General features: G+C 45.0%; 1 protein-coding gene and 1 pseudogene across 3 annotated transcripts; both read left to right on the top strand.

Annotated features, from left to right (window-relative positions):
- Positions 1-4,870: 4,870 nt before the first annotated feature.
- On the top strand, positions 4,871-84,244 carry TFEB (transcription factor EB). 3 transcript variants are annotated; one of them, XM_036768927.1, is made up of 9 exons: positions 4,871-5,280; positions 72,492-72,739; positions 72,844-73,098; positions 75,292-75,372; positions 78,456-78,576; positions 78,704-78,760; positions 80,516-80,591; positions 82,120-82,267; positions 82,799-84,244. In XM_036768927.1, the coding sequence occupies exons 2-9, from the start codon at positions 72,530-72,532 to the stop codon at positions 83,273-83,275; spliced, it is 1,425 nt and encodes a 474-aa protein (XP_036624822.1). In that variant the 5' UTR covers positions 4,871-5,280; positions 72,492-72,529; the 3' UTR covers positions 83,276-84,244. The 3 variants fall into 3 exon arrangements, with proteins under 3 accessions (XP_036624822.1, XP_036624824.1, XP_036624825.1); XM_036768929.1 differs by lacking the exon at positions 4,871-5,280 and adding an exon at positions 5,289-5,410; XM_036768930.1 differs by lacking the exon at positions 4,871-5,280 and adding an exon at positions 21,297-21,343.
- A 30,487-nt stretch (positions 84,245-114,731) lies between these two features.
- On the top strand, positions 114,732-120,432 carry LOC118857877 (annotated as a pseudogene).
- Positions 120,433-144,179: the final 23,747 nt, after the last annotated feature.

The following is a 144,179-nucleotide window of genomic DNA, read 5'->3' on the forward strand; positions in this document are numbered from 1 at the left end:
TGTTCTCCAGAATGGCTGAATCATTTCACAACTCCACCAACAATGCATTAGTGCTCCAATTTTCCCACATCTTCTCCAACATTTATCATTTTTGTTTTCTATCATGTTAACCAATCTGATAGGTGTGAGGTGGTACCTCAGAGTTGTTTTGATTTGCATTTCTCTAATCAATAGTGATTTGGAGCATTTTTCATATGACTATAGATAGCTTTAGTTTCTTCTTCTGAAAACTGCCTGTTTATATCCTTTATTTATCAGTTAGGGAATGATTTGTATTCTTATAAATTTGACTCAGTTCTTTATATATTTTAGCAATGAGGCCTTTAGCAGAAACACTGGCTCTAAAATTGTTCTCCAGCTTTCTGCTTTCCTTCTAATCTTGGTTGCATTGGTTTTGTTTGTGCAAAACTTTTTAATTTAATGTAAATCAAAATTAACCATTTCATTTCATAATGTTCTCTATCTCTTATTTGGTCATAAATTCTTCCTTTCTCCATAGATCTGACAGGTAAGCCATTCCTTGCTCTCCCAATTTGCTTATGGTATCACCCTTTATGTCGAATCACTTACCCATTTCAACCTTATCTAGGTATAGGGTATGAGATGTTGGTCTGTACCTAGCTTCTGTCATACTATTTTCCAGTTTTCCCAGCAGTTTTTGTTAAATAGTGAGTTCTTTTCCCAGAAGCTGGAATCTTTGGGTTTATCAAATAGCAGATTAGTCATTTACTACTGTGTTTTGTGTACGAAATCTATTCCACTGATCTTTCTTAGCTAGTACCAAATAGTTTTGATGATTGCCTCTTTATAATATAGTTTTAGATCTGGTATGGCTAGGCCAACTTCCTTTGTATTTCCCCCATATATATTTTCCCCCTTTATATTCTTGACCTTTTGTTCTTCCAGATGAATTTTGTTATTATTTTTTTCTAGTTCTATAAAATGATGTTTTGGTAGTTTGATAGGTATGACACTGAATAAGTAAATTAATTTCAGTAGAATTGTCATTTTTATTATATTAGCTTGGCCTACCCATAAGCAATTGATTTTTTTCCGGTTGTTTAGATCTGATGTGTTATATTTGTGTGAAAAGTGCTAACTCATGTCTTTAGATACAAAATCTTGGTGTTTCCTGTTTCCCCCATTACATCATGCTATCTGAGGTCAATCCCAGACCTAGAGATGAGAAAGGACAGGGTGGAAAAGGGGGCCAGAATGTTCAGTTTGACTGGAATGTGGACCACATGAAAGGGAGTAGTATTAATGTGACATAAGGCTGGACAGGTAGATAAAGACCATATAATATAGGAGGCCTTGAACACCCAAATCAACAATTTATATTTTCTAGCTTCTACTTTAAGGCATGGGGAGCCACTGAAGATTTTTGAATAGATATGATCCTCCTAGTATATTAGGAAGATTACTCAGAGAGTGGTATGGAGCATGGATTAGAGAGAGATGAGACTAGAAGTAGCTAAGTAGATAAGAATAGCTAGGTAGTGCAGTGGACAGAGTGACTGGCCTGGAACAAGGAAAACCAGAGTTCAAATTGGCCTCAGATGTTTGCTAGCTGTGTGACCCTGGACAAGTCACTTCATCCTGTTTGCCTCAGTTTCCTCATCTGTTAAATGGTCTGGAGAAGGAAATGGCAAATCACTTTAGTAGCTCTGCCAAGAAAAGCCCAAATAGAGTCACAAAGAGTTGGACATGACTGAAATAACTGAACAACAAAAAAAGAAACATTTGTAGATTGCTTTAAGGTTTGCAACATCTCATTTAACACTAACAACAATCCTGGAAGGTGGCACTATGATTATTCCCATTTTTACAGATAAGGAAACTGAGGCACAGAGCAGTTAAGTGACTTGTCCAAGGTCACACAGTTACTAAATGAGACTGGGTTTGAAATCAAATTTGCTTCCATGTCCAGTGCTTTGCAGTAGGGTAACATTGCTGGAATTGAGTTGAGCTAACTACTCATTCCTTCATGTAACCAATGACAAGATACTTAGGATAGAAACTGGCTGCTCAGGGACAGAATCCAGGAAATAAGGTTACTGGGTTCATAGGACTGAGAGTTGGAAGGTAGCTCTAGTCCAGGTCCTTCATTAGGAGAATGAAAAACCTCTGGTATAGACAGAAGTGATTTGCCACAAAGGGAACAGAGCTGAGATTTGAACCCAGACCCTTGCCTCCCAATCCTGGGCACTTTCTGCTGTATAACGCTCCTCTTTGCTAGAACACTGCTATAGCACCTTGAACTAACTACTTGAGCTCACTAGCCCCAGATACAAAGACACATAGGCACCTACAGATAGGTATTTTTGTTTGTTTTTTTTCAGTTTTATTAAAGCATCTAAACTTTATTTGAAGGCTAATAACTTGTGGGAATCAGTGCCAGTCCTTAATATATGTCACCACAGCTTGCCACTCAAGGTCATTTTACAATTGATTCATAGAGGAATGTTGGTACTTGGGTGCAGAGATTCTAACTCTGGTAAACTGCAATGTCGGCTTTTCCCCTATTGTCAGAGTGTTGAGAAAGTTTGGGTTAAGGGTTAACTCCTTAGGCCCCAGAGAGACCACATTGAAAAGCAAATTCTAATTGCTTTAATGTCTGTGAAATGCCTATTTATTTATTTACATTTCCAAGTCCTTTAAGCTTTGTGAGAAAGGGGGAAATGTTTTGTATGACCAAGAAGAATCTTCACTAAAGGAGCTGATACCTTGGGTCACTCCACATACACCCATAATAAAGTAGCACCCAAAGAGTCTATGCACTTGGATTAGAGTTGGGAACAGGGTAGAATGACCTTAACCCTTCCTAGCCTCTCTGTTGAAGGTGGTTTACTTGATAAATACTAAACAAAGAAATCTGGCACAAAGCAAAACATTGCTATGTAATATCCCCTTGGCTGACTTCTCCCTTCTCCAAACCTGTTTATACAGACAGGTATTTTTTAATGCACTTCTTGTGAAGACTGAAGCATGCACCAGTCCTGGCTTATTCTAAAGCCCAGGGAGGAGGGATGAGGAGGACCACTTTTAGTGGAGTTTTTGCTGGGCTTGAATGCAGACTCATCTTACTGAATTCAAATCTGGCCTCAGGTACTTACTAGCTGTGTTTCCTTGGGCAAATCACTTAATCCTGTTTGCCTCAGTTTCCTCATCTGTCAAATAAGCTGGAGAAGGAAATGGAAAACCACTGTGGTATCTGCCAAGAAAATCCCAAATGGTGTCATGAAGAGTCAGACATAACTGAGAACGACTGAACAGTATGAAGTAGAAAAAATGCTGGGTTTGGAGTCAGTGAACTTGGGGGCTGGGGAGCATATATTTCATGGCCAAGGCCCTCAGTCTACAAGTTCTCTCTCCCCAAGGCTTCATGGGTAATAATTATCAGTTCGTTCAATTAAACAATCAAGTGCAAGGATCTATGCCAGGGCCTACACAAAACCAAAGTGGCCCCTGCCTTCCGGGAAGCTTACATTCTAATAGGGGTGGGATTTAATACATAAAGAGAACAAAGTATATGAAGAATGATACAAAGTTATTTCAAGAAGGAGAGAGTGTCAATGGGTAGAGGAGGATAAGTAAGGAGTTCGGGGCACAGGACAATCTTTGAAAGAACCTAGGGATGCTCTGAGGTGGAGAGGAGGAGGGAGTGCCTGTTACATATGGGGAGCCTGTACTGCAGAGGCACAGAGACAGAGTTTCGTGCAGAGAGAACAGAGCAGTCTAGTTCCTGAAGGGAAGTAATATGAAATAAAACAGCCTAGGAATGAGGGATCCAGATTGCGGCCAGCCTGAGGATTTCGTATTGTGTCCTGGAGGTAATAGGGAACCATCTAAGATTTTTTCTTTCTTTCCTTTTTTTGGTGAGTTAAGGAAGAGAGTGGGTGACGACACATTTGACACAAAGTAATACCCTCACACACAACAGCCCAGCAAGGCAGGTAGAACTAACCTCTTAGGTCTTACAATGTAGATATTAGAGGTTATTGACATTCTCATTTAAAATCAAGGTCCAGAAAGGTCCATGACTTGCCCAAGGTCATACCTCTAAGTTAAAGGTAAAATCAAGTGGGAACAAACGACTTCTGGCTCTGATAGTGTAATTAATAGAGACAGGAGTCCCCAAAGATCCGATCAGCCCCTGGTTCTTAAAGAGGCAAATTGTACAGGAGGGGAAGACTGGATACAAATCCCTTAGTTTTCCTGGATTAGACCGGAATTAAAGTAGGGCATGCTGCTGGTGAGGTCTTGTGTGATAGGTAAGAGAAAGAACCTATCCATTGAGGGCGGTTACAAAGTCAAGGCAGCTAGGTGGAGCTGTGCGTAGAACAGTATACCTAGACTCACAAATATTTGAGTTCAAATCCTGTTAGAAGCTTATTAGCTGTGTGACGCTCAGGAAGTCTTTTGCCCTCTCTGTCTCAATTTCCCCTCTATAAAATTGAAATAATAACGGTACTTGGCGCCCTCCCCCCCCCCCCACCTTGTACTGTGGTGAAAATAAAATGAGGTAACAGTAAAGCTCCAGCTGTTATTACCTCTGGGAAGGAAGACATGGGTTCAAACCTGATTCTACTTTCTCCCAGCTGTATAACCTTGGGCTATTCACTGTCCATTGTTAGCCGAGGTCCCTTCCAATTCTAAAGTTATGTAATTATTGAACTACTATGCATTTAGCACATCGCCCTTCAAGAAGCCAAACACCGAGTACTCAGCAAGGACGGACTACAGCTACCGAAGTGCCTTGCGGAGGCAGATTTCAGAGTCCAGCGACTACAAAGCCAGGAGGGACTACGATTCCCAGGCTGCATGGGGGCGGGGCGGGGCGGGGCGGGACGAAGGAGGCCGAGGGGGCGGGTGCTGCCCTCTGCCGGGCGCGGCGGGAAGTGGGCTAGAAGGTGACAGCCGGAGCCCGGGCGCCGGGGTTCGGGGTGACAGCCACAGCGGCGGCAGCGGCGGCGGAGGAAAGGAAGAGCGGGCGGTTGCAGAGGACCCGGAGGAGGCGCGGCTGCGAGGTACCCGGCGGCGGAGCAGGAGGAGGAGCCGCCGCCGTAGCCGTAGCAGCAGCAGCAGCGGCCGCGGCGGCTGCAGCAGCAGCGGCGGCAGCAGGGCGACCAGTGGACGGGACGAGCCGCCTGGGCAGCAGCGTCGAGTTCAGAGGAGGCCCCGGCGGGGCGGGGCGGGGCGCGCGCCAGCTCCCGGCCCGGGCACCTGAACTTGAACAAGTTGCCGGAGCCGCTCTGGCCGATTGACCTTCAGGTCGAGGTGAGCGGGGCCGGACGAGGAGGAAGGAGGCGGGGGGCTGGGACCTCGGACTCCGGACCCGGGGGTCCGCGTAAGCGGTGCCCGATTCCTGGCTCCCGCATCGGACAGGAGCGTCTCCTGCTTCCCTTGGGTACCGGAGACAGGTGGCTGGAGCGGGGGCTGCGGGATGGAACCGGCGAGAGCTAGAAGGAGGAGATGGGGAATCCCCCTGCCCGGTCCGGACCAGGCTTCGTCCCCTCTGTTCCCGCGGGGCGGGCGCTGTCCCGCAGGCCGGGGAGTGGGCGCTCCGGCCTTTCCCCCGGGGCTCGGGCAGGGCGGGGTGGGGGGGGGGCGGCCGCGCCGGGACCTTATGTAACCAGGCGGGAGGGGCCCGGGCTGGGGCCTCCCCCGGCCCGGGGAGCTGCGGGGTGTAAGGGGAGGGAGGCGTGGGAGTGAACTTGGGAATTAGTGGGACTAGACGGGAAAAGACGGTGACCCAGCTCTCTTCCTCTCCCTCCCCCCCCCGCCCCCGACCCGGCCGGGGCTGCAGGGGCGGGCGGGGCGCGGAAGGGGGGCTGGGGGAGGTGTGCGGGGGCTGTGTCCTGCCCCGGCCAGGCTCCGCCTGATGGTCGGAGAGGGGGCGGGTCCAGAGCAGCGTCCCGCCCACCCGGGGGGCCAGGCTCGCAAGGGAGGGACCACCCCATTCTCCTTGCCTCTGCACCTCGCCTCCCCCTAGTCCAAGCTGGGAGAAGTTGCCCCCACTGGCTGCACCCTCTCCCCGGAGATAGCTTTCTGGTCTTCTCCCTCTTTCCTAATGCGAACTCGCCTCGCTGTCTAGCTCTGTCTTGTCTCCAAAGAGTGCCAACACCGGGACTCTGGAGAATGCACCCGCGATCCTCTCTCTCGGAGGGCTCCCTTCCTCTGCTAAGCTCCGAATAACTTGTAGCCCGCGCGTCTGCCCGCCCAGCGCCACCGCTTCCCGGTGCCTTGACTGCTCCGCCTCTAAATCAGTGCGCCCCTACTGCCTTGCCAAGGCCTCAGACTCCGGATCCTTTCTTCCCCGGGGCCCGGGATTCGCCCACTTTCCTGCTCCTGCCTCGCGGGCCGATGACAGGGGCTCTGGCCAGCCCGGGTCCCCTTCGCCCCACCCCTCTCTCCTTCTCTGACCCAGGCTTTCCATAGTTTTCCGCTCCGCCGCTCTGGGGCCGCTTGGGGCTGCGTGAGCAGGTTCCCGCTGCTGTCGCCCGGCCCGCCCTGGCCGCTGAGCACCTTTTCCCGGGGGCGGGGCACAAGCACTGCAGAGTTTCAGACCCTAGCCTCAGTCCCCGGACCTACTCGATCCCTTTGGTTCTCGCCTCTGTCCCAGGACCCCACTCCTTCCGCAGATCCCTAGATTCCCCACTGCACTCACTTCCCTTCCCCCCTTTCCACTCTTTACAATTCACACTTTCTTGCGACACCTAACCACTTCTTGGTCTCTAGATTAACCACTCTTTCCCCTGCCCTCAGCGGTATCTTTGGGTGCCGAATCACTCTCCTCCCTCTTTTGTCTTTAGGGTGTCTGAATTAATACTTGTCTCTCCTAGTTTCTGGATAAAGTCCTGATCCTCCTCAACATTTTCCTGGGGTCGGAGACTGAACAGAGGTTTCAGCCTACCCTTTCTTTCGGGTCCTTTCACCCATTGAGGGCTTGGAGGACAGTCTCTGGGGTTCCTTTTTCTGTCCCCAGCAGGAGTGTAAGTCTAGAAGTGAACGGAGAAAAGGGAGAGACAGAGACTAAAAGAGCAGCCTGGTCCAGGGTGCTTGCTGTCTGCCCAGGTTAGACTGGAGGTTATTACTCAGTCTCTAACCTCAGAGCGATAGATCCCCTGTTGGCAGCTTTTGAGGCTGCTGCCATGGGGCAAAGATCCAATGGCTAGGACTCGGGGTGGAGATTCAGACATGCAAAGTTTGAAAGAGACTTCAGTACACCTTCATTTTATGGTAGAAGAAATTAGAGCAAGGCCTAGAGTGAAGAAATTCCTTGCTCACGTAGGGAGTTAGCTGCAGAGCCTACCCTAGAACCCAGGACTCCCAGCTCTTTCTACTACCCCAGGCCTCTCTTAGTGGCTGTTTTTCATCCTGAACCTGGGCCTTGTGTCTGAAGCTAGCCTGATACCTGCTATAACCAGCTACTTTGTGAAGTGCTTTGCTCATTCATTCGTTCAGGAGGAACAGTCTAACAACTTGGTATGGGAATTCCCTAGTCTATGCTTGCTGAGGTTGTGGGTCAATCTACCATGTTTTCTCTGACCTAGTTGCCTCATCCATAGCACAGAAGGATGGCAGCCCAAAGTACATTCAGGCTGCCTGGGAATCTTACAACCAGAAAAAAGCCATTGGCTCCACTCCTGAAGGACCCAAACATTTGGTCAGTGCCAGATGCTCTTTTGATTTGGGGTGGGGTTGGGGGGTCAGCAGCAAAGGGGAAGGAGACAGAGAGAGAGCTCAAGAAACCCCTGTGGTATTGGTGTTCCCAGATCTTTCTTTCCTCAGTAGTGAAGTACCTGGGATCCTTGTATGGTAGAGGATTAGGGGAAGAGAGACAGGTCCAGACTCTTGAACTGAACTCTGTTCATAGGCACTCAATAAAGGTTTGGTTGTTCTATGTCTTATACCCCTACTAGACTATTAAGTTAATGAGGGTTGAATCATCTCTTACATGAATTTTTCCTCCAATTTCCCCCCTTCAGTGCCTAGCACAGTGTTCTGTAAACAGTAGGCACTGAATAAATGTTTATTGAAAGAATGGTCGGATGAATGAATTTTGGAAGAAAAGTTGCTTATCTAGTGCAGTGATTCTTGGAACAGTAGGGTGAGGAGGGAGGAGATGGGGCAGGTAACAATGAATTCAGGCTTCCAGGTGCTGTCTGAAATGAGGAGCCCAACATCTGCTCCCAGACTCCTCATCCCTCCTCCATGTAGACCATTTCTTAGTGGGAAGAAAGATGGCAGGAGGAAGTTCTAAGTTCTACTCTCCCAAGACTTGGTGACTTCTTGAGTGTCTGGCTTCTAGCTGTTCCTATTTCTAGTTCAGTTTCTCACTGTAATTGTATGTTTTATCACTTCTTAGCACCTGTATGTACCCAACAGTTCCTGAACCTCCACCAGTCTCCCCCTTCCCCCTTTCTCTCCCTTCTGGTCTTGCAGTGACTCCTGTTTCTTCCTTTTCAAAGTAGCAGGCAGTATGTGGCTCCAGCAGGGGTTACCCAGAATGTGCTGGCTCTGAAAACCAGTCTGGCTCCCTGCCCCCTTGGGAAAGAGGGTGGTTGTGCTGGTGATGAACCACATAGGCTTCGATTGAATTCAAATGTTTATTATTAGGCACCTGCTGTGCCCTAGCACTGAGGGGTATGTGTGAGGAATAAAAAAATGAGATCAGACAGCAGCCTTGTCCTCATGGAACTGGTAGTCTAGTGGGGGAAAAGTACAAATAAAGAAAATTAGAATACAGAATGATACAGGATAAGTGATCCTCAGAGATTTAGAGCTGGAAGGGACCTCATTTTACAGTTGGGGAAACTGAGACAGAAAATGGCAAAATGAAGTGTTGCATTATGTCTGAAGAGGGTTAAAAGATCCTGAATGGGGTGACTATGGAAGACTTCATCATAAGCGTCATCATCATCATTTTTTCTTTTTTTTTTTGAGGGGGGAAGGCAGGGCAATTGGGGTTAAGTGACTTGTCCAAGGTCACACAGCTAGTAAGTGTATCAAGTGTCTGAGGCCGAATTTGAACTCAGGTCCTCCTGGCTCCAGGGCCGGTGCTCTACTCACTGTGCCACCTAGCTGCCCTCATCATCATCATTATAGCTGACATTTATATAGTGCTCCTATGGGCCAGGCAATGTCTAAGCACTTAAAAAATTATTATGTCATTTGATCTTCACAACAACTCTGGGAGGTTGGTGCTATTGGGATCCCCATTTTACAGATGGGGAAACTGAAACACAAGGGGGTTAAGCGACTTGCCCAGAGTCACACAGCTAGTAAGTACCTGAAGCTGGATTTGAACTCAGGTCTTCCTGATTTCAGGCTGGGTGGTCTCTAGGCAGATTCGTGGTGGAGATGACGTTAAAGTTGGGACTGGGGCTCTGGCTGCCTGATGAATACCCTTAGAATTTTGCTATCCTCTGAGACTGTTTGGAGCCCTTGGGCATGGGCTGGGCCACCTGGGCAGGAAAGCACATTCCCAGGAAAGGATTGATGCATCATAGATCCAGAGTTCTTGTGCTGGAAGGAACCTTAGAAGCCACCTAGTCCAACTGTCTCATTTTATAGGTGAGGAAACTGAGGCAGAGAGGTGGGATGATTTGCTCTACATCATGAAGGAGGACTTAAGAGATCATCTGATCCTCTTTCTCCCAATCACCCTATGAAATAGGTAGCACAGATAACATTAACCTCTTTTCAAGATGGGTTCAGAGAGGTTCTGTAACTACAAGCTCTCTTCTATGAAGTCCGGTCTTAGTCGGTACCAGTCTTGAGAGAGACATTTCAGGCCTATTAAGGGAAAGTGTGACTACGTTAAGAAGGAAACATATCACAGCCCAGTATGATTGCAAAGGATCATATCTTTAGAGTTGGATGGGTCCTCAACGGCTGTCTAGTCCAACCCCCTCATTTTACAATGGAGGAAACTGAGGCCCAGAGAGGTGAAGTGATTCGCCTAAGGTCATACAAGTAGTATTTGGTAAAGTCATGATTTGGACTTAGGCTGTCTTGACTTCCAGTCCAGAGATCTTTCTTTTACAGCTGCCTCCTTCCCCAGACAATTTCTTTTAGTCAATCAGTCATGGTCCACTCTTCATGACCCTTTTTGGGGTTTCTTGGCAAAGATACTGGAGTGGTTCATCATTTCCTTCTCCAGTTTATGTAACAGATGAGGAAACTGAGACAAACCAGTAAGGGACTTGCCCAGGGTCACACAGCTAGTACTAGTCTGAAGCCAGATTTGAACTCAGCTCCTCCTTAGTCAAAGCACCCCCCCAAACTCTGTCCTCTGTGCCACCTAGCTGCCCCTGAATGCAGATTTAGGCAAGTTTTAAGGTTTCAGCCCCAAACTAGAGGTAGGAGGTTGATCTCTCCAGCTGATGCCTCGAGACCCATCCAAAACACCTTCCTGTAGGCCTAAGGCCTGAAAGTCTATGATGAATTTGATAGCTGGGTCGATAGGGGCATTTAGGGAGGATTCAGCTTCTTGCCTTATTGCAAAGGAAGCTTCAAGGCTGACTGAGGCTGACGATGGCCAGACCTGTATCATGCGGGAGAATCACTGGTGTGAGGGAGGGACAGGAACAAAAATCTTAAAACTCCTCAACTTCAGAGTGGTAAGAGACTTCAGCAGACATGTAGTTCAGCTCCCTCATTTTCCACGTGGGGAACACTCCCCCAACCCTCAAAGGGTCACATGGGGATTTACTGGCAAAGCCAGTAGAACCCAGGTCCATTATAAGATTTACACCCAGCAGGAGCCAACCCTTCTCACTTGACAAGTGATAAAAATGAGAACCAAGATGGGGAAATCCCTTGGTGGTTTTGATGAACAGCTTTTATTCTCCTTTTTATTTTAAAAATTATTTGATACAAGGGATAAGGAGGGGAGGAGGGAAGAGTATATTCAAAAATGAAAAAAATGTTTTCCTTCTTTTTTTATTTTTATTTTTCCCACTTAATAGTATTTTATTTTTTCCAATTACATGTAAAGATAGTTTTCTACATTCACTTTTATAAGATTTTGAGTTCCAAATTTTTTTCTCTCTCCCACCCTCCCTTCCTCCCCAAGAGGGCAAACAATCTGATATAGGCTATGTGTGTACAATCATATTAAATGTATCAATGAAAATAATTTAAAAAAAATTTTAAGAGGAGAGTTGAGTATAGGATACCAGGATTAACTGGATCTGCAGTTAGCATAATTTCTAGAGAACTCCCAAGGCTTAGAGATAATCCTGTACTACCTACCACCCCAGATTTTAAACTAAATCACCTTATGGTCAATATACTGGGAATGTGGATTTGAGCATGAGTGTGTGTGAGTGAATGTGAGTGTGAATGTGTGCGTGAGTATGAGTGTGTGAGTGAATGTGAGTTTAAGTATATGTGAGTAAGCGTGAGTGTGTGTGTGTGTTGTACATGTATACACGTGTAGATCTCAAACATATACTTGTGTTTGTGGATCTTTTCTCTTCTGATCAGATTGTAAACTCCTGTAGGTAGGGAATGCCTTTCAGGTTGTCTTATATCCGCCATCACATTCAGTGCCATACTAGGCACAAATTGGTTGATCCATCTTCCTGTTAGAGTGTGGCTGAGTTGGGCCTGGAAGGTCTGTGGGCCCCAGAGCAGCAAAGGAAGGCCAAAGGGTCATGGAGCGGTGACAGAATATGCAGTATTTCACATTCCTAGTCTCCTTCTTTAGGCTCCTTCAGGGTAGGGTATGTTCAGGCCCCCCAGTGGTCCCTCCCCGCCTTTAGGCCAACCTAGGCCTCTCCCCTTTTTGATGGAATAGGCCAGTCTTCTTAGTGGCAAATAACTGTAGATGAAGAAAGTGAAGATTTATCTTAGCCACAGAAATGAATGAAAATGTGCTTAGTAAGCCTTGGGCTAAGCCCTACGGATGCACAAAAGAAAAGTAAGACAGACCCTACTCTCATGGAACTCACATTCTAACAGAGTAGAAGACATATAGAGTCTTAGTGGCAAGTCAGATGGAAAGGTCCCACGGTCCTCAGATACAGGGGCAAAGCAGATGGTCATGCCTCTTCTTTACTATCATTTCCACTGCTGAAATCATATCAGTTTCTGATGTAGGACCATCTGACAGTAGCAAGGGCTTTGGAGGGGAGAGGTTTCTCTTCTGGGTTTTCAGTAGCTGTGTGCTACAGCAGTTGCCAGGCTGGCTGCATCTGCATGAGAATTGCTTCTCCATCTCATGGTTGTGAAGGCTGGGCTGGAAGTAGAACCTGTTACCAGTCCCAGGGCTCTTGGGTTCATTGGTATCAGAAGAAGACCCCGTGTGTACAGTGATTGCTCTCCTCATCCATGGCTGTGAGGGCCAGGTTGGAAGCAGGGCCAATGGTCTAGAGTGCATCGCTGTTTCCAACATTCTTGGGACAGGGTCCTGGGTGGTGTCCATTGGCATCTGAGGGGAGGCGGTGATTGAGGCGGTGGTGTTGGCTTGATTCATCTGGTGGATGACACCTTCGGTTTCTCTCCCTTGCTGTTTCGGTTAGGCTGGCTTGCTTAGGTGGCAGTTGGTCATGTTTAACTTTGGGACTGCGAGAAAACTTTTGAAGTCTTCTCTCTGAGGATGGCTAATGTCAGAGATAGCTAGAATAGAAACAATAGCTAGCTAGCTAGGAGATAGATAGGCAGATAGAAGATAAATAGCTAGATGGAAGATAAATAGAGAGAATATAGGTAGATAGAAGATTGATGATAAATAAATAGCTAGGTAGAATATAGATACAGAGAAAATACAGGTTGAAGGCAAATAGAAGATCAATAAATAGCTAGCTAGCTAGAAGATAAATAAATAGAGAGATGATATAGTTAGGTAGAAGATAGATAGATGGGTGGATAGAGAATTTATTAAGTGCTTACCATATGCCAGGCAGGAAAGGTTTCTGATAGTTTTCCTCAGTGGGATCTAAGCCTGGTCAGAATAAGGAGGAGGGAACATAGGATTCGCAGCTTGGAGGGAGCTTAGAAATCATCTAAGGCAGCTCCCTCATTTTACCAGTGAGGAGACAGGCCTGAGATAGGAAGTGATTTGTACGAGGTCACACAGGGAGTTAGTGGCAGAATCAGGATTAGAACCTAGGTTCTCTGACTCTGAATCTAGCTCTCCCTCCACTATACTTTGTTGCTGTCCAGTCATTTCAGTCATGTCTGTCTCTTTATGGCCCCATTTGGGGTTTTCTTGGTAGGGATACTGGAGTGGTTTGCCATTTCCTTCTGCAGCTCATCTTACAGATGAGGAAAGAGAAAACAGGGCTAAGTGACTTTCTCAGGGTCACAAAGCTAGTAAGTGTCTGAGGCTGGATTTAAACTCAAGCCTTCCTGACTCCAGACCATTCTGTCTACTGTGCCGCCTAGCTGCTCTTACTGGTGGATTGGCACAGTATGGATGATGGGAGTGGAATGAGGGAGGGGATAAAGTGGGCTGGAGAGGGCAAGAAGCTGAGACATTACATGTACAAAAACACCCTAAGAGAACGGAAGTTTGGAGATATTCAGGATGAGGGTTACTTCAGGCTCCAGCTGCTATGATCAGGGGAGGCCCAAGACCCTTGGCTTCCTGATGCTTAGGATTGTAGAGGCATTCGTTTGGTTTAGAACTGGAAGCGAGTTTAGAGGTCATCTGGTCCAGCCCCCTCATTTTACAAGGAGAAGGTGAGGTCCTAAAAAGATGAATGATTTGCCCCCGGGTCACACAGATAATATGTGGCAGAGCTGGGGTTTAAACCCATGTCCTTCTATATAGTGATAGCAGCACTGGAGGCCAAGTCCAAACATCCGAGGTTAAGGTGACTGAGGAGATCACCCCACTTCTCAGTTTCTTCATCTGTAAAATGGGGGATAGGTTGGACTTTACTATCTCTAAGACCCCTTCCAACTATTACTCTGTGACTGAGGAGGAAATGCTTATGAATGTTTGGCAGTCCTGGGACCCTGAGTGCATCCAAGAAGAGAGGGAAGCATTGTGACACAATGGAAAGAACATTGGACCTGTGTTCAAATCCTGCCTACTCTATGTGTGACCTTTCAACAAGTGTCTTAACTTTCCTGGGTCTCAGTTTCCCATTCTGTAAAATAGTCAGTTAGTCTAGGTGGCCTCTGAAGGCTCTTCCAGCTCTAGACATATGATTCTACTGGCTGTGATCCCTCATTCTATGTTGGGGAATGGGCTATCTTGTGAAGTATGGAGGAAAGGAGCCCTGAAAGAGAAGGGGTCATGTGGGCTCCTCCAGGTCTGAGAGGTATATCCTCTACTTTGGTGTTTGTCAATGAACAAATACTTATCAAGCCCTACTGCTATGTGCCCAGCACTGTCCTAGGCACTATAGGGGCCAAATAGAAACAGTAAGAGATGCCATCCTTGCCTTAAAGAGCTCAAATCCAGCTGGGGAATCATAAGAAATAATAATGAACATACATTGACTTTGGAGTCAAAAGTCCTGGGTTCTCATCCTGGCTCTGCCATTTTACTACCTGTGTGATAATGAAAAAGTCACTAAAACCTCTCTGGACCTCAATTTGCTCATCTATAAAATGGGCGGTTGTGGGAAAGCTAGACTATATGAATTCTGAGCTCTCTTCACTTCATCCTAAGGTGGTGTTTCCTCTTTCCTTTTGCCCTTCCTCTTCCTTTTCTCCTTCCCTTACCCCTTCGCTCCTCCTCTCCCTTCTCCTTCTCTTTCTCCTTCCTCTTCCCCTTCTCCTTCCCTCTCCCCTTCTCCTTCCTTTCTTTTCCCATTTTCCTTCCCTTTCCCATTCTATTTCCTCTTCCCCTTACTTTTCTCTTCCCCCTTCCCTTTTTCTTTTTGCTTCCTTTTCTCTTTCCCCTCCCCCTTCCTTTTGCCCTTCCCTCCCGCTTCCCCTTTTCCTTCCCTTTCCCCTTCTTCCCTTTCCCCTTTTCCTTCCCTTTCCCTTTCCCCTTCTCCTTCTCTTTCCCCTTTTCCTTCCTTTTCTCCTTCCCTTTCCCCTTTCCTCCCTCTTCCCCTTCCCCTTCCTTTCTCCTGCCTCTGTTGCCACTAGGTGTGTGTTGGTAGAGATATACTAGGGAGTGGGGTGGGGGAGGGGAGGAGTGGTGACAGGTTTGTTTTCTCCTGCTTAAGCAGCGAAGTCACAGCCTGTCCTTTGACTTGTTTATTATGGGTTCAGAAGCAACAGCTGTTGTAGCTCCTGGTGGTCCCTGCAGGGAGAAGCATGGCCAGGGAGGTGACACATTATACTGCCCACTTTGGAACACCAGCACCGGGGCCTGGCTGCTGTTCCTCCGCTCCGGCTCCCCCCTTCTTGGACTCTCTGAGGTCCTTTCAGCTGTCCCTTGCCATGATGGGGTCTCTGGCTTTGGGGACTGATTTAGGATGAGGACCTACCTTTAGAAGGGAGAGGGGTGAGCTTCACTCTCTTTTGCCCTTTTGTTTTCCTGTTGAGAAAACCTGGACTCAAGAGAAATGAGGCAGCTTGTCCAGGGTCCCCCTAGAACCCAGCTCTCCTGAACTTCTGGCCAGTGTTCTGTCTACAACCCCAGGCCGCCTTTGTTCTGTTCAATTGTGTTAATTAAATACTATGAAGCACCTGCCTATCCTGTGTCTACACCTTTTATTAGCCCCGATCCTCTGGGCCTGGGTCAGGAGACCTGAGTTCTAGTCTCTACTGTGATGCTTCCCAATTGGGATTGACTGTGGACAAGTCACTTCACCCGTTCTCGGTTTCCCCGCTTAGAAAATGGAGATCATATCTGAGTCCCTTACCTGTTTGGGTTGTGGCTTTCCAGGGAGGAAATGAAAGCTAGGTTGATTGGGAGTGTTTTGGAGCCAAAATGCTTTGTAAAAAGAAAGATACTCATCTTTTTGTTAGATAAGAAAAGGCAGGGGTTCCTGCCTTCTAAGAGCTCCCTGCCTTATTGGGTCAGTTAGATTGACATGCCTGAAAATGCAAGGAAATCTACAGGAGCATGAGAAATTGAATGGAAACCTCTAGTGGAAAGAGCACAGGCTCCAAAGCCTGAAAACCTGGGTTCAGATTCCCATCAGACACTTACTAGACTTATTTAATCTCCTTCTCCTTCCCTCTCCTCTTCTCCTCTCCTCTCCCCTTCTCCTTGTCTTTCCCATTCTCCTTCCCTTTCCTTTTCTCCTTTCCTTTGCCATTCTCTTTCCTCCTCCCCTTCCTTTTCCTTTCTCCCTTCCCTTTTCCCTTCCCCCTTCCCTTTTCCCTTCCCCCTTCCCTTTCTCTTTCTCCTTCCTTTTCTCTTTCCCCTCCCCCTTGGTCTAACAAGTCAACTTCTCTCTCAGCCTGTTTCCTCATTGTTCCATGAGACAGATTGAGGTACCCCCCCCAGTTCTTTTAACCCTCTTTTTTTTTCTTTTTTTTTTTCTTAACCCTCTTTTAACTTTATCAGGGGTCAGAGGACCCACCTCCCATTGCTTGGGATTCTCTCAGGTGGAAGGCCCGAATTGACCTGAAATTGACCTAAGGAGTATCTGTCACTTAGCTTGAAGGTTGTTCTGGAGGTCGAGTAGAGCTTTACTAGGTTTGGAGTTTTGAGTCTTCATTACCTGTGTGACCTTAGGCAAGATGCTTTGCCTCTCTGGGCCTCAACTGCCTCAGCTATAAAAAGAGGGAATTGCACTTGATGGTCCCTAAGGTCCATTTCTAAATATACAGCCTAGCATTCCATGAATTCTATACCCACTGTGCTTTTGCTGGCTACCCTTCTCCTTCCCTCTCTCCTCATCTTCTTCCATATCTCAGTATGCCTTATTTTTCTTTGCACTGGAAATTGAGCTGAGAAACAGTGGTCACAGAGAAACAGGCTTGGGAATCCCTCTCCCTTTGGAAACTCTGGAAGCCACCGTGGCCTTTGATCCACTTGACTGCTTATTGGTGTCTCTGTGGCCATGTGCCTGGGATGCCTGTGCTAAATTGGGCTTGATGACTCAGGCATCCTTGGGCCTAGTCATTGCTGATCTACTGTCCTCCTGCCCAGCTACCAACTCTGACCTACTAGGTTACTAAAGGACAGCTCTCTCTGAGAATACCACCCCTGCTCAAGGATGAACGTACTCAACAACTCCCCTGCCCCCTATTGTTTTTTTCCTTTTCCCTGTATACCTTTGTCTCACTGTCTTCTCTTCTACCCTTACTCCTTTCCCCACAACTCCTTGTTGTTGTTCATTCATGTCTGAGGCTTCGTGATCCCATTTGGGGTTTTCTTGGCAAAGATATTGCAGTGGTTTGCCATTACCTTCTCCAGCTCATTTTACAAATGAGGAAACTGAGGCAAACAGGGTTAGGTGACTTGCTCAGGGTCACACAGCTAGTAAGTGTTTAAGGCCGGATTTGAACTCAGGTCCTCCTGACTCCAGGGCTGGTACTCTATCTACTGTGCCACCTAGCTGCCCATAATTCCTATCTCCTTCTAATTCTCTTTATGTCTCCCTCTTTAAAAATTTTTTTCTTAGCAATATCTTTTGTTTTTATGTTTTCTAAATTTCCCCCTGAATCCTTGGCTCACAGAGAGCTGTTCCTTATAATATCTCCCTTTCTTTTGACCTTCCCCTCCTCTCATTTTCCTCCTCTCTCATCCTTCCTCTCTGTCCCTTTTCCCTTCTACCTCTTTCATCCTCTAACTTCCTCTGCTTCCTTCTCCCTTGTCCCCTTCTTTCCCCACATCTCCATTTCCTTCCTTTCTCTGCCTTGTTTTCACCTCCCCTCTGGCCCCTTTCTTTCTGCCCCCACCCCTCTCTGTCTCCTCTCTCCTTTGTCCCCATGCCCCTCTCTTCCTCTTTTCTCTAGTTCCTCTCTCCTTCAGCTTTGTTCTTTTGCACAGAGTCTCACTGTGGCCCCATAACTTGTTTAGATTCCTAGAAGTAGAATATCCAAGCCCCAGACCCACCAATTCCTCTTTCTCCCACATCTCCTCATCTCTGCAATTCTCTGTGGTTCCAGAATCCCTTGGGCCTGTCTTGTCTGCCTGTGGCCCTCTGTTACCTCTGCCCTTCTCCATTCATTCATTCCTTCGTTCATTCACTCACTCAACGACAAACATTTACTCAACACCTGTCATGCGTAAAGCCCTGTACTAAATTTCTCTGATAGTCCCAAATGGGCTATTGACTCACCAAGGGCCTGAAGCTGCTCTCCTAGCTAAAGATGACCCCTTTGGATTCTTGGGTAGGGGTAACTAACACCACTGCCAGCCGGTGCCTTGTATGCCTGTAACAAAACTGTCAGCTCCCCATGTCATGCATTTGCTGTGCCCTGACCCTGTTCTCCTCCCAGGAACCCTAGCCCCAGGCTGGGGACCATCTCCTGGGAATGGAATGCCCTGGGACTCTGCACGTTGTTGACCTAATCTTCCAACCGGGTGGTGTCAAGAGCCACAGAAGAATAGTCCCAAGGATATTGTGGGTGGGAGGGGGTGTGTGTGTGCAAGCTCACATGTAGCATGGAGCAGAAGATATATGGAGCCTAATTTTAGGGTAGAGTTTTAGGGGCTGACTCATAGTCTCTTGATCAAGTTGGGGTGTGTGTTTGTATATAGGACCATTAGCTTTGGAGCTGAAAGGGAACTTAGAGATCAGAGATTTAGTCTAACTCCCTTATTTTATAAATGAAGAAAGTGACCTTCAGACAAGATCACTCAGGTAATCTGTATCAGAGCCAGAATTTGGGATGTGATCAGAGCCTTAGAGTCAGAAAGGACCTTGGAAGTCATCTAGGCCAGCCCCCATATTTCACAGATGAGGAAGGCTTAGGGGGTTTGAGATTACCTGGTTCTGAACCCATGTCCTCAGATTCAAATCCAGCATTTTATTTGTACTAGCCCATGTTCATCTGACTCCAAACCCAGTATTCTTTTTTTTCTTTTTTCTTTCTTTTTGGAGGGGAGAAGGGAAGGCAATTGGGGTCAAGTGACTTGCCCAAGTGTGTCAAGTGTCTGAATGTGTATTTGGACTCAGGTTCTCCTTACTCCAGGGCTGGTGCTCTACTCACTGCGCCACCTAGCTGCCCCAAACCCAGTATTCTTTACACTGGCCCAAACTGCTTTGATGGGAATGGTGCTGCTGGCAGGGAAGGGACAGCAGCCTGAGGGCACAAAAGAGAGGCCCTCTACATTTGGCTTTGCCCCTCAGGTCTGGAATGCATCAAAGGGAGGCGCTGGGTTTGTGATGGTAATGGGGAGGTAGCCCCCACTAGCTCCCTTCCAGTGGTCCAGGGACGAAACTCTGTTTACCCTATGGTAAGGATGGCTGGCATAGGGTATCTCAGCTAGGAATCGACCCTTGGAGATACAGTTATCATCAATAGGGTAGGCATTCTTCCCAAAGTGCCATGAACCATCATTTTTGCTTCTATGGAAGACCTCCCATAGGAAGTTTGGGCTTCCCCTTCCTGAAGGCGCAGTCTTAATTGAGGGGCTGGGGGATGGAGGAGGGGGACACAAGGGGACTCAGAAGACAATGCATTCGCCAATTAGCATTTATGAAATGCCTACTGTGTTCCAGGTGCTATGACTACAAAGACAAAAGTATAAATCTTTACCTCTAGGAAGCTTGCATTCTATCGGAAAGAAAAACTCTTCACAATTAGCTATATACAAGATAAATACAAGGTAAAAGCGATTTGTTTTTGCAGGGCAGGGGAGGGGGACTAGAAGTTGGGAGTATTAGGAAAGGCCTCATGTAGGAAGAATTAAAGACAGCACAACTATACATACCAAAAAAATAATAGCCATATTCTACAGTTTCTCTGCCAGTGACCCCAGAGGAACCCCAGGGACCCCAGAGAGTGACCCTCAGAGAAGAGAATGCTGACCCTAAAGTTAGAGGATATGAGTTTAAATCCTGCCTCTGATTCTTACAGCCTATGTGACTTCTGGGCCTCAGTTTCCCTATCTGTAAAATTAGAGGGTTGAACTAGATGGTCTCTTTCAGCCCCTGATCTGTGTGGTCCTGTGGCCCTTTCAGTTTTGAACTGACAGGGTTTAGGGAAGGTGGAGCAGTGTGGCCTGCTGGGCAGCTCTGGGTTTTGCCAGCAGCTCCACTTTACTGTCTCTGGTCCTCAGTTTCCTCATCTAAAATGGAGATAATCGGGGTAGCTAGGTGGCGCAGTTGAGTACGGCACTGGCCCTGGAGTCAGGAGGACCTGAGTTCAAATGTGGCCTCAGACACTTGACACACTTACTAGCTGTGTGACCTTGGGCAAGTCACTTAACCCCAGTTGCCCTGCCTTCCTCCCTCCAAAAAAAATAAAATAAAATGGGGATAATGAGACCTGCCCCACCTCTCTTTAGGGGGTTGTTGTGAGGATGAAGTGAAATGATGGGTGCCTTGAAAAATGGGATACAATAATAGTAAGGTATCATTATTACCATTACTAGTATGTCTTGAGGGGAGGGAAGGGGATGGAAATCTCTCCTGCCTCTTCTCCCTCAGCCCCAGGGTTCCATAGGTCAGAGGGAGCTTGAGGAGTCAGGTGACTGTGGGTCCCAGACTCAGCAGTTTGTACAGGCTCCAGTCCAGGCTAAAAGGCAGAGGAGGGAGAGGCATCTTGCTCTCTAGAGGGAAGTGGGATGGCCCTGTTCTGAGGGCCCTTCAAGGCCTCCTGGCCCATTGGTGAAGGCCGCTGAAGTGAGGGGCTCTTGGGGAAGCTCAGAGTTGGGGCAAACCACATCTGACTTTGTCCCTTGGACCAAGGAGTGATAAACTGGGGTGATAAATCAGGATTATTATGCCCCTTATCTGGGGCCCCTTTGCCAGCCTCTGTCCTGTTCTCTCCTGGATTAGTGATTGGGAATCAGAGGGCAGGAAACCCAGAACCCCTTCTACCCCACCCCCCAAGCTCTTCTTAGACCATGTCCCCTAGTACTAGTGTGAGGGGCAGCCTGGACCCTAACTCATTCTTTGTGGCTCTAAAAAGGCCTACTGTCCCCAGGAAGAATACAGTATGATATACTGGAAAAGAATTCTGGTCCCAGATCAGAGAAGCTGGCTTGGAAACATGACTTTGCTACTCACTACCTTTGTGACCCTGGGCAAGTGACTTCCCCTCTCTGGGCCCCAATTTCCTCATCTGTAAAGTTGGGCCAAATGATCTCCAAGGTCCACTTTCAGTTCTAGGTCCTGTGCCCTCCTGGTAGAAGGCAGTCCTCCTCTAGGTCTCCACCATTCTCATTTTGCTGCTTCTACTCTGACCCATCTTCACTGGAAGAAGATAAAGAGGAGTCCCTTGCATTCCTCTCTTCTATCTGAATCTATTATCAGGAAAGAATCTGCTAGATTCATTCATGCAGAGAGATAAGTGATTGGTAAATGGTTCCTTCTATGACCCTTCCCAGGGGTATTTGCATGTAACTGGGGGGAAAGGGGGAGGCGGGGCTTGGAGAGTTTTAAGCCAGAGGAATGAAGTTTTTGTTTTGAAATTAGAAACATCTCCAAGCAGGTGGGAGATCTGTTTGGGGGTTTTTCCCAAAGAGGGGAAGACCTCTGTGCCTCCAGAATCACCGTAGGCAGCACTTAGTTCACCTGTTTTGGCCCTAAGGCCAATTGTGACTGGAGTCCTTACTTATTCAGTTTCTGCAAATCATCTAAACTCTCTAAGCCTCAATTTCCTCATCTAGAAAATGAGGGGGTTCTGTTAGATGGCTTTGGAGATTCCTTCCAGCTCTAGATCTTTGGTTTTGCGTGAGTCTCTTAACCTTTCTGTGTTTCAATGTCCTCATCTGTTGTTCTAAATCGATGATCTTTTGGTGGGATATGGTGGAGCTGTGTGACCCTGGGCCAGTCTCTTGCCTCTCTTTGCCTTAGCTTCTTCATCTATAAGATGAAGGCATTGGACTTAATGGCCTTGACAGTCCCTTCCAGCTATGCCAATTTTGGTGGGGACTGGGAAGGGACTTGCTAGAGGAGCCACTTGCCCTTGGACTGCCTGTTCCTGGCCTCCTAGGACTGATGAATTCCTTCTTTGCCATCCATATCAGCCTGTAGCCCACAGATGTTTCTCCTGGAGAAGGCCCAGGGAGGACATGTTGGCTCTCTTCACATATTTCCTGGACTGTCCCATAGGAGAGGGATTCAAGTTGGTCTGCTTGGCCCTGTTTCAAGCTAGGGGTGCTAGGAAACCTAATATTCAAGGGTACAGGGTAGGGGTCTGCCTCCAAAACTAGAAGTTTTAAGGAGCAAGATTTAAGGAAAAGCTTCGAAACATAAGTGGGATGGCTGGTCTTGGGAGACGGCTAGTACTTCGTGACTTGAGGGCTTTTAGATAGCTAGATACATAAAACATTTATTAAATGTTTGCTCTGTGCTTCACACAGCACTACCAAAAAGACCATCCTTGCCCTCAAGATACTTACTTCCTAATGAGGAAAGACCAAGTGTGAAGTGGAGCTAGAAAAGGGGGTAGGATATGACGAGACTTAAAGTAGTCTTTGAATTAAAGATGATATCTGGGACCCCATTGAGATAAGGCAAAAAATGACCTATCAGAGCCCAGGGACACTGGAGAGAAGCTTCAGTTATCAGAGGGAGGAGGTGGAGATGCTGGTCTGCATAGAGGAAGCTTAGGGAGAGAGCCAGGAAGTGTCCCTAAAGGAGCAGAAGTGAGAGGCTATTGTTGTGAAGAGTCTGGTTCAAATATGTTTTGGACTAAATGGCTCTTCCAACTCTGAGATTCTTTGTCTTTTTTAATTTTAATTTTTGCCCTTTGTTTTTAATGGCATCTTCATTTCTGAACATGTCCCCTTCCCTCTCTCTCTCTTGAGCCAGACCCTGTCCTTATGACAAAGAATAAAAAAAAGAGAAAAAACCCCAAAAACAATTCAGCAAAACCAATGTATGTGTAATATTCCACATCCATAAACTCCTCACTTCTACAGAGAGAAGATGGTGTGCTTTCTCAAATCTTTGAGGCCAACCTTGATCATTATAATGTTGGTTTTTTTGTCCTTTCTTTTTTCTTTGTTGTCACTATTATTTTTCTGCTATTATATTTTCTTCTGCATCAGTTCATGTAAGTCTTTGCATGCTTCTCTGAATTTTTCATATTCATCCCTTCTTATGGTGCAATAATTTGCCATGACTTTCATGTTCTAAAATGTGTTTAGCTCTTCACCAACCTATGGACATTTGCTTTGTTTCCAAGTCTTTGCTGTCATAAAAAGTGCTGCTAGGAATATTTTGGGTCTTTTCTGTCTTTGACCTCCTTGAGGCATATGCCTAGAATCAAAGGGCACAGACCTCTTAGTAATTTTTAGCATAATTCAAAATCGTTTTCCGGAATGGTTGGACCGATTCACATCTCCAACAACAATGATTTAATAAACCTGTCTTGTAGGGGCAACTAGGTGGCTCAGTGAGTAGAGCACCAGCCCTGGAGTCAGGAGGACCTGAGTTCAAATGCGGCCTCAGACACTCGACACATTTACTAGCTGTATGACCTTGGGCAAGTCACTTAACCCCAATTGCCCTGCCTTCCCCCCTGCAAAAAAATTAAAAAAAAAATAAACCTGTCTTATAGCCCCTCCAGTGCTATTTCCATCTTTTTCATATTTGCCAATTTGTCGGATGTAAAGTGAAACCTCAGAATTGCTTTGATTTGTATTTCCCATTAGTGATTTGGAGTGGTCTTTCATATGATTGTTAATAGTTCACAATTTTTTTTGAGAACTCTTTATTTTTTTTTGATCACATGCATTGGAGAATGGTTCTTGGTCTTACATATTTGTGATAGTTCCCTATGTATATGTTAAATATCAAATCCTAATCAGAGATAATTTGATACAAGTTTCCCCCATTGACATTTTTCCTTCTCATCCTGGCTGTGTAGATTTTGTTCATGCAAAAGCCTTTCCATTTCAAGTGATCACAATTATTTATTTCATCCTTTGTGATTGCCTGTGGCCGTTGTTTGGTCCATTTTATCACTTTGTAAAAGGCAATGTGCCTTGGAAAGAGTGCTTGAATTGGAAAACCTAGGTTCTGATCCGACCTCTAGCTATGTGACCCTTAGGAATATTCTTTGTTTCAGTTTCCTCATCTTTATTTTCATATGTTAGTGAATCTATGATCTCACCCATGTTCTTCTTCTCTCCAGGGATGCAGATGACAACCTATCCATGCTCTTCTGTCCTACATAACTCTTGTCTTTGTGTTCCTCTGAATTTCGGGAGTTTACCCAATGTGCAGGGTAGAAAACAGCTGTTTTCTAGATTCCTTGACATTGTACAGATACCAGTGTAGAACTCAGCTCTTCACTGCTTCTCTCTTGTTCTTGATACGTGACCCAGCTCCTTCCCTAGTCCTCCATTTCTCTGATGACATCCACTTTTGCACAATTCCTCATTTTCAATGTCATGCACCCTGCTCCCAAAATAGACAAGTGAGAGATTATCAGTAACCACTTAACAACCTATATACCTCCTTTGCTATCTCTACAAAAACGTTTAAAAAACATTTTTATTGATGTCTTTTGTTTTTTTTTACAAAAAGAGATATCACCTTTGTTTCTGAATAAATCTCTCTCCCCTCCGGATTTTTTCCCAGAGAACGATCCCCTGTAACAAAAACTCAAAGAGTAAGAAAAAAAAAAGACAGTCCAGCCAGAACAGCCAACATATAAATTGAATCTGACAGTTTGGACAACAATCTGTACCCATGGTCCCCTACCTCTGTAAGAAAGGGAGGAATTGTATTTTCTGCAAAAGTAGGTAAGACAAGGGAATAAGATTTTGCAATTGTGTTCTCTGGCAGAGCACATGTTTCTCCTCACACAGCTAGCTGCCTGAAAGGGAGGGAAATTTCAAGATCTCATTGTACATGTTGTTCACCAGGATGGTTTTTTCTCTTTGTGGCAGCCTCAGAACTTAGCCCAGTTCCTGACATATAAAAGGTGCTTAATAAATGCTAGTAGAATGAAAGAAAAATTTAAAAACATCGTATTTGGTAAAGCAAATTGTGCTTTTATGGAATGCTGAGCTCCTTCAAATCCAACCTCAGACCCTTAGCAGCTATGTGACCCCTGAGCAAATCACTTACTTAACCATTGCCTTCCTCAGTTTCCTTATCTGAAAATGGGGGTTAATAATAGCACTCTGCTGCTCCAGGGTTGTTGTTAGGCTCGAATGAGATACCTTTTTACAATTTGCTTTGCAAACCTTAAAGCCAATATAAATTTTAAAAGCCATAAAAATAAAGTCAAAATAAATAAATGAAACACAATATAAATATTGGCTATTGTTATTAAGCTTCTTGAGGACAGGGACTGTCTTTTGCCTCTTTTTATCTCCTCTGTTCTTAGCACTGTGCCTGGCACATACTAGGTGCTTAATAAATGTTTATTGGGTGATTATTACTCACATTAAGTGTTCTTAAAGATAGTCATGATTTCCTCATGGGTCAAATAAGAATGATAATTGCCATGGTACTTACCTCATATGAGTCAGCCCATCATCGTGAACAGAAGAGGCCACCTCTGAAGTCCAAAAAAACCCATCGGATTTGAGTCTTGCATCTGGTGCCTACTGGCCGTATGACCATGGGTCAGTCACTTGACATCTCAGTGACCTCATTTGAGTGGGGGACTCTCTAAGACAAAAAGTTGCAGGAAATTGCTGATCTTTAACAGTGAAGGGAGTTTCCACACTGGGAGTCCCCCAAATTAATGATTTGTACCAAAATTTAGATCCCTACCAAATCCTTCCTCCCAGGGTTGTTGTGAGGACTAAATGAGATGTTGTATGTCAAGTGCTTTGCAACCAAAGTGCTATGTAAATGCTAGCCAGTATTTTTATTACTATTTTATGACATTCAAGGCCTACTTCTTCCTGGCAGTTTCTCAGTCCCTGGGCTGTGTGAGTCAGTAAAGGATACGAACTGGAGACCAGTGCTATTTGGTGTTGCCCCCAAACTCGTGATTCAGTAGTTTAAGGCTGTGGGCATGAGAGGAGTGTTGCTCTCTGTGAAGAGGGGCCAGTGGGAAACCTGATTCTACATGGTTTCAGCAGGACTTGGCCAGGAATTTGTCTTAGGCCAACCTCTTTTCTCTCTCTATTCCTCGTGTCTCAGTTTCCATTCATTTTCTGGGCAGTGAGGGTCAAGGGATGCCCAGGCTGGGCCCCTGGAGGTACCAACATCGAGTTCCACAAGAGCCCAGAATTGGGTGTACCAATGGTCACTTCAGCTAGAGTGTTGGGTGAAGACTATATGAGGCCATTGTCTGGATAGGGCTTGGCATCGAGATGGAGGCTGCCGCTTGCAGGTGGCCCTTGGAGCCACTGGGAGTGAGTGAGATTTGAATTCAGGGCTGATGAGTGTTCAAGTATGGGAGTATAAGGTCTTCCAGGCTTGTGGCTCATTCTGCCCAGTTAGTAATCCTTGGTCACATTTGTATCTCGAAACAACTTGTGCAACTTCCTGTCTTGGTGGGGCCGCTGGAGGCTGAGTGAGAAATAGCACCCAGAGAAAAATGAGGAAACTTTGGGCCTGAAGGGAGGGCCTTGGGAGATGTCTGGGCACTGAATGGGGCTTCAGACCTCAGGCTCCAGAACCCCACAGAAGGGAGCATTCCAGCCATCTCTCCCAGAGTGCCTCCCTGCCAGGTGGGAGAGGGGGGCCTTAAGGTACATAATACTGCCCTTGGTCAGTAGGGGAGGGCTTGTATGGGTGGGATGTGAGTCTTGGCCAACTAGATGGGCCTTAGGATTACTCTGGGGGATAGGGGGAAGGGATGATGGGACATCTGGTGAAGGGAGTTAAGCCTAGGGAAGGCTTGGGGGGACAGTGGGGAACTGTGGCTTGGGGTCTTTTGTCAGAGATAAACCAGCGCTGGTTTTAGAGGAGAGAGGAAGTACAGAAAGAGGCACCAGGCTTATCACCAGCCCCAGCCCTCCGTGACCAAATCTTGATTTAGACACTAATTACCACTGATTTTTGAATACACTTAGGAGCTTAGAAGGAAGGGCAGTGCCCAACCCTAGAGAATCAAAGCATCTGCAGCTGGGAGGGGCCTTCCAGATCACAGAATCTCTGATCTAGGTCTGAAGGGACCTCAGAAGCCACCGGGTCCAATCCCTTCGTTTTACAGTATGAGGAAGATGAAGCCCAAGGAAGCTCAGTGATTTACAATCATGCAGATAGAGAAGGGGGCAGTGTCTCCTCTCTGGATCAGCCTTGATCATATCTTTTACTTTTGTGAGAGACCGTACAGATCATTTAGGCTAAAGGTTCTTAACCTGGGCTCTGTGGACTTGTTTTATTAAATATATATATACACACATATATATATATATACACACACATATATTTCATTAAACATATTTATTATATATTCTATTGAAATATATCATATAATCATTTATTTAAATTTATTATATTATATATTCTATTAAAATATATCATAATATATTTAAATATGTAGTTATTATGTATTATATTATAATATAATAATTTATTATTATATTTAAATATTATATAATTATAATATATATTTATACATAGGTAACTATACCTCACTGTAATTGTTTTCCTTTGTAATCTTATACATTTTTTATTCATTTAAATATATTATTCTAAGAAGGATTCCATAGACTTCACCAATCTGCCAAAGGGATCTGATATATGAAAAAGATTAAGAACCTTTGATCTAGTCCAGTCTCCATATTTTACAGATTGGGAACTGAGGCTGGGAGAGGGTATTTGAACCACCCAAGGTCACACAGGTAGTGACTAACAGAGGCAGGATTCAAATCCAGGTTTTCTGACTCTAAATCCAGAGCTCTTTCCATTCCACTATGTTTACCTGTCTATCAACAAACATTTCTTGTAGGCCCTATTATCTACAAGAAACCAAGCTGTGCTTAGTAAGGGTCACACAGCCTCTGCCTGTAATGAGTATCTGGTCTTGTGGGGCACGTAAGAGGAGTGAGGCACTGCCTCACAGGCTCAGCTAACAGTCCTAGGTGATGCTGTCTCAATGTCTAAGGGTGCTCTCTATTGTCTTACTGTCTCACACTTAAGGAGTGGCTTGGCTCTTCAAAGTTGGGGGAAATCCTTTCAAGCCAGAATTAAGAGAGCTCAGGGAAGGCTTCTGGGAGGATGAGGGGCTTGGACTGGTGTTCGAAGGATAGGGAGTCAGGGAGAAAGACAGGAGAGGTTACCTGGAATGGGACTGGAGGGTACTTTCCTGGGGGCCAGAGACTGGAGCAACCAAAAGTTTGTGCAAGGAGACAGTGGAATCCTATCCCTGGCCTGGCCTCATGGAACAGCAGAGTGGAGGGAGGAGACCTGGGACTGATTCCTTCCCTTCTGGGCAGTGAAATGAAGCTCACTGGGTGCCTGTTGACTGTGGGTAGAACTAATGATCCTATGTTGGAGTCCCAATTTCAACACTGACTAATCTGACCTTAGGCAAGTAACCTCAGCTCCCTGACCCTCAGTTTTGTGATCTGTAAAAAGGGGTGGTCATACTTGCTCCACCTGCCTCACGGGGTTTTAATCATTCTGTTTTTGGACTGGATCTGTGATTTCATCGATGAAGGGAGCTCCCAATGAGGAAACACCCTCTCTCAATGTAACTTGGCACCCATTCTGCAACTTATTGTCATAGAGAGCTGCTGGGGACACTAAGTTAAATGACTTGTCCAAGGTCACACAGCCAATCTGTGTCAGAGGTGGGACTGGAACTCAGGTCTTCCTGACTCCGAGGCTGGCTTTCTAGCCAGATACTTTGATTCTCTAGTGTTGGGCACTGCCCTTCCTTCCAAGCTCCCAAGTGTACTCAAAAATCAGTGGTTAGCAGCGTCTGACCCAAGATTTGGTCATTGAGGGCTGGGGCTGGTGATAAGCCTGACTCTCAGGGCAGCCTCAGAGGGTTTTGTTGATGATGAAATGATAAAGTGCTTTGTAACTGTGAAGCAATATATGCTATTATTGTAGGCAAATCTCTTGACTTCACTGAGACCTAGTTTCCTCATCTGTAATAAGGGCCAAACCGTGATGATAAGGATGATGATGACGATGATGATGATGGAGGAGACAGACTCAGTGAAAGCTCAGATCTATGGCAGTCTTCACCAGGCTATCAGGAGGAAAGCATTTTGGAGTCTTTCAAGCCCTGTATTAGAAAGGCCTTGGATTCTGAGGAGGGTTTACTTTCTCTCTTTCTTACTTGCTTTCTCTCTTACATGCCCTCTCCTGGGTTCCCATTCAACTCCGTGGTTCTCTTTGCCTGGCTTCACCAGAAGCAGCCTGGACACTGAGACTAGCGGCTAGTTATGTGAATCAAGATGGAAGAACTGGGGGAAGTCATGGGGAGATCAGCTGCCTCAGCTCAGCCTTCTCTACCCCAATCCCATGACTAGAGTGGTAGGAAGAGTGAGTGAGAGGAGAGGTCAGGCCCACAGTGGGTGGAGAGTATTCTGGAGTCACCACTGCCTTGTCACTATGGCAGAGGGAAATACCCCGGCCTGTCTTTAGGATAATGGTAAAGAAAGTCATGGGGAAGCTCAGTGATTGGATCTTTCCCCAGAAGGGGCACTTCTGGGTTTGCTTCCTGGGATCCTCCAAGAGCCTCCAATGTCCTTCCTGACAGCTGGAGAGGCCCCTCTGGGCCCCCAGAGGTAACCAGAGGATGGAACCCTGGACCTTTGAGCAGGTTGACTGAAGGGAGTACAAACATGGATGAAGTCACAGATGCTTGAAGTAGCCCGAACTGTGCTATTCACAGTGGCTACAAAGACAAAATAAGACTGTCCTTCTCCTCAAGGAAGCTGGAGGGACCCCTGCCAAATAGGCATTGCCTGTGTCCATGGGGAAGATCAGCGTCTAGTTTCTAAATTCCAGGGCCAGGCACTCTTGCCCTCAAGAAGGCGCTGTGTCTAGGAGCATTGTCTATGAGTGGTGGCAGCCAGCTGGGTGGAGGGAAGGGAAGGAACATCATTCAAGGCTGAGTCCCAGACCCTCCCTGGGAGCGTTTCCTTATTCTCTGAAAGGTTTTGCCTTCAATCAGTTAGATAGTGAAGTAGATAGAGCACTTGGCCTGGAGTCAGGAAGACCTGAATTCAAATCCAGCCTCAGACACTTACTAGCTCTGTGATCCTGGGCAAGTCACTTAGTCTCTGTCTACCTCAGTTTCCTTATCTGTAAAACAGTGATAGTAATAGCACCTTCCTCTCAGGATTATTATAAGGATCAAATAAGATAACATTTGTAAAGTACTTAACATAGTGTCTGGGACATAGTATCTACCTGACAAATGTTTATTCCCTTTCACCCTTCTTTCCTTCAATCCTCTGGACTTGAGGCCTCTTGTCTATATTGACTGCCATCAGATGTGAGGAACTGGACCCAAACCCCAGTTCAGAATGGAGTCTAATGGATTTAATTTCTGCCCTGGTGTTTGTGTCTCTGCCTGTAACAACAATGCTGCTTGCAGCGGCTGTGGAGGTGAAAGGCCAATAACACTAGCACACAGGACAGCTGCCAGCACAGGTCCTTTGATCTGCTTTTCTAGGGAAAGCAGCTTTAAGGGGTTTACAATCTCATTTTAATTAAACATACATATATCATTCACTTAGTTCAGGGGGAAAAGCCAGCACCCTGAACTTCAGAGAGAATACAAACAGAAATTACAAGCATATATTATATAAATAGAGCAAATAAACACAAACCTGTAGACAGGCTTCTAACCATCTAACTATAGCAATACATACAGTTACCAGAGAGAGAAGCATCAGTATCTGGGTTTCCAAAGCTGCGGTGGGCTCTGTGATGGCTACGCAGAGTCTCGTCTGGTCAAATGACATGACACACTTCCAGTGAGTGAGAGCCCCAAAACAAAATGCCAGCCTCAGATCATATATACCCTTCTCAGGGTTAGAGGGCATCACAACCATGCAACTCAAACCCATGTGAGCCAGGCTTTCTTATTTTTTTAAGCAGATCATCAAAGACTCTTGATTCAATCAAAGACTCTTTGAAACAAAGGCAAGACTCATCAAAGGCACTTGATTACCTCCGTGCTGAGAAGCACTCAAGCAACAAACAGCAAGAAGTCCCACTTTGCTTGCCAGTACATTTGAAAGGCAAGACTCAAGGGTACTTGATTACCTTAGCATTCCAAAAGAGAAAACACCCTTCTTACCATTACACTGCCTTCTAACAGAGCAGAGCCTGAAGGACTGGCACCAGAGTAGGCCTGCTAGAACGTTAAGGTTCCTAGAACTTTGGAACTGGAAAGGCATCCTAGAAATCACCTAGATCTGCCCCCTTCATTTTAAGAATAGTGTGGTGGAAAGGGCACTGTGCTTAGAGTCTCAGATCCTGAGTTCAAATCCTAGGTCTGGACTTGTTATCTGGGTTACCTTGGGCAAATGTTTTCTCCATCTGGATCTCAGAAGCTAGACTAGATGACCTCTCAGTTCCTTTTAGAGCTCAGAGCTCTAGATCTATGACCCCATAAATGGTGGATGGGGAGACTTAGGCTTAGGGAGTAGGAGTAACATGCTCAAGGTCACATAGTTAGTTTTGGAGAACCAGGTCTTCGGCCTCTGGTTCTTTGTATTCTACCATACTCCTCGCGCTTCCTCCCCCTTCTTGCTTTGTTTGGGTTTGTTGCTGATGTTGCTCCATTCGCCTAGACCTTCCCACTATCCCCTTGCTCCCACTGCATCACAGCTATCCCTCACAGAACTCAGGATTGAAGGGTGGCCAACACAGAGCCTGGCTTGGAGATTTGGGCATATACAGTGCACTCAGGACATACTTGGACTGGTTTGATGAATGAAAAGGATAAGCGTACGGCTGCTGTTGTTCTTGTAGAGCTGGAAGAGATGTGAGAGGATATCTGGTGAAATGTTTTCATTTTGTAGACGAGGGAATTGGGTCCCAGAGACTCTACAGATCAGCAAGAACCTCCTAAGAGCTAGGGAAACAAGGAAAGACAAACACGCTGCCTGCCCTCCAGGAACTCAGCAGTCTAATGCGTGAGACAACATGCAAATGGCTCTGTACATAAAACATATATCCAAAGTACAGGGGAGTGGGGTGGATTTCAGGGGGAAGGCACTAGCACTAATGGGGGGTGGGGAAATGCTTTTTGCAGAAAGTGGAATTTTGGCTTGGATGTCAAGGAAGCCAGGAGGTAGACATTGGAAGGGAGAATGTTCCAGGCATGAGGGGGCAAGCAGTTCAGAGCTTTAGTGCCTTGTCCAAGCAAGGCCACGTGGATAGCAAATGGCAGGGCCCATGTTCAAGTGAAGAGTCTTTCTCCTCTAATAGAGGAAGGGTGTGGCAACTTTTTTGGACCTCAGTTTCCCCATTTGTAAATGAAGGGATTGGAATAGATGATCTCCAAGGTCCCTTTCATCTTTAGATTGAGCGCTCTTAGGATCTTTATCTCAGGACACCCCAAAACAGGGTGGCTTCCGAGACAGCAAGAATCTCGTGAGCAGAGTCATACAAGATCATAGATTTAGCGTTGAAGAAGGCCATTTAGAGGGCAGCTAGGTGGCACAGTGAGTAGAGCACCAGCCCTGGAGTCAGGAGGACCTGAGCTCAAATCCGGCCTCAGACACTTGACACACTTACTAGCTGTGTGACCTTGGGCAAGTCCTTAACCCCAATTGCCCTGGCTTCCCCCCTCTAAAAAAAAAAGAAGGAACCATTTAGACAAGCCCTGCACCCCATTTGACTGACAAGAATACTGAGTCTCAGAGAAGTGACTTGCCCAAGGTCACCCAGGTAACAAGAGGCAGAGCTGGGATTTCAGCCCAGGTCCTATGACTCTGAATCCCATGCTTTTTCCCAGGGAACCACACTACCTGAGATCTGATTCTATCTTTATTGTATAATCTAAGGCAGATCTCTATTAAACCTTCTCTGGGTCTCAGGTTCCTCCAGCACCCTGTAACGTGGGGTAGTTAAACTGCTCTTAGCTAAATGGAAAGGGCAGGAACATGCCCATGTCACAGAACTCAGGTGCTAGAATATGGTGCTTCATTCTCTGGTCACTGGCATCTTTTCTCCATATGTTGACTCTTCCCCAACTCTTGGCTCTTTGTCACCTCTAACCTGGGGCTATGGGCTGCCTGGCTCATGGGACAGGAATGTATGTCACCCTCTCAGCCATGCCAGTGTCTGTGTCATGGCTCACAATTGGGTATAAATATCCCCCATGCTCAGAGGGCTTTGGAGTGTGAAAGACTGAGTGAAGTGGGCAGGGCCTTTCCTGGCAGGAATCTGGCCTCTCCATTGGGCCATTTGTTGAAGCTATTCATAGAGATGCCTCATTACTGGCTCTATTTTTAACTCAGCTTTTAAATTTTGCCAGCACCTGGTCTGGTGCTTATTGAAGAGGGGTAGGAGGATGAGAGGGTGGAATGATGCTGGCTAAGGAGTCTTGAAAGGAAAGAAATAGGGGGTATCTTCTGCTCATGGATAGAACATCAGATTTGGAGCCAGAAGACATAGATTCAAATCCTGACTCTTCCATTTATTAACTGGGAGACATGTGGCAAGATACTTAAACTCTGTGGGCCTCAGCTTCCCTGTCTGTGAAATGAGGGGGTAAATCTGATGATCTGGAAGCTTCCTTCCATTCCTAAAATCTCTTGATCTTCATCCTAGGATCTTAGGCAAGTCTCTCAAATCAAATTTGGTGTCTGTTGTGATCTTGTGCAAATTCTGTCATTTGTCTCAGTTTATTATTATTGTATTGTCTCAGTTTCCTGTTTTGTAAAGTGGGGGGTCATCATCATAACTGATATTTATTTAGTGCCTTAGGGTGTTCAGAACACTTTGAATCTGAACCTCACAACCACCCTAAGACAGGTGCTATAGGTATTGAAATCCATATTTTTACAGACAGAGGAACTGAGGCTCACAGAGAAGTTACATGACTTGCCCAAAGTCACAAAGCTAGGAAGTGTTGGAGGTGGGATTCAAACCTGGGTCTTCCTTGGTCTGAATCTAGCTCTCTGTCTCCTATTTGATGCCCTTCTGCCTTGACCAACCATGAGTTGTTAGGAGCAAATAAGATGACATATGGATGGATCCCCAAAATCTTAGTCCTTGCCTCAAGACTTTTGGGACCCCCTGTGTAAGGCTTTTTGTAGATCATAAAGTATTCGAAAAGGAAAATGATAATTACAATGTCGGACCTTCGATGGGTGCATAAGTAGAAGCTTAGTGAAGAATGAGTTGATGAAGGACTTATCTTTTCTAGCTACAGATCTGAGGATCGAATCACTCTGCCTGGTCATGGCAGTGGCTCAGGATTGATTGTTTACTGGCCATCCAAAAAGTCAGCGTCTCATGTTCTAGGTCTGGCCATTTTTGTCCAACAGCTGCTCCTACCAGCCCCGTGGCACACCGGGACTAAGGCTTTTCTCTTAACGTACCATGTCTTTGCCTAGGATATCCTCCATGTTTGAAATGCACTTCCTCCTCCCCTCCACCTCTTCAAATCTCTAGCTTCCCTCCAAATTCAGCTCAGCCTCCTAATGAGAACTTTACTGATCTCCCCAGTTGTTAATATTCCCTCCCCTAATTCCTTTGTTCAGTTGTTTTCAGTCATGTCTCATTCTTCACGACCCCATTGGGGTTTTCTTGGCAAAGGCACTAGAGTGGTTTGCCATTTCCTTCTCCAGCTTATTTTACGGATGAGGAAACTAAGTGATTTCCCAAGGTCACATAGCTAGTAAGTGTCTGAGGCCAGATTTGAACTCAAGGCTTCCTGCCCCTAAGGCCAGCACTCTATCCCCTGCAGCACCTAGCTGCCCTCTTCATTAATTTTATACATGGTTTGTATTTGTGTGTATGTTGTTTCCCCCAGTAGAACATAAGGGGAGAGGGCAGGAACTGTTTCATTTTTGTCTCTGTACTCCCAGGGCCTGGCACATAGAAGGTGCTTAATGAATGCTTGGTGCTTAATAAATGTTTGGCATTCAGTTGACCTTCCTCCTGAGAGGACCTCAGTTTTCTTCCAGACCTGGGCCCTGACAATGCTCTGGCTGCAGAGGAAAGGAATGAAACAGACATAGATTGTTTAGAAAGGCAGGAGCTTGACGGCCTGGAGGAGGATGGGGAGGAAGAAAGGCCCCTGGCTGCTTTCCCTGCTGGCACCCACCACCTGGCATCACAGGGCAGCTCTGCAAAACCTCTGGTGCCTGCGTGTGGGTGGTATACATATAGAGACAGGAGAGCCCAGTTGCACAGGTAGAGACATGAGGGCTGTTGCCCTTTGAGAAACTTTGATTAACTTCTACTGTGATTTGAGAAGCATTGATTGAGCACCTACTGTGTTCAATCAATAAAGCAACAACATTTTATGAAGCACCTGCTATGTGCCAGTTAGATGCTGGGGTACACCAAATATACAAGTGAGACAACCCCTTCTCTCTACCAGGGGAAACAACAAGATAAAATATATAAGAGGGAATCAGCAGCTGGGGAGGACCAGGAAAGGCCTCGAATGGGGGGGACAGGAGGGCTGAACTTTGCAGGAAGCTAGGGAATTTAAGAAGTGGGTGGAAGGAGGGAGTGCATTCTAGGTATGGAGGTCAAAGGTGCAAAAGTGTGGAAGTGGGAAATGTACTGTCTAGTTTGAGGAACAGTGAGTAGGCCAAAATGTAGAATTCATGAAGTAAGGTAATATGTAATAAACCTTGAAAAGTAGCCTGGAGCCAGATCACGAAGGGCTTTAAATGCCAGTGGAAGGAATTAGTATTTTATCCTAGAGACAACAGAGAGCCAGGGAACTTTTTGAGTGACATGGTCAGGCCTGTGCTTTAGGAATGTACCACTTTGTCAGCTGCCTGCACGGAGCTTACATTCTACTGGGAGAAAGCTCTATCTACATAAATAATTATAAGGGAAATTGAGGCAGAATAGATTATTAACAACTGGGGAAGAATCAAAGAAGTCTTCATGGAAGAGGTACATCCAAGCTGAATCTCAAAAGAGATTCCTTCCTCCCTCTCTTCCATCCATCCTTTTTTCCTTCCTTCCTTCCTTCCTTCCTTCCTTCCTTCCTTCCTTCCTTCCTTCCTTCCTTCCCTCCTTCCTCCCTCCCTCCCTTCTTCCTTTCCTCTCTCCTTTCCTCTAAGTTCCATGACAACTCTGAGTGTCTGTGACATTGTGATGGCCAATCCTGAGGCCTCCAAAGTCTAGTCCTTCTTTGGATCATCCATTTTCCTGATGTGTGGTAGCTTCTACCCGCCCAACTCCCATCTTGTTTATCCAAGCTTTCCTTACATAGATATGGGATATTGATCATATGAGAGGTCCACATTTTCTTTTTCCTCTGAGAATTGGAAGTTACCTCAAATTCATTCAACAAACATTAAGCACCTACTCTATGCAGAGCACTGTTAGATATGACAAGATCCCTGCCCTCAGGAAGATTTGGGTGGACAGGACCCATCTACAGACAATTGCTGTATTGTAGAATGCAATGGAGAGATGCTAAAGTTGCTGTGTCAGGCTAGAGTTTGGAAAAGCTTCTTACCCAAGAGTATGGGTGTGGGTGTGGGTGTGGGCAGGGCCAGCTTGAGATCTAGGAAGCCTTTCTGCAGGAGGAGGAGATGACATTTGAGTCTGGCTTTCTAGGATTGGTAGGAATTCAATGGGCAAAGAGGGGGAGGGACAGGGAACAGAACACACAGGCAAAGGCCTGGAGACCTGAGCGGGCAGGTTGTGTTCAAGGTTAGAAAGGGAATGGGGGTAGGAAGGGTGAAAGGTCAGACAGATCCAGTTTTGAGTGTAGTGGGAAATCTTATTCTTGAAGCACTCACTAGCACTAAGTTGGAAAAAAATAGAAGAAATAAAATAATTCACAATTCTATTTAGCTTTATAGTGTCCAGAGACGTTTGTTAAAACAAGCCTGCGAGGTATAAGTATTTACAGATGAAATTACAGGCGAATATGGAAGATACAAGGAGGTTGAGGGATTTATCCAGATCTGATTCCAAATCCCTTGTTTTTTCCACTGTAGATGAGTAGAGAGAGGATGGGAGTGACTGGGAGAGGAATAAAGCTCAGGAGGAAGGAAAGAGTTACCAAAAAATGCTGAGAACAAACCAAAAGAATCAATAAACATTTGTTAAGCACCTACTATGTGCCAGATACTGTGCTAAGTTCTGGGGATACAAAAAGAGGCAAAAGACAGTCCCTGTCCTCAAGGAGCTTTCAATCTAATGGGGGAGACATGCAAAGAAATCTCTACAAAACAAGCTAGAGACAGGATAAATAGGAAATAATTAACTGAGGGAAGGCACTGGAATTAAGAGGGGTTGGGTAAGGCTCCCCATAAAGAAGTAAAGAGAAGACAAGGATACAGGATGGCTCTAGCCTATCTTTTGAGACTAATTTCCCATCATTCATCCCTATTTATTCCAGCCAAAGTGGCTTACTTGTTTTCTGTACACAACATTCCACCTCCCACCTTGATGCCTTTGCATGGGCATGCCTAGAATGCTCTTTCTTCTTACTTCCATCTATTGGAATTCTTAGCTTCCATCCAGGCTCAGCACAGGTGCTACCTCCTATCCTTTCCTCATTCTCTCTAACAAGTGGTCATCCCCATCAGAGATGGGGAGTTCGTGACCTCTCATGGCAGCCTACTTCATTTTTGGACAGCTCCAATTGTTATAAAAATCATTCCCTGTGTTGAGTTGAAATCTACCCCTTTCTAACTTTCCCCTGTTGGTCCTAATTCTTCTTGTTAACACAGCCCAGGAGCCCATTAGCTATTTTTGGCTGCCATGGCACCCTGTTGACCTCAGTATTCTTCCCATCCTGCTTAAAAAAAAAATACATTGTATTTATTTTATCTACATACAGGGGTAGCATGATGTCTTGGATTAAGAGCTAGTCCCAGGGCTGGGAAGGTTCAGGTTCAAGGCCTCTATCACACATTGGTTAGGTGACCTTGAGGAAAGTCACTTAACGCTTCAGTGCCCTAGGCAACTCTTTAAGGTTGTAAGTTGCAGAGAAATTGCTGACGTGTTATTGAAGGGCTTCTCCTCACCAGGAGTTCCCTAAACCAATGAAATAACTCGTTTAGTCCCTATCACTCTCTTATATTTTATAATTGACTTATTTGAGTATGTGTTGTTTCACCGCAGTAGGTGGATTATAAACTCCTTGAAGGCAGGGGCTCTTTGTGACTTCTTGTGCCTAGTACCTGGCATATAGAAATCTTTATAAATGCTTGTTGGATTGAATTAAATTGAGTATTGAGCTGGGAATCAGGAAACCTGAATTCTTGACCTGACACTGCTATTAACTCATTGCACCATCTTGGGCAGTTTCTTCTTCTGTAAAGTGAGTGGGTCAGACTATATACCCAATTAAACATCAGTCATTTATTAGACACCAGGTACTGTGATAGACACTGGAGATACAAAGACAGAAATAATACCATTCCTTCCCTCAAGGAGCTTATATTCTCTGAGGTCCCTTTGTCTCTAACATCCTATGTCTTCTATGTTCTAAGGTCATTTCCAGCTGTGACAGTCATGCTCTGTGTTCTAACATTCTATGTTCTAAGGTTGCTCCATGCTCTAACATTCTATATTCTGTGTGCTAACATTCTTTGTTCTAAAACCTCTTGTAGCCCTGACATTCTAGGTGAGATGGGGTGGGGTGTACTCATGGGATTACGGGAGAATCTAGGGACCTTCCCCACTTTCACTGAGATGCACCTGTGCCTTTTGGCAATGACAAGTAGGCTGTCTGAGTGTGTCTATGTAAGAATCAGTGTCATCTGCAGTATACATCCCTTTGTGACTGGGTGCGTCTGAGAGTAGGCCGTTGTGCATAACTAATTTTGGACTTGGGGTCGAGTGTAGGAGGCAGGTGTTCTTGACTGCTGAACATGCTTCTCTGCCCCACCTTGCATGAAGCTGTGATGGTTATAGTTGTGACCAGCCTCCCACTACTGTGGGAGGCAGCCTGTGGGTTCCAGTTTTTGTGTCCTGAATCTCAGCTTTAGTTTTTTTTGCAATGCTTTCCTCCATGGAAAATGAAAAGGGATCATCTGAAGTGTGTGGTTGCTTTTCATGAACATGAAAACTTTAGCTTTTTCATTCATAGGGTTGGAGAATCTTAGGACTGGAAGGAACCTCAGAGGTCATCTGGTCCAACCTGTCCCTAAAGAGCAATCCCTTGTTCAATCTCCTTAACCTGCGATCATCTAGCTTTTGCTTGAAGACCTTCTGGGAGGGGGAGATCATGACCTACCCTAAGGCAGCTCACTTTGTTTTTGGACAGTCCTAATTGTTAGAAAGTCATTCCTTTTATTCAGATGAAATCTGCCTCTTTCTAATTTCCACCCATTGATCCTAATTTTGCCTATTAATACAGTCCAAGAGCCTATTAACCCTCCCCCCCCCCCACCCCGCCCCGCTACCATGACTCTACACCCACGCCCAGATCTTTTCTATAGAAACTGCTTGTCTAGTCCGTTTCCCTATCCCAAACCTTATGCAGTAGATTTTTTGACTCCTACTAGGGGACTTTACACTGGTTCCCATTAAACTCTATCTTAAACGAATGCCTCTGGTAAGACAGCCTAAGCTTGCATTAGCATTTTCTTGACCAAAGAGACTAGGCCTAACCCTCAGTAAAATTGTGAAAGAGAGGCTTATCTTCACTTGTAATCTGTGCTCTTTTTCTCCTTTAGTGATTGATGCTCCTCCCCTTGCTGGTTCCCAGGGCCCTTGGAACCTTTCATTTCTCTCTTTTCTTCTTCCCTCATTTCAGACCATCCCTCAGTTCTGTTATTTACACTGAAGCCTGGGTTTAGAACTGGAAGGGATCTTAGAATATAGTGGATAGATCTCTGGCCTTAGAGCCAAGAATGCTGAGTTCAAACCTTGTCCCAGACATGCAGTCAGTCAATCAGTCAATGACCAGTTTAAAGCACCTACTATATGCTGGGCATTGTGCCAAGTGCCGGGGATACAAAGAAAGGGAAAAGACAGTTCCTGCTCTCAAGGAGCTAAAAATCTAGTAGAGGAGACAGCAAGCAGACAGCTATGTACAATTTAGATGTCTACAGGATGATTTGGAGATAATCAACAGAAAGAAAGCACAAGAATGAGGGGGGATCGGGAAAGGCTTCTTGTGGAAGGTGAGATTTTATCTGGGACTTGAAGGAAGCTAGGGAAGCTAGGAGATGAGGAGGGGAGAGTGTTCTAGGTATGGGGGGCAGGCAATGAAAACCCTTGGAGCCGAAATGTGGAGTGTCTTGTTTGAGAAACAACATGGAGGCCAGTGTTACTGAGTACATAATAGGGATAACAAGATTGGCACTAATTACCTGGCAGAGTGGTTGTGTGGAAAATGCTTTGACAACTTCAAAGCCCAGTGGACAAATATGTTGTTGTTATTTAGTTCATTCCCTTTCATTTTACAAATGGGGAAACTGAGTCCAGAGAGATGAAATGATCTGCCCAAAGGTTCTCTGACTTGATCACTTTCTACTCTTTCTAGTACATTGTCAAGGGATAGTATTTCTCCCTGGGTTATTTCTTTTTCTTTTATTTGTAATAACAATAGCTGCCATTTGTATAATGGGAGTAGTTCTTTACGTTTTGTGTAAGGAACCCCTTTGAGCCTAGTGAAGCCTATGGACCTTTTGTCAGAATAATATTTTTAAATGCATAGAATAAAAATACACAGGATTACAAAGGAAACCAATTAATCAGAATACAGTTATCAAACTATTTTTTTTTAAATCAGTTCACAGATTGCAGGTAAAGAACTCTTAATATAACGTTTGAAGGTTTCCAGAATGCTTTACATAATTATCTCATTTGCTCCCTCCTTTCAATCCAGATCCAAGTCTTAAGCCAAGGAGATGATGCTCTAAAGGTGGACTTCCATGCCAACAGGTGGAGGAGGATATTTTTAATTTGGGGGTGGTGGTGGTAGCAGTAGTGACTCAGGGCCTTCCCGGCTCCCTGAAATCATTCCACAGAGGGAGTCACTTACTCCACCTAAGGGTGAGGTGGCCTTGATGGGCATGACCTTCTCACCCTTTGTCCCACTTGGTCCCCTTGTGGCAGGCCTGGGAAACCCTTATTGCCCCTTTGGAGGGTCAGCCCCAGACACCAAATCACAGTGGATGTTCTGGTACAGGGGTATCTGCCAGAGAAGGAGGAGGAGAGATTCTCCCTGTCCACCCTCTGGATAGGCCAGGCTGCTGCCAGGCCTGGTGACTCATCCCCCTGGGAAATTCTACCTGTCACAGAGCAAAGCCTAACTTGGCTTGGCCCCAGAGCTTGCTGGTGGCCTGAGAAGCTGCCAGGCAAGGATGGTGCCCAATCATCCTTTTAGCTCCTGTCAATTCCATGGAAGAGAAATGCTAGACCCTGACCTCCCCCTGGCAGGCCTATGTTAAGGTATAGATAATAATAATAGTCACAGTTCCTTCCATTTATACGGCGCTTTATAGTTCATGAAGTGATTTCATAGACATCATTCTTCACTGTGAGGTAGGAGGGCAGCTCTTACTCCCTTTTGATAGATAAAGACAATGAAGTTTAGGGAGGTCCAGTGACTTCCTCATGATCAAACAGCTAGTAAGTGTGGGAGCCAAGGCTTGGACCCAGGGCTTGGGATTCTGACCCCAGTGGTCTTTGCACTATTCTGAACTTCCTCTTGAGATGACTGGATACGGAGGCATGGGGTTAAATGGGGTCAGACTAGCAGTCTGGGGACAATACCAGGGATTCCCTTGTGACTTTCCCTGAGTTTCAGCCCCACCTGGGCTCAGAGTAAGAGGCTTCATTTTTGGGGCATTCTTCAGGCAATTGAAATCGAAGAATAGGGATAGGGCAATTAGCCCAGTATCAATAATCAATCAATAAACATTGATTAAGTGCCTACTATGTGCCAGGCACTATGCAAAGCTCTGGGAGTACAAAAAGAGGTCCTCAAGGAGGTTGCAATCTAACAGGGGAGACAACATGTAAATACATATATCCAAGCAAGTTATGTGCAGGATAAATAGGAAATAATTGACACAGGGAAGGCACTAGAATTAAGTAGGGTGGAGGAAGGCTTCCAGTAAAAGATGGAATTTTAGTTGGGACTTTCAGGAAGCCAGGGAGGTCAGTAAGTAGAGCTGAGAGCTAGTGTTACAGGCCCCCAGGACTTGGAGCCTGAAGGGCCCTTGGAGATCACCTAGCCCAGTTGATCATCACGCCTTTGGCAGTCTGGTGGAGCCCCTAGACCCCTTCTCGGAAAAATATTTTTAAATGCATAAAATAAAATGCATAGGATTACAAAGGAAACCAGTTGTATTGAAATACGGTTATCAAAATGTTTAAAAACCAAATTCACAGACCTCCTGAAATCCATCCATGGATCCTGTGGGAATTTATGAACCCCAGGTTAAGAACCTTAGTCTCCTTGTTTTATAGAAGAGTAAACTGAGGCCCAAAGAAGGTGATTAACTTACCTAAGGTCACACAGTGATAAGTGGCAGAGATGAGATTTGAGCCCAGACCACTTTCCAAACCCTACTCTCACAACACATTGCCACACCACCTTGGCAGTGGGGGATGGTGGGGAAGGGTGGTTAAAGGGTATCAGAGCTAGCAACTTCCATGCCTGGTCCCCTCCCCGAGAAGGGTGGTATGCCTGTGCTATGGCACAAGTCAAGGAGTGCAGAGGCAATAGAGTGAAACTCTCCTTGGGGGTGGGGGTGGCTCTCTCCAGGGAACTGAATTCCTGGCCTGACCCCAGACGCTGAGCTGCCTAGTTCCTCTCCTTGGTAGCACTAGGCTGCACACACAGCCCCATTGTGTGCCTGGGCCTTCTGCCCACTGCCGGGGCTGGCACTCAGTCACATCAGCAGCAGCAGCCACTTGGTCACTTCCCCACCCCCTCTCCTCCCACCCTGCAGAGAGGCAGAAGCCTCTGGCCCACCACAATGGAAGGAGCAAGGGTGGGAGGAGGCTACAAAGGCCAGCTGGGCCATACAGACTAAAGATGCTATAACCTGTCTGTCCTCCTTTGCTATGCCTTGGGGACCCAAGGGAAGTTGCCAGGAGATACCCAGAGCCATGAAGGGATTGGAATTCTGGGAGAATGGGGCCAGGCTGTCTCCAGGCAGGGTAATGTGTGGGTCTGGAGCTCTTACATGTCTACTGTGCCTCAGTTTCTCTTGATGCACCGTATCTCTACTTCCCCTCCTACTGTCTTCAGGGGGAAGCAGGCTTTAAAAGAGAAAAAGCGCAGAGACTTCATGTCTCCTGCAATGTTACAGGTGGAAGTTACAATGGTAATCAATTCATCTCATTCTCATGAAGAAACCAAGGCACAGTAGAGGAGAAGCAACTTGCCTGAGTGGCCTAGCCAGGACTAGAACCCAAGCCTCCTCATTCCCCGGGCCTGGACCCTGCTAATCCAAGCTGCCTCTCCCTCCGGAGGAATTCTGAATCTCTCGATGTGTCCTCCAGGCAAAACCGGGGGCATCTGAGGATAGGGCCCCACCTGCAGCTCCCGAGAGGCCCTTGGCTGCTGAGCTCAGGGCCTCCAGGGCATTGACGCTGCCGAGTGGATTCCTCTTCTGCTCCAGGTGCCAGGCTGCGGGGAGCAGCTTTAAGAACTGACTCATCTGGGAATCTCCACCTGTCCTAGTTCATTCTGAGAGGCACCAGGGTAAGCTGATCTTGGGGTGCAGGAGGAGGACACGGGTTAAAATCCTGAGTCCGACACTAGCTGGGTGACCCTGGCTAAGTCACTTAACTGAGCCTCAGTTTCCAGTAAAATGAGATAATAATAGTACCTACCTCACAGGGTCGTAGTGAAGTTCCAGTAAGATGAAGTATACCATAAACCCTATATCTGTCTTTCCGTCAACAAGCATTTTTTAAATGCATCTATCATGTGCCAGACACCTAGTTAGGTGCTGGGGATACAAATACAAAGGGGAGACAGTCCCTGCCCTCAAGAACCTTATATTCTACTTGGGGGTTTCATGTTCAGAGGTTGCTAAAAATAACACCATAATGATTTTACTGCTTTCTTCATAAGCTGTCCTAAGAGTCAAATGAGAGGGATATAATTGTGAAGTGTTTGTAACCATGAAGGAGTCAATCAACGTGAATTGTTATTATAGCAGAGTCGTAACCGGTATGGGGCAAACAGGACTTTGGCCCAGGGTGCCAACACAGGGAGTGGACAGCTCCTCCCAGCAGGGCCTCCCTCCAGTGATTTCTATTCCCGGTGCATTACCTCCATGGCCTGTGCCTTGTAGCACATTCACCACCCTTCAGCAGACATTAGTCAGGTACAAGGCAAAAAAGCACTGGACTTGGAGTTAGGAAGAGCTGAGTTCAAAACCTGCTTCCAACACTTATTAGCTCTGTGACCCCACCCCGGACAAATGACTTAATCTCTCTCAATCTATTTCCTCATTCATAAAATAGGGATAATAATAGTGCCTACTTCCCAAGGCTGTTGTACAGATCAATCAGATAACACACGGAAGGACACGAGTTCACATTCTGACTAAGATCCATATTAGGCAGCTGGGTGTCTCAGTGGATAGAAAGCTGGGCCTGGAGACAGGAAGACCCAAGTTCAAATCTGGCCTCGGAAACTCACTAGCTGTGTGATCCTGGGCAAGTCACTTAACCTTGGCCTCCACTGTCTTATAATGGGGGATAATAACAGCACCTGCCTTGAAGGGTTGTTGTGAGGAATAAAGGAGATAATATTTATAAAGGGCTTACACAGTCCCTGGCACATAGTAGGCATTATATATAAATGCGCATTCCTTTTCTTTCCTCTCTATAACTTCTTTTCAGTAGCCATCCTCCACAGATCATTCACAAAACACATCGTCAGTGATCTATGAGTACAAAACTCCTGTGTGAGGAAATCTCAGTGTTTTCTCTTTTTGTCTCTGTATCTGTTTCTCTGGGTTTTTTGGTTTTGTATTTTCACTATTCCTGTGATTCCGTAGATGGAGGGAACCAGAAGGGAGGGATGTTGGGATTTCTACCAAGGTCGGTCCGAGTTTTTTCTGAAAGTTTGTCCTAGGGAGAACAGAGAGGTTAAGTGACTTGGCTCCCAATGAGATCACGCATCAGGTGACTTGAACCCAGGCCTTCTTGACCCTGACGCCAGCTCTCCATCCATTGTACCCTGATGTTCCTCAGTAACGAAGTAAAAAGAGGCCTGTAATTTGGAGGTACACAGTTTAGTCTTTGAATTCAGCTTGAGTCAGCCTGTCACAATTAAAAAAAACCATTTATTTATGCCTGTATTTTCAAAACACTTGGCTAGGTGCTTGCTTCCCAGTGCTAGCTTCATTCCAGCCTTAAGGAATATTTTTCCTTTCTTTCTTTTGGAGGCAAGCAGTGTTAAGTGACTTGCCCAGGGTTACACAGCTAGTATGTGTTTGAGGCCAGATTTGAACTGAAGTTCTCCATACTCCAGGGCTGGTACTCTATCCACTGTGCCATCTAGCCGCTCCATTTTTACTTTCTTAAGGAGAGTATCTTCTTGCCTTAAGGTTGAAACTACCCAAATATACTAGTTTCTTCCTCACTTTCTGTTTGGAGAAATTCTCCCCCTCCCCTTCCCCACCCCTCACAAATCTCTCTGTGGCTGCTCCTTACAGTCCCTACAACCTGGACATCTTCTACAATTCTAAAACCAAGGTCACCCACTGCCCATCATGGGCCATCACATTGTCTCGACTCTTGTCTTGCCACTGGCCTTTGATGATGGGAGAAGAGAATGAGGCTGATGACTTTGGGCAGCCCTGCCTCACTTAAATCCAATTCACTTGCAAGTCAAGACATCACCCTCCTGATGTCACTGGTCCTTTTCAAAAGTCACAGACTCTGTGATTCCCTTGTGCTTTATAATCCCCCTTTTATTTCTCTCCATTCTTGTTGATGTCTCCCTCTAGGTCTTTGAGTAAGGTACTCACACTTAGTTTTCTGTTTGTTAGGGGCAGCTAGGTGGCCTACTATATAAAGTGGGGAGCTTGGAGTCAAGAAGACCTGAGTTCAAATCCAGCCTCTGATACTTACTAGCTATTTGACCTTGGGCACCTCACATAACCTCTCTTTGCCTCAGTTTCCTCACCTATAAAATGGGGGAAAATAATAGTGCCTACGTCCCATGGTCACTGTGGGGACCAAATGAGCTATTTGTAAAGCACTTAGTGTAGTACATGGAGCTATAGCATAGTAGGTGTGCCCCTCTCAGATGTAATATTATGTTTTGGGGTTCTCTACTTCTGTGTCTTATCCCCCAACTATGCTCTAAGTTCCATGAGGAGAGGGATTTTGTTTATCTAAACTTTGTATCTTCCCAAATGCTTAGCACTAGTGACAGACATGACACCTACCCACAGCCGTGGCCTGATACATGTTCATTAAATGCATGAGTGAGTGAAATAGCTTCTTCTTATCCAGTCCTGGAATAATCTTTTTAAAATTCTCCTTTGTGTTGGGTACACCTACAATAGTTAGGGTGTAATTCAGGGCTGCATATATTTCTTTTGATCATAGATTTAGAGCTGGTAGGAACCTTGGAAGCCTTCTGTTGAACAAGTGAGGAAACTGAAGTCCAGAAAGTACAGTGACTTGCCCAAGATCATACAGGTAGTAAGTGACAGAGGCAGGATTTGTGCCCAGGTCCTTGGATTTTGAATCACCATTCTTTCCATTGTCCAAATGGACATCTTCTTGTATTCCCTATGAAGAGGAGAGATTTGCTCAGCACTCGGGGAATTCTAGACAGGCAGCTTCTCTTTATCCCCAAGAGTCAGCACAGCAGGCTTAGAGTTCAAATCCTGCCTTAGATTCTGTGTGACCCAGGGCAAGTCACTTAACTTCTTTCAGCCTCAGTTTCCTCATCTGTAAAATGGGGATGGGGAATAGGCCATGTGTGTGTATAGAGAGAACATAGATGTATATCTATATGGATATATATACATATATATATATATAATAGGGCACACACATATGGTATATATAATATATATACACACACACATACACATATACACATATACATACCTACATGTGTGTATGTGTGTGTATACATATATACATATATATGTATATGTGTCTCTATCTGTATCTATCTATCTATTTATCTATGAGAAAATAATTGGTGGGAGAGAAAACTCTAAAAACTATGGGCAGGAGGAGAAGCTTTTAAACTTCATTACTTCTGCTTGTACAGTTAGTTCCCTCAGTCCAGAAAGCCTGTCCACCTACACTAGCTGAAATGTTCTCCATTCTTAAATATGTCGAATGTTGCCTTTTCCAAGATGCCTTCCTAAGACCTTCTAACCAAAAAAGGCCTTTTCCTCCTCCAAATTGTCAAAGCCCTTGGGCACTGTGCCACACAGTTCTTTGCACTTAGTAGACTTTTAATTAGCTTTTGTTGTTTAATTCATGCTTGTTGGCCTTACCTCACAGGGTTGTTGTGTGGACCAAATGAGATAATAAATGTAGAATTCTTTATAAAACTTAAAGGACGTTGCCCTGAAACCCACTTAACCTATCCTCTTGAGTGGCCATATTTTCCAGAAACACTGGACCAGTAGCATGCTGAAGGCCCTGAACCAGTACTATATAAATGCTAACTATTTTTATTGCTATCTTGATTAAATTCATCAGCCCCTAAGGGCTTTGTCTTCCTCCCCTTCCTTCTCTCTTCCCCCCTACCCCCTACCTTCCTAGTTAGTGGAAACAGTTATGGAAGTAACCATCAGGAGTTTGGGATTGGTGAGAGGCAATGGCGGGGGGGTCCCCACCTTTCCAAGGCAGGTGTTGGGGCATCCAGTCCCCCATTTTCTTTTTGTTCGGTTTTCCTCTTGATCTCTGCAAGGGAATTATTCCAGCCTCAGAGCTGTGGTCTCTTATCACCTTTCGCAACCTTCAGTAATCATTGAGATTCCTACCTTCATTGACTAAATAACTATGACTCACCCAGACTTAACATGGCAATTAGTGGCAAAGTGAATTGGAATTCCCATCTCCTAACATTTCTCCATTCTTTAAATAATTCCCTTCCACGTAGAATGAAACATTGCTTCAATGAATATATTCAACATTTATCCGGCATGCTATATGCAATACAAAATAGCAGCGTGATATTTATTCATTCACTCATCCAACAAATATTAATTAAATGCCCATTATGTGCCTAAGTGCTCTGAGAGTTTGGAGAAGAAAAAGGCCATTTTTTGGTTGGAGGATCTGGGAAGGCATCATGGAGGAGGTGACATTTGAGCTGGATATTTAAGAATGAATAATGTTTCAGCTGGTGAAGGCAGGCAGGCATTCTAGAATTAGGGAGTGATGTGATATGTGACATTGAGGTTGAAAAGCTTCTCCTTTTGCCCATGGCTTTTAGTGTTTTCTCCCCACCACTGAATTATTTTGTACATTCCTATCTATGCACATGTTCTGTTCTACCTTCCCTTCCCCGCTTCCAGACAATTAGTCTGGTACATTGCTCATGGTTTGCGATGAATGCATTTTTCTTGAGCTGAAAGAGTAGGAAGTGTTCCTGGAGTGGTGAATAGACTGCATCCCTCTTTCTGCCTTTATATCTCCAACCTAGCAACGGTGCCTTGAAGGAGCACGAGCTTGATCAGTGTTTCTTGGATTGAATTTGAGGAGCATGGACAGAGGAGAAATGTGAGATAAGACTAAGATGGGAGGTTAGCGCCAGATTGGAATTGGGTTTGTATGAAAGAGAGAAGGGAGCCTGAGAGAAGTGGGGAGAGAATTGTTAAGTGATTGAAAAGTGGTGTTTCTATGGAAGATGTCTTTTTCTTTCAAGTTGGGCATTTTAACATGGGAGGGAGGAAGGAAGGGAGGAAAGAAGAAAGGAAGGGAGGGAGGAAGGAAGGAAGGAAGGATGGATGGATGGAATGGAAGAAAGAGAGGAAGGAAGGAGGGGAGGGAGGAAAGAAACAAGAATTCATTATGTGCCAAGTGCTTTACAAATATCTCATTTGAGACTCACAACAACCCTGGGAGGTAGGTGCTACTATTATCACCCCCACTTTATAGTTAAGGAAACCAAGGCAAACATATGTAAAGTGACTTGCCCAGGATCACACAGTAAGCGTGTGAGGTTAAATTTGAACTCGGATCTTCCTGACTCCAGCCCCAAAGCTCCCTCTACCGTGCCACCCTTGCTGCCTCTTTGTTCTACGGGAAGAAGGCCCAGGCAGCTACTTCAGTTCCTGTTTTCTTCCAAGTCTTCCCACGGGATCGAAAGTGCATTAGGAGACCAAGAACCTCAAACCGCCAACCCAGGGGAAGGGGAAAAAACGTAAGGAAGGAGGGGAGTGAGGGAGAGTTGACCTGTGGTGGAGAGGTGAGTTCTGACTTGCTGTATCTTCCTCTTTATCCCCTGATATTTAGCCAAACAGTCTTCTAATTTAACTCTATGTGCCCTGACAAAGGCAGAGCACATTAAATCCAGAAAGTCTTCGGCAGTACCAATACCGTTGTTTCATAGCAGAAGAAAGAGTAGGATTGAGTTAGACTGTGTGGGAAAAGTCTTTTTTATTTTCATATGAAAGTCATGTGTGGGTGGGGGAGTTGGGGTGGTAAATTCTCAGCAAGTGCATATTACAGTTTACAAAGGTTTTTTTTTTTTTAAATAATACTCCTGTGAAAGACGTGACATCTATCTAGCTTTGGAGACGGAAAGGCCTGGGTTCAAATCCTACCTGTGACAGATTGTGACTGTGTGACTACAACCTTTCTATGCCTTCAGGGAACTCTCTAAGACTGAAAATTGCTTAACAGTTATCAATCTACATTGGTAGAGACAGTTTACACAAAAGATATTCTCTACACCTATGAAATTATAGCTCTAGAACCCCTCCCCCATTCCCATTTTACAGATAAGGCAATCAAGGCTCTATGTGACTCAACACAGCTTAGTAAATGGTGGCACTGGGGCTTGCGATGAGGTTCTCCTGGCTCTAGGACCAATAATCTAAATATTGTAGGATAGCATTTATTTCTCCTCTAGAAAAAGTCCAGTGGGGAAGATTGTTTTTCCAGTGTCCTCCCTTTGACTTCACTGGCTCTGTGTGTGGGCGGTAGACAGGGATGATGAGTGAACTTGGGTACCTTGGAGGAGGATAGCTGCTCACCAGCCATACTGACTGAGACAAGACGGCAAGTTATGTCCTGTTTCCCCCTCATCACCTCTCAGCCAAATTCTCGTGTTTGTCGGTTTATTATCGCTGAGAGAGAAGAAACAGAAACCATGTGATTGAATTGGACTCGAAGAGGTTGCCTTGGTCCCAGACCTTAGCCTATGTTCAACCCTGATCCCAGGGAACTATTGGGCCTGGGCTGATTTGGGAGGTGATCTATGGATCACCATAGAAATATGGATTTGAGGGGAAATGGAAGGGAGAGGGAAGTCTGATAGGCTTGATTGGAGGGTGGGAAGAAGGGTGAATTGGGGAGGTCAGGGTCCGAGCTGTTCTGACTATGGGGATGGATTTGAGGGTATCTTTTGCCTTGGAGCCTGGGGACCCTGCTTGTCTGCAGACCCCACAGCCACCTCCTTGGGGCTGCCTGCAGTAAGTGGGGGAGTGAGTCAGACCGAAAGCAGAAGCTGCCAAACATTACACAGGGTGAAACCAAGCAGAACCATGTGAGCTATTTTGGAACTTGGTTAATTCCCCCTCTCCTCCCGCCCCGCCCCCCACCCCCTTTCCTTTCCCCTGTTACAGACTGCTGCAGCTTAACTTCAGCCAGCCTTCCTTTCCCCCTCTCCACACTGGGTGGGTGGGTGGGACGGGACACTTGGTTCTCTTTTAAGTGAAATGGCCTCATCTTACTGGGGCATCTCCCTGTGGGCCCAAGGAGGGAGGCTGGAGGAGTGCCAGAGCTCCTGGGAGTTCCAATCGGGAGCTGTCCCCTCCTCTGGACTGGGCAGAAGGCAGGCCTGGCAGGCCTTGGAAAGTTTATCTTTGGTTGCTGTCTACCTCCCTTCTTAGCAACAACTCCCCCCTCACACCACCCCCAATCTGTCTTACTGTCAGCCAAGTTGTCAACTAACCCCCTCAAAAGTGTTAGCTGACAAAGGCTTAATCACCGTCCCCTCCCCTGTCCCAGTCCCTGCACACTCTGGAACACAGAGGGGCCTTCAAGAGGCATCTGCACTGAGCTCTGATAGGTAACTCTCCTGTCCTTCCAAGCAAGAGGAAGTCTTCCCAGTGGGCCCAAAATCATCGATTTGTAAATCACTAGAGACAGAGAAGACCTAAAAGGTTATCTAATCTAACCCTCTCATTTTTTAGAGGAAACTGAGGCCCCAGAAAAGGGAAGTAATTTCCCCAAGGTCCCAGTAGTAATAAATAGCAGAATTAGGTCTCAAGCTGAAGTGTTCTGGCTCCCAAGGTTCTCATTCCTCTACAAACCCATTGTGGTGCTGGCCAGCTACCAAGGTGTGTGAAAAGGAAAGTTCTACCTCCCCCTCCTCGTCCTTGTCTAGTGCTCCTTCAGTGGAGCATACTGACATGGCCTTGGGATGACATTGGCACTTGCTAGACATAAGCTCCCGATGTATACTCTGTGGTAAATAGTGGCTATATTGGACAATTTTGGCTTTTACCTTGTCACCTACCCTATAGCTGTTTTTTCCACTGGGCAAGCGCGCGCGCGTGTGTGTGTGTGTGTGTGTGTGTGTGTGTGTGTGTGTGTGTGTGTGTCTGTCTGTCTGTCTGTCTGTCTGTGGATCTATTTTTGTTGCAAAGGATGGTCTGTGCATGGTTGGAGGTGGGTGTGGTCACAGGGTGTGCCTATTGGATTGTGAGTATTATAGTAATAGGAGGCAGGGGGTAAGGTGATGGAGGAGCAGGCTGTATTCTAGTGGGGGTGGGGCGTGGTGCAAGGTAGTTGTGTTGCCTAGGAGGACAGGGTGTGGTGATTATCTTGTAAGGCCAGGGTACTTGTGAAAGGAAGAAAAGTTTCTGTGGTGGTTGTATTACATCTATATGTGCAGTAGTATGTCCTGCATGGGGGAGGTCGTATATGTATGTGTAATGGTGTGTGTGGGCTATGTAAGTGTGTGTGTAATGGTGTATGAGGGTTGTGTAAGTGTGTAATGATGTAAGGGCTTGTATCTGTGTATAGGTAAATAGGGGGACTAGTGGATAGAGTCCTGGACTTGGATTAGGGAAGACCTGAGTTAAAATCTGGCCTCGGGTTCTTCCTAGCTTTATGATGCTGTACTAGTCACTAGCCTCAGTTGCCTCATCTGAAAGATGGGGATAATATTAGCATCTGCTTCTCGGGGTTCTCATGACGATCAAATGAGATGATATTTGCAGATTTTAGAGTACCGTATAAATGCTAGCTCTAGTAGTAGTATTTGCATCCAGTGCTATAAGGGTTGTAAACACATGTGTAATAGCACGGTGGGTTGTGTGTATATATGTAATATGGGTTGTGTATGTATGTGTAGTCATGCAGAGGCTGCGTCTGTGTGTGGGTTGTGTATATAAATAGTAGTGTGGGGGTAGTATATGTTTTTATAGTGATATAGAGTGGTTATAAATTTGTGTTGTGTGGGGTGAGAAGAGAGTACAGGTATGGCAGGGTGTGTATGTGGTTGGGCAAATCTCTATGATGGTAAAGAGGGCATTGGTGGGCAGCTAGGCGGCTCAATGAGTAGAGAACCAGCCCTGGAGTCAGGAAGACCTGAGTTCAAATCTGGCCTCAGACACTTGACACATTTTCTAGCTGTGTGACCTTAGGCAAGTCACTTAACCCCAATTGCTCTGCCTTCCCCCTCCAAAAAAAAAGAGGGCATTGGTTGGGGGAGGTTTAGAGAGAGAAAATTAAAATGGCATCATGAGATTAAGATCAGAAAAGGGGTTTACACACCTTCATGTCCTCCATTTTACAGGAAAGGAAACTGAGGCCCTTTAGGTCTTCCTTCACCTTATTAGTTCAGCTCTACTTACCTTCATGTCATGTAGCTCACCTGTGAAAGGCTCCACTCTTTGATAACTCACATCTGTAGAGGAAGCCTCACAGTGTGCTGGAATGAATAGTGGACTATGAACCAGGAGATCAAGGTTCCAGTCTCAGAGGGACCAGCTCCTGGAGGGACCTTGGACAAGTTCCTTTTTTTGTGCTTCATTTCCTTATCCCTTTCCAAGCGAGGGACCTGGACTGAATGATGCCTAAGGTCATGAGGTTATAGGATTCTGATGGATTTCTCCAAATGCCAGCAGTTTCTATGGTGCCTAGCATTGGGCCCTGTCCATTCTGGTGATGGGATTTGCTATCCTAAGAACATGAATATACCATTTTATGTAAATGTCTGTGTGTGTTCATACTGCTGATCAGTATTATTATTATTAATAGTAATAGTTAACATTTACACAGTGCTTTAAGGTTTGCAAAGTGCTTGACAAACATTAGCTCATTTGATTTGTACAACGACCCTGGGAGACAGGTACCATTATTATCCCCATTTTACAGGTGAGAAAACGAAGGCAAACAGATTAAGTAACTTGCCCAGGGTCAAACAACTAGTATCTAAAGCTGGATTTGAACTGGGGTCCTCTTGATTCCAGGCCAGTGCTCTACACACTGCACCACCTAGTCAGGGTGAGAATATAATACAGACCAGAATGATAAATGCCAGGAAGGCATGATCTAGAGGCATATCATTTTGCTGTGGTTGTTCAGTCTTGTCCTATTCTTCATGGCCTCATTTGGGGTTTTCTCGGCAAAGATACTGTAGTGGTTTGCCATTTCTTTCTCCAGCTCATTTGACAGATGAGGAAACTGAGGCAAACAGAGTGAAGTGACTTGCCCAGGATCACACAGCTAGTAAGTGTCTTAGGCTGGATTCGAACTCAGGTCTTCTTGAGTCCAGGCTGGGCACTCTATCCACTGTGCCATCTAGCTGCCTACAGTCCTGCTGAAGAATGAATTTAGATATCAATGAATATAAAACCTCCATTTTATAGCTGAAGAAACTGAAGCACAGAGAGATCAGGTGATTTGCCTAGGGTAACGCAGCTAATAAGTATCTAAGGTAGGATTTGAACCCAGATCTCCTGACTTGAAGTCTAGTGCCCTATTCACTTTGCCATCCCTCACCAAGGCTGGATTTGGAGTTAGGATATCTGGATTCACATCTGTGATTGGCCACTAACTACCAGTGTGACCTTGTACAAGTCACAAACCCTCCAGGCCTTGGGTCTCTTATCTGTAGAATGAGGATATCGGACAAGATAACTTATGAGGTCCCTTCCAGCTCTGGAGGGATGATCCTTGATCCTCTGTGACCCTATGGCCTCTCTCATAGGTTTAGGATTATGATAATCATACATTTGGATCTGAAAAGGACCAAGAGGAATCTGGAAAAAGGTCATCTAGTCTAGCACCCTCATTCTACAAATGAAGGAACCAAAGCCCTGGTAGATTAAATGATTGGCCCAAGGTCACGTAGTGTTAGATCCAGGATGTGAGGTCCTGTCCCTTTCCCAAGGACCATCCCTGATGGAATGGTTTTTTTTTTGTGCGTGTAGACAGGTTCACACAAAACCAGCATTGGGAAGGGGAGGGACCAACCACAGAAGAATAAACTCAGAGTCCATCCAGGCTCGGCTTGTCCCCTTCTTCCTACCCCCGCCACCCCCACATCTATCACGCTTGATTGACTGGGCTACAGGTAGGACCCCCACATGTCCTCACATTCTTTCTCTCTCCCAAACACAGGCACCACCTCTGCAGTCCCAGGCTCAATCTTTGATCCATGTAATTGTACTGCTGTCTGACCAGCTTGATTTAATTCTCCCCCGAGGCACTCTCGTGGCATAGTGTTAACCGGCTCAGTGAGAGTCAGATATATTGTCTCTGAGACAGCTCTCTGGTACCCTCATCTTTCCCCTTGGCTGGACTCTGCTGAGGTTTGGGGTTTTTTTTTAATCACTATTAAGGTGGAAAAGAAGAGTGAGAATACAGGTTAGGTTGAGCCAGGGCTGCTGGTCTTCCTTGGAAAATTGGGGTGGGAGGAAGTGCTCCTCCACCTTCCCACTGTGGGTGAGGGCCTTCTGCCTGGACAGGGAATGGATGAGGAAGTGAACAAGCATTGGTTAAACTCATACTACACTTCAGTCGCTGTGTCAGGCACCACAGATCCAAAGACAGCTGTGAGACAGTCCGTGCCTTCAGGGACTTTCCATTCTAATGCTGGGATTGGGGCTAGGGAAGGGAGTTTTGGTCTGGGGGGTGTCATAGAGATGGGGAGAGAAACAATAGGATGGTTGATGGTATCAACCTTTCCACTGATTTTATTACTATTCACAGAACCAGAGCAAGTGATGGAAAGACATGGGAGTGGGAAAGGGGCCTGAGATACCTGTGGGCAGGGCAGAGGGCAAGATGCCTTCAGTGGGCAGACCTCAGTTTGCCAGTGGATGACTTGTTGGGGAATGAAGAACATCGAGAAATTGACTGAATCGGGGACACCTTTAAAAGGGGGTCGGCGGGGATAAGGAATTGAGAAAGGAAAATTCACCAGTCATATTAAGGAAAACATCAGTAAGATGCGAATGTTCTGGGCCTGATTGTAGGGGTCTCTGCCTCATGCCTCCTGTCTGTATTACTTGGAGAAACTGTCTCTGTGTGAGGTTGGCTATGAAAGGGAGCTAATGCTGAATAACTGGCCCAACATTGATTCCTTCATTCAAAATAGCATTTGTCCGTGTGCTGATGAGCTGATGTCGCTGCAGGGAGAGTGATAGAATAGGCTAGGGTCAGGCAGCCTGGGTTCAAATCCTACCTTGACACACTTAACTTTGGTATGACCACAGGTGAGTCATTTAAACCAATGTGAGCCTTAGACAAGGCTCACAAAACTTACAGGCTCCACCTCACGGAGTTGATCTTATTTTTTTGTCCCAAATTAATTAAACTGTTCATCAATTGAAAAGGTTTTATTTTCTTTCCCCTGCTCCCCAACTGCATTGGAAAAAATATCTATAATCAAGCAAAGCAAATTCTCATGGGGGCCAGTTCCAAGATGTACGTCTCATTCTGCCCCCTGGGCCCATCATTCCTCCGTCAGGAGGTAGGCAGCATGCTGCATCACCGGTCCTTTGGAGAGCAGTTGGTCATTGCACCGAACAGGGTTCTTAAGTGTTTCAAAGTTGTTTGTCTTTGTGACCACACAGTTATTTTGTTGACCTTAAAGGGCTAGAGAAATGTGACTAACTGTCCTTTATTGGCAGTGGAGTTGGAGGGTATGATTTTCCTGTTTAGCTGGAGAGACCAAGTATACACCCACAACACTAGAAGAAAGCTATTAGAGGTGGGTGTGGATCTGTGCCAGGAGACCTACTGGAAAGGGCATCCAGATGAGTGTGTGCTGGACGTATGAATGAGAGAAGGAAGCATCCAAAGGGGCTGGGAGGCCAAGGGTGGCCGGCTGTGGGGGCCAGAAGGGCACGGCGAGATCCCTAGGGAAGGAATTCCTGAACATCAGAATGCGATTGTCAGGGTGTGGAATTTTGAAATGCTTTTCAAAGGGCATCTGTGTGTGAGAGATAGAGGGACTTGTGTGTATCTTACTGCGTATGCAATGGACTTGTGTGCGTGCGTGCGTATGAGTGATGCACTGGCATCTATCTGCGTGTGAATGAGGCATCTGTGAGATGTGAGGGACTTGTGGGAATCTGTGTGAAACGGAGAGACTTGTGTTATCTCTGTGTCATAGGGCACTTGTGTTTGTCTCTTTGTGTGCAATGGTCTTCTGTGTATCTCTGTGTATGATGGATTTATGTGTAGCTGTGTGTGTATGAAGGACTTGCATGTATGAATGAGGCCTTGTGTGTACGTGAAAGATGGAGGGACTAGTGTGCACCTGTGTTTGTGTGTGAGATGGACTCTATGTGTAATTTGGATGTGAATGAAGCGTTTGTCTGTGTCTGTGAGATGGAAGGTCTGTAATATCTGTGTGTATGTGTGTGTGTAGCACTTATGAAGATCTGTATGAAAAGGCAGTTTGGTTGAACACTGGATGTGAAGCCAAGAAGACTGGCCTTGGACACTAGTTATGTGGCCTTGGATAAGCCTTTAAGCTCTGTGAACCTTGGTTTCCTCCTCTGTAAATAATAATCAGGGCGCCTAGGTGGCACAGTGGATAGAGTGGGGCCTGGAGTCAGGAAGACCTGAGTTCCAATGTGGCTTCAGACACTTATTAACTGTGTGATCCTAAGCAAGTCAATTAACCCTGTTTGCCTCGGTTTCCTCATCTATAAAATAAGCTGGAGAAAGAAATGACAAACCACTGCTGTGTCTTTGCCAAGAAAACCCCAAATGGAGTCATGAAGAGTCAGACACAACTGAAACATAGTAAAAAGTATTTGCAAACCTTAAGAACTATGTACATGTTAACTATTATTAGCAGCTGATTATATGAGATGGAGGGAGTTACATGTACCTCTGGTGTATTTGAAGGATTGTATCAAGAAAAGGAGTATTGTTTGTAAGTGATTAAAGGGCTGCGTGTGTGTGTGTGTGTGTGTGTGTGTGTGTGTGTGTGTGAGAGAGAGAGAGAGAGAGAGAGAGAGAGAGAGAGAGAGATTGAGGTTAAGAGACTATATCTGTTGTGTGTGTAACAGGAAAAGGGAGGTTTCGGTTTTGTGATTGATTGATTGGTGTAACATTGTATATTGAGGGAAATGCTGTGTGTGGCAGGTGAAGTGAAGATGTGTTAGGTGGATGTTAGCCTGGTGAGACAACCCACTTTATTTGATCAGTTTCAATGTTCCCTCAGAGCCCTTGTAGCCCTGGGGCCATCCAACTGCTTTGTAAGCTCCAGGATGGGGGGAGAAGCCATGTTTCATCTTTCTCTTCCTGGTTTCCAAACTGCCGCCTGCTCCCTGGACTTGGATGCCTACTGTCTTTCCTCTCACTTCCCCCGACCCCACCTCCAACCCTCAGGTCCCATGAGACGTCTGCTTTCTGGGTCAGCATCTGGCTGATCTCCATGGGACTGCCCACTGGTCTTCAATAGCCCTTTGAAGCCTTCCCAACCCTAGCCAAAGGACTGCCTTGACTTGCTCAGGGCTAGAAATCCCTGCCCTACCAGGCACCAACTCCAACAGCGCCTTCCCTGGGATGTGGGCTGTGGGGAGCAAGCATGCTGGGGCATGGGGCTGGTGTGGCTGACCTCTGAGAATTTCAGGGAGGGTGGGAACCAGGCCCGGAGAGCAGCAGACACTTGTTCCTCTCCTTCCTCCCTTTCTTCCTGACTTCACCTGGCTCTCTACTCAGATCACCATCCCCTAAGCTGTTAGATTGGCTGGGGTCATCCTCTCCGCACAGAAAGTTGGGAAGATGATGTTCAAGAGTTGCGTCTTCAGGGCCCAGTTCACTAACCACTAAGTTACTCTGTTTTGTTTTTTCCTTGGGGCTTCTTCCCAGATGAATACTCTACAGGAAGGCAAGGCCTTCTCTTTGATGTTCCCGTGGGAATTCATAAGTGTAACTTCCCCTCTGTGCATCTCACAGAATCTCAAGAGCTGGAAGGGGCCTCAGAGACCAACCTAGTCTGGCCCATATAGAAACAAAACTCCCTTTGTACAACATCCCTGAGAAGTGGGCATTCGGTCTTTGCCTGTGAGGGAGAAGCTGCGATTTCTCGAGGCAGCTCACCCCACTTTTAGATACCTCCAATTCATGGGGAGACTTTCCTTACATAGAACCTCAGGTTACCCTTTGTTTCTTCTACCCATTCCTCTTCTTTCTACCCTCTAGGGCCAATTAGAACCAATCTGATCACTCTTCTTCCTTCTGAAGGTGGCTATTACACCACTGTGGGTCTTCTCTTTTCTAGACTAAACATCTTCTATTCCTTCAACTCTTCTTCATCTCGTATACCCCATGCTCTCAATGCTTTTCTTCTCGCCGGTTTCCTTCTTAAATTGTTCCCAGAAGCAAACCCAATACTCTAGATGTGGTCTGACTAGAGCGAACTAAAGTTGAACTCTCACCTCCTATTTTAACACAGCCTACAATAACATTGCCTTTATTGGCCACTATAGATCATAGTTGACTCATGTTAGATTTTCAGTCGGTCAGGCATGATGGCATATATCTGTAATCCCCAGCTATGGAGGAGGCTGGTGGATCACTTGAGCTCTAGAGTTCTGAATTGTAGTGGGCCAGGCTGATTAGGTGTCTACACTCAATCTGGCACCGATATGGCAAGTCCTTGGGAGCAGGAGAGACCGCTGTCTGTCCTATAACAGCTAGGTGGCGTAGTGGATAGAGTGCTGGGCCTGAGGTCAAATCTGGCCTCAGATACTTACTAGCTGTGTGACATTGATCAAATCACTTAAGCCAGGGGTGGGGAACCTGTGGCCTTGAGAACTGAGTTTGGATTCGGTCAAAGGGCCACACTTGAGGACCTAGAAGGCCACATGTGACCTCAAGGCCATAGGTTCCCCATCCCTGACTTAACCTCTCTCTGCCTTCAGTTTCTTCCACCATAAAATAATAACAGCATCCACTTTGCAGGGTTGTTGTAAAAATCAAAGAAGATAACGTTTGTAAAGCACCTAACACAATGCCTGAAACATAGTAGGTGCTATATAAATAATTAATTTCTTCCCCCCCTCTTAGGGAGAAGCACACTGGACCAGAGTGGAAATGGGACCAGGTCAAAGCTCCCTTGCTGATCAGTAGTGGGATTAGGCCTATGAGCATACACTACACTTCTGGCCTGAGAGTAATAGGGAGACCCAGTCTCAAAAAAATCCAGAAAACAAGCAAACAAAAAAAGAAATTGCAGTCCACTAAATGTCTTTCTCTGCCCCGCTCTCACTGTCCTGCCCCCTGATCTTTTTCAGACAAGCTGGTATTTAGTCATGTTTTCCCCATATTGCATTTGTAAAATTCATCTTTGCAGCCAATATGTAAGTCTTGACATTTCTCTGTTCAGTTTTGTCCTTATTAGACTTCGTCTAGGGTTCAAGATCTTTTCGGATCTCGGATGTCATCAAAGGCATGAGTTATCCCTCTCGACTTTGTGTTATATACCATTGTTAGCAGCAACACTCATCACTCGTAAGAAAGAGAGTGGTGGACCAGTGGAATGGGTCAGGTACACAGGACGCAGCAGTCACTGACTGTAGTGATATACTGTTTGATAAACCCAAAGACCCCAGCTTCTGGGATGAGAACTCACTGTTTGACAAAAACTGCTGGGAAAACTGGAAACTAGTACGGCAGAAACTGGGCATAGACAACATCTTACACCGTATACCAAAATAAAGCCCAAATGGGTATACCATTGTTAGAATCATGCCAACCATACCTTTATCCAAGTCATTGCTAACAATGTCAGCTAAAGCCAGGCTGCGCACAGAGCCAGAGGGAATCTGCCAGACATTTCCTCTCAAATTGACACCGAACAATCAATGGCAACTCTGGGGCTGGCCAGCTCTGAAGCCTCCTAAGTGCACTGCTGTCCAGCACATTATCTCTCCATCTTTGTCACCAGAATAGCATGAGAGATTTTGTCAGGTGCTTTGCTAAAATCTAGGTAAACCATATATACAGCATTTCCCAGATCCACCCGTGTAATAACATGGCTGAAAAGGAAGTAAGTTTAATCTTGCATGACCTATTATTGATGCGGAAGGGGATAAGCATTTGAATGGTGCTGACTGTGTGCCAGGCACTTTGTAAACATTAACTCATTTGGTCCTCACAGTAACCCTGGGAGGTATGAGCTGTTATTATCAGGAAACTGAGGCACATAGAGGTTAGGTGACTTGCCCAAGGTCACACAGCTAGTGTCTGAGGCTGGATTTGAACTCAAGTCCTCCTGACTCCAGGCCTAGCTCTCTACTTACAGTGCCACCTAGCTTGCCTTGTTGATGAAACCTTGCTTGTCCTTTGGGATCGCCACTTCCTTTTCTAGATATTCATTAACTATCTTTTAATTAACGTGTTCTAGAATTTTATTTGGAAACAAAGTTAAGTTTACTTTTTTTGTTTGCAGTCTCCATTTTCAGGAGGTAGTTCATGTGGCCCTTCAGTTCCATCCAGCCAGCTGAGTGTTCTCTGTCTCCTTACTTATCTTGGGTTTCAGCTGTCTAATGGACAATTTTGTTCTGTCCTTTCCAGTCCTCCAATCATTCTCCTGACAGAGAAAAAAAGAAGCAGAGTGGGAAATGGGGAGTTCTGCCTATAAGCATGTTCCCAAGTGGTGGTCACACCCTTCTTTGATCATCCATTCCCCAATAGAACTAGCATAGAGTCTTCTCTTCAGTGACTTGAGTGACTTGGACTAGACAGATGGTCTCTTAGGCCCCATCCATCCCTGACATTCTGTGTTCTGTCTTAACATTCCATGTTCTAAGGCAAAGCACCCTGACATCCTATATTCTAAAGCTCCTTCTGGACCTAATGTTCTACGTCAGAGGGCCCCACCAGCCCTAACATTCTGTGTTCTGTGTTCTAATATTCTATGTGATAAAGCCCCCTGTAACCTTGACATTCTATGTTCTATATCCTAACATTCTGTGTTCTTGGTCCCTTCCCCTCTGACATTTTGTGGCCTGTGTTCTAACATTCTATGGTCTAAGGTTCCTTCCAATTCTGACATTCTGGGTTCTGGGTTCTGACACTCAATGTTCTAAGTCTCCTTCCAGTCCTAACATTCTATGCTCTGTGTCCTAACATCCTCTGTTCTAAGGCCCTGTGCAGTCCTCACATTTTATGTTCCAGGGCTCCTTCTAGCCCTAACATTCTACATTCTGTGTTCTAACATTCTATGTGATAAAGTCCCCTGTAGCCCTGACATTCTATGTTCTATATCCTAACATTCTGTGTTCTTGGTCCCTTCCCCTCTGACATTCTGTATTCTGTGTTGGGTCCAGTTTATAACAGTAATAGTCTAGACTGTACTATTTCTTACCCATCAATCAATCCATCACTAAGCATTTATTTAGCACCTCCTAAGTACTAAATCTTCCTTGCTGTGCTATGCTTTCTATGCTAATCAATGGGCATACTCTGAATATGAAAATGAAGTCATCTCCTTCCTCAGAAAGCTTTGATTCTCTCAGGAAAGGCAACAGGTACCTATAGAGGTCTATTGAAAATGCACACAAAATAAATGTTAAGTTAATGGGGGATGCTGGCATCTGGGAGGACCAGAGAAGGCCTCATCTAAAAGCTGGGCTGGGACTGAACCTTGAAGGAATCAAGGGCCTTTAAGAAGTGGAGGTTTGCCGGAAGTCTGCTCTGGGCATGAGGGACAGCCTGTGCAAAGCCACATAGGGAGGGGATGGAGTGTCATGTGTGAGGAACAGCCAGAGAGCCAATTTGGCTGGAGTACAGGGAGAGTCAGGTGTAATTAACCTGGAAGAGGATGGCTGGGGCCGGATTGTGAAGGACTTTACTTTCCAAAGAGAGGAGGGTAGATTTTATTCAAGATGCAATAGGCAGGCACAGAAGTTTCTTTCAGGGGAGTGACACGGTGAAAGCTATACCAAAGAGATGTTTAAGAATATTGTTTGGCAGTTTGCGTGAAGGATGGATTGGAGAGGGGGGAGCTTGCTGTGGGAGGAGGGGGAGCCTAATTAGGAGAGTCCAGTTGAGAAAGGTGATAAAGACCAGAATGGTTCACTAAATAGCTGAATGATCTTGGTTGAGTCATTTTCCTTCTAAAAAAAATTGATTAATTTGCCCCTGAAAATCAGTGAAGAGGCAAGACCAGCAGCCTGATTCTGAATACTGAGCCCTTGCCACTCTAGGGCCACTAAGTGGCTGAGTGGATAGTGGTACCGGACCTGGAGTCAAGAAAATTGAGTTCAAATCCAGCTCAGACACTTACTAGCTGTGTGACCCTGGGCAAGTCGCTTAATCTCTGTTTGCCTCAGTTTCCTCATATGTAAAATGGGAATGGTAATACTAGCACCTACCTCCCAGGGTTGTTGTGAGGGTCAAATAAGATAGTAATTGTAAAGCCTTTAGCACGGCGCCTCACGCTTTTTTGTGGTTGTTGTTGGTTATTGAGTTGTATCTGATTCTCTGTTGACCCCATTTGGGGTTTTCTTGGTAAAGATCTTGGAATGGTTTGCCATTTCCTTCTCCAGCACATTTTACAGATGTGGAAACTGAGGCAAACAGGGTGAAGTGACCTTCCTGGGGTCACAGTAGGCACTACATAAATGTTGGTCATCATCAATGTCGTTCTTTTGTGGTGGTTGTTCTTTCCATTTCCATGGCCAAAGTCATTTTTGTCTATTGTTTTCTTGGCCCTGCTTGCTTCGCCTTTCATGCCTCTCTGTAGCATCTTGGCCATCATTTCTTATAGCACCGTAATCTTCCCTGTTTATTAGTATGATATCGTAGTGCAGTAAAAAGGGCACAAAGGATCTGAGTTCAGGTTCTGACTCAGCCACTCACTGTGTGACCTTGAGCATGTGACTTAAACTCTAGGCTTTGGTTCATGGCTCACCTGTAAAGTGAGGAAGGCTGGACCAGAGGATCCCTAAGGCTCCCTTCCAGCTCTCCATCTTTGACCCTACTGCTCTTCTACTGGAGGGGGCAAGGGAAACAATATAAAATTCAAGTCAATTCATTCCTGATGCTGACTCTCTTGGAGTCCTCCCAGGCCAGGCCAACAGGTCATTTTGGCCATCTTTCTGCCCCACTGTTTTGCAGGCCCCTGCATTTCCTTTCTGTGCCAGTCAATTAATAAGCATCTATTAAGGAGTAGCAGCTAGATGATGCTGTAGATAGAATGCCTGGCGTGGAGTCAGGAACTCCCATCCTCCTGAGTTCAAATCTGGCCTCAGACACTTACTAGCTGGGCAAGTCACTTAATCCTGTTTGCCTCTTGGCAAAGATACTAGAATGGCTTTCCGTTTTCTTCTCCAGGTCATTTTACAGATGAGGAAACTGAGGCAAACAGGGTTCAATGACTTGCCCAGGGTCACACAGGTATTGTCTGAGGCCAGATTTGAACTCATATAGATGCATGTTCCTGACTCCAGGCCCAGCGCTCTATTCAGTCTGCCACCTGGCTACAGTTAAGTCTCCAGTGAAATCACAGGTCCAGTTCCTATCTTCATCTCTAGTTGGGAGAGCTCTGAGTTTTGGAATAGGAATTGGAGACCTGGAACACCTGGGTTCTAGTTCTGACTCTTTCTTAACCAACCAGCTGTGTGAAGCTATGTAAATCATCTGTCCATGGAGATAATTTGCTTACCTCTCCAGGCACATGGTTGTGAGGATCAGATAAGGTGGTGGATGGGAAAGGGATTAGGAAGAAGCATGCCATGCTCTATAAATGCAGAGGACTTTGGTAGGAGGTTAGTGAATCCTTTAGGATTGGGAGGGAACTCATTGAGGGGCCCCCTTTCTCACAGGCAGTGGGGCATGGTGAAAAGGGAACTGCCTCTAGTCCAGGGGTGGGGAACTTGTGACCTCGAGGCCACATGTAGCCCTCTAGGTTCTCAAGTCCGACCCTTCCATCAAAGGCTGCACTTGAGGACCAAGAGGGCCACATGTGGCTTCGAGGCCTCAAGTTAACCCCCCCCCCCCACCTTGCTCTGGAGTCTCAGAGGACCTGGCTTCAAATGACTCTCCCATATTTAATGCTGAAGCCTTTTAACTTCTCTGATTGTCAGGTCCTCTCCCTCATCTGTAAAATGAAGGGGTTGCACTAGATGGCCTGTGAGGTCCTTTCCAGGCTAAATTTATGACCCTCTGATCCCTCAGCCAGAGTCAGTTAGCCCCTGGGGAGCCTGCCCTGTGAAGGATCGGTGATAGCGGTCACCTTTGAAAGATGCTACCTGGCTCAGCGTTTCCTGAGCAAAATTATGAAGTTGTGTAGAAAGTGCCCTCTGACTTTTTCTTTCAATGGCTATCTCCTTACTTGACTCAATCTAATTCAATAAGCATTTATTAAACACCCTCTATGTGCCAAGCGCTGAGCTGGGTTCTGGAGATACAAAGACAAAGATCAAATAGTCCCTGCCCTCAAGTAGCTTACTTTCTACTAGGGGAAACAATATGTACCTTGAAAACGAGATACAAAACATAGACAAAATAATTTCTGGGAGGAGGCTATATGCATAATATGAAGGGAAGTTTGCTAACAAGATTCCAGAGGGCACAATGGAAGGAGAGGGAAAAAAATGTTAGGAGTACAAGAAAGATGGGACTGATAGGGATGGCTTCTGAGGGAACAGGGGCAGCTAGTTGGCACAGTGGATAAAGTGTCAGGTCTGGAATCGGGACAACCCATCTTCCTGAGTTCAAATCTGACCTCAGACACTTATTAGCTGTGTGACCCTGGGCAAGTCACTTAACCATGTTTGCCTCAGTTTCCTCATCTGTAAAATTTGCTGGAGAAGGAAATGGCAAACCACTCCAGTATCTTTGCCGAGAAAACCCCAAATGGGGTCATGAAGAGTCAGGCACAACTGAAACGACTGAATAACAATATGAGGGAAGGAGAAACTGGACTGGGAAGGAAACTTTACTTAGGTAGCCTTCGGTAGGGGAATCCACTGGAGTCTGAGGAGGGCCATAGGCTCCCAACATAATCTGATTATTCATCCCCAAGCCAGAGCTGAGTTTAGGGGGTGGGATGGGGGGCCTCAGATGGGAAGAAGATAAATGAATCCCTGGGTCCTTGATGTGCTCAAGGCAGGGTTAGTGCAGTGCAGCCTGGCTGGTTATGGAAAGGTGAGCAGTATTTGTGAGGTACTCAACCCTCCGAATACTGGTCAGGCCAGCTCTGCCCCAGTATCCCACGATCCAATAAATGATCTGCCTCTACCTCCAGCACAGGTGTTTTGTGCCCTTCTGCTCTCCAGGGGTGTATCCCTCAGATCCAGCCTCCCTTCGTGTGGTCCCATGTTCCAAAGTTAAGCACCCTTTCTTGCTCACCCCAGGCTGACTCCCAGCAGGGATCTGACCATGACACTTCCATTTAATGGCTTCCCTTTGCTAATATTTAAAGCCCTTCACAGTCTGGCCCTGACCCATCCTTCTATCGAGACTAGTGATTCTACTTACAAACTCTACATTTCAGCTAAATTTACTTACTCTTCTGTACAAAATAGGAGGCAGCTAGGTGGCTCAGTGGATAAAGCGCTGGACCTGGAGTCAGGAAGACCTAAGTTCAAATCCAGCCTCAGATACTTCCAGGCTGTGTGACCCTGGACAAGTCATTTAACCTCTGTTTGCCCTAATCCAGTGGAGAAGGAAATGGCAAACTACTCCGATGTCTTTGCCGAGAGACCCCATGGACAGCTCTGATGTGCCATGGTCCATGGGATCAAAAAGAGTTTGACAGGACAACAACAACAAAACACGGCCATCTCCTGCTTCTCTGCCTTTCCATAGGCCGTCCCCTATGCCTGGAATGCCTTCCCTCCTAACTTCAGCCTCTTGGGATCCCCAGCTCATGTGCCACCTCCTACAGGCTGCCTTTCCAGAAGTGTCCAAGTAGTTACCACTCTTTCTGCAGCTCCTAAATAAACGTTCTATCTGCTTTGCATGTTATTCCTTTGTGACCCCGTTTGGGGTTTTCTTGCAAAGATACTGGAATGGCTTGCCATTTCCAGCTCATTTTACAGATGAGGAAACTGAGGCAAACAGAGCTAAGTGACTTGCCCTGGGTCACACAGCTAGCTTCTGAAGCTGGATTTGAACTCAGGTCTTCCTGACTCCAGGCCTGCGCCATCTAGCTGCCCCACATGCTCTTTTGCATGTTTTCTATAGATTTCTCCCAGGAAGTTATGGTTTCCTCAGTAAAACCAGATCTCCTAGAGTGCAGGGATCATATTGATTCTGTATGCTTAAAGCCTCACCCAGTCGCTGGATGAAGCCAGCAGAATTGAATTCCCTCAGGGCCCTGATTGCTGACTTGAGGGAGAGCTGCTGGTTTAAGTGGAAAAGACTCAGAGATCCAGGAATCTGGCTTCTGCCCTAACTAGATGTCATGTCCCGGGGACTCGGGTTCTCTTTTCTGAAAATGTGAGGGGGTTGGACTACATGAGTTTTCTCTCTTCCTGCTCAGTGGCTCCTTATTGCCTCTGGGAGCAGATACAAAATGGCATTCGAAGTCCTTCATAATCTAGCCCTCCCCTACCTTCCCAGTCTCCTTACACCTCACCCCCCAGCACATACTCCTGGATGCCCTGATTCTGGCCTCCTGGCTCTTCCACTTACAAGGTACTCCATCTCTCAGCTCTGGCCATATTCTCTGGCTGCCCACATGCCTGGAAAGCTCTCCCTCCTTCACTATGACTACTGGCCTCCCAGGCTTCCTATAAGTCCCCACTAAAATCCCTCCTTGCACAGAGTGAATGTAAATACTAAATTGTAACTGTTTCTCTTTTGGCCAGGAACCCTGAGCATCTTTCTCTCCCAGTTTGATTTTTTTTTTTGAGTTTTGATTAAAGGGGCTCGACCCTTGATTAACTTCTTAAAGAGGCCTATTCATTACCTCACTCAAAGTGAGAACCTGAAAAGGCCTTGGCCTGAAAAGACCAGGGTCCCCCATTGCATCCTGGGCCTTCTCCAGTCATCCTGGTGCATATCAGGCCACTGGACCCAGATGGCTCTGGAAGATAAAGTGAGGCTAGTGACCTTGCACAGTCCTCCCTCACTCACATCAAAGTCAAGTGCAAGTCACCTCGTCATCTCCCTGATGTCATGGTCCTCACCCAGAATGAGGAGAGAGGCTAGGGGACTTGACTTCCCCTGTGACCTCTCTCCTCAGTAAGATGGCATCGGACTGGGTGGTCTCAGAGGCCCCATCTAGCTCTGACCCTAGGATTCTATTTGGGTTGCCCTCCCAGACCCATCTTCTTGGACTCCTCCCGCTCCGGATGTGGTTGGTCTCTCGGCAGATGTGACCTCCATGTAGGTGCTAGGTAAGGCTCTTTCCAGAGCAGCCCATTCCAACAGTGCCTGCTTTGCCTCCTTGCCCCATAATTGGCGCCTGGTCCCTTTGTGGAGAAGAACAAGAGCCCTGTCAGTGTCCTGCCATCACACCCCCACCCTCCACCTCTCCTACCCCCAACACCCGGCTGGTGCTGCCAGGCCCCTTGGACTAGCCCCCTCACCAGCCTCCTCTCACAGTAATCAGACTGTCTGTGCACTGGGGGAGGGGGAAAGCACAGGCCAGGCGGGGCTTGGGTCTGGCCTATAGGCCTGGGTCTGGGGTATTGGGGAAGGGGGGAGGAGAGGTTTGTCAGGCGGCCTAGCCAGAGATGCTCCCGGACTCACCCAGACCTCTGGGGAAGAATGAGTGTGGCCGAGGGGCAAGGTGGGGTTGGAATTGTCTCCTCGCTCCAGCTGAACCGGAGGGGCCAGGATTTAGAGAAAGCTGCTAATGAGATTAGCCGCCTGCCCCAGGTTTTCCTCCCCTTCGCCTCTCCCCAGGGTCCAGTCAGATCTTCCTGGGGCTGGGGTTGGAGGAGCCCTTCCGGATTCCACCCAGGCTGGGGAAGGACTTTGGAGAGAGGCTCCTCCCCCTCCCCCTGCCCCAGACACGTGGGTAGATTATGCTTCTCCTCAGGCTCCAGCCAGTGTCCTGATAAACTGCCAGAGCTCTTGTCTCAAAAATACTTGGCAAGTGATCTGGCATATACCTTGTATATGATTCAAAAGGCACAGAAATTCCTCCCCTCTGCAGTAGATCCAGTCTGGAAAAACAGCTCATCCAGTTCCCTGGCATGGGGGGGTGGGTGGGGGAAGACTTATGTCCGTGCCTGCCCTTCCTCCTCTCCCTTCCCCACCCCTCCTTCCTCCTCCACCCTCGGCTCCCTCTTCCACTCCCTCTCCCTCCCATTCCGCTTCCCTGTCCCTGGGGAAAGCACTTCTGTGAGGGCCTTCTGTGTTTGACCACCCCCTCATTCTCTTCATGTCACCTATTGACATTTCCCCAGCCGGAGGTGAGCACTCTCAGGAGGTGGGACTGGGTGAGGGAGCTCGTGTGGTGGCGGTTGTGGTGGAGGTGGCGCTTTGGATTGAAGGTTGGGCTTGGAATTCGTACTCAGCCAGATGACCCTGGATAAGTCACTTACTCACTGTTTCCTCATTTGGAAACCGTCTATAGCAGCTACCTCACCTTAAATGAGAGCTGCTATCACTATTCCTCAAAAAAGGACTGCCTGAGTACTTGAGGCAGTCTGGATTTAACATGGACTTGGAATCGAGACAGACACTTCCGAGCTCGTCACTTAACAATTCTAGACCTCAGCTCCTCATTTGTAAACTGAAGGGACTAGATAGCCCCTGAGGTTCCTCTCATCCCCAAACTTAGGATCATGGTAGTTATGGCATATCTGTTAGATTGAAATGAATTTTATTCCAGAATTTTACTTCGATTTTTAAAAAATGAAATTTCATTTTGGTTTTTTGAAATGGCCATTATTTTTGTAGTTTGTTTAGTAGGGTCTGAATCTTCGTGACTCCATGGACAATATCATGTTGGTACTGTCCAGGGAATTTTCTCGGCAAAGACTTTGGAATGGTTTGCCATTTCCTTCTTCAGTGGATTAAGGCAAACAGAGGTTAAGTGACCTGTCCAGGGTCACATAGCTAGTAAATGTCTGAATCGGGATTTGAACTCAATTCTCCTTGACTCCAGGCCCTCTTTGACTCTATCTACTGAGCCACTAGCTCCCGCCATTATTTTTACTCCTTGGCGAAAAACCAAGATAAAGTGGGAAGAGCAATGGGTTTGGGTCTCAGGATTTGGGTTGCAATACTGGCTTCCCTGCCTACGTGTTGGTGTGCACAGTTGAAAAGGCAGAGTCCCAAATGATAGGGCCCTGGTTCAAATCTCACCCTGATTTTTGCTATGAGTATGACCTTAAGTAAGCCACTTAATCTCTCTGGGTCTCTGTTTCCTCATTTGTAAAATCAGGGGGTTGGATTGGGTGGCTTCTAAGATTTCTTCCAGCTCTTAGAAATCGAACCATAGGCATTTGTTGTTTACAGTGTTCAAAGCACTGTGGCTGTATTCTCTGGAATATAAGGAAATGCAAAAACCAATCCCTGTCTTCTTAGTGCTTAGACTTTACACTCTAATAAGGAACACAACATGTAAATAAACAGATGCTTACAGTTACCTGCAGAATAGATAGGAGGTATTATGGAGGAGACAGCCATAACAACTGGGAGGGGGTGGCTAAGGGAAGGCCCCCTGGGGACTTGAGGCAGGAAGACCAATTAGAAAGTTTCAGCAATATTCCAGGTGAGAGCTAAGGAAGGTCTGAGAGTGAGTCAAATTGAGATAGTTTAACCAGTTAGTCTTTGAGGGTCCTTCTTGGCTCTACATCCTGTGATCCATTGAGTCTAATGCCTCATTGGAGGAGTTTGGGGAAGAAATGGTGAGAAATGTGAATTTCTGTGCCCTATGCCCCAATGAATAGTAGGAACGAGAAATCCCCTTGGTGTGGCAGGATTCGAATTCACATTGCATATTTCTACTGGGCTGGAACCAATGACTCTACTTTACACAATTATAACTCTGAATAGTGCAAATTTGAATACACTCTCTTTAGCCACTTTCCTTATTCACACTAACTGAGGCCTAACTGTGTTTAGTAAAACACTGTACACATGGGCATTTGGATGTTAACCTGGGGAAACATTTCGAATATGGTAACACTTCTTTCATGGCTAAATCATACCCTTGAGTTTACAAATAGAATTTATATATTTTAGCAGTTTGTAGTCACGCAGGTGTTGCCGGTGGAAACATATAGTTGGTGTGAGGGTCAAATGGGATATGAGAATGTTTTTAAGAAAAAAAGTATATATGTATAAAACAAACCAATGTGATTTTTTTTTTTGGCCAGGTACAGGTCGTTATGGTTAATGATCGACTTCTGGGCCCATGTCCAACAGTATTAGCCTGAGGGGATGGTTTATGTTTAGATTAAACCAAAACATCAGCATATTATGTGTGTGAGATCCAAGTGAACCTTCTAACTAGTCGTAGCAAGTCAGATCTGAAACGGATGACTGAGCTCAGTTTTACAGATGAGAAAATTGAGGATCAGTGAAGGGATTCACTGAGGATCACATAATTAATTAGTGCCCCAATCTAGATTCGAACTCAGAACTCTACCCTCCTTTGATGGTGGAAACACAGGCCCTGCTTTGAAGGCGCTCTCAGTTTGATGGGGGTATATTCGGGGGCCTCCCGAAATGGCTGGATGTCACTAGTAACCACCTTCAGATAGTTATTAGCTGTGTGACCCTGGCCAAGTCACTTAATCACTCTCTGCCTCAGTTTCCCTATCTGTAAAGTGGGGACAATTAGGCAAGCACCTCCTAGGACTATTGTGCGGATCAAATGAGATCATATTTATAAAGTACATTATAAATTTTAAAGGACTATATGAATGCTAACTTATTGCTATTTCTAGGGCCTGGTTTGGCACTCAGCACACATTTGGTATTTTATAAATGTTTGTTCAATTGAACCAAATTGCTTATGTATATCCTTTCTGATTGATTTGTTTAAATAAAACTTTCTGCATCTTAAAGAGGGAGTTCTCCTGTAGCTGGACCTACACTCATTACTGAATAGCAGCTAGCCCCTTAGGCCACAGTTAAACATTAGCCCTGAATTAAGCGCCAACATGTGAACGCTGTGCATCATGGTAGGAGGATGAGAAATGACCTGTAAGGGGCCTCAGAGGTTAGCAGTTCCAAGCCCCTTGTTTTATAGAGGGGGAAGCTGAGGTCCAGCGGTAGTGACCCACCCGAGGTCAAATAGGGGAGGAATAGCAGAGGAAGGACTCGAACCCAGGTCCTTTGATGCTACCTCCACTGCTCTTTCCACTACCTCCCATAGACTGCTGAACTTAGAGTCAGAGGGCTCTGAGGCAGCTTGATGGTGCAGCTGATAGGGTTGGACTTGGATTCAGGAAGTCGTTTTTCAGTTGCATCCTACTCTGCACGACCCTGTTTAGGGTTTTCTCGGCAAAGATGCTGGAGTGGTTTGTCATTTTCTTCTTCAGCTCATTTTACAGATGAGGAAACTGAGGCAAACAGGGTGAAGTGACTTGCCCAGGGTCACACAGCTAGGAAGTGTCTGAGCCTGATTTTGAACTCAGGAGGATGAGTCTTCCTGACTCCAGGCCTGGCACTCTATCCACTGAGTCCGAATCTAGCCTTAGACATTTACTAGCTGTGTGACCCTGGACCAGTCACTTAACTTTTGTTAAGTGAATCTGTTTCTTCACCTGTAAAGCAGAGATAATATCAGCATCTATTTCATAGGGCTCTTCTGGGGTTCCAACAAGGGAGTGTCTGTCAAGTGCGTTGTAAAGCACTATTTAAATGTGCATTCTCATGGAGCTGCCCGTTAGGCTGAGCATAAGCTCCATTGGTCCTTTGCTTCTCCCACAGGGATCCAGCTTGCCTTCGGGCACCTGCAGCCAGCTGCCATGGCGTCCCGCATAGGCCTTCGAATGCAGCTCATGAGGGAGCAGGCTCAGCAGGAGGAGCAGCGGGAGCGGATGCAGCAACAGGCTGTGATGCATTACATGCAGCAGCAGCAACAGCAGCAGCAGCAGCTGCCGGGACCCCCTACCCCAGCCATCAACACGCCGGTGCACTTCCAGTCCCCACCTCCTGTGCCGGGAGAGGTCCTGAAGGTACGGCCTGCCCTAGATGAATCCCTTCCACCCTGGGAACACTGCTGGCCCTCCTGGGGCTCGTGACGCCCTTGACACCTTCCCCTTTCTCTTTGGGGCTGTAGGTGCAGTCATACCTGGAGAACCCCACCTCCTACCATCTGCAACAGTCACGAGACCAGAAGGTGCGGGAGTACTTGTCCGAGACCTACGGGAACAAGTTTGCTGCTCACATCAGCCCTGCCCAGAGCTCCCCAAAGCCGCCTCCAGCTGCTTCCCCTGGGGTCCGAGCCAGCCATGTGCTCTCTTCCTCTGCGGGCAATAGTGCGCCCAACAGCCCTATGGCTATGCTCAATATCGGCTCCAATCCAGAGAGGGAGGTGAGTTGGGCCTTGTATTACTACCATGGACCAGTATAGGGCTCCCTAGGAGCATGAGCTAAGCTCTCAAGGAACAGCTAGTCTGACATGGTCACTGTCTCTATCCCCAGGGAGCTTCCAGTCTGATGGGAGAGATGCGGTCTCTGCCTTCAGGTACCCACAGTCTGATGGGGGAATAGCCCCCATTTTGATGGGAGGAACACAGTTCCTAGACCAGAGGAACTCCCAGTCTGATAAAGGGCAGCAAGCAACACAGAGCAATATGATTAATACATGCTTCCACAGCATTGGGTTAATAAGTGATTGAGGATGACTGAGGAAAGTGTAGGAGTGGGGTCCCTTCAAGGTCTTCTGAAAGTCATAATTGTCAGAGTGAAGATGAGGAGTAGGGAAGGAAATGGTAAATTCACCTGGTTTCCCGGCTTCCCTATGATGTCATTGCTGTAACAGTGACTTGATGATGGCATCAGTAGGAGCATCTCAGCAGTAGAAGGGACCCCAGAGATGACATTTAGTCCAAGCTGGGCTTCGACAGGAGTTCCCTCTATATTATCCCTGACAAGTGGGCTCCTGCCCTCCCTCCAGGAATGGGGTACTCATATCTGCTGAGGAACCCCATTCCACTTTTGGGTGGCTCTGCTTCTCCTAGCAGAATGGGTAGATGAAAACAATCTGTTCCAATGGCCATGAAGAAGGCCAGAGTTGGTCAGACATCGGAGTCGCCAAGGTCATCCGCTGCATCCTGGCTGTGTGACCCTGGCCAAGTCACTTAATCACTCTCTGCCTCAGTTTCCTCATCTGTAAAGTGGAGACAATTAGGCAACTGCCTCCTAGGACTATTATGTGGATCAAAAGTCATCCTGACTTTTGTCCTGCCGCTGGGCTCTGATGACTCTGTACAATTCAAATCCAATTCATGCACAAGTCAAGACATCACCCCGTGATGTCGTTGGTCCTCTTTGAAGCAAAAGGTGAACCACAAGGATTTTTAGGAGATTTTTTCCTGATATTGGTAGACAGCATCTCCCGGCCTTTGGAATTCCCTGTATTGGAATATTCTTATATCACAGGTTCAGCCAAAAATCTGTCTCCACATACCCATTGCTCCTGCTTCTTCCTTCTCATGCTAAATAAAACATATCTCTAGCCTCTGCTCCCCAGACAGGTCCTGAGATGCTTGAAAAATGTGGTCAGGTGTCACCTCTACCTCCGGCCTTCTTCCTTCTCACGATCAATAAGCACCCCGAGTTTCTTCAGTTGAGCTCGATGTAGTCCAGGCCCAAGGCCCCTTATTGTCCCAGTCCCCTTTCTTGTAATGACTTTCAGCTTCCAAATGTCCTTCTTAAAATGTCATGCTCCAAACAAGACTGCCGCCGTGACCTGGTTTGGGCCATACATTGTCTGGATGTTGTGTTTCCACTAATGCAGCCTTGGAGCCCATCAGCTTGTGGGGCTGCTGAGTCACACTGTTGAGCTGGGAAGCGCTGCCCACCCCCCCCCCCCCAATTTCATTCAGCAAACAATTATTAAGCACTTACTATATAAGAAAGGAAGGTAACAAGCATTTATTAAGCACCTACTATGTGCTAGGCACTGTAGTACATGCCTTACAAATATTCTCTCACTTGCCCCTCACAACAACCCTGGCAGATAGGTAGTATTATTCCCACTTTACAGATGAGAAAACTGAGGCAGACAGAGGTTAAATGACTTGCTTGGGGTGACACAGCTAGTGTCCCAGGTCAGATTTGAATACAGACCTTCTTGACTGCAGGCCTATCACTATCCCCTGCACCATCTAGCTTGCCTCTAAGCAAAGCTCACCTGGGGGAGATAAAAAGCTAGGAGAAGACAAGGACTTTGCCCTCGTAGAGCTAACTGTCTTCTAGGAGCTGTTAATCAGGATTCCTAAGGGTTGGAAGTTGGTTGCCGTACCCTCAAATTCCCCAAGTCTGTGCCTGTCCCTCCCCCGTGGGTTTCTTAGCTGAAAGAAGCCAGATTGGATGGGGAAAGGCAGGACAGGGGAACAGGCCACTGGCCTAGGTGGTTGGCTATTGTCTGTCCGCCTTTAATCTCTGCTTTTGAGGCAGATCTCTGCCCTATCCAGTCCTTCCCAACCCCAAGTCTATCCACCCTTCCCCCAGGTGGGAGATGCCAAGGACGTATGACTTACATGCACCATTTTTCTTCCAGCTCGATGATGTTATTGACAACATCATGCGCTTGGATGACGTTCTGGGATACATCAATCCAGAGATTCAGATGCCCAATACGGTATTGGCAGCCAGGGTGGGGGTGGAGGGTGGGGTGGGACAAACAGTGAGTGGGTACTAGATCTTTTGGGGGATACAGGAGCAAGACAAGACATAGCCCCTAAGCTCAGAGAGCTTGTGCTCACTGCGGAGATGAGACAGTCACAGAGTTTCCCAACTGGTTCAACCCTGTCATTTTATAGAGGAGGGGACTAGTGTCTAGTGAGGGACATGACTTGCCTAAGGTCACACAGATAATAAGTGGCCAGTGTGCTTCCTCCACTCTATTTACCACACACACACACAAGACAAACAGAGAAAGATACAAAATATAATTAAGTGGCTGATTACATGGCACAGCCTATAAATACTATAAGAATTAAGAGAAGAGGGAACTCAATGAATACTGGAGGAGACCAGGAGGAGGCCTTTCCAGAGGAGGTAGGATTGGAATCTAGCCCTGAAGGAGTGGAAGGAGTGGGAGGGTTTGTAGAGTCAGTGAGGAAGGGGGCAGGGGGAGGGAACTGGGGATAAAGGGGGACAGCAAGAACAAACACATGGAGGCGGTATTAAGCACTGTGTTTCCTTGGGAAGACTGGCCTAGCTGTGTTTTTGGATGCAGAGTGCAGTACTAGCGTTTGTTGTCTCTTCCTGGCCTGGATGGGTGGGTGCAGGTGCTCTTCTCTTTGTGGGAGGAGGGGGGACCATACCCTGCCCAGTCCCATGGGAAGAGAACCTCAGGCAGCTAAGCTGGTGAAAGTTCCTTCAGACATCCAGGGAAGCCTGCATCCCTAAGGGAGGCGATGCAGTGGGGTAAAGTCTGGGAAGAATTCTGGTTTAGGATTTGGGAGACTTGGTTCTAGCCCCAGCTCCGACACTAATTCCCACTGTGACCCTGGGCAAGTGACTCTTTGTAACTCAATTTTCTTATCTGTAAAATGGCTGTAAATCACATCAACCTGCCTAGCCTCCCCCAGAAGGGGTTTGTGAGGCTCCGATGGTTGGATAAAACAGCAACCACTCCAGGAAGGTGAGGTTTTGGGGTTCTCCCCTTCCTCGGGAAGTATCCCTGCCCCTCCCTCACAGGTCTCCCCATCTCAGCCCTGCTGCCTAAGTTTTGGGCACCTGGCTGAACTGGTTGTCCCCAGGCTTCCTGGCCCCTGGCCCATGCCGGTGAAGGGAAAATCTGATTTCTGCTGGAAGTAGTCAGGCTCAGTAGGTTAGCAGCCCAGAGGTGGCTTGGGCTGGTTTGGGCCTGAGCTACAAACTAGGAGAGTCTGAGAAGGCTGGAAAGGGAGGGAGTGAGTGAGAGAGTGCATATGTTTATGCATGTATACATTTATACCTGTTCTGTGGTGTCTGCCTGTCTGTGAACTGCGTGAGCTTGTCGGTATAATCAGAATGCCCCTAAATCTTGGGGTTTAAAATAAAGGCTAGAAATCCAGTAAAAGAGTAACTCAGACACTGACTTCTTTTTTGTTTGTTTGTTTTACTGGTTCTTGTTTTTCACACCAGTTACTTCCTCCTCTACCCTCCTCCCCCATGTACACAGAGACACACCATCAACAGCCACCCTGATGATTTTAGAGTTGAGGGCCTGGAAGGTGACTTAGTTCAAACCCACAGATCCAGAGCTTCCTTTTCTGGGCAGCAAAGACAGGGAGGTCAGAAACAGAAACAAAAGTGCCCACAAGCTCTTCTTTGTGAAAAAGGAAAAATGATTAGGCCAGATGTACTGACACAGCAGAGATGCCTGAGAACATATGCACCATCCTGTTCCTGTAGTCCCCCACCTCTCTATCAAGAGGAGGGAAATGTATTTCCTCCTCTGCCCTTTAGGACCCATATTGGGCATTGCATTTAAGTTGACCTCTGCTGCCTTTTAGAGTAATTTTCAATTTATGATTGTTATCATTTTTCATATTGTTCTCCTGACTTTGCTTTTTTTTTTTTCTGCATCAGTTCATGTTTCTTCCCATGTTTCTCAGGTTCCTCTTATTTTTCCCTTTTTATGGAGCAGTATATTTCTTTTTTTATGATTTTTCTTTTGGCAAGGCAATCAGGGTTAAGTGACTTGCCCAAGGTCACACAGATAGTAAGTGTCAAGTCTCAGGTTGGATTTGAACTCAGGTCCTCCTGACTCTGAGGCTGGTGTTGTATCCACTGTGCCACCTAGCTGTCCCTGGAGCAGTATCATTCCTTTCAATTTGTGTAGCATAATTTATTCAATCATTCTGTAGTCTGGGGACACCTATTTTGTTTTCAGGCTTTTGCTACCACAAAAAGGGCTGCTATGAATATTTTAGTGTACATGGAACCTTTATTTCTGTCTCTGATCTCTTGGTCATTAACGCCTAGTAATGGAAGCATTGGGTCAAAGAGTATGAACAATTTATTCACTTTCCAGGCACTAAATTCTGAAATCTTAGATTCTTAAAGGAAGGCTGAGACCCAGGTTTGGGTTGTTGTGACTTTCCCTAAAACGATCTTGTCTAACTTCTCAATCTCTCTCTGTCTCTCTCTCTCTCTCTCTATCTCTCTCCCTCTCTCTCCCCACCTCCTTCCCTTCCCCCATGTGTGTCTCTGTCTCTCATTGTCTCTTTACTTTACTGATGTTCTTTTCTTTTTTCCTTCATCTTTCTTTCTTTCTTTTCTTCCTTCCTTCCTTCCTTTCTTTCCTTCCTTCCTTCTTTCCTTTCTTCTTTCTTTCCTTCCTTCCTTCCTTCTTTCCATCTTTCTTTCTTTCTTTCTTTCTTTCTTTCTTTCTTTCTTTCTTTCTTTCTTTCTCTCTCTCTCTCTCTCTCCCTCTCTCTCTCTTTCTTTCTTTTCTTCTTGTAATACATAAGCACAGTTAAGTAGAAACAAATCAACACATTATCCATGTCTGAAAATGTGTGCCTCATTCCATACTTACAGTCCACCACCTCTGTGCTGAGAGGGCATGATTTTCACCATTGATTCTCTGAAGTCATTGCTGGTTACATCCAGCTTACTCCTCTCCTTAACTGGCCTCCCCAGGGTAAAGAGCACTTTTGATAGCTATGCCTTCCAGAGTCTCTGATGAGGGAGGTTCTCACCCAGACCTTTCTTTCCTTTATCCCACAGCTGCCTCTGTCCAGCAGCCACCTGACAGTATACAGTGGAGACCCCCAGGTCACGGCCTCCCTTGTAGGTGTCACTAGCAGCTCCTGCCCTGCTGACCTGGCCCAGAAGAGAGAGCTCACAGGTTTAAGACCCACTCTTCCTCCTAAATCCCTTCCCTACCTTGTCTCTCCCCTCCTCCCCACCCCTGCACCCGTGGTCAGTGTTGCTGCTGATTACCGTTGTCTCTCTCCTCTCCCATCTGGTTATAGACGCTGAGAGCCGGGCCTTGGCCAAGGAGCGACAGAAGAAAGACAATCACAATCTTAGTAAGTCCTGCTGACCCCTTCCTTACTCTCCGCTACCCTGCTTCTTCCCCCATTCCATCCATCCAGAAGCATATATCTCTACTTCCTGACGTTACTTCTGGATGCACTCCTTCAGTCTGGCCTGTGGTGGGAGGCTAGCTAACGTCATAAGCTGTCTAAGTAAGTTTATAAGATCATAAGATCACACATAGGTCTAGAGTTGTCGGGGACCTCAGACTAGCTAATCTAACCTCCTCATCTTACAGATGAGGAAACAGGTCTAGGGAGTGCCTGAGGTCGCAAAGCTAGTAGGTACCAGAGGCAGGATCTGAACCTGAATCCTCTAACTCAGAGGTCCTTGTCTATTGTTCTCTGCTATGCTCTGTGATTTGATTTTTATAAAAAAAAAAAACCAAAAAAACAAAACAAAACAAGAAGCTCCCTTTCCTGCCAATTCTCTTCCCCCACCAAGGCCTGAAATCTGAATCTTCACTACAGCCTTGGGGCTCAGCATTGCCCCCTCTCTCTCTCTGGTCCTTTTTTTTTTTTTTAAGGCCTGTCCCTTTGAGGTGTGATAACTTAAGCCCTTTATACTTCAATTCAAATTAGACTGTCAGATGACTTCCTCCTATTTTAGAGGACAGAAAAGAGGCAGTAACACGAACATCCTGGGTTTCATGAGGGAAGGGCTGCTGTGGGGTGAAAAGCATTAGGTTGAGAGTTAGGAGGGCTGGTTTCTAATTCCATCTCTGCAATTAATTACCTGTGTGACCTGGGGCAAGTCACTGCCCCCTTATGGACTTCACTTATAAAATGACCAGATGATGTTCAAGTTCTCTTCTAGCTCTGACATTCTTTGAGTCTATGCTGAGAGGGAACGAAAGTACACTGAAGTAAGGGGTGGGGGCATGGGGGTAGCTGAAGATACGTTAGCTGTTAAACAGCTTTGACTAGGGCCAGCCTTGCCTCTGAGCAGCTAGGCAGTATGGTGGGTAGAACACTGGGCCTGGAGTCAGGAAGACTCATTTTCATGAGTTCAAATCCAGTCTCAGACACTTCCCATCTGTGTGACCCTGGGCAAGTCACTTACCCCTGTTTGCCTCAGTTTCCTCATCTATAAAATGATCTGGAGAAGGAAGGGGCAAACCACTGTGGGATTGGAGCATTGGAATATGACTTCACTCTGAACTGTGGTCCCCTCCTTACCTCTGCCCCTACTAGACTCAGGCCTGAGACTGGAGGCCAAGGGGAGAAAAGAGAAGAAATATTTCAGTTCAGATCAGTGTAAGCAAAAACTTCCAAAGAATTAGAGCACTGTCCAAAAGAGGAATTGGCTGCTTCTGTGTCAAGGTAATGAGTTCTCTAACTCTGAAGTATCATCATGTTAGTACCAGGAAAGGAGCATTGGCTCTGGGAGCAGAGATCCTGGGTTCAAATCCCACTTTTGATGATTGCACCAAGGAGCCTTGAATTCAAATTCTGCCTGAAAAACGTTTACTAGCTATGTGACTTTGGTCAAGCTACTTCACCTCTCTCAGACCCTGTTTCGTCACCCATAAAGTAAGAGTATTAGACTCAGTGGCCGCTCCAAATCCGTGAACCTGTTATCTGAGACATGGAGATTGGCTGTGTCTCATCTGGGCCTTAGGGCTATGTTTCCTCTCTGGCTTCAGGGATTCCCATGAACAGATCCTGGGGCCTCAGGTGAAGGTAGGTGTCCTGATTCTCTTTAACTGTCGTTCCCTTCCCCACCTCCCATCTGTCTTTCACTCTTAGTTGAAAGAAGGCGAAGATTCAACATCAATGATCGAATCAAAGAGCTGGGCATGCTGATTCCCAAGGCCAATGACCTGTGAGTTCAGACTTCGGGAAGTGGGAGTGGGGTGGGCAAGGAGTGAAGTTAGGGAAGTCAGGAGTTAGGAGAGCATCGGCTGATCAGGAAGCTGTGATGTCTTATGGACCTACTGTGTGTGTCAAGGCCTTGACCTTGTATGGGTGCTGCATGGGATAGAAAGGCCTAGGATCTGATTTCTGATCCTAGATCTGCCTATCACTAGTTGGATAACCTTAGTTAATTAATTCTATCTTTCTGATAAAGGCACCTCAGGACTTCCCTGACCCCCTGGGGCTCAAGCATGCTATCTTTTGGAGTCTCATTTTCCTTTTTTGGCAAATGAAGACTATATGCTCGTAGGATTGCTGTAAGGAATGAATTTTATAAATAGGAAAATCCACAAAAAATCATGACTTCTCAAGGATTTTGTAAAAAGAAAACTAAAAGACCAGGGAACAAGGCCCAGATCTGAGTGGGCCAGGCAAAGTCCTGGGCAGGTGATAATGACCCTCGACAGTGTATGTTGATCAAGGGTGAGCTTAATATTATCATAGCAGTAAGATTGAGGCATTAAACCGTCATCGATGAAGCAAGGACTACGAAGGGCAGGCTGCCTGATTATGGAGAATACAAAGAAGAATAAGGTGTCCTCTCTGCCCTCATGGAGCTTATAGCTTAGTCGGGAGAGCCAACACTCACTCCAAATTCCAACCATCCATGCATTCATACCATAGTGGAAGCTCGGTGCCTAGAGCATGGCACCCAGCAAGTTATAGGGGCACACTAGTAGAGAAGTGGATGGAGTCAGGAAGGCTCCTCTTCAGGAGTGCAAATCTGGCCTCAGACACTCACTAGCTGTGTAACCCTGGGCGAGTCATTTGCCCTGTTTGCCCCAGTTTCCTCACCTGTACCATGTGTGTAATAGCAGTACCTGCTTCCCAGGGTTGTTGCTCACAACGATCAGGTGTGATAATATTTGTAAAAGTGGTTGGCCCAGTGCCTGGCACACAGTGAGTGCCATGGAAATGTTAGTGATTATTCATTTTGGTCACAGGAGAGAGAGAGCTGGCAGGGTAGTCAGGGAAGGCTTCATGGGAGGGGTGGGGCTTGGAGGAATGGCAGAAGGAGTTAGGGTAGGAACACTCTGAGCCAAAGTGAAGGGGCTGGAATGCACAAGGCCAGTGTAAGGTAGGACAGTAATGGGAGGAAAGACTGGAGAGGGAGTTTCGAGCCAAGCTCTCCAGGGCCTTGAATGTTTGGCCTTGATCTTAAAGTTGGTAGGACTTTGAGAAAGAGGCTGACAAAGTCAGAGATCTCCTTTAGGAAGATGAAACAGGCCACTATATGGGGAATGGTTTTGGGAAGGAAGAGATTAGAGGAGGGGAGACCAGGTAGGAGGCTATTACAGCAGTTTAGCTGAGCAGGGGCAGGGGCCTGGTTCTTTGCCCCTCCCCAGGGATGGAGATTAGAAGGGTTTTCTAGAGAAGGCTCACTCTTGGGGCCAGGGAGGGACAAAGTGGTGGCACGTAACTGTCTCTTGTTTCAGGGACGTGCGCTGGAACAAGGGGACTATCCTGAAGGCCTCAGTGGATTACATCCGTCGGATGCAGAAGGATCTGCAGAAGTCCAGGGACCTGGAGAACCACTCTCGGCGTCTGGAGATGACAAACAAGCAGTTGTGGCTTCGCATCCAGGTCTGACCTCCTGACCTTTAACACTGGAGTGGAGCATCTCATGATCTCCTTTAGCCTTTAGTCTTCAACCTCCTGGGAGATGCACAGGCCAGCTGGGTGGGGGTAGGGCAGGCAGGTGCCAGGCCTAGAATTTGGAGCTGTGGATTCTAGTCCTGGCTCTGGCACTTAGTGGCTATGTGACCTTGGCCAGATCACTTTCATTCTCTGGGACTCCGTTTTCTCCTCTTACTTAAACTAGAATCACATGGACTAGAATCACATATGTAGAGAGTGGAGGAGACTTCACAAGCCCTGTAACCCAACCCTTTAACTTTACGGATAAGGAAGCTAAGAGAAGGCCAGGATGACTGATGATCTGTCCAAGGTCTCACAGATAGTTAAATGTCCAAGATGGGATTTGAACCTGTGTCCTGTGAGTCTTTCCGTTGTACTCATCCTAAGGCCTCCTCTATCTCTGACAATCTGTGGAGGCCAGGACTGGTGTCTTGGATGTGCTCCCCCCATCCCACCACTCTTTCTCATTTCTCGCAGGAGCTGGAGATGCAGGCCCGAGTCCATGGCTTACCCACAGCTTCCCCATCCGGTGTTAACATGGCAGAATTGGCCCAGCAGGTGGTGAAACAAGAGCTCCCCAGTGAGGAGGGCCTGGGGGAGCCCTTGCTCCCCACTGCTGAGCTCCCTGACCAAGAGCCCTCTCTGACCCTGCCTCCTCAGCCACCACCACCACCCCCGCCACTGCCGCCACAGTCTCCGTACCAACTGGACTTCAGCCAAAACTTGAGTTTCAGTGGGGGTGAGGGGCCCCAGGGTTTCCCCGACCCCCTGGGGCCTGAGCATGGCTCCCTCTTCCCCTCCCTGTCTAAGAAGGAGCTGGACCATCTGATGCTTCTGGACGACACCATGTTGCCCTTGGCCTCTGACCCTCTCTTCTCCACCATGTCACCTGAGGCCTCCAAGGCCAGCAGCCGGCGTAGCAGCTTCAGCATGGAGGAAGGGGACATGCTGTGACCCCAGCCACCCCCCTCCCACCCTCTAGAGCTGGGGAGGAGGGACAAGCCCTGGGGGGTTGGGAGTTAGGGATGTGTGATTGGGGAGTCCTCCCTTCCTCTCACCTCCCTCCAATCTGCACTCGTGTGTGATTAGCGACCTGTGTGGACACTGGCTCCCCCACTCCTGTCTCCCCCACTCTTCCAAACCCTGTGCTCCCAACTCTAGGCCTCCCAGCCCAGCCAGGCCCCTGACATGCAGGACGTGCTTCAAGGGACTGGGAGTTGGAGCTCTCACGGGGCGCTGGAGATCTCATGGGGTGCCAACCTGGCCCCCGGGACCCCATAGTTCCCCATAGCACTCTTCCCCTCCCATTGCCCCTCTGGGGATGGAGTAGGCCAGAATGGGCAGGAGTCTGTCTGCCTGGCACAGAGAGACCTGAAGGGCTAGGCCCTGAGGACTGAGATCAGCTTGGATGGGGTGGGGTGTCTAGTGAATAGGCCCAGCCATGCCAAGTGGCAGCATGTACCAGGTGTTCTGAAGGGGCTTACAGCTCCTATCCTGGCCCCTTCCCCCCAACCAGCTGCAAGGGGAATGTGCATATGTAGAGGGAGAAGAGCAGAAGCATCTCCTGGGAGGGTCTCCTTATTCCCCACCCTTAGTCCGCACCAATGGTTCAGCAATGCCCTGGTTCCATGGAGATCAGTAACTTGGGACCCCTGTAGAGAGGGACTGGAGCCCAAGGCTCCCCTTACCTCTTGCCACAGACCTGGAGTGGCCCCCCTCTTTGGTGCTAACTGCCTCCTTTCCCAGGACCTTGTGAGGGCGGGCCACAGGGGTGACCAGTGGCTGCACCTCTGCAGGGGCAGATCCTTCACCGGGGCTGGTACCAGGGCAAGGGGTGGGGTTGGGGCGAGGGTCCGATGTCAAAGGGGGCAGCCAGGCTCTGGCCTCCTCTGCCTTGTGCCTTAGTAAACACTTTGCTTTGTATATCCCCTGTGTGCTGTGTCTCTGGGGGCCTTTGGCAGGACAATATCTGCTCCCCATCTCTCTGGGCCAGGGCTGGGAAGGAAAGGAGGAAAAACTGACTAAAGAGGAGGGTGGGGAATTTCCTCTTCTGGGTATTGGACTTCAAACTCCCTTTTATGAAAATGGGGGTGGGAAGGGGAGCCTTCTTAGGACAGAGAAGGACAGGATCAGTGGCCCATGCGACCTTCCTTCTGTCCTATGTCCAATCCTTTCCCATCCTCACTCCCCAATTCTCCAGCCATGCCATCACCCTATGACTGGCAGGAATTTGAGAATAGTGGATGCTTTCCCCCAGTGTAGCCACAAGATGGCGCTACTTCTACGTTAGTCTTGCAACTCCAGATGTTGCTGGAGGGGATAAAGAGGAAAGGGGGGGAGGATGCAGGATGCAGGATGCAGCTTGGGACCATGCTAAGCTAATTCTACCCTCTGATTCTCCTTTACTGGGAAATCACTGACGCAACTCAGTTTATCTTAGGGGGATGTGTGGAGGGATAAGGGGGTGGTGGTGGGAAATCACTTCTCCCATTGAGCCCCTTTCCATAAGGGGAGGGGGGGAGTAGATAGTGTTACCCCAGTACCAGTTTCCAACTGGAAATTTAAGGCTATCAATCTATTTGAGATTTTCCCCTCCGCCCCACCCCTCAAGGATAGGTCATTCTTGGTTTCCTCCACTACCCCCCACAAAAAAAAAGACCACTAACGCTTCATATAAACTCTTCTGGAGGAGATATTTTACCCACTTTTGGTCCCCACATTCATTCTTTCATAGAGAAAAATCCTCGAGTTTCCTCCTAAAACAACACCCCTCCCCCAATTATGTCAGAAACAAGGGAGCTGCCTTGATTCCCCTGAGGAACTAGGGGAAGGATTATTTGGGTAGGAAATTTGGGTCTGTCCGAGGGGACTGGGAGAAGGATGTGGGGACTATGGAGACTTGACCTGGTCCTGGATGTGATGGGGAGCCTCTGGCCATATTTGGGGAGGGGTGGGTTGTCATGAAGCCCATGCCTGGGGCCTCCCTCATTCCGCTCTACATACTTTATCCAGGAAAGATCAAAATGTCTTCCTCCCTAAAAACTGCACCCCACCCCCCATGTCCCTTACCCCCACCCCTCCCCAAGCTGGGTCCTGAGAGGCTGAGGGGCCTAATTAAAAAAAAAAAACCAGGAGGAAAATGGAGCAATAAGATGACAATTTCCTCTGTGCGGAATAGGGAGATCAAATCAACGTTGAGCAATTAATGTGCATGGGGAGAGAAGAAAAGGGGGCGCGAGGCGGGGGTGGAGGGATGGGGCGAGGAGGGGGAGAGCCGGCGGAGGAGCCTGTGCTAATGACGGCTCGGGTGGAGGCTCCGAGGATTAGTCTGAAGGTCAGATGGAGATGAGGATGACCTTGTGGAGCCGGAGTGAGGGAGCTGAAGCCTCCCAATTAGCGCGCCTGGCCCGGGCTCCACCAACACCTGCTGCCGGGGTCCAGTCCCTCGGAGCCAAGCCTTGATGAGGGTGCAGGCGTCCAGTTCGGGAATATGGCTCAGGCTCGGAGGCTGAGCAGAGGAGTGAAGACAGGTGCATTTGTGTCAGGACTAAAGGCTGGGTGGTGGGGGTGGAGGTTGGGGTAGCCCTTAGATTTTTCTGTAGCCTGCTTTTCTGCTCCTTTAAGAATCTAAAGCTCTTATGTCTCTTCCCCACTGCTTTCTGTCTCTGTCTCTGCCTCTGTTTCTGTCTCCGATCCTATCTCGCACTCTCTGCGCTTGCCCTGGGTACCAGTGGAGTTCGATAAGACTCTTCCTGGATAGAATCTGAGCTGACAGGGGTTCTAGTCTGTGACAGATAGAGGAGATGGTCCCAGAAAAAGAGACATAGACTAAGTGAATTACCAGAGAGGTAGTGTAGTCCTGGGAAGGTACGTGGGTCCGAGACTCCTGAGGCCGCCGCTACCTATGTGTGATCTTGAACGAGTTACTGGCCTTCTCCCGGCTTCAGCTACTTCAACTACAGAATGAAGAAATTAGGTTAGCTAATCTCTCTTGCGTGACCACAGCCTCCACCCCTCCTTGCTCCACGCAGCTCCCCCACCCCCACCCCAAGCTGATTCCTCATCCCTCATCCCTCTTTCCCTTCTCTTCACTCTCTGGGGCATTTCCCTGTAGGCATCCTCTTTTAGGGGTTTCTAGCGGTAATGATCTGACCCTGTCCTGCGCCTGCATAGTTTTTCAGTTCTGAACTCTGGGTGGAGAAATGATGAGGACACAGGGCAAGAATGTGAAGCCCTGAGAATGTCTGAATGCTAGGCGTGAGGGACCTAGTTGAAGTGTGTAGCGTTAGATTCTTCCCACAGGAGGGTGCTGCCGGCTCCCGATCATTTTATAAAATAGGGCAGAACCAGAAAGAGACATTGGCAAAACTAGGGAGTATGCGATGCAGTTCCTTCTGGCTCCATCAGGGGGAAGCACAATCCAAATAAACCAAGGCAAAGTGGGAATATGTGTTTGTGGGGGGGGGAAATCCAAGCCCTGGTCTCTTTTCTCTTAGCATCACCACTATCTCCCCACTTACCTGTCACCTTCTCTCCATCACTTCAGCGCACTTCTTTTTCGACCTATGGATATGCCCCTCGCCTCCACATATGCTCTATCCCAAGGGAACTGGGGTCTTAGTCAAGCTTCCCTGGTCTAGAAGGAGAAGCTGGGTCCTACTCTTAGCTCTGCAGGATAGCTCGCTGTGTGACCTTCAACAAATCACTCTCCCTCTCTGGGCTTCAGTTTCTTTAGTAAAATTGAGTCACATGTTCTCTAAGGTCTCTCTCAGATCTAACATTCTAAGTTCCACGCCTAGGAAGTCAGTTAACCTCTCTGTCGTGTACAACCGTGCCGGACTCCTCGGCAGCTCACCATGTCTCCTCCAGGTCAAAGATGAGAGCCCAGCAGTGTGTTATTGGCCTACAAGTATACTATTGGCCTTGTGGTCCTCCCAGCTCTAATGAAAACAGCATGGGATTGAAATTAAACAAGAGGCTTTCAAATGCTGAAGCTTTCAGATTTGCTGAGTCCCACATGGAAGAACTATTAGTTAAGCTGGTCTGTCTCTGTTGGGGTTGCCTCAGTTAGAATAGGAAACACCCCAACAAGAGTGTACTGGTAAATGTTTAACAACCATCTCTCCATATATATAGTAAATATGATACATATATATGACATATGAATCAGCATTATTAATATTTTATCTATTGCTTGCTTAAGTCTAAACAATCAACAAAACAATAAATCAAACAGTGATTTGTAGAACTGAGGTGTAAGTGCTCACCCTGAAAATATAACACTCAGCTATCGAGGTTGAGCTGCCTTCAAGGTGCCCTTCAAGGACAGAAGGGAAGCAATAGCTTATCTTTTCATAGAATGTCTCTGATTCTGGAATAGGGATGCCTTCCTCCATGCTGCAGTCTCCATGTGGGTCAGGCCCATGCCCCCAACCCCATCTTCCCCATCCATTCTTCCAACTCCACTTCCACTTTAGTCACAGATTTTAAAGGTTGGCAGGGAGCTTGGAGGCCAACTAATAGAACCCCCCAACTTGAAGCACAAATTGAGTCATCATCTGGCTCAGGGGTGGGGAAACTGTGACCTCGAGGCCACATGTGGCCCTCTAGGTCCTCAAGGACAGCCCTTTGACTGAATCCAAACTTCACAGAACAAATCCCCTTACTGTTCCTGAAGGCTCCCCAGTCCTAATCTGGGCTTTTAGAGGGGTCATAGATTTATAGCTAGAAGACACCTCACAGTTCATTTAGATCAACCCCCTCCTCTTAGAGAGGAGGAACCTGAAGCCCAGACAAGTAAAGTGACCTCCCCAGGGTCACACATGGAAGGCATAGGGACAGGACCAGCTGCTATATCACTGGTAAACAGAATTCCTGGGTGGAGAAACTCCCTCTCCCAATCCAGGTTAGCACCTTATATTCTTAGACAGTTGCCTAGAGCTCTGAGTGGTCAAGGGACTCGCTCATATATACAGTTAATGTGTCTCAATCAGAACCTGAAGCTGGAGCTCTATCAATTATAATGTTTCCTGCCCAACCCTTCCCGCCCCCCCTCCCCCACCTCACAACTCTCCAAATCCTTCTACCTGTCCCTTTTTTCTCAGCACCCTCTCTCCAAATCCTTGTTCACAGCCTCATCCCAACCCCGGAACCTCTGCCTTGTCTTCCCAGATCAGTCTCCAGGGACCATGACTCTTTGGCAGGGAGAAAGAATCCCCCTCAACCAGCACCCCCATGTGTCTGACCCTTCACCCCAAAGTACAGCCCAGATCTGGACCCAACCTAGTCCTTCTCCTTCCCCACCCCCACCCCCCCCACAGACTTGGGCTCCCTCTGCCTCTCTCTTTTTCTTTGCTCTCTCTTTTCCAAGGGGGCAGTGGAATTTATACAATATTTAAGCAGCCAAAGCTGAGTCCGGGAAGATATTATTAATGTAAAAGGGACGGGCTGAAAATGCACTTGAACCTGGTTACAATTAGAGGGTGATTTTTCTAAAGGTCAATGAATTCAGATAATATCCACAGGGGGGAGAGAAATTTAATACCTTTTTAGTGAATTAATTAATTATAATATTATATCGGCTTGGGGTTCTTTTCCAGAGTGATTAAGGGAGCGATCTGTCTTCTGAGAGGCCAGGGGGAGCTGGCGCCGGGGAGCCGGCCTGACACCAAGCCAGGGACAGAATAGGGCCCTTTTCATTCTTTTCAACCTGCTGCCCCCCCTTTCTGGCCCGGGCTCCTCCTTTGCAGTAGATGAGAGATCTAGAGGGACTGGCTTTAGGGAGATGAGGGGAAGAAGATGGGGAGGAATAGAAAAATGGAAAGAAGGGGGGGTCAGCAAGGAGGACTGACAGCTTTAGGAAGGACAAGGTATATTCCCCAGCCATCTTAATGAGTCCTCTATAGCATCAGGATTCTGCCCTCACTTCTCCATCCCCCACTCCTCCATTTTCAGGTTCAAAGATGGTCTAGGGCCAAGTGAATGCTCCAGAGCCGGGAAGACGCCCCCTTCCCCAGCACATTTGTCTCACTAGCCTGAAGCACCATGATTAGAAATTCATTCTTTTGGGCCTAAGACATTATTACTCTTTTCTGGCTCCTGTAGTATGGTGGAGAGAGCCTGAGAGTCAGGAAAACTAGCTTTGAGATTGAATGATTGTGTGGTCTTTGACAAAACATCCCCCCTTTTCTGGACTCTGGTTTCTTCATCCCATAATATGAGGGGATTGGAATAGATGGTTTCCAAGGTCTTTTTCAACTCTGATATTCCATATCCTTTGTTTTTATACTCTATGGTTTGATGTCTTTCTATGTCTGACACCTGTTCTGTGCTCTAGGCTCTCATATTCTATGTTCTAAGTTCCTTCCTAGCCCTGACATCCTCTGTTCTATGTTCTCACATTCTATGTTCTCTAAGGTCCCTTATATACCTAAGTTCTCATATTCCAGGTTCTAAGGTCCCTTCTAGCTTGGGCATTCTCTCTTCTGTGTTCTCATTTTCCATGTTCTCTAAGGTTCCTCATACATCTGACATCCTATGTTTATGTGTTCTCATATTCCAGGTTCTCTAAGTTCCTCATACACCTGACATTCTATGTTTTATGTCCTCATATTCCAGGTTCTCTAAGGTTCCTCATATACCTGACATTCTATGTTCTATGTTCTCATATTCCAGGTTCTAAGGTCTTTTCTAGTTTGGAAATCTTCTGTTCTGTGTTCTTAATTCCATGTTCTCCAAGGTTCCTCACATACCTCACATCCTATGTCCCAAGGTCTCATATTCCATGTTCTAAGATCCATTCTAGCTTGAAAATCCTCTGTTCTGTGTTCTCGCATTCCATGTTCTAAGGTCCCTTATATATCTGACATCCTTTGTTCTGTCTTCTGTTCACATTCTATGTTCTAAGATCCCTTCTAGTTTTAGTGTTCTCTGTATTATGTTCTGACATTTTGTGCTCTTAGGTCCCTTCTAGTTACCCAGTGTTCTGAGGTCCCTTCCAACTCTGACATTCCCTGGTTCTCCTTTTAAAAATGTGAAGGTCTCCAGGATCAGTAATGCTGAAATGTAGCATGAATGGGTTTTTCAGATTCTTTATTTTCCCTCAGAAGGCACTGGCTGGGCACCCAGCACTGGGTACTGGGATGACGTGGTGAGGAGAATCCAGGGCACTGAAGACAGACATTCCTGCTTCACAGTTCCTCTGGGCCTGGCCCTAACCAAGCACACAGACCTTACTCCCTCCCACAGCTGGTGTTTTCAGATTTGCTCTCTGCTGCCAGGATCTGAATCCCACTGACCAGGAATATGTCAACTCTCAGAGTGGGAAGGGTCTCAGAGCAAAACTGGGGAGATTATCAATGATTTAGAGCTGCAAGGACCTTGGAGGTCATTTAGTCCAAACTCATCATTTCGTAGATGAGAAAACTGAGGTCTAGAAAGATTAAATTACTTAAACAAGACCACATAGGTCTTGAGTGGCAGAGGAGGGATTTGAACCCGGGTCCTTGGACTCCAGATCCATCTCTATGCTAGGCCACATTACTATTTAAATAGTCTTTTGATGATGTTTCATTATTCAGTCGTGTCTGACTCTTCATGACCCCTGTTTGGGGTTTTCTTGCCAAAGATACTGGAGTGGTTTGCCATTTCCTTCTCCAGCTCATTTTACAGATGAGGAAATTGAGGCAGACAGGTTAAGTGACTTGACCAGGGTCACACAGCTAAGTATCTGATGCTGGATTTGAACTTAGGAAATTGAGTCTTTCAGACGCCAAGCCTGACACTATCCACTACGCTACCTAGCTGCCCACATACGTACATACCTCCTCTCTCTCTGTCTCTCTCTGTCTCTGTCTCTCTCTCTGTGTCTGTCTCTCTCTCTATATATATACACACACATACATATATACATACATATGTATATATACATGTATGTAAAATAACACACATAGCATTTACATAGCTCTTTCAGATTTGTAAATGCTTTACATATGTGATTAATCCCTACATCAACCCTGTGAAGTGGGTGCTATCATTATCCCCATTTTATAGATGAGGAAACTGAGGCTGAAACAGATTAAGTGACTTGCCCAGGGTTATAAGCTTGATAAATGTCTGAGGCAGGATTCAAACTCAGATCTTTCTGATTCATATATAGAGCCATATATATATATTTTGCTATGTGATAAATCAAGTTATAAAAAGACATTCCAGTTGTGGATTCAGAGGCCCTACCTTCAAATCCCAGTTCTGCTCCACACCTACTGTGTGACCCTGGACAGCTCACTTCACTGGTATTAGATAGATGGTGCAGCTCAGAGTGCCAGACCTGGAATCAGGAAAACTAGAGTTCAAGTCCAGCCTTAGATACTACTAGCTGTGTGACGCTGGGCTCACCTGCCCCAGTTTCTTTCTTTATAAAATGGAGCTGAGGAACACCTAGAGTTCTCCAGAACCCTGGTTCAGGGACCTTGCCTAGCTCAGCTAGAAAATGAAAAAGCAAACTGGAGACCACGATGAAGAGGAGCTGAAGAAAATGTGGTCTCATGGTGGTGGTTTAGGGCTAACCTGGGCTTCCTGGGGACTTGTGGATAAGGCCTGGGATCTCTAGGACCCCACTGACCTTAATATATGAGAGCTGGAGTATCAATGGATTGTCAATATCATGCGTGGCTCTGGATGGTTCTCAAACATGGTGGGATCAATACCCTATCCCTACAGTTGGATCTTGTACAGGCAGTACACACACACACACACACACACACACACACACACACCAAATACACACATACACAGATTCATGTTCCTACTGTCTGAAGAAGGCACTTAAGCTGATTCTTAATTTTATTTTGGGTTTTGTGATTTTCTTTTTCTTCCTTTCCTTTATCACCACCCAGGATGTGGAGTGGTAGAGGGACCCTGGACCTTCACTTGGTCTGGCTTAGGGAGGCTTCTTGTAAGGTGGGGTGGGGGGGTGTCACTTGGGAAAAGCTTTGAATGGGGGAGGGGAAGAGGGATGTTTTCTCTCTTCTGAGTCAGATCATAAGATTTAGGACTGGAAATCATCCTGTCTGCCCCTCCCATTTTACAGGTGAGAAAACAGGATGGGAAAGTGAAAAGGGATTTCCCCAAGGTTACAAAGGCACAAAGTAGGAGAGCTGCAATTCCAAAGCAGGTACCTAGCTTCTTGAAACTTCCTCTCTCCCCCTCCTCTTCTCCTTTATCACCTGGCCTCGCCTCCTGAGTTTCCAAATGCCTCCTCTCATTTTCTTCCCGTCTCTTTTCACTCTCCTTCTTTGGTTATTCACTCTGATACTTTTCTTCTCTCTTCTGATTCCCCCTTCCCTCCTGATTCTTTCTCCTTGTCTCCCAATACCTCTCCTCTTCTCTCCCCATCTTCTCTTTTCTTCCTCATGTTCTTCCCTTCCCCATTTCTCCCCTTTCCCCTCCTCCCTCTCTCCTCCTCTTCTCTCTCCCTCTCATTTTGACTCTTCCTTACTCCTTTCTCTCTTCACCTCCATCCCCTTCTTTGTTCCTCTCCTTGACCCCATTTCCCCCTTCTTCTTCTTGCCCACTCTCCCCTTCACCTCATCTCTCCCCTCCTCCCTCTCTCCTCCCTCCTCTGACCATTCCCTCATACCCTCTTCCTTTTCTTGCCTCCTTCTCTCCTCTTCTCTCCCCCTCCCCCTCCTCCTTTCCCCTCCCCCTCCTTCTCTCCCTCCTCCTCTCCCTTCCTCCTCCTCTTCACCCTCCCCTGCCTGCTGCCTCATCCCCTCTTTCCTCCTCCCTGCATCCCTCTCCTCTGCCCTGTTCCTCTCCTCCCTCCCGCTCCTCCCTCTCCGTGTGTTCCTTGGCTGGAGAGTGCCTTCCCATTGTACTATCTTTGGGCCTTAAATTAAAATTGATGACATCTTGAAATGAGCAGTGAGGGTAATTTTGCTCCTGAGCCTGGATGCTAATGAGGCCCCTTAATGGCGTGAATGAGGAGCTGACGGGTCGTGTGTCACGGTGGCGGCTGCGCTGAGTGTAATGGCCGCGGTAAGTGGCGGTAATTACACCCTGTCTCACTGTATTTTGGCAGGCATGGTGGGAGAGCAGGGGCTCAATCACAGCCGGGAAGGAGGGGACCCCCCCCCAACACCCCCCCTGGCTTCACTGACAGAGCCACCTCCCCCATCCAGGCCCAGCTGGGGCCTGGGCGTGGGCCCCCCACCCCACCTTGCACCTTGCAGGGCCCCAGACCTGTGCTTCATGCGCACTCCCCGCACAAGCACTTGTTCACTTATGCACCCTGGGGAAGCACTCAGCACACGCACAGTGCACATACAGACACACATGCACTCTGAACATACATGCACATACGTATGCCTGTAATACAGGAAAACCACTGTGCAAGGAATATAGAACATGATGAGCATCCATATACGTGTAGATGTATGCGAACATTAAAATGTTACACACTGTGCACAAAATGTACTCGGACCACATGTATACCGTACACAAATATCCCTATACACACCCTAAGAAAATACATATCTACAGTGTGCACAAACAGGAACACATGTATACTCTGTGCTGTACACACAAACACATGTATGTATATACTGTGCTGTACATACAACACGCATATATTGTACTGTACATACAATACACACATGTACACACCGTGCTATATGTACACACATGTATATACTGTGCCGTACATACAAATACACATGTGTATATACTGTGCTGTACATACAAACACACACGTCTATACTGTGCCATACATGCAAATACACTCGTATATACTGTGCCGTACATACAAATACACATGTGTATATACTGTGCTGTACATACAAACGCACACGTCTATACTGTGTCGTACATGCAAATACACGTGTGTGTATACTGTGCTGTAATACAAATGCATATATGTATATACTGTGCTGTACATACAAATACACATATGTATATACTGTGCCGTACATGCAAATACACACGTGTATATACTGTGTTGTAATACAAATGCATATATGTATATACTGTGCTGTACATACAAATACACATGTGTATATACTGTGCCGTACATGCAAATACACGTGAATATACTGTGTTGTAATACAAATGCATATATGTATATACTGTGCTGTACATACAAATACACATATGTATATACTGTGCCATACAGACAAATGCACACACATGTATATACTGTATGGTACATACAAATACGTGTGTATACTGTGCTGTAATACACACTGTGCTATACATACAAATACACATACTAATGTACACATGTGTATACTGTACTGTACATAAAATACACGTGTGTATATGCTGTGCTGTAATACAAATGCATATGTGTATATGCTGTGCTGTACATACAAATACACACCAAGGACATATTTTAGCACAGTGGAAAGAGCCCTGGAGCTGGAGTCAGAGGACTTGGGTTCAAATCCTGGCTCTTTCTTTTTCGATGTGTGACCTTGGGGAAATCACTCAACCTCTGGGAGACTCAATTTTCTCTTTATACGACGAGGGGGTGGATGGCCCAGTGGATGGAGCACAGCAGTCAGAATTAGGAAGACCTGAGTTAAATTCTTGTTTCAGACCCTTACTGGCAAGTTACTTAACTGATCTCTGCCTCAGTTTCCTCATATGTAAAAGGAGGATAATAATAGTAGCGCCTGCATCCTGTGGTTGTTGTGCGGATCAAATAAGACGATATCTGTCAGATGCTTTGCAGGCCGTAAAGTGCTTTATTATTATTATTATGGAATTATTGTAATACAATCTTATGATAGATCTGCACACATAGAAGGAAAGATATGTGTATGTATGTGTGCGTATATATGTGTACATATGCACACACATATATGCACACACATATACCCCTATGAATTTCCGACTCTGCAAAGGGAGAGGGTTATTATGCCAGATGCTTTTTAAGGTCATTTTAGCTCAAATAGTCTATGAGTTTCTGGGTGTTCCGTGGTTATGCACACACCATTTTTCTGTGGATAAATGCATATACTCAGTATGTATATGTTTACACATTTACATATATACACATACATGTATTGCACACAGAGATCCACATGGTACACAGAGAGACATTGCACGTGCACATGCATGCACACAATGAAAACACACGGATATATACGGCAGCCTGCGCCAGCACCCTCATATTGCACACACTGATTCACAGCATGGCACAGCGGTTAGAGTGTTGGACTTGGCATCGTGCAGACCTTGAATAGAGTTCTTTGTCCGGTACTGACTAGCTGCATGACCTTGAGAAAGCCCTACGATCAGAGCACTAGAGCTGAAGGGGTCTAGAGGCCATCTGGTCCAAATTTTTCTTTTTATGGACAAGGAAACAGGCCCAGGGAGACTGAGAAATTTACCCACGATCACAAAGGTAGTGTCAGAGGTGGAATTTGAACCCAGGTCTTCTGCCTCTGGAGCCAGTGCTCTTTCCACTGCATTAAGTCCCTTAACCTCTCTGATCCTCAGTTTCCCTCATCTGTAAAAGAGGGATAATACCTATCTCACAGGGTTTTGTGAGGCATAAATGAAATAATATACCAAATCACTTTGCAAACCTTAATTTGCTATATAAATATGTTATTATCATTATAACTATACCTAGTGGCATACAATAACACATTATATACATACTGCACACACGTGACTATATCCACATAGCATACACTCATGGATATGCGTACATATGGATGTGAACACGCGCACATGCACATAGACACATGCTCACCCCCTTGCTCAGCTTACACATCTAGGTACACTTAAAACACACACAGTGCTGCTCACAGTATGGCATTGTGTGGAGAACAAAGGACTAGCGTTAGCAGGGCAGGTACAGGTGACAGGCTTGTGAGCTTTGCCCTGCCCTCTGTGATGGGATGTGCTCCTTCCTGCTGTGGATCTCAGACAGGAAAAGAGCCTCCGGTACCTCAGAGGTCTGTTCCATTTAGGGCTAGGCTTTGGGGAGGACTGAGAACAATGAACTGTCAATCAAGACTGGAACCCAGGGATCCCATAGAAACATGGTCTGAGAGGTTCATCTAATTTCATCTGCCAGAATGAGACTTCTCCTGACTCTCAGTCCAGAGCACTTATTACACCACACTGCCCAGGTTCTATGTCTTCCTCCTTCATTTAATACTCACTTTTCCTTGTTCCCCATTCTTCCTCTAGGAGGCAAGAACCTCTTAGAACCAGACTTGCCAACTCTCTGAGTTCCACTAGGAATCTCCTAGAATTCCCCAGGGTAGTCCTAATTCCCAAGATTATTTTTTTTCCCTGGGGCATAAAGTTAGCCAGGTATTAGAGCAGACCAGGGAATGAAGGAGCCATAGATTCCTCCATAATTGGAGTCTGAGGATTTGGGTTCAAATTGGCCTTTGTCATTTATTACTTGTATGGCCTTAGAAGAGTCAACCTACCTGAGTGGACTAGATGGCCTCGGAAGAGCCTTCCAGTTCTAAAACTATGGTTCTCTGTTCTTATGATCTTATGATTTGGTTAGCTAGCATTCTTGGAAGGCTGGGTGCCCCAGCAAAGTAGGGCTCTATCAATCAACAAGCATTTATTAAGCACCTTTTATGTGCTATCCACTGAGCTAAGTACTGGAGATCCAATACAAAGAATGAAGCAATACCTATTTTCAAGGATTTTGCATTAGAAGGGGGAGACAACAAGCAACATGTAAGTATATAGAAAATAAATATAAAGAGAATAAATGAAAGTAGTTAAACACAAGGTAGTTTGAATATTTACCTACTTTTCCTGGGGCAGGAAGTTTCTCAGGACTCCAGGTCCCAAAAGTCCCACCAGATTTGCTCCAACTTCTCCTAAGAGTGGGCCTAAAAACTCACCTTCAAGCCCAGAGGCCAGGCCTTTCTGAAAAAGAAGCCAGGGTCTTCCTTCTAGATCAAGAATTGTCTATTGAGGACACTAAATACAAGATTCAGGTTTATGACTTTGGTGGGAGAGGTTGGGGTGGAAGGATACATTATTTGGAAGGCAAGGATAGAGACACAGCCTGGAATAGTTAATAGTTATCTTTTCTAGAGTTTGTGTTACTAAAGTCCTCCTCTGATCTCTCATCCTGGGTCAAAGGTGACCCAGGGTTCTGGAAGGCTATGTTCAACAATACAAGTCAATGAATCAGTCAATTAGAAGCATTTATTAAGTGCTCATTATGTGCCAGGCACTGTGCTAAGTGCTGGGGATACAAAAAAGGGCAAAAACAGTCCCTGCCTTCAAGGAGTTTACATTCTAATGGTGGAGGTAACATGCAAAAAACTCTGTACATATGAGACATGTACAGGATAAATGTATCCTGTAGGAGAGCTGATCTCAGAGGGACAATGTTAGTAATGGTGGGAACTGGGAATGGTCCGTTGCAGATGACAGGATTTGAGCTGAGTCTTGAGGGAAACCAGGGACAGCCAGGCAAAGAGCATGGAGTCAGAACGGGAGTTTAATGTGTGAGGAATAGCAAAAAGGCCAGTGTGGTTGGATCATAATGCATATAAAAGCTGATCAAGTATAAGATGACTGAACAGGTAGAAAGAGCCAGGTTGTGAAGGTCTGGTAAATCCTTCCAAGCTAGGAAGACTTCGAATGATGGATTGCAAGTATGCTATCTGACAATCAGCTTAGCTAAGTGTAAGAGGCTTCTCTCCAGAAAGTTGGCCATTTGGGAGTTTAAATTTTTTGGTCATGGCAACCCACGAAGACCACCTTCATTGAAGGGAAAAAATTCTCAATTTTCAAAAAGATCTCAGTAGGTTAGAACAATGAGATGTCCATAGGCTGAAATTCAATAGACATAAGTGTAAAATCCTACATATGGGTTGAAAAAAAATCACCTTGACAAGTACAAAATGGGAGAGATATGGCTAGATAGTGGTTTGTCTAAAGGGGATCTGGGAGTCTTAGTGGACTACAAGCTTGGTAGGAGTCAGAGGTAGACCACTAAAAAAGCAAATGAAATTATCAGCTGTAGTAAATGAGGCACAGTATCTGGAATGAAGAAGGTGGTGGCCGCATTGTCCTCTGCCCTGGTCAGATCATATCATATCTGGGGTATTGGGTGTTCATTCCTGGGCGCCACGTTTTAGGAAGGACATTGCCAAACTGGAGCACATCCAGAGGAGGGGGAAGTGTATGGTAAGGAACCTCAATACCTTTCCATACCAGGATTAGTTGAAAGAGCTGGGGATGTTCAACCTGGAGAAAAGAACATTTAGTCTTAGAGGGAGCCTGATGACTGCATCAAAGTATTTGAAGGCCTGTCATGTGGAAAAGGGATTGAACTTATTATATTTGGCCCCAGAGGGCAGAACTAAGAGTACTAGGTAGAAGCTGCATTTCAAGTTAAGCTTAGTACCATGAAAAAGTAACCTAACAATTTTTTTGTTGTTCAGTTGTTTCAGTCATGTCCGACCCTTTGTGACTCCATTTGGGGTTTTCTTGGCAAAGGTACTGGAGTGTTTTGTTGTTTCCTTCTCCAGCTTATTTTATTACAGATGAGGAAACTGAGGCAAACAGGGTTAAGTGACTTGTTCAGGGTCACAAAGCTAGTTGAAGCATCTGAGGCTGGATTTGAACTCAGGTCTATTCTGATTGCAGACCCCTCACTCTATTGATTGAGCCATCTTGGCTGCCTCACTTAACGATTAGAACTACCCAAAGGTGGAATAGGCTGCCATAGGAGGAAGTGGATTGTCTTGTTTGAGATTTTCAAGTAAAGGCTTGCTGGGGATGTCACAGAGAGGATCTTTGTTCAGGAAGCAGATGGACCATCCAACTTCAATTCTGTGAAGTCAGAGATTTTTTAATCAACTGATCAGCAAGCATTTACTAAATGTCTCCTATGTGCCAGGCACTGTGCCAGGCACTGAGGATACAACACAGAGATTAAACAATTCCTGTCAGAGGAAATAACAGGTACCTATATACACATACATAAACATAAACATATACATATATATACATATACATATACATATACATATACATATACATATACATATACATATACACACACACCCAGGATGTGTACAAAATACAAGGTAATTATGTGGTGATTGGCCTCTCTAGATGGCTCAGTGCATAGAGTGCCAGGCTTGAAATTAGGAAGACTCATCTTCCTGAGTTCAAATCCAGCCTCAGACACTTACTCCCTGTGTGACTTCGGGAAAGTGACAACCCTTTTGCCTGTGTTTCCTCATCTGTAAAATGAGCCAGAGAAGGAAATGGCAAGCCACTATAGCATCTTTGCCAAGAAAACCCCAAATGAGGTCAAAGAGGGTTGGGCATGACTGAAACAATTAAACAACAACAAAATTGTGTGTGTGTGTGTGTGTGTGTGTGTGTGTGTGTGTGTGTGTGTTGGGAACAAACAATATCCAACTCCCCCCAGCAAGTCAGGCTAGTTTTTCCTCAAAAGGCATTGAAATCTTCTTTGAGACTTGATTGGCTCAGTCTGTTTTTGTTATTTTCTCATCACCCGAGTACAAAGCAGTCACAAGGAGCTCCAGACACATCCTTTAATGCTTTGCTACCTGAGGTAAAGGAGCATTTCTTAGCTGAATCATCTTGAGGTGTCTTCAATGTCTGACCTTGTTGAATATTCTATATGGCTAAGTAAATCTCTCCCTGTTAACTTTTGAATAATCTATGAGTGTCTCATTTTATTCCAATATTGAACTCAAATTGCCAGGGGACTAGCCCAGGAAAGGCCAGCCCAGAGCGGGGAAGGGAGTAGGGGCAGAGGAAAGCCTAGATTCTCACATCTATGCTCTTGATGTCTCGTTTCCACTAACGCAGTCTTGGAGCCCATCAGCTTGTGGGGCTGCCGAGTCACACTGTTGAGCTGGGAAGCCACAAAACCCCCCAATTCAATTCAGCAAACAGTTATTAAGGGTTTACTAAGTGCAAAGAAAGGAAGGAAGGGAATAAGCATTTATTAAGTGCTACTGTGTGCTAAGCGCTGTGCCAAGTGCCTTACAAATATTATCTCATTTGTTCTTCACAACAACCCTGAGAGATAGGTGCAAGGTGAGGCACTAGAGAAAGACCTGTGTAGAATGTGGCGCTTGAGCTGAGTTCTAAAGGAAACTAAGGAATCGAGCAAGTGGTAGGTGCAAAGGCAGCACGTTGCTGGCCAGGCAAAGCCAGTCTGGCTGAAGCAGCAGGGCCCTCTGAGGGAGAGACAGGAGGTGGCATTGCCAGGCTGCCCCTACCAGTTTGACCACCATCCCCCATCAGACCCTAATGGAGGTAGCCCAAGACCCTGAACCCAAAAGTCTTCGGAATAGCAATGCTTCCAGCCCAACCCCCTTCATCCATCACCTTGGGAAGCAGCCCCTGTGGAGATGCAGCCCAGTCACTGCTCAGCGGAAGACCCAGGAAAGAAAGCTCTTGTCACCAAAGTCCTTGGCATTGTCAAATGGTTCACAATCAGAAACTGAAATGATGTTATCAGTGTAAAAGGCATTAACCAGGAGGCATTAGCATCTGCTTTGTACCCTAAGGACCATGAGATCTTTCCATCTGATTTACAGTTGAAATGTTCCATATGTGTTGTCTCCTCCATTACAGTGTGAGCTCATTGAGGGCAGGGCCTAGTTCACTTTTCTGTTTGTGTCCCTAGCATTTGGCACAGTGGCTTACACATAGTAAATGCTAATAAATGCTTCATTCGTTTATTCATTCATACATTCATTCATTCATTCGTTCATTGTATGGGCCTGTGCAAAGATACTGAGACAGGAGATGGGAGATAGAATCATTGTGAAGATTAAATGAGATAATATTTGTAAAGCACTTTTTACAGTGCCTACTACATAGTAGACATTTAATAAATGTTTATTAGGCAGCTAGGTGATACAATGGACGGAGTGCCGGGCTTGGACTTAGGAAGACTCATCCTCATGAGTTCAAATCTGGCCTCAGACACTCACTAGCAGTGTGACCCTGGGCAAGTGACTTAACCCTATTTGCCTCAGTTTCCTCATCTGTAAAAATGAGCTGGAGAAGGAAAATGCAAACCATTCCAGTATCTTTGCCAAGGAAACTCCAAAATGGAGTCACAAAGAGTTAGACATGACTGAAACAACCAAACAACAACAACAAAAACCTTATTTCGTTCTCTTCTCCTAAGTAATATAAAAGAAAGCTAATTTGGCCAGACCAGAGAGTTTATGAAGAGGTGAAATATATAATAAGGCTGGAAAAGTTAGTTTGGAGCCAGGCGGTGAAATAACTTAAATGTTGAACAAAGGAGTTTGTATTTGACCCTAGAATAATAGGGACAAAACAGAGCAGGAGTGTGATGTGGTCAGACCTGTACTTTGGGAATATTTTTGTACATGTTGGTTCTTTTCCCTTTTTTATTATCTCTTTGGAATGCAGACCTAGAGTGGTATGGCTAGATCAAAGGGTATGCCCATTTTTATAGCCCTTTGGGCATAGTTCTAAATTGCTCTCCAGAATGGCTGGATCAGTTCACAGCTCCACCAGCAGTGTAACAGTGTTCCAATTTTCCCACATCCTCTCCAGCATTTATCATTTTCCTGTATTGTCATTTTAGCCAATCTGACAGGAGAGATGTGGTACCTAAGAGTTGTTTTCATTTGCATTTCTCTAATCAATAGTGATTTAGAGCATTTTTTCATATGCCTATAGATATCTTTAATTTCTTCTTCTGAAAACTGCCTGTTCATATCCTTTGACTATTTCTCAATTGGGGAATGACTTGTAGGGAATATCACTTTGGTGGCTGGGTGGAGGATGAATTGGAGAAGAGAGAGATTTAAGGAAGAGAGATCAGTTGGGGGCTGAGAGCCTGAGTTATGGGGATGGTTGTATGAGTAGAGGGAAGTGGTCAGACATAAGAGATAATGTGGAAGGAGAATCAACAAGATTTGGCAACTGATTAAATATATGGGATGAAGGAGAAGAAGAGGTGGAGAATGATACCGAAGTTACAAACCTGAGTAACGGAGAGAATGCTGATGCCCTCAACAAAAAGAGACAAGTTAGGAAGAAGGGACCATTTTAGGGGAAATATAAGCTCACTTCGGACAATGTTGAATTTGAGGCATCTCTGGGGCACACAGATAGAAATATCCAATGGACAATTGCTTATATAGAACTAGAGCTCAACTCTTTTTGTGCTGGCAAAGAACTGGAAACTGAGGGGATGTCCATCAGTTGGGAAATGGCTGAGCAAGTTGTGGTATATTAATGTAATGGAATACTATTGTGCTAAAAGAAATGATGAGCAGGCAGATTTCAGAAAAAACCTGGAAAGAGTTATATGAACTGATGCTCAGTGAAGTGAGCAGAACCAGGAGAATATTGTACATAGTAACAGCAACACTGTCCAATGACTGACTTTGATAGACTTAACTCTTCTCAGCAATGCAAGGATCTAAGACAATTCCAAAAGACTCATGATGGAAAATGCTGACTACATTCAGAGAAAGAACTATGGAGTCTGAACGCAGATCAAAGCATACTGTTTTACCTTGTTTTTTCTTTCTCATGGTTTTTGTTCTGATTTTTCAATTTCACAACAGAACTAATGTAGCAATATATCATATATATAAATATATATGTATATGCGTGTATATATATATACATATATATATATCTGAGATTCAATGAAGTATGGACCAATTCTCTGCTGCTTGTGCTAATTTTGGCCTAACAATTAACACCAAGATAACATAGATGCTCCATTGGCCACCACCACACCATGCATACATGGAACCATGAGTTACAGCAAAAGGAGAAATTTTGAATGCTATGGATAAATTCACTTACCTTGGTGGTGTACTTTCCAGAGATATATACAGTGATAATAAGGTTGACCCAGCAATTGCCAGAGCTAGCTCAGTGTTTGGGAGGCTCCGAAGGAAAGTATGGTAGAGAAGAGGTATTAGACTGATTACCAAACTGAAGATCTACAGTGCTGACCTCATTGTTGTATGCCTGTGAAACCTGACAGTCTACCAGCACCACACAAGGAAACTGAATCCCTTCCATTTGAATTGTCTTCGGATGATTCTGAAGATCACCTGGTAGGTTAAGGTACCAGACACTGAGGTCCTTACTCAAATTAAACTGCCAGGCATTCAAACTCTGCTTTAGAGAGTGCAGCTCCAATGGGCTGGCCACGTTGTTTGAATGCAAAATGTATGCTTGCCAAAAAGACTATTTTATGGAGAACTCCTACAGGGCAAACATTCACAAGGACACTCTCAAGGTCTCTCTCAAGAACTTTGGAATTGATTGTTTGACATGGAAGACACTGGCCCAGGACTGCTCAGCATGGTGTGCCCATATCAGAGAAGGTTCTGTGTTCCACGAGCAAAGCAGAATTGAAATAGCTCAAAGGAAATGCAGGATGCACAAGTTTGGAGTATCCACCCCAAATGTTCACGCAGACTATGGTACAGCATTCTGAGTTCATGTTGGTCTGATCAGTCACAGTCGGACATATTGAATCTTGACTCTAGCATAGTGATGTCATTTTGGTCCTCTTCGAGAACAAAGGACAACAACCAACCAACCATATATGTATATATAAATTATATTATATTTATTTATATATTTATATTATATATAAAAATATAAATAGCAGGTGGTAGGCACAAATATATACATATTTTTATAAATATATTTAAATATAACTATATACAAATATAAATTAAAATATATAAATAATATATATTAAATATATGTGTATATATATATATATTTAAAAAAAGAACTAGAACTCAAGAGAAATATTGGTTGGATACATGGATCTGAGAGTTTTCTGTACAGAAATGATGATTAATCCCATGGGATCAGATGAGGTCACCAAGTGAAAGAGTGTAAAGAGAAGAGAAGAGGACCTAGGACAGAGCCTTGTGAAATGCCCATAGTTAATAGGCATGACATGGAGGATGAAATAACAAAAGAGACTGAGAAGGAGCAGGCTAATAGGGAGAACCACTGTCACAAAATGCCGAAAAGGAGAAAGTCACCAGCCCGAGAGTTGGCTCAGTGATAGATTTCTGGGCCTGGAGTCAGGAAGACCTGAGTTAAAATTCAGCCTCAGACACTTACGAGCTGTGTGACCCTGGGCAAGTCACTTAACCTTTGTTTGCCTAAATCCACTGGAGAAGGAAACAGCAAACCATCCCAGTATCTTTGCCAAGAAGACCCCATGGACAGCGTTGGCATGCTATGGTCCATGGGGTCATGAAGAGTCAGACGCTACTGAACAATTCAACAGAGACAACCAACAGAAGAAGATGTTTGGCAGTGTCAGATGCTTCAAGAGAGGTCAAGAATAGTGAATGATGAGAAAAGCCCATCAAATTTGCAGTTAAGAGACCACTGGTTTCCTTGAAGAGAACAGTTTCAGCTGAATGTTGCCAGTGAAGCCAGATTCCAGGGGAAAGTTCAGAAGAGAGTATGAGGAGAAGTAGAGGTAGCAGGTGTAGAGAGCTTCGAGGATTTTGTCTATGAAAAGGAGAAGAGATAGAGGATAATAGCTTATGGGGGTGGTTTAGCCTAATGAATTTTTTTTCAAAATGGGGGAGGCCCGGGCATACTTCCTGGCCGCAGAGAAGAAACCAGTAGATAGGCAGTTGTTGAAGATTAGAAAAAAAGAAAGGATGATGTTGGGGGCAATCTAATGGAGAACAGAGAGAGACTGGAATCAAGGGTACATGTACAGGGATTGGCCTTGGCAAGGAGAAGGGTCACTTCTTAATCAGAGAGTAGGAGAAAGGAAGAGAAAAGGTGGGATGATGTCAAGGGGGTTTGAGATATAGAGAAGAGGGAGCTCTGGGCAAACAGCCTCTATTTTCTCAGTAAAGTGTGAGGGGAGGTCAGCTGAGAGTGTGGAGGGAGAGGGGAAGCACTGAGAACCATTTAGGAAGAAGTAAAAGGATTGCCTTGCTGCTGTGAGGGCCCAGTTGAGATTGTAGTGATCTCAGTCATGTTTGTGACTTCCTCCAGCTCCATCAGCCACACATGCAGGAGCTGAGGAGGTAGATAATAGGAGTATTCTAGGGGTTTGACAAGACATAAGTGGCAAAAAAGCCAGGGGGCAAGGGATTCAAGAATACTCAAGGAAGAAAAGGCACTATTATCACTCAAATACTGTATTGCAGGGGCAGCTAGGTGGCACAGTGGATACCTTGCCAGGCCTGGAGTCAGGAAGACTCATCTTCTTGAGTTCAAATCCAGCCTCAGAAATATACTAGCTGTGTGACTCTGGGTAAGACATTTCACCCTGTTTGCCTCAGTTTCCTCATCTGTAATATGAGCTGGTGAGGGAAATGGCAAATCATTCCAGTATCTTCACCAAGAAAACCCTAAATGGGGTCATGAAGAGTTAGATACAACTAAGCAGGAGGATTTGTGATGGCAGGGATTCTGGGATGGGATGGGAATTCTTTTTCCAAAGGACAGATCTGTGCTAGGGGGTTAGTTAGCGGCTTGAGACATATAAAGGTTATGTGACTCCCCAGGGTCTCACAACAGTGAATCCAGGTCACTCTAACTCCAAGTTTTGTGCTGTATTTACTTTGCTTTATTATTGTCACCAAAATGTAGTAACAATAATTCCTTGCATTTTCTAAGATACTTTATGGTTCACAAAGCACTTTCACATCCTCTCTCTCTTTTTATATTCAAAAACCTTTGTGAAGCACTCAGAGAAAGAGATGTTTTTCTCATTTTGCAGATCTATGTAAGAGAACCATATTCAAGAGAAGCTGAGGCCTAGAGGTGAAGGGTCAAGGTCACAGAAGAGCCAGATCTAGAATCAAGGGCTCTTCCTGCATACCTCTCATGGGCAAAGATGCAAGAAACATAAGAGAGTTACTGCCCTCAAGGAGCTTTTAATCCAACTAGGAATACAACACTTCCACAGATAAACACAGCAAACCACGCAAAACATTACATGTTGGACACCCAGCAAGTGATGTAGGCAGTCTATGCTCCAGGAGCTCAGAATAGGGAGAGATTCCTGTCAGCCGGGGCAATCAGGGAAGGCCTCAGGGAGTTGATGGGACTAGAGCTGAGCCCCAAAGGGTGAGAAGGACTCAGATAAAAGGAGAGAAAGTGGAGGATGCTATGGAGGAGGGGAGGAGGAAACAGCATGTATCAGAAATGGAGCAACAGACAAGACCACACACACACAGATGCCTCACACCCAGAGGACTCTGTGCACTAGACTGTAATGGTTTTCAGATAATGAGCAGGGGGTGGGGGTGAGGATACTGACCTAATTGACAATGTCTCTTTCATAAATACCTAGGACCTCACCAAGGGTTTGGGGTGGAACACTGACCAAGGAATGGGCGTAGATGGAGGTGTCCCAAGGCAGCAGGGGACACTCAGTGGACTTCAGTTCATTTCCCCACATCCCCTCTTTGCCTCCCCCATTCCCTTCCTGTCTCAGAGCTCGGGGCAGAGATCTGACCTACTTAGAAGAGGGCTGGCATCCTGGTTTAGAGCAGTTGGGCCTGAGGGACCAGGCACAGTTCTTAGAAGAGGACCTGGGGAGATGAACAGAAGAGGGGAGGGAGAGAGAGCAACAGTGGCATAGGAGAAACCGTAGGAGGAAGCAAGCAGGGAGTCAGGAAGACCCAAACCCCTAGTTCTGTTCTGGCCCCTTTCTCCAGCAGCAATTTCTATTGTCCCTGGGAGCACCAGCATGATGAGCTTGCAGTGGGATTTTGAGCTGGTCAGACTTAGAGATCATATAGTCATACCGCTTTATTTTTTTTTAATTTAAAAAACGTTTCATCAATGCGCTTTTCTTAAATCACTTCCCAATGACTCTTCCCATTCTAGAATGGTCTCTTTGTAACAAATAATAAGAGGTAACATTTATGTAGTACTTCCTGGGTGCCAGGCACTGTGCTAAGCACTGGACAATTATCATCTCATTAGATTCTCACAGCCCTGAGAGGTATGGGATATGATTATACCCATTTTACAGGTGAGGAAACTGAGGCAGGTAGTGGTTAAGTGTTTTGCTCAGGATCATACAGCTTATAAGTAGCTGAGACGGGATTTCAACGCCATTCTTCCTGGTGAGCAGCTAGGTGGTACAGTGGATAGAGCACTGCACATGGCGTAAGGAAGTCTCATCTTCCTGAATTCAAATCTGGCCTCAGACACTTTCTAGCTGTGTGACCCTGAGCAAGTCACTTAGCCCCGTTTGCCTCAGTTTCCTCATCTGTAAAAATGAGCTGGAGAAGGAAATGGCAAATCACTGTAATATCTTTGCCAAGAAAACCCTAAATGAGGTCATGAAGAGTTGAACACAACTGAAAAATAACAACAGCTTCCTTACTCCAGGCCCAACACTCTAAACACTGCACCATCTAGCTGCCAAATAACTTCAGTTAATCAAAACAAATCAAACTGACCAGCTCTGAAAATGTATGTCTCATTCTGCACCTACCGTCCACCACCTCTTTGCAAGGCAGAAGGCATGCTTCACCTTCAGGTTCTCTGAAATAAAGATTCAAGACCTTTATTTTGCAGAGGTGACACAGACAGTAGAACTAGAGTTCTCATTCAGATCTTGTGAATCAAAATCCCCTTTTCTTTCCCACACATTGTGCCCTTAGCACCTGACACTGAAATGCCCTTGAGAGACTAGGAGTTGGATCCTAAAGTTGCTGCCAAGGTTGGTCATGACCACAGTTTTCTTCTCTCTCAACTCTGTTTTATACTCAGCCATTCACTCTAGGCAAGCAATTGTTTCACGCGTGAGTTGTTTGAACTTAGCTCAATCACGTTTCCAATCTGCATTCCGGTTTCCCCTTTTCAAAAAATTAATTAATTAATTTTTAATTTTCAACATTCACTTCTATAAGATTTTCAGTCCTAAATTTTTCCTCCCTCCCTCACCTCCCCCCTCCCCAAGATGGTATGCAATCTGATATAGGCTATACATGTACAATTATATTAAACATATTTCCACATTAGTCATGCTGTGAAAGATGAATCAGAACAAAAGGGAAAAACCATGAGAAAGAAAAGAAAAAGAGAGAGAGAAAACAGTCTGCTTCACTCAGCATTCCGACTCCATAGTTCTTTCTCTGGATGTAGATAGCTTTTTCCATCATGAGTCTTTTGGAATTATCTCAGATCATTGTATTGTTGATAAGAGCCAAGTCTATTGAAGCCAATCATTGCACAATGGTGCTGTTACTGTGTACAGTGTTCTCCTGGTTCTGCTTACTTCACTCAGCATCAGTTCATGCAGGTCTTTCCAGGTTTTTCTGAAATCTGCCTGCTAACTATTTCTTATGGAACAATAATATTCCATTACATTCGTATACCAGAACTTGTTCAGCCATTCCCCAGTTGATGGGCATCCCCTCAATTGCCAATTCTTGGCCACCACCAAAAGAGCTACTATAAATAGTTTTTCTTTACATGCGGGTACTTTCCCCATTTTTGATCTCTTTGGAAAACAGACCTAATAGTGATATTATAGGGTCAAAGGGTATGCACAGTTTTATAGTCCTTTATAGTCCGAATTGTTCTCCAGAATGGTTGGATCAGTTCACCCAGTTTTCCCTTCTTTAAAATGAAGAGGTTGGATGACATGATTCCTAAGATTTCTTCCATCCCTCCCAGAATATGAGTTGGGTTTTTTCAGGCCCATGATTTTACTAGGGCCAGAGAATTCCTAATGAGAAAACTTCTTCTCTCAATGCAAATGGGTACCTGCTTTGTAATTTATAGTCCTGGAGAATTGTCTGGAGGCACAGAGAGGTTAAGTGATTTGCCCAGGGTCACACAGGCAATATGAATCAAAGGCAAGACTCAAATCTAGATCCTTCTGACTCAGAGGCCAACTCTTTATCCACTATACCACATTGACTCTCAGCAATTGGAGGCCTATAGACAATAGCTACCAGAATTTTAATTGAGTAGTAGAGATGAATAGCAGGAACCTCAAAGGAGGAGTATTACTGAGTGATGGAGGTAGAGAGAGAACCTAGAAGTGGAAATGGGGAACAAGGAATAATACAACACCCTTACCTCTACCACTGAGCCAAGGAGAATGAGTGAAAGTAAAGCCAGGACTACAAAGGGTAGCCAGGAAGGCTGTGCCATCAGGGAGCCAGAACTTGGTGACTGGCAAGTCTATCAAGATGGAGTTAGAGAGGAAAAGATTTGGGATGAAGGAAAGTTTGTTGCCTATGGAACAGGCATTCCAGAGGGCACGGTGGAAGTGGATGGTGGCTTTTGGTTGGAACTTTAGGATGGGAGGGTTGAAGGGGATGGGAGTTAGGGATCAGGTGGTGAGGGATGGGGAGTAGGGTTTGGATGATGATCTACAGCAGTTAAGAATCACTGGTGTGTGTAGGTTATGACCAGATGTGAGAATGTTCATCGTCGAGTGGAAGGCACTACTCCTTTTCCCAAAGGAGACTGGAGACAAGTGCAGCATGAGATGGAATGCACCCAATCAGATGCTCGGATGGGATACCCTGTTTCACTCTTCTTTTTTCCCTCCAAAGCCTGGAAATTAAGCAAGAAACAGGGCAGCAGGAGGTGAAAGTAGAGCCTGCACAGTATGAGAAGGAAATCTTGCTCCTCTCAATTTCCCTCTTCCTCTTCCATCAAGGGACTGGCACAGCAGGAGATAGAAAGCCCGAGGTCAAAAGGAAGGTTGCTCCTCTTTACACCAGGACTTTTCCACATCACTTTTAGGAGACCAGGCTGGCAGCAGGAGGTGGAAATCACCTTGTGTTAGCACAGATGGAAGTCAGTCCCACTTGGCCCCTTGCCACCTTCCTCCAGGGGACACAAGTGAGAGATAGAAAGCGTGTGGTCAGAGGAAAGTTTGATTCCTCTTCTGGAAGCTCAGGAAACAGCTAGTTCTCTAGTTTGGCTGGAAAGAAAAGTGCATGGAAGGAAGTAATGTGAAATAAGGCTGGACAGAGAGATGGTGGAGGGTCTTAAATGTCAGTCAAAGGAGTTTGCACTTGATCCTATGAGCAATGGGGAACTACTGAATGTTTCTGAACTGTGGCACCACAAGGTCATTCTAGTCACTTAGAGAGATTATTTTGGCAGCTTTGTGGAGTACAGATTGGAGAAAAAAGACACTAGATCCAGGGAGGCCCATTAAAAGGTTTCTAGGGTTGTCTAGATCACAGACATAACTAGGAGATCTCACTTTGGTCAAGGACCACAAAATTCACCTACGTCAAACAGTAAGGACTGGGGAGAGAGCAGGCCAGGCCAGGCCAGGCCAGGGGAAGAGTTCACCTGGAGTGTTACAGGAAGCTGGGAGGGGGAAGGAAACCTGACACCTGGTAGCTTCCTATTTTAACTAATTATTCATGCTAAATAGGTGCTAATCTCAGTTGTCTGTAATACAAACCCCTTAGCACCCCACAGCCCAGTATTTAGAGCCTTCTACAGTCTGTTTCGGAAATACCTTTCCAGTCTTTTTTTGTATTACTTCTCTTCATGTCCTTTCTGTTCCATTCAAACTCATCTGTTAGCTGTTCCCCAAATGCGATATTAAATCTCCAGCCTCTTTGTTTTTGCATTAGTGGCTCCTCCATGCCTAGAATGCCCTTCCTCCTCATTTCTTTCAAAGCATAGGTCTGGTGCTGCCTCATACAAGAGGCCTTTTCTGACTTCCCCCTCACCCTCTCTCCCTCTTAAAACTACTTTGTACAGAAAAGGCACTGTGGCATGGTGGGTAAAGGGAGTTAGGAAGAACTGGGTTTGATACCTGCTTGTGACACATAGTGACACACACTAGCTATGTGAGCATGGGCAAATCAATAAACCTCTTAGGAGAGATGGGGAGAGGAAATGAATAAGCATTTATTTTGCACCTACTGTATGCCAGGCACCGTGCTAAGTGCTTCACAAATATATCATTTGATCCTCACAACGACCCTTTGAGGTGGGTGCTATTATTATCCCCATTTTATAGTTAAAGAAACCAAGGTAACAGAGGCCAAATGACTGGTCACACAGCTAGTGCCTAAAGTTGAATTTGAACTCAGCTTCCTGACTCCAAGCCCAGTGCTCTCTCTACTTTGAGATCTACCTGCCTTGGAACGCCTAGATAACCTTTAGAACTCTAAATTATGAATGATGTCCATCTACATCAATGGAAGAGGATTCTGCAATGGCACTTCCCTATGCCAATTAAAACTGAAAAAAAAAAAACAAAACACAGAGACCCCCATAGCTTGGTATATACTTTGTACCTTGCGTTCTGAGTAGGACATAACCTACTTGATGGTAGGAATGGTTTTATTTGTTTTTTTGTTCTAGATGCTTAAATATATGGTTAATGAATCACTGAGTTGAAGGAATTTAAATGTTTTTGGCACCCTCTAAATTTTGGTGCCCTTAGGCAAAGCCTTGTTATCCCTACCCTCCTTATAACTCTTGTCTAGGCTAAAAATAATAATGGCCTGAACTAGGACAGCAGCCGTTCTAGTGGAAAGAAGGGATGGATGGATGGATGGAAGACGTTATACATATGAAATTGAAACTGCTGCTACCTAACAAGGATGACTCCAAAAATCTGTGTCTCTAAAATGATGGTGGTGCCTTCAGTAGATGCAGAGAAGTTTAAATGGGAAATAATGAACTCTGCTTTGGAGGAAATGAGTCTGAAGTACCACGAGGTATCTGAGGGAAAATATCCCAGAGGAAGTTGATTCCTGACTGAAATTCAGAGAGAGATTAGGGCTCGATATGTAGACTTGAGAGTCATGAGGAGATCATTGAAAGTCTACAGAGAGAAAAAGGTCTAGCAGATCTGTACAACTCAGCAATAGGTAGGGGCCAAAATTAAAATAGGCTAAACTTCTTCAAGCAGTGGATAGGTTTTTAGCAGCTCACTTTCCAAGTAAAGGTATAATTAATGATTAAACTATTTTTCAAATAAACAATATATTTAAAAAGAGAAATTTCAAGTAATATCAATTAATCGCCCTTATTACTTAAGATTTTATTTATCATGAAATCACACTAATGTTAAAAAAATTACTTTACCAAGTGGTACAAGTTTTAATCCATTTTTCAGGTTTTGTTACTGTTTACATTTAGTAGCAACTGCTCCTCTCAGACTAGAGACAAACTTACGCTGGTTGAGTCATGTGACAAACAAGAGAGGGTACATGGTAGCAACCCATCCACCAAGTTACATGATGAGCACGATAGTGACTAGAGGAAGGCAGGTTAAGCGGTGCATGGACAAAGCACTCTTTATATCTTTACTTTCTTTTACATCCTCTACATTTTTTTTCGGGCCACCCAAAATCCTTTGGCAGGCTACAAGTGACCCACAGGCCATATGCTGTGCAGGCCTGGGATCTAGAATAGAATTCTGAGGAACACTACAAAAGTATAGAACCTGGGTGATGATCTGGCAAAGAATATTGAGAAGAGTTGGCCAGGCAGGTAGGAGCAGAACCAGTAGGGGTTAGTATCAAGGAAGCCAAGGGAGGAGAGGGTATCTAGGAGAAATGATTGGTACTGAAAGCTACAAAGAGATCTGGATAATAAAGGATAACTTTGGAGAGATATAGTAGAGAGGTGGGATTAGAAGTCAGATTATAAGGGATTGAGAGGTTAATACCAGGTGATAAGATAGTAGAAACAGTCAGTGTAGATAATTCTAGGAGTTTGACAGTGAAAAAGAGAAATACATGACGAAGGATGAAGTGAAGATTTTTTATTGATGGGATAAATCTGAGAGTATTTATAGTGGTTGGAGAAAGAGCCCGTGGTTAGAGAGATATTGACATTGGGAGACAAAAGGAATGGTTAATTGGGTAAACTCCTGTACGGGAAGAGTTGGGATTAGGGACACAGATTGGCTTTGTTGAGAAGGGCCACCTCTTCCTAGGAGACAGGAGTTAAGGTTGAGGACAGGCAAAGATGTGGAGACCTCTGGGGGGTTTGAGTGAGGGAGAAAACCATCATGGATGATGGCTTCTACTTTCCCAGTAAAGTAGGAGGCAACAACATCTGCTGAGACAGTTGAGGCAGTTAGGTGGCACAGTGGATAGGGCACCAGCCCTGGAGTCAGGAGGACCTAAGTGTAAATCCAGCCTCAGACACTTACTAGCTGTGTGACCCTGGGCAAGTCACTTAACCCCAGTTGCCTGCACCTCAAAAAACAAAACAATAACAACAACAAAAAACCTATCTGCTGAGAAAAGCATGGTGAGGGAGGCACTGAGGGCTTAAGGAGAAAAGGTCTGAAACAGTTACTGAGTGGAATTGAGGAAGAATAAAATATTTGCCATGTATCAGTGAACACCCCATCAAGATGAAAGAACATTAATCCACGGAGGATCCAGTATGAGCAGAGAAGGCAGATGGTGGGGTGAGCCAGGGTTGGTCATGCATGACAGGAGGACCAGGTAGTCAGGGCTGGTTCAACTGGCCAACTATAGAGGAACAAGACTATGAAGAATGGAGAGTGAGGTCTGCCAAGAGATCATATTACATCTTTTCCTTAGGAGGAAGGGATGACAGGGGGACACAAGTGATATAGAGAACCAAGGGTTCCGTCCTTCCTTCGCTTACAGAAAGTAGAGACAGAGGCGTCTTCAAGGACCTCTATTTCTACCCTTGTAAAATTATAGAACAGAACGATGTGGTAGAAAGGGTTCAAACTACAGAGCCACAGTACCGGATTTCAAATTCCATCTCTATTACTTACTGGTATGATCATGGGCAAAGCACTTCAGCTCTCTGGGCCTCAGTTTCCACATTTGTAAAATGAAGGAGTTGGGCAAAATATTTCCTAAGGCTCCTCACAACTATGACATTTTATAAAAATCCAGGGAAGCACATGAATAAATAAGCAGTGAAGTGATGACCTTGTTTATCCAGGACATAAAAACTTCAAACCTTGGCTTTCTCATCAGCAGAAGAAGTAATTTAGGGCCACTTGACTGCAGCAACTTGAATGACATCTCTCTGTGTGAGTCTGATCTCCTCTGTGTATGTATCTAATTATTTACAAAAATTTACAGTTACTTATTCACAGTTATTTATTTCTTTATTTATTCTACACCTCCCCGCCCCCCCCCCCACTAGAGTGTAAACCTCTTGAGGACAAGAACTGTTTTTGCACTTCTCCTTAAGCCTGTTGGACCTGGCATATAAACATATATTGATTGGTGACTGATTGATCAATTTCTCCCAATCATTTCAATTCCTACCTTTGGGGGCAAAGGTCTTTCCAAACGATGATTACGTGTTAATTCAGCATTGGCACAGCAAAGAAGAAAGGAGAAAGCCTATACATTAAGACTTATAAATCCAAATGAGATTTATTAGAGGTTATTCTGTATAGCTGCCCATGGCCTCTGGAGGGCTAGAGATGGGAGGTGAGTGCTAAGGTCCTCCAAATCTGAGTCCAAACTGACTTGGGGGTAGTGTGGCAGCTTCAATATGGCTCCCCACCTTTCTCTTTTGTACAGGAAAATTCCCATCTCTGAATTGTGTTAGGAGTACTCCCTCCTTTTAAGGGGGGTTTCAGAATGGTAATTGGTGGAGGAGCCAGGTATTATGTTATTTCTGGTTCCAGGCCTATGTTTTGGAATCTTTATGTTTCACTGAAGGAATATAAAAATATAGGATTGAAATGTTTCCTCATCTTCTTGAGGTCTAAACAGGGGGATGTGGAGAATCTTATCTATGATCCCTGGGGCTATGGTGCCATTTGCCCCCAGGTGGACACTTACCTACTAAGTTATAATTGGAGTCACAGGAAAAGACCTCTTAGCTGGTTTTTAGGGGGAAAAAACCCCCCAAAAAACCCACAACAAAAGAAAATGAGAAGCAATTAAAACTACAGAGGTATACAAGATAGAAGCAAATTAATATGGCCATGAATCTTTCCAGGTAGTTCTGCCTTTAAATTGCCTGGCCATTATTAGGTGGATGGCCTTGGTTTGTTCTCTCAAGTCAGGATCAAAGGCCCTCTTGTGGAGGTGCTTAGACTTCTCCCATGAAATTCTACATGTGAGAATGCTAACTCAGATTTTATAGGGGGGGGGGGAGCAGAGAACAAATTTCCCATACACCAAGATCCTAACATCCGGGAATAGGTCTCAGTTACGAATACAGACATGTATAAATTTGTGTGTATATATTTCCTAGTGAGCTAAATATTAGCAGTTTATATTCTCTAGAAAAGAGAACACTCAAAGTTACCAAATTCTGAGAGACAAGCATATCCTCATATGACTCGTCAGAAAGGCCGTAGAAACCACAAACCAGACACTATGAAATGAATCTCCGCAGTTACCGTTTAATGGGGCCCTGCAAGAGGGTGGTGTATGCAGTGAGAGGATAAGAATGCCAGGGGAATGGGGGATGGGTTTGGGAAGCCACTGCCTCTTTATCTGATTCATAGTAGTCCAGAAAGACTTCCTAGACCAGGGGTGGGGAACCTGCGGCCTTAAGGCCACGTATGACCTTCTATATCCTTAAGTGCGGCCTTTTGACCAAATCGATTCAGTCAAAAGGCTGCACTTAAGGATGTAGAAGGCCACATATGGCCTTTTGGTCCGTAAAATTTGCACTGGCCCTCTTCAAAAGTGAAGGACAAACAACACACTAGGCCTAGGGTCTTCTGACTTTCAATTCCATGTTCTTCATGTTTTTCCTTACTGAATTGGTGCCTTTCTCAATCTTCCTGGTGACCCACTATAGCAGAAAGGCAAAATTCATGACCTCAGAGAGGACCATGGGCATGCCTGAATGGTTCGGAATCATGAAATATAAGGAATTCTCTAGGTAGAAGGCAGAAGAATAACATTTATTTATGATGAGGGTTTGGGGGGAGAAGTACTCGACACCCCAAAGTACTGACACACCGGGTCCTGCCGAAAGAATTCGACTCAAGCTTTCTCAGCCAAGGGAAAAGATAAAGTTTATTAAGAGTTAGCCAAATAGGCCTGCCCCAAGACATCCCACCCCTTGCGATGCCTGTAAGGAAAGCAGGGCAGACCAATCTGAGCTAGGAGCATGGAGGCAAGATGGAGATTATATACACAAAGGTTGTGGGAGGGATTGAGGGGTGGTCTGGGGTGACCAGAGGAGGGGTCTAGGGAGGGACTTAAGGAGGAGTCTAAGGAGGAGCTTGAAGGGACTGGGATGAGGTCAGACTCCAGGGTGGGGGAAATAGCTGAAGGCTAGAAGGCTATATGGAAATGACAGACCATAAAGGGCTGGGGTAACAGAGCTCGGGTATAGATATTTTGATCAGGATTAAGGATGGGAAACAGGATTAAGGGTGGGAAACAGCTGGATAATAGAGGACTGGGCAAGGTAGGCATTTGGGCTTAATGGTTATAGCCTCAGGCCAAGGCCAGGTCGAGTGGGAAGATTCAAGGAGAGTTCAAGGGTTCAAGGGATTCCCAGAGACTGTGCCCTCCTCATTTAGACTCCACAGGATCAGATTCAAGGACCAATGCCCCCAATTTGATATTGTGGCAATAATATTCTAAAACCAATAAGCCCACCTCACTGTAGCAACAAGGAAATTATAACAAAATATTATAGCAAGAAACCAAGCCATACTGTAGTTTTCCCTCGATGCTGGGGCCTCCCTATAAAAAGATCACTCATGAATCCTAACTCTCTGCTCAGCACTGTCTCCTGCAGCTCTGCTGACTCTGAGTTCCTTGATCTCTGCCACTCCCTCTTGTTCAGCACTCTCCGCTCTGCACTTTCCATGCTGGCTCTCTGCTTCTGAATCCTGCCACTCTCTGCTGCTCCCAGTTCTGTTCTGTTGCTCCCAGTTCTGGGCTCTCTTGTTATACAGTCATAGCCGTCATCTGATTGACTAGAACTCTGTGCACATGCCATTGGCTCTGGTTTTAGCAACTCCCCTTAGGGCCACATCGGCTTAGCACCTAGTAAGTAGGGGTTTGGGGCCTATATATAATCAGGCCTTCCCACCTAGGCCCACCTGAGCCCTATTGAATGGGTGGGTGTAAGAAATGGGAGGAGGAGTTTTGTTTCCACAGAACTAAAGGTGTGCTTCCCTGCCCTCCCCCACCCCAGCTTTAGCAGAGACCAGGCCTCAAGGTCGGTCAGGTGAGAGGTCAGAGGCTTGTATGCATGTGCATACTTTTTGAGAAGGCAGTCTGGGGAATTAGAGAGGCCAAACCCACTTGAACCTGTTCAAGCTTATCTAGGGTCTGGTCTTGGTCAAGAATCCAGGCCTACTGATTTGCATAATTTGCATATGTTAAAGAGGGAAAATAGGGGAAGTAAAAGAATATAGTTTAATCCTAAACTAAGACAAGGAAAATCTAATTAACTTCACTTTTGCTTCTGTATCCTTATTATCCTATTTATATAAACTATATAACCTAGGAAAACTATGTAAAAAACAAAGATTGTAAACTAACCATGACTCTAGCAGGAGTGGAGGGAATGGTTACCCCTGCTCCTGCAGCTGTATCAGTGTGAGTGTTCCCGCGAACACTATACCCGCTCTCCCGCGGAGCGTAATAAAATGCTTCCCTCTGCCCACTCTGGTCCTGAATTCTTTGGGTGTGAATGGGCAAATCACATGGATTTTCCTAAGGTCAGGTGAAGGGAAGCAACAGGCAGCGGAAGCTCACCAGGCTTACTCCTGGATCTTGTCTTGGGGTGTCCTGTGATCCCCACTGCGGTGTTAAGAGGGCTACCACTCTGGATTCCCTTGGGGAACCCTGTGGTCTGCATGGCCTTCTTAAGGGGACATCACATGGGACTTCCGGCCCTGTCTCGGGAGCCTTGTGATCTTACTGCCATCCTAAGGGGCCATCACTTGGGTCTTCCTTAGGGTCTGACCCCTAGGAGGCCCTGTGATCCCCACAGATTAAGGGATGGCTACCACTTGGTCTTCTTCTGGGAGTCCTGTGATCTGTACAGCCTTCCCTAGGGATTATCACAGGGTTCTTCTTCAGGACTTTGGCCCTGCCTAGGAAGTCCAGTGATCGCCAAAACCACGTTTCTCACAGTGGGGAAGATCTTTGCTCAGATTAATATTACACCCAGGAGTCCAGAAATCTGGGTTCCAGCCTGAAGTCATGCGGTGGCATCTTGGGTTATGTTGGACAAGGCTTTGTTCTCTCAGGCCATTTCCTCATCTATAAAATGGAGGAGTTGAACTAGATAGTTCGGAAGGTCCTCTTCAGCCCTAACATTCTAAGCTCTCCATCCTAAGTTGCCTTTCAACAATATGTATGTTCTATGTTCCAAGAATCCTTTTCAGCTCTAACATTCTATGTTCTATAGGAAAACAATGAGGTTTCCCTTAAACAAAATACAGCTCCTCCTCAGCGATGGTTTTTGCAGTTGACAGATATGCATAATAAAGGCAAGTACACTGACTAGAGAAAAATGGGTGGAGAACCTTGCTTCCTTAGATCATCTTTTGTTCCTTGACCCTCTTCCTCTTCTCAAGGGAACCCAGATTCTGCCCCTGGTACCCTAGGCTCTAATAAGTGAGCTGTCCATTTGTCATTCCTGGAGCCAGGCCACTATTTCATTTGACCATCTCCAGACACATTGCCACACATGGACCCTCACTCACCTTCCCCCCTTTCCTACTCTGTTTTCCCTATATGTACTGCCTTTCTGTATTAGTGTGAGCTCCCTGAAGACAAGGGCTGTCTTGCTTGCTTAAGTTTGTATCCCCAGCACTGAGAACTTAATAAATGCTTTTTCATTCAGTTAGTCATGGTTATACCATAGATATATTTGCATGCTAATCCTGAGAGAATCTTTAGAATTTCTAACCCTTGGTGAGGGAGTTATCTGGAACAGAGGGATTTAATCACTTCCCAGACATAGGGACAAAGAGAACACTTAATCTTAGCCCAAGATTTTTTTTTTTTAAACTGGGTGCAGTGACTAGCAATAAAGAACTATCTGTATGACTTTTATTAGGGAGTGTTCTAACTAGCAAAGTGGAGCTAAGATGTCTGGCAGATTGCCCTGAAGAGATGAAACCCACAAGCTGGTAACAGGAAGCAACACCCAGCAATTGCTACCACGAGGTTAGCAGAGCCATGCCCAGCGAGATGACCACCAGAGGGACACCATACCCATTGGGGAACAGGTCCAGCGAAAGCAGCACATTGATATCAATAGAAGAAGCCAAGGACATAAGAAAAGACTACTTCAGGAGGCATGAGTCGCCAATCTCCCTGGAAATAGGTGTTCCCTTAGCATGATTTTGATGTGTGTCCACTCTCTGCACTGATAATTTGTGTAGGGAAAGTGAGCCCTAAGGTTATGGGGAGAATGTTCTGTAGTTAGGCAGGTGGTATCAAACTCAAATAGAAACAAGGGCCATTAAACTGAGAAAAAGGATTCCTTTGGGCCACATATTGGCTTAGAAAACTACACCTTTTGGCTCCCAGCTCATGGTGGTGAAGGTGCAACTTCTTTCGGTCATCCCGAATCCGGGTTCATCTGACAGCAGCAGCCACCCCGTAGCGTCCAGGCCAAGCCACCACATTCATCGCCGCCGTGCTGCCCAAGTTTGACCCTAATGAAATTAAAGTTGTGTTTTTAAGGTGCATAGGTGGTGAAGTTGGTGCCACATCAGCTCTGGCCCCCAAAATTGGTCCCTTGGGTTTGTCTCCCAAAAAGGTTGGTGATGACATTGCCAAAGCAACTGGTGACTGGAAAGGACTAAGAATCCCAGTGAAACTTACCATTCAGAACAGACAGGCCCAGATTGAGGTTGTGCCTTCTGCCTCAGCCTTGATCATCAAAGCCCTAAAGGAACCTCCTCGGGACAGAAAGAAGCAGAAAAATATTAAACACAGTGGAAACATCAGTTTCGATGAGATTGTCAACATTGCCTGACAGATGAGGCACCAATCTTTGGCAAGAGATCTCTCTGGAACTATTAAAGAGATACTTGGAACAGCCCAGTCTGTGGGCTACAACACTGATGGCAAACACCCTCATGATGTCATTGATGACATCAATAGTGGTGCTGTTGAATGCCCAGCAAGTTAAAAACTACAAAGGAGACTATTTGCAATAAATTTAACATTTGACAACAACAACAACAAAAAAAACCCTACATTTTAGGGGCCGCTAGGTAGGGCAGGGGATAGAGCACTTGCCCTGGAGTCAGGAGGACCTCAGTTCAAATTTGGCCTCAGATACTTACTAGCTGTGAGACCCTGGGCAAGTCACTCAACCCTGATTGCCTTGAAAGAAAACTCCATATTAACATTATCCATGTTTAAGCATATTTTTATTTATTTTGTTAAATATTTATTTCCCAACTATGTTTTAATCTTGACTGGGCAATGTTGTGGTGCTGTATGTGATACCTTTGGTGTACTGGATAGAGTTCTGAACCTGAAGTTAAGAAGATCTGAGTTTTAATCCTGCCTCCCTCATTTTCTAGCTATGTGACCCTGCCCAAGTCACTTAAACTTTCTGAGCCTCGGTTGCTTCATCTATACAATCAGCATAATAGCTCTTAACTTATAGAGTTGTGAGGATCGAGTGAGATCATACACATACACACACACACATATATACACATACATATATATATATATACACATATGCATACATATAATATACACACGTATATGTATGTATTGCTTTGCAAACCTTCAAATGTTCTCCATTTTAGCTGTTATATTATTGCAGCTTTTCTTACTAAGGCCTTTCAGAGCCTAGCCCACCCCCATCTTTCTAATCTTCTTATACCTGATAGCCCTAGTGTTACTGGAGTCCTTGCTGTTCCTCAAATAAGACACAACATCTCTTGGATCCAGGGATTTTCTCTGACTGTTCCCCATGCCTGGAATGCTCTTCCTCCTCACTTCCGCCTCCTGGCTTCCCGTAATCCCCACCCCCCAACAACCTCCCCCTCCCCTCCCTACAAGAAGCCTTTCTCAATCCCTGTTAAGCATAGTGCCTTCCTTCTGTAATTATTTCCTATTTCTCTTGAATATAGCTTGTTTGCACATAGCTGTTTGCATGTTATCTCCCCTCATTAGACTGTGAGCTCCCTGAGAGCAGGCTTGTCTTTGCTTTTCTTTGTATGCCCAGTACTTAGCACAGTGCCTTGAACATAGCAGGCATTTAGTACATACTACTTGCCCGACTGACTTTTTTATTTCAATGAATGCCTCTGCTCTGAACTAATTATACCCTCTGACCAACTGGAGAACAAATTTAAAAAAAAATTGGTTGAGACTCATAAACTATGATTTTCAATGGATGTGGACTCGTAGAATATCTTGAATGAATCTGGAGCCCCACGAGGGAAAGGGGTGTGCCCTTAGTGTTACATATGTTCTAAGGCCCCTCCTAGGTCTGACATTCTATGATCTAAGTGTATTAGAGCCTCCTACAAGAAAGCTGAGTCAAAAGCATGACCAAACAGTGGGTGGGGTACTTAACGGTTTGTCTCTCCAAGACGCAAGGAAATGAGGTCATCTAGGGCAGCTAGTCTCAGGTCTAATCTGAAGGTTAGAATGCAGGGCAGGGGGGGGGGGGGGGGAGGTCACCACCTAGGATGATTGAGGGATGTTTTAGTTCTGCCTATTTCCAAGTCTCTCCCTTACTGTGGCAGCACCTTAATCTCTTTGTTGTTGTGAAAAGCCCACCCCTCTCTTCCCAGTTAGTGTCATAGGATTCTGGGATTTGGGGTCAGAAGCATAGGTATGCTGGAGCCAGCTCAAACTGGCTCCTGAGAGACAATTGTATTTACACTCCAGAAATAGGCAAATGATACAAATCAGGGTTTGATTGATGTGTCATTGGTTGTCTAGATGTAAGAAAATATAGAGAAAATGTACTGCAGATTAAACTTAGAAGTGTGTCATGCATCTATCTATCTATCCATCTATCTATCTATCTATCTATCTATCTATCTATCTATCTATCTATCTATCTATCTATCTACCAGCATACCCCTGGTGGAAATGACCTATTTCCAACATCTTCATACTACATAGGAGGATACTGACTCTCAGAGAGGTTTACAATGACTTCTCTGAGGCCACAGAGGAAGAACAGGACTTAGAATCTAGTTCATCTGATTTCAGTGTACTTTTAGGGGGACGACAAAGGTGATGGCATTATTTCCTTAAGGAAATCATTTCCTTAGTGTAAGTAGATCTAGTATTCCTCAGTACCTAAATTGCATATATTTCCTTCTCAGCTAAACTTCTTGAGAAAGCCAACTACAATCCACGCCTAGACTTACTCCCACATCTTATCACTAAGGATTTTTTATGTTTCCTCTTTGTCTCCCATAGGCCTCATTAAAAAAAGAATATGCATTTTAATGTGTGCTGCATCATTACCAGTGAGCATTTCATGTGCTACCCTCACAGGGGTGGGGTCCTTCTCCATTCCCCTCCTCTACAACATATCCCTTTGCACTTTTGAACTGTCATGGGCCATGGACATCACCCAAGTCTGTGCTTTTCAAGAACTAAGTTACTGTTTTATATAGTCCTATTTCCTGTATCACTAGTTGTCTTAATCTTATTCCATCCCTTCCCTTTCACCTTCTCCCCGCTGCGCCCCACCCCCCCCAGTTCCAGATATAAGCTATAGTTTTATTTGATTCTTTTGGTTTCTTATCCTGCCCAAAGCCACTATCAAGAAGAGAGAGAGGGGCAAGCAGGGTAGGTTTCAGAGGGAAAAAAAAGAGTGAACAGGAAGCTAGAGGGCAGGCCAAGCCTTTCGAGGAGGCTTTTGGGCCTTCTCCTCTTCATTTTCTGACTTAATGATCTCATCAGCTTCCATGAGTTCAATTATCATTTCTATATAGTTGACTCCCAGATCTATATACATGGTCCTAGTCTCTCTCCAATTTGGTTGCTAAGGACAATGTTGATGACTCTTTTGACCTTTGAAGATCCCAGGGTCTTAACCTGGTTCCAGACTCATTCACAAAAATATAGTAGAGACAGAAGAAACAGATATAGCCATGTGTTCACAGTCCCATGGTGGCCAAGTGGGAGAGAGGGCCCAAGGCTTGTCCTCTATCTGAGGGCCCATAGCCATTCTTGTCTTGTGTATCACCAGGGATAAGCCACCAACTGCCAATGAACATTTAAAATTGGATGCCCCATAAACATCTAAAAGAAATTATGAAACTGAACTCATTATGCTTTCCCTAAACTTATCCCTCTTCTTTTAAAAAAAAAATTTTTTTTATTTTTGGAGGAGGAAGGCAAGGCAATTGGGGTTAAGCGACTTGCCCAAGGTCACGCAGCTAGTAATATGTCAAGTGTCTGAGGTCACATTTGAACTCAGATCCTCCTGACTCCAGGGCCAGTGCTCTAACCACTGCACCACCTAGATGCCCCCACTTACCCCTCTTCTAAACTTCCCTATCACTGTCAAGGGCACCACTGTCTTCCTCTAACCAGGTTCACAACCTCATTGTTATTTTTGTCTCCTTTTTTCTACTCAGTCCCTTACATCCAATTAGTTGCTAAATCTTTTTGTTTCCATCTCCACAGCTCTAGTGTATATTTCTTTCTTTCCAATAATTCAACCAAAATCTCAGTTCAGACCCTCATGCTTAGACCAGAGATATCAAATATGTGGGTCACATGTAGCCCACAATACTCCCCAAGTATGGCCCGAGCCAGATTAAAATGTAATTGGGAAATACTTAACAAAATAAATAAAAATACAACAGGGCATAGATAATGTTAATATGTGGTTTTCTAAGTCAATACGCAACCTACAGAGATTCGTATATATGGTTTAGTGGTCCCTGTTTCTATTTGAGTTTGACACTACTGAACTAGACTTTTGGAATAGTCTGAATTTCTTTCTGCGCCAAACCATCCTCCACATAACCAGACAGTGATTTTCCTCAAGTATGGGTCTAATCATATCACTCCCTAATTCAAAAACATTCTAGTGCCTTCTTCTTACTTTAAGGATCAAATGTCTTGGTATTTAAAAGCCATATACCAAATATACTGGCATTTAAAGTTCTTAAAAACCCATCTTTCCTGTCTTACACATTAACTTTCCTCCCATACTCTGTGGTCCCACCGTATTGGCTTATTTGCTGTACTTCACATAACAGGCCCGTCTCTTATCTCATCATCTCTGACTCTTAGAATGCCTGACTTCCTTTGAGACTCAGTGTAAGCTCTACCTTCTGGAGCAGGGTTTTTACAATCCTTCCCAGTGGCTAGTGCCTTCCCCTCTAACATTACCTTAGAGCTACTTTGTAGGTATCTTGTACTGTAGAAATCTGTGTGAGTACGCATCTCCTCCATTGGAATGCAAGCTCTTTGAGGGAAGGAATGATTTTGTTTTTATTTTTTATCATTAGAACTTAGTGGGGCATTATCTGCCTGGCAAATAAAAGCTTGCTGATTGCCATATTCTTGCTCAGAAAAACAGCAACAGGGAAAGACCTGTCTTTTTAGCACGTGTGAGTTTATCACAGTAGGATCATAGGATTTCAGGTTGGAAGTTACCTTAGATATGATCTAGTGAAACTCTCTCATTTTACAGAAAGAGGAAACTGAGGGTAGAGAGGTAAAATGACAATTCTTTATACTTCTCTACTTTCATCTCTCCTCTGACTTACCTAACTTACCTGACTTACCTGTAATCTGATTTCAAAGCCAGCGTCCTTTCCAGGAAGCAAGTTTGAAAGGCACAGAGTGTGGATTCCTGTGTAGGGGATGAAACACAGTACCTGGCATAGGGGCTTATATGTAGTGAGTCCTCAATAAATGCTTGATGAAGGAATACAGAATTTTTAAGTTTTGATTTGGGTGGATGAGGAGGAGGCTCATGAAATATGACAGGACAAGCCCTAGGAGGCTGTTGAGGAGAAGGATGTGGTATGAGATGGAATATCCCTCCTCTTCCCTCAGGGAAAATTACAATTATGTCTCATAGTTATTATGTATTTAGTCAGTCAATAAATATTTATTAAGCACCTACTATGTATCAGACACTGTGCTAGGGATACAAAGAGGCAAAAGACAGTCCCTGCCCTCAAGAAGCTCACAATCTAATGGAGGAGACAACAAGCAAACACATATGTACAAATAACCCATATGCAGGATAAAGAGAAAATAATTAAAAGAGGGAGAGCGCTAGAATCAAGAGGGGATAAAGGTTTCCTGTAGAAGACAGGACGGGTATCCTTTTAATGTTAACATTCTTCTGGTGATGCTATATAATGGTGAGTCACAGAATACCACATTCTTTGAAGAATTAAAGTTGGGAATGACTCATGGGGCAAGGAGGAGCTGCATGGGAGTCATACAGCATGTTACCAATGAAGAAATGCGCAGAGATGTTAAAACCAGAAAAGGAGGTGGACTAGTCATGTAGTGATAACAAGGAGAAGCCTTTGGACATCCCACGTGCTCCATTGGTATTCTTCCAATATTGAAACAGCTCAAGCAAGGGCTCTAGCATGTTGGGTGGCTCCCCTGTGGAAGTGACAAGAGGTTACGGATTAGAGTTTAGTGGATGGGCTGGGAACACAGATACTTTGAAGTGTCAAAGATGACAGTGATTTGATTCTGGGAAGCTCCTCCCCTGTAACACTCAACCAAGGGATGAGTCAAACCAAAAATCTACAGCTGTGGTTAGAACTGGTAACTTGAGGCAGGAAAGGCTAAGATTCATAATTATTGGCTCCAACACTTCACAGTGATTTATGAATGCAAGCAACTTTATTAGCTGCCTCTTAGACATAAGGCTGATTTCATATTTCTTAGCAGAAGGTATCACACTTCTATTCTCAGAGGACTGTTATGACACCTAAAAGTATATGCCAATCATGTATTTATTTACTTTGTAATAAGCATTCAGATGTATCACAAAAATATATAAACATATGTATCACAAAAAACCCTATAAACACTGAGGAGAAAATAACATATCAGATGAGGAGCAAAACTGGTATTTCAAGGTAATGTAAAGAGAAATATTATTGATTTGATAATTATTGAACAAGCTGCCTGAAAGCTCCGTAACATATACACTTTTCTTTATTGATTATTGCAAAGCTTTTTGCTAGTTTGAATTTTGTGGCTTATTCTTGTACTGCAAATACGCAAAATAAATCTCGGTATAGTGAGACTATTAGAGTATTTGATGTCCACATGGAAAACTATTCTTCCTTTAAAACATGCCACCAGCACAATAATGTTAAGAATAATTCATTTTTTAAAAATGTAATTTTCAAGGAGATAACTTAAACCCATTATGCTTATTAAAAGAATACAGCAGGGAGGGACTGAACAATGCCTGCTCAGAGAAACTGCTGGAACAATAAAGAATTTACTCTATGCTTATCCCATCTGTTTTATTACTACACACATTGGACAGCATTGTTGATTACTAAATGTTCCTCTCTTCTAAATTTGCTTCCTGGTTATAATTTTAATGATAGCTTTTCTAGATAAAGATCATTTTTATTGTGTGCCATGTTAGTGTCTTTGATATAGACAGTGTGGATGGAGGATGGGGGAGAAGGCTACCTAGAATCTAATTGGCTGGGAAATCTCATTTCTAAACTGATAGCCAAAGATCACCTGAGGGTTCAGAGCTTTAAGTTAATATTATGGATTTTTAAACTTTCTAACTTTGTCGCAAAGACAGTACTTTGAACCAGGACCTTTGTCCAAAATTAACACCCCCATGAGCTATTTTTTTATTTTGCAGGGGGGAAGGCAGGGCAATTGGGGTTAAGAGGCTTGTCCAAGGTCACACAGCTAGTAAGTATGTCAAGCGTCTGAGGCCGAATTTGAATTCAGGTCCTCCTCACTCCAGGGCCAGTGCCCTACTCACTGAGTCACTTAGCTGCCCCCATGCAATAATCTTTTAATCTTCCAGATAGCTAGTTGCTTTGATTTCAGGTTTTCTCCCCCCATTCTGCCCCTCCCTCCCCATAGGAGAGTAGGGAGTGGCAGTAAGGGTGGGGACCTCAGGAGAAGATTACAGCCTAAGCCAGTTCCAGTGGATGGAGATGGGCAAGGCCAGGAATTATCTGTTCCACTCACTCCTCCTCAACAGAGGTGGGGAAAAGTGCTCCCCAGTCAAACCACCCTGCACAGTGACATCTGCTACGTTATAGACAGATGAGGAAACTGAGACCTAGAGAGAGGAAGCATCTTGCTTTAGGTTACACAGCAATAAAGCCAGGATTAAAACAGAAGCCTGATGAATCCAAATCTGATGACTTTCCTCACTACACCACTTTATTGAATGAATGTTGTAACCTAGCTGGCTTCAATTATTCAACAAACATTTATTAAGCACCTCATACAAGTGCTAAGGAATGATACAAAAATAAATAAGACTTATCTATCATATAGATAGTAGGTAGAAGAGCCACTATTAAGCCAGTGCCTAGCATAGTGCCTGGCACATAGTAGGCACTTAATAAATGCTATTTGACTGACTCGTTGACTAGTTCCACCTCAAGTCCTCCAATTCCAAATCTAGTACTTTCTCCACTACATCATACTGCCTTTGAGCAAATGCCTGAATGACTTCAAGGAGAAATTCCACCCTGAATTAAGCTGCAAAGCAGCCCCTCCAGTTCAACAGTCCCTTTTCACCAAAGAGAAACGTTGAAGGGTTGGCCTTTCATTCAATGTTCATTCATTTGGCAGAAATTTATTAAATACCTACTATGTGAGAGGCATCTTGGAAGGTACAAAGATAAATAAGAAAGGATCTCTGGCCTCAAAGATAGTATAGTCTGTCTAGGGTAAGAGAGGGGAGGGGGAAAGGGAATAAGGCATGTATACAGATGGAACACGTAGTTGGGTAGATTTGGTTCACAGACCCAGACTACCTTGTATTTAACAACTTTATATTAATTTTTATTTACTCTTTTTATAGGTAACCAGGTGACATGGTGGATAGAATTCTGGATCTGGAGTCAGGAAGAACTGAGTTCAAATCCAGCCTCAGACATTTACCAGCTGTTTGACCTTGGGCAAGTCACTTAACCTCTGTGGGGCTCAGTTTCTTCATCTGTGAAATAAGGTTAATAACACCTACCTCCCAGGGTTATTGTGAAGATAAAATAATATTTATACAGCATTTTATGAACTTTAAAATGCTAAATAAATGCTGGTTATAGTTAGCTATTATATTTATTTTGTAAATGTTTATATATGTTCTTATCACCTCTATTAAAATGTAAGCTTCTTGATAATAGGGATTGTTGTGTTCTTTGTATTTTTATTTTCACCCAGACCATGGCACCAAATGGAAGCTCAAGGAAAGCTTGTTGATTGATTCACTGACATTGTTAGGTGTGACCCGAATGGGAGTTTTTTCACTTGCTAAGATGTACTTGGCTATCTATATTGGCAAAAACAAATGGATGAAGAATACCTATTGGCTAGATTATGCCATGTAGTTAGGTGGATACCCCATCGAGTTAGTCTGATAATATCTTTTGGATAGGTGCTGCCGATGGACAATAAGATAGGCCCAGAACTGGATGGAAGGAGAAGGAGAGAGGGTTGGTTTATATTCTGAGAGATTTGTGAATGGGAAGACTGATGGACATGTCACATATCATAAAAGATGAGCAGGCAGGGATGGGGTTGTAGTCTGCCCTGGAGGAGGGAGTGCCCACATGGATGGGATACCTTCGAACTATTGAAGTAAACATGACTGGCTAGTGAGCTGGTGCCATCTAAGCAGGAAAGGTGATTTGTGGAAGGTAGACAGTGAGGAAATGTAGAAAGCCCCTGAGGTTCCTTCTAATTCTGAAATCCTGTGATTTTGTGATAATGGGGGTAAATGTAAAGTCTTACACTTGGGTTCAAAAACTCAACTTCATAATGCAGAACGTTATGAGAGACAATGCTAGGCAGCAATTCGTCTAAAAAAGATGGGGGTGGATGAAGTATACGGTTTATAGGATGGGTGAATGGTTGGGTCAGCCTGAATCTACAATGTAATTTTGGAGTCAAGAAAGTGAATACAATCTGAATCTGAATCGAAAGGCATAGCACTGGGGAATATGGAGGTGAAAATCATGATATATTCTGTTCAGGTCAGATCACATGGATTACTGTCTTCAGTTTTAGGTGCCACATTTGAGTAAGGACCTTGAAAAACTAGATAGTTTCCAAAAGACGACAAACAGGGTGGTGAAGGTTATTACATTACTGCAATCTCAGGACAGACTGAAGGAACTGTGTATGTTTAGCCTGAACAAACCAAGATAGCTGTCTTCAAGATTTAAAGGGGTATCTTATGGAAGATAGATTAGATTTGTTCTGCTGGAATTAGGCAGAATTAGGAAAAGAGTATACACAATGATTTGGGGAAGCTAGGTGGTGCCAGGCCTGGAGTCAGGAAGACTCGTATTCTCAGTTCAAATCTGGCCTCAGACACTTACTAGCTGTGTGACCCTGGGCAAGTCACTTAACCCTATTTGCCTCAGTTTCCTCATCTGTAAAATGGAGAAGAAAGCAAACCACTCCAGTATCTCTGCCAAGAAAACCCCAAATGAGGTCATGAAGAGTTGGAAATGACTGAACAACAACTGAATACACCATGACTACTATAATGTAAACAAAAATAACAACAAAAGTAAAAACTGATTTTAAAAATTCAATTTTATTTTTATTTCCTGATTCTCTTTCTCCTACCTTCCCCTTTCCTACTCATTGAGAAATCAAGCAACACAAAACTTGTTACAAATATGGACAGTCAAGCAAAAGAAGTTCTTGCATTAGCTATGTCCAAAAAAAAAAAGGAAGACAGAAGGAAAAAGAAAGAAGGAAGAAAGGAAAGAAGGAAGAAAAAAAAGAAAAGAAAGAAGGAAAAAAGGAAGGAAAAAAAAAGAAAGAAAGAAGAAAAGAAAGAGAAAGAAAAAGAAAGGAAGGAAGGAAAGAAGAAAGAAAGAAAGAAAGAAAGAAAGAAAGAAAGAAAGAAAGAAAGAAAGAAAGAAAGAAAGAGAAAAGGAAATATGCTTCAAATTGCACTCTGAGTCCGTCAGCCCTCTATCTGGAGATAGATAGCATTTTTCACCACAAGTCCTCTGGAACTGTGGTTGCTTTCATTATATTGATCAGTTCCAAAGTTTTCCAAAGTTGTTTGTCTTTATGATATTGCTGTTACAGTATAAATTGTTCTCCTGGTTCGGTTCTTTGACCTGTTTGGGGGTGTAGGCCTAGTAGTTCGGTAGCACAATATAGTAGTTCCAAATTGCTTTCCAGAATGGCTGATCCAGTTCACAGCTCCACTAATAGTGCCTAACTACCTGCTTTCATGCCTGTTTTCCCATAGGCTCTGAAGCGTTTGTAATTTTCCCTTTTTTGGTGGTGGTGGTGGTGGGGGGCAGGGTACCATTTGCCAACCTGACAGGTTTGAGGTGGTACCTCAGAAAACTTGAACTCTTTGCTATCATAATAAACAAGTTTTGCCACAAAGAAGTGTGAAGAGTTATAAGAAGGCATTTTCCTCTCCTTTGCAGAGGTGAAGAACTATGGGTATTAAACACTGCATATAATTCTGTCTGGAATGATGTTAGTTTTGTTAATTTTTTTTCTTTTTTCTTTTTTTCTAATTTGTTATAAGAAATGGCTTTCTGGGTAAAGAAGAAGGAAAGATATATTAGCAAATGAAGGTGATTTATAAACAAAAGATATCAATAAACAAAAGATATTAGTAGTTTTTTTTTAAAAGAAAATACTTGAGAAATATCCAATCTTGTCTCAGTTTAATTAAATGAAAAACGAATATTTTTGCATCCAGACTAGCTGAAGGGGGAATGTGTGGAACCAGAGAATCCTGAGAAACCACAAAGCAATAGCCGTACTAGTTCCAGAACCCAGAAAAAGTAGGTGGAGCTAACCAGGAAGAAAAATGAAAACCCAAAAGGAAGAATTATTACATCCGTAAACTCGTAATAATAGTATTTTCACAAGCATCATAGATTTGGAGCTAGAAGAGACCTCAGAGGTCATGTAGTCCAAACCCCCTCATTTTGCAGATAAGGAAGTCAAGACCCAGGGGCCCCAGGTGACTTGCTTCAGGTGATACACTACTTGTTGCACATGGTTGTTTGGAGGATGGTGCTTTGTTAACATCAAAGGGCTACAGAAATTTGAACGGTTTTCATCATAGAAACCACCAGCCCCCAATGAATGAAGTGCCCACAGGGGTCAGAGGTGTACCTGAGACCATATGTAACAAAAGCTACAGGGTAGTTAGAAATGAATGAGGCAATTTGGGAAAATAGTGGGATGAGTTCCTAGAGGGGTTTGGGAATAAGGGGATAGGTAAGACATCTGCTCCTAGAATTGGGGACAAGGGAAGTTAAGTAGGAGAAAGGATTGGCTCTCTCTCTCTCTCTCTCTCTCTCTCTCTCTCTCTTTCTATCTCTCTCTTTCTCTCTCTCTGCCTCTTTTCCTCTCTTTGTCTCTCTGTCTCTCTCTTTGTCCCTGTCTCTTTCTATCTCTGTCTCTTCCTCCCTGCCCCTCCCTGCAGTAGCCTCCCCACTCCAAAGTCCTTCCATTTCAGAAGCCTTCAGCATGGGGGTCTTTCAAGCTTCCCTGACAAGGGGGACTAATTAAATCTTAACTGACACAGCACTAATTAGCTTCTTAATTACATGGAACCACATAATTAACTACACAATCTACACTAATTGTTAATTAAGAAACCAGTCACCCCCCTCCCCACCCTGATTCTCTCCTTTCCCCCTCCTCCTCTCATATAAGGATTACTACCTGAAGGAGTCCAAGAAGGAGGCAGTAATATCTGGGATCAGGCTTGCTACCTATTAATTCCCTCCTGTGCCAGGTTGTGGAGCCCCCAAATCAGTGAGGAAGGATGGACAGTTAGTCCCTACTATGTTGGGCAACACTAATTCTGCCAGGCCCCATTAGCTCCAATTCCTTAGTTTTTAACCCTAATTCTTGACAGACTGAAAGCCAACTCTAATAGTCCTGAGCCTCTGAATTACAGCCCATAATAATGGTGGTCTCTGAAGGCTTTTCCATCTGTGGTACTTAGGTCTGGGATTTCAAGAAACAGAGGCAAAGTTTCAGTTAACAGCTACAGGCCATGGCATAACCTCTCAGTCTGAGAGGTGGCAGCCATGGAGAAGAAAGGAGAACCATTTGGTCCAAAGGGCAGGAATTCCCAAGTTCTGAAGGACTGCTGAGAGTCCTGAACCGCAGCCTCTTAGATGGCGAAAGGGAGAATTCTTGCACAGCACAATTCCTGAACACAGCCATTTAGAGAGAAGAGGGGAAGTTCATGTGCAGGGCTAGTTTTGGGTTGTCTCTCGAGTGACCTCAGGTTTGAGAGTTCCACATGTCTGTCTTCTAGAGAGAGGAAAGAAGGGTTCCTGAGCAATGGTAGGGAGGAGATGCTGCTCTAGGGGTGTGGAAGAGCAGCAAGGGACCATGATCATGGCATGGAGATGGCAAAGGTAGGGATTTTGGTCTTTGCTATTTGAAACTATTTGAACGGAGCAGTTCTGATGAGAAAAGAGGGTGCCTTTCTGGCAACCTCAGGTTAATTTCTTTGGGGGGGTCTGTTCCACCAGAAGAGTCCCATAAGGCTGTATCAATCTCTTACTTGTATAAAAGTGGGACTCACCAGAATGTCAGGCAGTTTCCTATATAGAATTCTTAAGTTTATTTCTCTTCCAGAGGGAGTCCGAGACTATAAGCCCATATGAGTCTCTAGGGTGCAAGTGGAATCTACTAGATTATTGAGTGGTTCACCCTTTATCGATGTAAAGTTTATTTCGCTTTTGTAGCAAGGTCATAGCATCTGATCCACCTCTCTCTTCTCTCCCCTCCTCCTCCTTCTTCTTCTTCTTCTCTCTCTCTCTCTCTCTCTCTCTCTCTCTCTCTCTCTCTGTCTCATACACCTTAATAGCTAAGCTCCCGCTCGTATGATTCCCATTTAGCAAATCAGCCACATGAATTGCATCAAATCATCATCAGAAACATTTACCAAACAAAAGGCAATCCAATAAACTGAGACTGTAGTCTCCCACTGAAGTCCTCAGTTTCTTGGGTTGGGGGGTGGGGAATGGACACAAACTGACAGAACCATAGCAGAGAGACACACATGTATAGGGAATGCATGTGCCCAGGGCAGCTCCCAACTTGGTACTACAGGTCCTAATGTCCTTTCTTTCTCTCAGGCAGGGTCTATGCAATGACTCATTGATGGGTGGGGCTGCTTCTCTGCTGGCTGCTTGGGCTGTGTTTTTTTTTTTTTCTTCTTTCTTTCTGGACTGTTGAGGTAGAGTAAAAGGCAGAAATGCTTATGATCTGCCTGGGAACGTCTCCAGGTTGGCTCTCTTGGCTGGACTCTGCACAGTTTCTACACCAGGCAGTATGTGGCACTGCAGGGGAAAAGAAGCAAAATGTAGGAATTTGTTTTGCTTGACTATGCATGTTTATTTACAAGGATTTTTTTTTTAATAATGGGGATAGGGGTAGCTGGGAGGGGTAGAGGGAGATGGGGGTTAGGGATAGGATTTCCAAGGGAAAAAAAAGAGAACAGAAGTAAGGCAAAGAGGAACCACAGACAAGCAGGACAGGTTTGAAATGTATGTGTCAAACTTAAAGAAAAGTGAACTCTACGTAATAGATTCACAGTTTCAGGTACAATCCTCTCCTTTTCTACTTACTTATATGGAAAAACTCATTTTATTAGCATTCATTAAATTCAGAATTTGAAAAAATAGGATGAAAAAACCTTCATTTTTCATTCTCTTCTTTTAAAATTTAATTTTAAATTAAAAACTTTTGTTTTTAAAAAAGGAAAGCCCAAAACCTGTTCTTCCGCCAGTCAGCTTTTCTAAGCAGCAGGTGGCAGTGTAACCTCTGAGGTCTCTTCCTAGACTTCACAGTTTCTCCCTAGATCAGCATTTAACTTTGAGCTTTTCTCTGGGCTCTGAGTTTAGTTTAGCTCAGCTCAGCCAGTGCAGCCCTAATATTTCTAAAACAGCGTTTCTTCAGTGAAATGATTCACCCCTATCTAATAGTGATAAATAAAAATCTAATTTCTCTAATCTACAACATAACTAGGCAATATACATTTGTCCCACAGTCACCAAACCATTCTAAAAATCAGGGTTTCATAGATACTGTCTTTAAAGTCCTTATGTCAGTGTATGCAAATTAGACAATAGGAAACAGAACACTTAGGCCATCTTTACCCTAAGTGCCTTTTTAAGTTTCTTTTTTTTCAGTGTTTCTACCATAATTATTCCTGTATATTCCTCTTGTCCACACCTGGACGGGGTACCCCATTATACTTGCAAGCGAGATTCAAAGCACAGGGTATTGCTGTAAGTCCAAAGGATGGAATAAATTCTGAGGGGAATAATGAAACTCACTGGAGAGAGAAAGTGAATAATGTGAATAATAAACTGTTAATAAATGAAGTGAATAATAAACTGTTTACAGACTACTGTGCATTATAGCTTCTACTCATCTACCCTCATCAGCACAGGTATTTCCAACTACAGCCTAGATTGTTTCTTTAGAGTTAACAAACTCCCACCTCCCTTTCCTCTCCCAATCCTAGTGATATTGAATCTTTAAGGGCTTAAGAGTAAAACACTTCCCTCTCCAAGAAGCGCTTCCTGGTCTCTCATTTTCATTTACTTCAAACCTATTGCACCAATGATTCGTTCCAGTTCTGTTCGCCACCTCTACTATGCCCTCTGAGATTCCCCATTCACAATTTTTAAAAAATGACAACAATAACTTCTTTTCATCTTTAGACCTCTTCCTTTTATGACCCTACCATCTTCTGGCATTTACTGAGACCTGGGTTCTCTGGATGACATGATACCCTTGGTCATCCTTTCCAGGACTCAGAGTAATTTATATTTTGTTGCTGTTTAGTCATGTCTGACTCATTGCAACCCCATTTGGGATTTTTTGAGGGGGCAAGATACTGGAGTGTTTTGCCATTTCCTTCTCCAGCTCTTTCTCATATGTTGTTGTTGTTCACTCATTTCAGTTGTATCTGACTCTTCTGGGTTCTTCTTGGCAAAGATACAGAAGTGGTTTGCTATTTCCTTCTCCAGCTCATTTTACAGATGAGGAAACTGAGGCAAACAGGGCTAAGTGACTTGTCCAGGGTCACACATCTAGTAAGTGTCTGAGATCAGATTTGAACTCAGATCTTCCTGAATCCAGACCCAGCACTTTATCTACTACACTGCCCAGCAGTCCAAACCTCTCACATACCCCTGACATATCTATCCTAGACAAGTATTCAACGTGTTCCCCACTGCCACTTTCATACTATTCGCCACAACGACTTAGCAAATTTCCCTTCTTTGGGATTCACTGTCTCCAAATTTGTCACCTAATTCTGCTCCTTGTGTTAATTTGTCTATTGGCCCTTCAGCTCATCCTCTCTCTTTTGTTATGAAGTTCACTGCCTGTCTCACAGGCTTTCTCTCTAGTTTAACTCCTGTTCTCATACTAAGCTACTTCAGCCTGTATGTTGATGTTTCCTCAAACACACTAGCCTCCCAGTCCCTCAGACTGCTCAGTTCCTATTGAGCTCACCTACTCTCCCACTTTGCCTCAGCTACCCCATGGATGTTGTAATTTCATGATTAAAACCTCTGAAATTCTTTATCTGATCATAACCTCCTATTTCGTCTCTCCCCTTATTCCCCCTAAACCATAGCCTCTAATTCTCTAACCCTTTGCAATCTGGCTTTCCACTTAATCACCCAAGTGAAACTAATCTCTCCAAAGTCACCTATGCTCTTTTAATCACCAAATCTGTTGTTTTTTTTCTCAATCCTCATCCTTCTGGCATCTCTTGACCACGCCCTCCTCCTGGACACTCAATCTTTTCTGATTTTTTGTGACACTGATTTCTCTATATGATTGTGCCTTCTTTGCATCCTTTGCTTAAGCATCCAAATCTTGCCCCTCAACTATGAGTCTAGGCTATGTCCTAGAACCTTTTCTTTTCCCTTTTCATACTCTCTCTTAGTGATTTTATCAGCGCACAAGGTTTAATTATCATCTCTGTACAGAGATGGGCAGATAGGGGGTGGCACAGTGAATAGAGTGCTGAATCAGGAAGACTCATTCCTAAGTTCAAATCTGGCCTAGTTGTGTGACCCTCAGCTGTAAAATGAGGTGGAGAAAGAAATGGCAAAGCACTGCAGTATCTTCCCCCCTCCAAAAAAAAAATCCCAAATGGGGTTACAATGAGTCAGATATGACTAAACAACAACAAAATATAAATTACTCTGAGAACTATATATTCAGAGCTAGTCTCTCTCCTGAGCTCTAGTCCATCACAAACTAACGAGAGGACATTTTGAACTGAATATAAAGTTTTTCACCTAACATGTCCAAAACTGACCTCATTATCTTTTCCAAAAAAACCTAACCATCTTCCAAACTTCACTCTTTCTATACAGGGTGCCTCCCTCTTTGCAGTTGCCCAGGTTTGCAACTTCAGTGTTTCACTCATGCCTCATAGCTAGTTAGTAGCAAATCTTGTTATTTCTACCTTTGTGACATCTTTCACATCTCCCCAGTCACACAACCTTCTCTCCAGTCACACAACCAACCCTCTAGTTGAGTCCTCACCTCACCGCCTCTTTCCCACCTGCCTCAAGTCTTTTTCCACTTCAATTTATTCCTTTACAGCTGGCAAAGTGTTTATTTTAACTAAACGGTAGGCATTACTATATGTTCCTTTGTCAACCACAGTAGCTCCCTATTACCTCTAGGGTCAAATACCAACTCTATTTGACTTTTAAAGCCCTTCAAAATGTCACCACAACCTACCTTTGTAGTCTTTTTATACTTTACTCCCCTTTACTTACACTATGGCTCAGGCTAACTGGTTTTCTTACTGCCCCTCACATATGGTATTCCATTTTCCACTTCCATCCTTTGCATTTTCTGTCCCCCAAAGCTAAAATGCCTTACCTTGAGCTCTTAGAATCTATCATGTCCTCCCAGGCTCAACTCAAACACTACCTTCTCCATGAAGCCTTACCTTATCCCTTCAACTGCTAGTATCTTCTCCTGAAAAATCACTTTTAAATTAATTTGTATAAGTTTTATATGTATTTTGTATGTGTACACATTGTTTCCTCAAACTTTGTATCCTCAGTATTTAGCACAGTGCCTGGTACATATTGGGCACTTAATAAATTCTTGTTACTTGATTGATTTTCTTCATTTGCAAGAGGGTAAAATAAAGGCTGTCCTATATCTCATATGCATTACTTCCTTGAGTGCTTGTTTAGGTTCTGGGCAACAAATTGACATTATGGGTAGAGTACTAGCCTTGGAGTCAAGAAGATCTGAGTCCTAACTATGTCTCAGACATTTATTAGCTTTTTATCATGAGCAAGTTACTTACCCTAAATGTGCCTCAGTTTCCTTGTCTACTAAATGAGGGAGTTGGATTTAATAGCCTGGAGGCCATTAAGTCTAAAATTCCTTCCAGCTCTAAATCTATAACCCTATGACATTTTTACTCATATCTGTGGTCATCTAGACACAAGATTTATTCTGTGATTTCCTAACAGAAGTTCTGGGTAGCAGCCAAATGTACCATAAAGCTATGATTTGGGAGAAGTCCCCTAAAATTGGACCTAATTCATATAAGCTTAGAGTCTATTGTTCTGGAGCATGGCTTATATATAAGCATACCTACCTTTGATCCTCACAATGACCCTGCTGTGAGGTAGGTACTATAAACATTATTTACCTCATTTTACAGATGGGGAAACTGAGGTTGAAATGTTAACTAAGTGTTGTTTCTGGGATTTGAACCTTTATCTGTCCTGACTCTAGGTCCAATATACTTCCTGACATACCATGTCATTTCTCTCTAAGCATAGCATGAGGTTTCATAAATGTCTGCTCTTACTCTGATGTTTCCTGAACAGAAGTAAGGCACTCTAGATCCTCAGATTGCTGCCTGGGACAGCTATGTGGCACAAAGGATAGAGTGCTGGGCCTGGAATTGGGAAGACCTAGGTTCAAATGCAGACAGATAATTATCAGCTGCACCACCCTAGGCAAATCACTTAATCTTTGACTCAGTTTCCTCCTCTGCAAAGTGGAGATAATAGTAGTACCTGCCTCTCAGTTTTGTTGTAAAGATCAAATGATACAGGCATACCTCACAGATACTGTAGGTTTGGTTCCATTCTACTACAATAAAGTGAATATTGCAATAAAGCTAATCACATGAACTTTTTGGTTTTCCAGTACATATAAAAGTTATTTTTACACTATACTGCAACCTGTTAAATGTGTGATAGTATTATGTCCTAAAAAATACATACATCTATCATTCACTTAGTTCAGAGGGAAAAGTCAGCACCCCTGAACTTTGTTGATGGCTCTGTCGATGGCTGCTGACTGATCAGGGTGGTGGTTGCTGAAGGCTGGGGTGACTGTGGCGATTTCTTAAGACAAGACAATGAAGTTTGCCATGTGGATTGACTCTTCTTTTTATTGGAACACTTAAAGGCTATCTTGGGGTTATTAATTGGCCTAATTTCAATACCATTGTGTCTCAGGGAATGGGGAGACCTGAGGAGAGGGAAAGAGATGGGCGAACTGCCTTTGGAGCTATCAGAACACACAATATTTATTGATTAAGTTCTCCATCTTATATGGGCACAGTTTGTGGTGCCCCAAAACATTTATAATAGTAACATCAAAGATCGTTGACCGCAGATCACCATAACAGATATGATAATAATGAAAAAGTTTGAAATATTGTGAGAATTACCAAAATGTGACATAGAGACAAGAGGTGAGCACATGCTGTTGGAAAAATGACTTGCTTGATGCAGGGCAGCCACGAACCTTCGATTTGTAAAAGAATGCAATATCTCTGAAGTGCAATAAAGCAAAGCTCAATGAAATAACGCATAGCTGTATAACAATTGTAAGGCATTAGGCATAGTGCCTGGCATAAATGGTAGCTATTTATTATTATTATTACATTGAAGGGAGAGGAGAAGGAGGAAGCAGGCCCATCTAGCATGCTCCAGAGTTCCTGTGCTCCTGTCACTGGACAACTGAACCATCTGTGGGTATGAAGTCAGGTGGTCATGGTATATCACACTCTATTTAAACCATCACTGGTGGATGATGATTGACAGCTCAGCCAGCTAGTGGACCTAACTCTTTCTGGGTGTCCATTAGTGCAGAATCCCTTCATACAGTCCCCATTGGTTCTTCATTCTTTCTGATGGCTTCTTGGGTGCCAGGCCTAATAGTAGGCACTGTGAGGGACGCAGAGAAAGAAAGAGACCCTGATTCCTGCTCTTAGAGAGTTTTTAGTCATATGGAGGAAGAGGCAGAATGGATACTCATTTGCTCATCTCAATCTGGTGAATGAAATGAGATATCATATGTAAAGCACTTTGCAATCTTTAAAGTACTATATAACTGCTATGATTATTCTGTTACCACAAGGAAATGGGAATGTATGTTCAAAAGATTTTTAAGGTGGCTTTCCTACACATACCCCAATTCTTTCCCCTGAATTTCTGTGGGTTTCTGGGATCCATTTCAAGATGAATTAAACTACTTAGACCTTGGCTTCTCTACTCAAATGAACAGGTGTGTGTGTGTGTGTGTGTGTGTGTGTGTGTGCGCGTGCGCGCGCGCGTGCATGTATCTGGGGGAATGTGAACATGATACATAAGTGTACACATATATGTATGTATATGTGTGTGTATATGCATATACATATATGCATATTAGATACATATATACATGCATGCATACATACTGTAATGGTAAATAAAGTAGGACTTTTTGTTGTCTTTTGTTTTGGAGTGCTGCTCATCACTTAAGGCACTCAGTGCTTTTGAGTCTTGCCTTTCTTTGAATTAAGCAAGTGGGACTTTTGGCTATCTTTTGTTTTGGAGTGCCTCTAGGTACGAAGGCAATTAAGTGCGTTTGATGAGTCTCCCTTTGTTTGAATCAAGAGTCATTGATTGGAAACAATATATATGATGTGGTGCTAGTGATTAAAGATCTTCCCCCCCCCCATATATATATATGCTCTGAGATTGGCATTTTGCTTTTGGGGGTTTCACTCATTGGTCACATGGTTTGGCCCAATGAGACTCTAGGTAGCCATTAAGAGCTCCCCTGGCTTTGAAAACCCAGATGTTGGTGCTTCTCTCTCTGGTAACTATGTATTGTGATTTGGTCAGATGGATAGAAGCTGCCTGTTGGTTTCTGTTATTCTCTCTGCTCAAAATTCCTGTTTTCAATTTCTGTTTGTATTTTCTCTGAAAGTTCAGGGTGCTGACTTTTCCCTCTGAACTAAGTGAATGAAATATGTATGTTTAATTAAAGTAACATTGTTAACCCCTTAAAGTTGCTTTCCTCAGAAAAGCAGATCAAAGAATCTGTGCTAGCAGCCCTCCGGTGTGCTGGTGTTATTGGCCTTACACAGCCGTAGTAGTGGCAAGTAGCATCGTTGTTACACATATATAATAGACATGCCTCTGGAGGAGTTCTTCAGCTTCCTTTCTCTCATGTCCTCTTCACGAGGTCTGAATTCCCTAAAGAAGGTATAAATTTCCCTTGTTTTAAGTGCCCCTTTGACGAGGTCTTTGTCTTGGCACTGACTCAAGTGACCAGCTAGTTCACACGCCTGAAATATATCCTTAGACTTGACTTGGAAGATGGGGCTACAGAGATTCAGGTTTGACAGAGAAGCAGGGAGAAGGATAGATACTGGACCCATGCTTTCATTGCTAAAGGAAACTCCCAGAAGAGGAAATTTCTTTTGAGAAACCTGCAGCCAAAATGTATTTCTCTGAAACTTGTAGTCTTTGAGAGCTGTCTAGAGTACTCAGATATTAACTGACTTGCTCAGGGTCACACAGTTGGTATGTGTCAGAGATGGGGATTGAGCCCAGGCCTGCCCGGTTCAGAGGCCAGCTCTCTAGCCACTATATTGCATTGTAGAGGATAACAGACATATGGGTAAATGTGTGAATCTCTCCGTAGAACCACAGGGAATCCTAGAAAAGAAAGAATTCTCTGGCAATAGATAAACTGACCAATTGAGACAGGCCAAGAGGAGCCAGAGACATGGAATAAGAGAAGAGATACTATTGCCAGATGCTAGAAAGGGATGAGAAGAATTTGGTGGAAAAAGAAGCCATAATGTGAAGAAACCACTACAATATAGCCTTTTGCTGGTAGCATGAGTCATGTGGACTGACTATGTACTGAAGATCACCAGAGAGGGGGATTTCTTGACCTCTTAGCAATGGTGAACTCTTTTTCCCTTGCAGGAGGGGCCCACCCAGGATAGGATTTTCATGTCTGGAAGACTATATAGGTCAATGGAGAAGGTGAAGTTCACCATTCAGGAGAGTTGCTTGACCCCCTACCAATCCTGAGTTCTTCTTCCTCATGGGGAAGACCCAACCATGGTAATACTTAAAGTCTGGATGACTGCTTAGATCTCTTGGGAAGCAAAGGCTCAATGGATATGGAAGGTGAGTTGTAACTGCTTATGGGTTCAGGTGTAAATCCTTCATCTTTTTTGGCTGGGCTAATAAAATCTGTTCTAGATTCAATATTTTGTTATCCTGGCTGCTTGCATGGTAGCTTAGGGCTCTTTTCATCATAAGCCAAATTCTAATATTCACTTTAGAAACCCTGAGTAGATAAATGAACCAAAGAGGATGATTAGTGAGAAACCTTCAGAACTGAACCCGTTGGTATGAGCCCAGAGGTTCCAAAATGGACCATAAGTATTGTCTTTATACCCAAATCATCTCCTGTTGGGATAGGATATGTTTGTTGGTGCAGATACTTGTTTACACTCCACCCCCAATTCCATATTTACAGAAGGTCAAGGGCATACCTGGGCACAAAATAATGAGAAATTAGGGGAGGAAAGGGACAAGAGGGGTTTGCTGAGGTAGGTGGGTGTGGGGACTTTTAAATTGTAACCAACAGAACAAGTCTGTGACTGATAGGATACACCATACTTTTTGAGAGAGATTAGGGAAAGGGAGGGCAGCTAGGTGGCATAGTGGATAGAGTGCCAGGCCTGGAGTCAGGAAGACCTGAGTTCAAATTCAGCCTCACTTTCTAGCTGTGACCCTGGTCAAGTCACTTAACCCTGTTTGCTTCAGTATTCTCATCTGTAAAATGAGCTGGAAAAGGAAATGGCAAACCGCTCCAGTATTATTGCCAAGAAAACTATAAATGGAATCACAAAGAGTCAGATATGACTGAAACAACTCAACAATAACAACAGGGAAAGGGAAGAAAGAGGGGACTGCTGCCAGCTACTGGGTGGTACCCAAAGCTCATCTCTCATTGACGTCACAACTTCTTAGCATAATGAAAAGGCAATTGAAGATGGAATCAGAGGAGCCAGGTTTAAATCCTGGCTCTCCTCTTTATAATTTATGTGACTCTGAGTGACTCACTTTCCCTCTGCGGGCCTCAGTTTCTTCCGCTACAAAATAAAGAAGTTGGTCTGTAAGGCCCCTTCTAGCTCCAAATCCTTGGGACCCTATTAACCAATAATACTCCAGTTCCAACCCATAGGAGTTCTTCCCAGTGACCTACAGGTTACAGTGAACATGATTAACTCTAAGGAAGCAGCTTGGCGTGGTAGAAAGAGCACTGAATCTATGGTCAGAAGATCTGGGTTCAAATCTTACCTCTGACATTTGCTACCTGTGTGACCTTGGGAAAGTCACTTGAGGCAAGCCCACCTCAGTTTCATCACTTATAAAATGAAGGAGTTGCACTAGATAGCCTCTGATCTATAATCCCAGGATTCTACTGGTTGTGGCAAAAAAAAAAAAAAGAGAAATTAGGGGAGGAAAGGGACAAGAGGGGTTTGCTGAGATGTGGGCAGTGCCTTTTAAATTGTAACCAACAGAATAAGCAGTGTACAGATCTTTTCAGCAATTAAAAAAAAAAACTCAACCAAAGCAGGAGGGGGAAAAGGCCTTTAATCTCAGAGCTGACCAATCAGGCAAGTGGTCGGGGGCTGAGTCCTGCCTCTGCTCTTCCTTATCTACTAAAAAATTCCACCAATGTAGCTTAATCCCCTACTCCTGAGTAAAAATTCTAATTCACACTAAGGTCAAACTACTCTGTGCCAGAGGAAGCTTCAGCCTCTCTTTCCCTCAATTACTCCAAGAATAAACAAGGGTGGACAACTCTAGGTCCACTGGATAGTATTTTCTTAGTGGTTCTCTGAACCGTCAAACCTCACACTGTAATCAGATGTCTCTGTAATCTATACCCTTACCAAATTTTGATGACATTCAGTAAAAATCACAGGTGATCTGCTCCTTTGACAATTGTATATCGGCTGCCATTTTGTCAAAACTAGATTAAATTTAAGAGTATATCTTTGGATTCTTCAGTAACATCCTAAACTTATTTGGTCTTTCAGAATTTAGTTAACTCTTCTGAAAGTGTGAATCAAACAGATGTCAGCTATTGGAGCAGTCAAGTTAAAACAGAGAGCTCACTGCCTCAGTCAATTATGCTCCTACTGTGCTAGGCACTATGGGGTTTATAATAAAGGGACAAGGCATGGTCCAAGGAATTTATAATCTCAATGGGGAGACCAGGCACATACACAGGAGAAAGAGAACAAGACATTATATATGATTAAGTGCTAAACTTAAAGATGCATATATTGAGTGGTTCGGAAGTCTAGAGAAGGAAAAAAAATCAGTAGCACCCAAGGGGTCCAAGAAGGCTTCAGGGAGGAGATAGAATGTGAG

The sequence above is a fragment of the Trichosurus vulpecula genome, chromosome 7, assembly GCF_011100635.1.
Source record: "Trichosurus vulpecula isolate mTriVul1 chromosome 7, mTriVul1.pri, whole genome shotgun sequence".
NCBI classification, from domain to species: Eukaryota; Metazoa; Chordata; class Mammalia; order Diprotodontia; family Phalangeridae; genus Trichosurus; species Trichosurus vulpecula.

What these genes read in the sequence shown, in the direction of transcription:
- TFEB (XM_036768927.1), top strand. Translation starts at nt 72,530, where the DNA reads ATGGCGTCCCGCATAGGCCTTCGAATGCAGCTCATGAGGGAGCAGGCT. An exon ending in AGATTCAGATGCCCAATACG is followed by an intron (nt 75,373 to 78,455) that starts GTATTGGCAGCC and finishes TTTATCCCACAG; the next exon opens with CTGCCTCTGTCCAGCAGCCA. An exon ending in CCAGAAGAGAGAGCTCACAG is followed by an intron (nt 78,577 to 78,703) that starts GTTTAAGACCCA and finishes ATCTGGTTATAG; the next exon opens with ACGCTGAGAGCCGGGCCTTG.